The sequence below is a fragment of the Mus caroli genome, unplaced genomic scaffold (assembly GCF_978045245.1).
Source record: "Mus caroli unplaced genomic scaffold, Mus_caroli_1 scaffold_15, whole genome shotgun sequence".
NCBI lineage: Eukaryota > Metazoa > Chordata > Mammalia > Rodentia > Muridae > Mus > Mus caroli.
The window spans coordinates 27,816,637-27,943,131 of NW_028227270.1; the positions used below are offsets into that span (position 1 = coordinate 27,816,637).

The 126,495-nt window shown below is 42.2% G+C and overlaps 1 protein-coding gene across 2 annotated transcripts; it reads left to right on the top strand.

Annotated features, from left to right (window-relative positions):
* Window positions 1–59,521: 59,521 nt before the first annotated feature.
* On the top strand, window positions 59,522–121,339 carry Jmy (junction mediating and regulatory protein, p53 cofactor). Of its 2 annotated transcripts, XR_003834631.2 has the most exons (12): window positions 59,522–61,042; window positions 82,894–83,067; window positions 90,781–90,931; window positions 95,672–95,841; window positions 100,951–101,116; window positions 101,453–101,640; window positions 102,146–102,232; window positions 109,550–109,645; window positions 110,611–111,217; window positions 112,980–113,290; window positions 115,557–115,604; window positions 117,000–121,339. XR_003834631.2 is itself a non-coding variant. In XM_021180378.3 (11 exons), the coding sequence occupies exons 1-10, from the start codon at window positions 60,047–60,049 to the stop codon at window positions 113,285–113,287; spliced, it is 2,943 nt and encodes a 980-aa protein (XP_021036037.1). In that variant the 5' UTR covers window positions 59,522–60,046; the 3' UTR covers window positions 113,288–113,290; window positions 117,000–121,339. The 2 variants fall into 2 exon arrangements, 1 of the variants encoding a protein (XP_021036037.1); XM_021180378.3 differs by lacking the exon at window positions 115,557–115,604.
* Window positions 121,340–126,495: the final 5,156 nt, after the last annotated feature.

A 126,495-nucleotide genomic window follows, 5' to 3' on the forward strand; every position in this document is an offset into this window, starting at 1 on the left:
TTCAGAAAAGTGCAGTACAGACCATCTAGTTTAACCACCCACCTGATACTGGTACAGGGTTGTTGATTTGGTTTGGTTTTGTTTTTGTTTTTTTGAGACAAAGTTCACTTTGTAGTCCAGGCTGGGCTGGAAATCTAGATTAGGCTGGTCGCAAATTTATAGAGCTCTACCTGCCTCTGCCACCCTACTGCTGGGATTAAATGTGTATCACCACAGCTGGTCCTCTTTATAAAAGAAATTATTTTTATTTATGTCTCTCTGTCTCTGTTTGTCTCTGTCTCTCTGCTGTCTTCTGTGTGTGTGTGTGTGTGTCTGTGTGTGTATGTGTGTCTGTGTGTGTGTGTCTGTGTGGTATGTCTGTGTGTATCTCTGTGTGTCTGTGTATGTCTGTGTGTCTGTGTGTATCTCTGTGTGTGTGTCTGTGTGTCTGTGTGTGCTGTGTCTGTGTGTGTGTGGTGTGTGTCTGTGTATATCTGTGTGTGTCTGTGTATGTGTGTCTGTGTGTGTGTCTGTGTGTCTGTGTATGTCTGTGTGTCTGTGTGTATCTCTCTGTGTGTGTCTGTGTGTGCTGTGTATGAAAGCCAGGGATCAATGACAAATGTCTTCTTCAATTGCTGTCCATCTTACTTTTTTGTTTTGTTGGAAGACAGGGTTTCTCTGTCTTTCCCTGGCTGTCCTAGAACTCATTCTGTAGACCAGGTCGGTCTCAAACTCAGAGATTTACTGGCCTTTGCCTCCTTAGTACTGAGATTAAGCCTCCATTTTATCTTAGGATACAAGCCTCATATTGGGTACTGAGGCTCACAATTTAGCATAGGCTGTCTGACTGGTGAGCCCCAGGAATCCTGATCTCTTGGCCTTTGTGGTGCTGGAATTACAGGTAAAGGCCACAGAGTCCAGTTTTTAACATGGGTGCTCATCATCAAACTTAGATCTCATGCTTGCAAGGCAAGTGTTTCCACTCCTGGGCTGTGTCCCCAGACTCTTGGCCATCATTTCTACTATGCTCCAGTTTGACAGATGAGGACACTTCAGTAAAGACATTAGGTGACATAGGTCTGGCAGTTTCCATTATTACGGTCAAATCCCTTCAGGAATTAACCTCTTTACCCCGAGTCGTCACTATTTCTTACATATTTGCTGTTTGGTTAGTTTTGCATGCTAGCTTTGCACATTGGTCTATTTTTAAACAGATTCCATTCCAAGATTCTCTTCAGTGTCTGCTTTATTCTAAGAGTTTGGAACCAAAAGTATGGCTTCCTCCAAAGAAATACCCCTATTATTACAGTTTATCATTAAATAAAATCTGTAGGACAAACAATGTAAGCTCACCCCCCACTAGCTCACAGATAAATGAGTCTCAGACTGTGATTATTATACTTGGCCTTGAGAATTACTGGGGAGGGGGTAACCCCTAGTCTACTTTTCTAACTGCTGGCCTGGCTACCTCCCCAGCAGCGTACCTCAAATCCTTGATCTTTCTCCTAGCCATGTGCTCATGGCCCATCTCACCTCATGGCGGCTTCCTTCTCTCTTCTTGTTCTTCTTCCGTCTCCCCCTGGTCTCTCCTCTCTTCCCCATCCCCAAGCAGATAACTCAAAACCCACCTACACTCTAATCCTTCCAGCAAATGGCTGTAGTCACTTTTATTTCACCAATAGTTTTAAATCAAGGAGCAAGGTTTGCACAACAAAAGCTTATAAATGTGAGAATTCACTTATAGGCCTAGACCTTCTGGTACAGAATTTAGCATTACAGTACAACAGATCAAATCTCAACAGAAGTCACCTATTAACCTAAAAAGTGTATTTGGAAAACAGAATATTATAAAATGTATGAAAACTCATACAACTGGGCTAGGTCCAGTGACATGAACTTGTAATCCAGAGGTAGGAATATCACCTGTCTGAGCCAGCACAAGCTACATAGTGAATTCCAGGCCAGCCTGGGCTACTCCGAGAGGCTTTGTTTCCAAAAGTAAAATAAAATTAGCCTCTAACATTGATATGTTGGTTTAGCAATAAAAATATAAATTTTTTAAAATGTATCTTTGCCATGGGGGTCTAAAATACTTGACTTACAAATTAGAGAGCCCCAGGGCTCTCCGAGATGAGATATCCATGGGCTCTCTGCTATCAACAGCACAAAGAACTTGGTGTGTGCATTATGCAAGAGAGGAAACCAAGCCCACAGGGAGCAGGGAAACAGTACTAGTTAGATCGTCACACCTGCAGCAACACAACTGAAAATGACACCCCCGCAGTATTGTTTTCCTCCGTAGCGTGTAGAGTGAGTTTCACAAGCCCTCGGTGTACAGGGCCGTGTCTGTGCTTGCGGATTCCTCCTCTGCTGGGCCTCTTTCTGACTGTAACAAAGGAAAGGGGAGAGAGAAAAACCCATCTGCCAGTGGGTGGTGGGCAGGCTTGTCGGATTTCCATGGTGCCTGGCCAGCGGATACAGTGGCAGGATCGCTCTGTGAGCCAGAAAGGACTAGAATCAGCTGTCTTCAGAGGCACGCTGCTCTGAAGATGGGCTCAAAGTCATGAGCAGATGCCAAGGAGGCTACAGTGGCCTGTGCCTGGCACAGGTTAGAAGAGAAAGGAACCCAGTCGCCTTGAGCCGCCACTAGACCCAGTGCCTAGCTGTTTGCCCTCAGTGACTTTTCTCTTGAAGGGAATGTGCTGCAAACTTCTGTCTTTGTGTTTATTCTTTTCCAAGTTTTCTTTCAAAACCAGAATAGGGGAAGTACTTAGGCAGAGATAAAGAACTATGAGGGATTTCTGGCTTTTGAGACCAAGTTGTTCTTTGTAGCTTCGATTATCCCGAAATTTACTATGTAGCCCAGCCTGGCCTCCAACTTACAGTGACCGTCTAGCCTCAGCATCCCAATTGTGGATTATAGGCATGAGCTGCCACACTTGGCTAACCAAAACTTTTTCTAGAGATGCAGAGGGCAGGGTCTTACTATGTTGTCCCTGACTAGCCTTGAATTTAATGTAGACCAAGTTGACCTTGAACTTGCTTCAGTCCCCCTGCCTCTCTAACTCTGTTTCCAGAGAGCAAAGATTACTGGCACATGCCACCACACCCAGCAAGAAGTGATTTTTTTTTAATATCAGAAAATAATAAAATAAAATATATTGTGATTATATATATATATGTATATATATATACACACACATATATATATACATATACACACACACATATATATATAGTCAACTTGTCTTTCTATTGCTATGATGCAGCACCATGGCAACTTGGGGAGAAAGGGCTTTTTTTGGCTTACACTTCCTTATTGCTGTTCATAATTAAAAAGGAAGTCAGGACAGGAACTCAAGCAGGGCAGGATTCTGGAGGCAGGAGCTGACACAGAGGCCATGGAGGGGTATTGCTTACTGGCTTGCTCCCCATGGCTTGCATAGCTTGCTTTCTTAGAGACCCCAGGACCAGCAGCCTAGGCATGGCACCACACACCAATGGGCTAGGCTCTCCTGAATTGATCACTAATTGAGAAAATGCCTTCCAGCTGGATTTCATAGAGCATTTCCTCAACTGAGGCTCCTTCTCCTCCCAGGACTCTAGCTTGTGCCAAAGTGTCACAAAACCAGCCAACACAAACTTAAAATTGGAGCTCTCATAGAACATACTTCCTTTGCACAGGAGAACTAGTCTTTCCCTGTTCTACTGGAGACTGAAGTTTCTCAGAACCTTAAGTTCAGACCAGACATTCCATTCTTTGGGTTCTCTCAGTCTATCGTCCCAGCATGCCAGGCAGTACCATATTTTCATGAAAGGCTTGAGATATTCACCAAGTCACAAGGGTTAGCCACAGAATGACCACGGAAGGAGAAGAAACATACAGACTGGAAACAGCATTGCTGACATTCACATCTATGAAAGATACCAGGCCCAGCTTGGAGGCAGATGTCTTTAATCTCAGCTGGCTGAGGGGCAGAGGCAGGGGGCTCTCTGTGGTTAGAGACTAGCTTATCTAAAGTGAATTCCAGGACAGCCAGGACTAAAGAAAGAGAGGCTCTGTCTTTTTTTTTTTTTTTTTTTTGGTTTTTTGAGACAGGGTTTCTCTGTATAGCCCTGGCTGTCCTGGAACTCACTTTGTAGACTAGACTGGCCTCGAACTCAGAAATCCTCCTGCCTCTGCCTCCCAAGAACTGGGATTAAAGGAGTGTGCCACCACCTCCAGGTGAGGCTCTGTCTTAAAAAGAACAAAAACAAAGAACTAAAACACATAGACCTTTGACTTTTTGATGCTGAGGATAAAACCCTTCCTTGGTTTTGCTTTTGCTGGAGAAGGGCTGTGCTGCTAAGTCACACCTCCCAGGCCTCAAGATTGTTTAGAGCAGAAAGCCCAGTAAAGTATGCTGCCTACAGAGGAGACTAAAGAGTGCCTTGTTGATAAACAGTGGCTTCCTTTTGTCAGAAATCTTTTTTCTGTGGGGGGGGTCTGTTCAGCAGCTGGTTCCTTTGGTCCCTTTGTCAAAGGCTTGGAGAAAAGGCCCCTGCGTTCTCTCTAGACTAGAGGAACCGTGATGGATTCTGAGAGACATCACAGACGGGCGTGTGTGTAAACACATGTGGGCAGAGGCGGGAAGACTAGGAAACGCCACCACTGCTATTATGCCTGTCATCCAGAGCTAATCATCCCAGCGTCAGAAAAACAAAAGATAAGAATAAAGCCCCCTCCTAAAAATCATTTTGATAATATTAATTAAATTAGCAGATACACTAAAAGCAACAGACAAAGGTAAGTCAAAGCTACTTCAGGGCTGGGCAGACAGAAAAGACTTCAGTCAAAACAGAGAGCAATGATGCTCAGCCTTGCAAAGGAGCTCGTCATGGTGACTAGAGACAAACTTCTGCTCCAGGAAGCAATGTGAAGAAAGTGATCTAGGAGCCTAATAAGCACAGTGGTCATTTTGAAAGCGGGGGAAAAAAAATAGATGATTTTCTGAAATGGTGTGGGGAAAAGTCTAGCAAGAGAGAATCTCAAACATACTTAGTCACTGGGGCAATGGTTGAGCAAGGGCTGCCAAGCTTTCTGCAGCCTGTCGTCTCCGGAGGCCAAGACCTGTCCGACCAGTCTGCAGATAGGAAGGAAAATAAATGAGAAAGAACAGATCAGAGGGCTGGCCCCGTGCAGAGGAGGAAGAGCCTGTCGACAAAGTACATGGATAGTTCTCAGCTCAGGTGAAGGGAAAAATGCATCGCCCTCCTGAAAAGAAGCTGACTGAGAGCTCACTCATCAAGTGAGATCTTCCATCATCAGCCAAGGATCTACACAGACCTTGGGCAAGTTACTCTAGATGAGAAACAAGAGCTCTTGCATGGGAATTTCATATTAAGATGCAAAATGGCTCAGAGACATTATCTCATTCATCTAAAACCACTGTGAAGCACTTGGGGAAGGATTGGTGAGAGAAATGGGGGGTGGGGTGGTGAAAGCTAAAGGACATCAGATGACTGTGACTCTGGAGTTGCTGAGCTATGTGCTTCATCAGATTGTGGCTGAAACAATATTTGAGAAGATTTAAGTTGGTGAAAAGAAGGAGGCAAACACATGCAGTCCAGAACATTGTCTTCTACACTCTGGGTCAGTCTGAGATCAAATTTGTCTTCATTTGAGGAACTGAACACATCCATTGTGCTGTTTTGCTTTGCTTTGTTTTGTTTTGTTTTGTTTTGTTTTGTTTTGTTTTGTTTTGTGACAGGGCTGTCTTGTCACCCATGATGGAGATCAGGCTGGCTTGTACCTGACAGAGAATCACCTGCCTCTGGATCAAAGGTGTGAACCATCACACCTAGCCACTGAATATGTCTCCTACATAACCATTACAGTGTAGACTTTTTTTCTATGTAGCCCAGCCAGCCTTAAGCCTCCCCAAAGCTGTAATTACAGTGATAAACCACCACACTGGAATGGAAGTCCCCTTTTGAGATTCTTTTCCCCACAGTATCATGGTATCAGTTGGGGTTTTCATCCTAGTGATGGTATCGGTAAGTGCAGATTTCTGTTTGTGTTATCTTTTGTTTGGATTTTGTTTTGAGACAGTCCCTTTTCCCTGACCCTTTCTGATATCTTGATTCAATAATAACTTCAAGGGGTGGCTATGGGATGGGGTGGGGGCTGAGGGTGGGAAGTAACCAGACCCTTTCATCACTATCATCTCCAATAGAAAAATGCAGTTTCAATTCAAAGCCAGCCGGATGATAACCTCTGACCCACTTCCATACCAAAACTCTACAGATAGATATAGCATTGTTTGCCTTTTACAGATATTGGGGATATTTTTAAGGATGAACCCTGCCCATAGCTCCCTCCTCTGAGTGAGAGTTAGGTGTGGACCCCTGGCCTGAGGGGCAGAGGGTTGGGTCAGAAATAGAATTCTGCTTTCTCACGGTTTTAAGGCTGGAAGGACCTTTAGAAGAAAACAAGATATGGACATCCCCAGTACTGCAAATCTTGCAAAACTGGGAACTAAAACCAGATTAGAAGCTGGGCGTGGTGACGCATGCCTTTAATCCCAGCACTCTGGAAGCAGAGGCAAGCGGATTTCTGAGTTCGAGGCCAGCCTGGTCTACAAAGTGAGTTCCAGGACAGCCAGGGTTATACAGAGAAACCCTGTCTTGAAGCCATTAGATTCCCCCAGTGTGCCTTTCAGAAGCAATAGTTAACAACTATTAAGCATCAAAACCCATAAATGCTTCCTGCTACTTATCTAACGCCAGTTTCCCTGTGTCAGAGCAGGACGCTGTCGGCACATTCATATTGTAACCAGGTTAATCATGGCTTCCTGGGTGAAACAACTTCCCTTGGTGGGTGGAGAAGACAGGATCTGACCTTGTAGGTCTAGACCCAGGCTCTGTCCCTAACTCTGTCCCTCTGCTGTAGGTCTGTATAACTTCACATTCTAGACCCTACATAACACAATGCCAGTGACTGCCGCGGAAGGGAGCCTCTCTGTGACACACATATGTATGTGTCTGCATATATATATATATCACAATAGGGTAGATTTCTGTTGTTCTGGTCTCAGCTCTGCTAACTAGCCCTGAAAACAGGGACATAGATCTTGACATGACCACCTCATAGTGCCTTCATCTAAAAAATGCTGGCATGAAACTGAAGGGTCACAAAGTCACCCCAGGTTTAGTGGCACTCACTTGTCATCCCAGGTCTTGATAAGTTAAGGCAGGATTTGGGGTTAAAAGGCAACTTTGACTATATAACAAGATCGAGGACAGCTTGAACTATACACCAAAACCCTGTTTTCTTAAAAAATAAAATAAAATAAAAACTAAGCCACATGTGGTAGTACGTACCTTTCATCTCAACACTCAGGAGACATAGGCAGGTGGATCTCTATAGCGGGAAGAGCTAATACCAAAATCTGGTTCCCTAATTGTTTTTTTTGTTGTTGTTGTTGTTTGGTTGGTTTTGGTATTTGGTTTTTCAACACAGGGTTTCTCTGTGTAGCCTTTGCTGTCCTGGAACTCACTTTGTAGACCAGGCTGGCCTCGAACTCAGAAATCCACCTGCCCCTGCCTCCCAAGTGCTGGGATTAAAGGTGTGAGCCACCTCGCCCGGCCCTAATTGGTTCTTGATTTGGTCAATAAAGAATGCAGAAGTCAATTGCTGGGCAAAGAGAAAGGTGGGACTTCCGGGTCCCAGGAGGAAGAGGCAGGATGCAGGGAAGGAGGAGGTCTCTCTGCTAGGCTCTGGAGGCATATAACAATCATGTAAGATCGCAGGTGGCTAGAAATGGCGGCCGCTGCAACAGGCAGATGGCTGGAACAGGCTAGTTGATAAGGTTAAGACAGGAGATTCTTCACCCAGCCATTGTGTTATCTGGCAAGTTCTAAATTAATAAGACTGTCTAGTGTTTCTCATTCATGGAGCTAAGGTGGGCGCTGGGGCGATAGCTGGCGGCTTGGCAAAGCTAGTCGGAGCTAGCCGGGAGGAAAGGGCAAATCAGGAGTGAGGCCAGCAGCAGCGGATCTCAGAGCTAAACTGGGAACACGAGCTGGCTGGAGAATGATCTCCAAGCTACGCTGGAGCCAGGGCTAAGGTCCTAGGCAAAAGAGCCAGTGTGTTTTTACAACTACATGCAACAGATCACTCCAAGTTCAAAGGCAACCTGGCCTTCAAACTGAATTCCAGACCAGCTGGGGCTACACAGTGAGACCCTGTCTCAAAGTAATAGCAGTAATAATTAATAACAACAACAATAGTCTTAAGTATATGATGTTCTAAGTTAAGAGTCTGTTATAATTTAGTTTTAAATTTTTATGTGTATGGGTGTTTTGCTACATGAATGTCTCTGCACGACTTGCATACCTGCCCAACAGAGTCCAGAAGAAGGTGTTGGATCTGGAGTTACAGACAGTTGTGAGCCACCATGTGGGTGCTGGGAAATCACACCTGGGTTCTTTGATAGAGCAAGCAGTCAGTGCTCCTAACCATCTCTCCCACCTCTTAGATTATAATTTTTTAGCCTATAATGACATATTTGTATAGCTTATAGGAAAGGTCCAGAATTTCTTTTCTTTGAGTCCCATGCAGCCATTGCAGAAAGCTGTGACAGTGCCTTGTGACTGTGAAGCACTGGAGGAGGCAAGGCAGAGACTGGCACTTTTTGCCATGGTCTCCGGATACTGCCCTTGGCATAATGAGCTATAGATGCTGGGCAGTGTTGCTGAGAATGGAGAGTGGTGGAAAGAAAGATGTCCAGAGGGTGAGTGGTGGTAGCTGAGGGAAGTGTGGGGCACACAAATCTAACCTTTTAGTCTCTCTTAGATTCTGCCGCAATCCGCATCTCATTTCCTATGTGAGTTTCTGTAAAGGAATGGCTGCAAGCCTGAAGATGCGTTAACATCCCACGCAGTGACCAGCGGCCAAGGAGTCGGGGGGATGAGAGGAAAGATCTGTCTGAAGGTATATCAATAGCAGCATATTTGAGTGTTCTTAATTTTTTCCTGTATGTTTTATCTTAATCATACAAGACATTTACATGCCACTGTTTTTTTGTGTATTGGTTCATATGTTAATGTAATCATAAAATATGCCAAATAAAATAAAAGCCTGTTGACTCAGAAGTGATTAAATCCCTCAATGAACTCACGTCTATTTGTTTTAACTGCCTCACTCTCCTAATTAAACAGCAGAAATAATTTGATAAACTATCTAAACAAATCACCACTTGAAGTGAATAGTATAGGTCTTCTAAAAATGAAGATGTTTATTTATGATCGGAGAACAATAAGAAGGCAAAATTAAATAAGAGATAGGAAGCCACAGTCAAGCTTATTACATTCGCTTCCCCTCCCCCCTTCCTGAGTGGTAATCTAAATTTAAATAAATTTCATTTAAATCACTTCCATCTAAATTGCCTGCACCAGTGCAATCATCTTGAATAGTGTATGAGGCAGAATTTTTTTTAAAAAACACACTCAGAGATTCATAGGATGAATAATAAAAACAAACTGTCCTCTTATTCTAGTTAGAAGTAACATCAAGGGTAAAGTAATCACTTAGGGGGTATATGATATAAAAGGAACTCTATGACCTCATAAGAGGGACACAGTAAGAAGAAGCCCCCAAACCAATGTGTGTCAAAACTGCCCAGTCAGAGTCAGGGGGTTTATGCATCAGCTACTGACATTATCAACTAAGATCCTTAAAAGGATCATTCATATGAAACGAGAAGTTAAGAGGACTGTCAATCAGCATGCTAAAGTTTCATCTTGTCCCTACCTCATCAGCCTACAGTGTTTAAGATTCATCCTTACCTTGCTGTGTGTGGCAATCCTTTATTCTAAAAGTTGTATCTTCCAAATCACTAGTTAATCCGTGTGAAATAGTCCCATGAAGTTCTAACTCACAGAACACATTTATAGAGTAGCTGATGTAGTCTCTCACATTCAAAATCAGTCTTGGCTACAATCTGGAGTCCAAAGCCAGCCTGAGGTACACAAGTTCCTGTCTACAGAGAGGAGAGGGACAGGGGGGAGAGAGGAGAGGAGATGGGGAAAGAGGGAGTGGGAGAGAGAGAAACATACACAGAGAGAGACACACAGAGTGAGACAGAGGCATGGAGAGATTCATGGTGAAATGGTTTTGGGCATAAAGAAGCCCCCATTCTCTTTGGAGTTAAGAGAAGTTCAGATTCCCACTGCTGTAAGTGCAGATAGCATGGGCATGTATAAATCTAAATTAGTACAATGCCTTTTTTTTTTTTTTTTTAATCATCAGCACCAGAACTTCATTTCATTGAATTTATTTCCATTCTCCTACTGGCCTGTGACCCCATCACTCTCTGACGGTAGACTCTTTTGTTTGTGCTGGGTGTGGTCTCACACTGGATGGAACACCCAAGCAAAGCAGGATGCAGGTGTATAACTACACAGAGGAATGCTAGCTTTATGGGTGTCCTACCCGGTGCTGCTTCAGTGATTTCCTGTGATTTGGGGCCTTAAATCTGACCTGCTCCATTGCATTAGCCAGCAGCTGAGGATAATACCACATCCTCGGAGTCACCAGACCAGTCAGTCCACCCTCCCGAGGCCACTGTGCACATTTGTTAACAACAGATGTTGTTAAGTAGAGCCGGCCTCTGTGGACTTACTATTTGGTAAAGAGAGGTGCTCTCCTCAGTGAGTTTATTAGAAGCCCATGTTTTTGGGGATTATGGGAGCAGAGTGCACAGGTTCTCAGTAGGTATCCCAGGCTCAAATAAAACTTTGGATCTTCCTGCTTCAGCAGCCTTCCAAGTGCTAACGATACAGGTGTTACCTCCACACTGGGGTAGAAAGACAGTCTTGAGCCTCGAACCACAGGTCACCAACTCAGAAATTCCAAGAGGCCCAAGAGGCTTGGGTGTGAGCAAGCCATCCAGGTGACCCTGACATGCACGAAGGTTTAGAGTGGTGTGTGTGTGTGTGTATGTGTATGTATGTGTGTGTGTGTCTTATTCTGTCATAAAAAATCACTTCTTAGCCAGGCGTGGTGGCGCACACCTTTAATCCCAGCACTCGGGAGGCAGAGACAGGCGGATTTCTGAGTTGGAGGCCAGCCTGGCCTACAAAGTTCCAGGACAGCCAGGGCTACACAGAGAAACCCTGTCTCGAAAAACCAAAAAAAAAAAAAAAGACTTCTTACTGGGTGTGGTGGCATGTGCCTGTAATCCTAGCACTCTGGAAGTAGAGTAAGAGAGGCAGGGGGATTGAAGTATTCAAGGTCAACCTTTCTAGGTCTGCAGGACACCCAGCCCTTGCAGTGCTAGTACCCAGGTCTCTCCTTTTTACCTTGGCCAGGTCCTATAGCCAGAACCTTCTGCCATGGGAGCCCCACACACCCTCCCCTCCCTTTCCATCCTCTCAAATGCTTCCCTCTCCTACCTCTGCCATACCTACAAGCTCTTATCTTCTGGGTTTTGGAGCCTGAGCAGGATGTATGAGCACAGCAGTCTCCAGGCTTTCTCTAGGAAGATCACCTACTCCCTCTCCTTCTGTCCTGTGTCTGCTGCCTCTCCTAAGACCAGGAACTGAGCAGTGTGGCCCTGGCTGCAGGCCTGCAGCTCTTTAGTTCTTGCAGCCTGCAGCCTCCAACTCAGTTCTCCAGAGCCTTCTTGGCTATTCTGCTCATTTTCCATTCCTCTCATAATCTCCCTCTTTCCATCCATTAGTGGCTTCTAGAAGCTGGGGCTGCTCTGTGATACATGTTAGATTGAAGGTGGCCACTACAGGGCCGCAGAGGCACCGGATATAGGAAGCAACGCATTGAATGTCTTGCCTTTGTAGATGTATTCTGGGCAGGAGTTACATGTTGGAGGGGTCCCATCAACATCGGGTGTCAGGACTGCCCCTCTGTGAGGGATTTGCATTTAGGGGTCTTGGTTTTGGTGGGGTCAAAGTCCCATGGGTTATGTTTGTCTCAAATTTTCTGGCATTCCCCTTCTACCTCCTAGTCTCTCACAAGCGGAAGGTTGCTTTGATCTTCCCCATTACCAAAAGAGAGCTTTACAGAATGAGGCCCAACCAGGACTTCCTGTTGAGCAATTTACACATTTGGGGCTTTGATTATACCTGCCAAGTCCCTTCCGGCAGTATCTAAAGTCACATTTGATTGCTTCCAAGGAAAAGGATGTGTCCAGTTCCCACTAGGGCAGGAATCCCAAAGGATTCTAAGTCCCACAGTCCAACCTGCCAAACAAGTTTGTGGAATCTACAGAGAGCATTCATAACTTCTGAATTTCTTTTCTGTGTCATGCAGACCCATTATTAGAGGGAGTGCTGGCTGGGCATGATGGGATGTATAATCCCAGCACACAAAATGTCAGAACTCTAAATGAAGGTAGATGACCTGAAGTGAGTGAACCCAGGCTACCACGCAAGTCAGCCTGCTGCACAGTGATGATGCCCTTCCTGGAAAACAAAAACAAAACAATAACAGCGGCAGCAGCAACAATAGCAACAAAAAATGGATGTCTGACTTGGCAGATGTTTTCTTCCGCCTGGAGTCAGAAGAGTCCAGGCATCAGGCAACAGTTAAACTGTTTTCAGTTAAATTAAGTAAGACTAGGAATGTAGCTCAGGGATGAGCACTCAAAGTGTGTTTTATGTGGGTGCTGAAGGTCTCATCTCAGGTCTCCATGTTCATAGTAAGCACTTTACCCACAGAGCCATTCCCCAGCACCTTGGCTAATCTGGAACCTCACCATATAGACCAGGCTGACCTTGAACTCACAGAGACTCTCCTGCCTTGGCTTCCTGAGTGCTTCAGTTAAAGACATGTACCAAGTGACCCTAAAAAAAAAAAAAAAAAAAATTCTGGTTTTTATTTTTGTTTTGCTTTGTTTTTGTTTTTCTTTGAAACAGGGTCTCTCCATGTAGCCCTGACTGTCCTGGAACTCACTCTGAAATCACACTGATACACCTGCCTCTGTCTCTCAAGTTCTGGGACTAAACACATGTGTCATCATATGTAACCTCTAAAAAGATAACTGATTAGAAAGAATTTCAAAGGACGTTACTACATTCTGAGGATATGGATGTATCCCAGAGAATTGTGTGATTTTTATGTTTTATAGGATTTTATGGTTGCCTCTTTCAAAGGGCATATATATATATATATATATATATATATATATATATATATATATTCACAACTATAATTCCAGCTAATCTGTAGACCAAGGAAGGAAGAGCATAGGTTCTAAGACTCCCTGGGCTATAGAACAAGTTCAAGGCCAGCCTAGGTAATCCAGAAAGACTCTACCCCCTCAAATGAGAAGGTAGAAAGGGTGGGGGGGGCCTGCCTAGTGGGCATGTGGTCTTAGATTTGATTCCCAGCACTGGAACCAAAAGTATATATATATATTCATCTTTACAAACATCAGGCTAGGTGCTGAGGAAGGAGACTGATGGAGCTAGAGTGGGAGGGGAAAAAAAAAAAAACACCAACAAAAACAGTCTACTTGTGTCCAGATCTGGGTGGGAAGAAGGCTCCAGAGTGGAAGGCTGTAGGGCCTATGTACTGTGCAGGGATTCTATCGAGCTTGAGCACGACAGACATGACTCTGATAGGTCTTGCTCCCCTCCCTCACTCCCTCTGCCTTGCTAAAAACCATTAGATTACATTCCTAAAGCTAGCAATTTAGGTCTGTTCCCTTATATGGCTACTTCTTCCTCCTGAGGCTAACTGCCAAGGTCCAGCTATCAAAGTGTTGAAGTCCAACAATCAAATCCCCTTTGATTCACCTAATTAACATGCCAATCAAAATTAAACACCTCATCTTAAGATGGGTTTCCCCCCTTTACCTTTATAAACCACCATTTTCTTGTGGGCCACATCCTGTCTCCTCTAAGGGCTCCTGAGTCAGTCCTTTGTCCTGTGAGACAAATACCCCTCCTCTCTCCCTTGTGCCATTCCCCTTCTCCCTCTTCATCTATCTCCTGTCTTTGTCCCTCACTCTTGCCCGTTTGTCCCCTCTGGGGCAAATAAATCTCCTTTATGTTAAGTACTTGGTCTTGGGGTATCTTGAGCTGACTTTCAAGGTCCCTACATATGGAATCTGAAAGGGGCCATTGGAAAGACTGCTTGTGTAGGGTATCAAGACCAGCAAGTATATTTAAATTTTGCTTTGTTTTTATTTTGAGATGGGGTCTTGTGGTGTTACCCAGGCTGTTCTTGTTAGCATTCCTTCTAGGTCCCGCCCAACAGTTACCCCGTAACAGCCATGTAGGCCTGCTTGCTATAAAGGGGGCTGTTTGACCCTGTTCATAGCTCTCTCTGCCCCTTCTCTCTCTGGTTCTCTTCTCTCCCTGACCCCTTTCTCCCTCTCTCCCCTTTCCCCTCCCTCCTCTCTCTCCAGTGTTCCAGGCCGACCTCTCATCTCCCCCACCACCCCCCACGCCTCCATCAGTTACTAGTTTCTGTGTGACAACCTGGTAAATCTAGCCTGGGTGCTCATTTCTTTCTGGTAATTAATTTACCCTCGGACACCATAGTAAGACTAATAACCCTTTGGTTCTAGTAATTTATCCTCAGGATGCTGCAAATGATAAAATTAATAACTCCTATCCTTACCCAAAAAGAAAAGATCTTTGCTGCTACTCATTGACAGCTAAGCTAACTGCAGCTTGACAGCTAGAAAACAGACCTCTACCTTCTTACCCCCAAGGTAACTCACCACATTAGTTCATTAGTCAATTTGTTAACTAGCTAAGTATGACAGATCAAAAAGAAAGACATATTTGCTCACAAGTCTCACAATAAAGGATATACACGTTCAAATGTTCACAAAAGTAACCTTCTACTACTTCCTTATCCGTGGAGAGTTTTGGGGGTCAATCTAGAAACTTGGCAGGAATTTGACTTTGGGCTAGGACAGGCAAGTAGGCTTAGATAAGAATATTTACATTTGGGCTAATACAAAGCTCAGGGTAAACTCAGCATAGGAAGGTGGCTTTTCTTTTATCTTGGTCATCCTGATAAGCCCCTAGAAACATTGATCACAGGACTTTATTTACTCATTTGTTCCTTGACTATTTGTGTTTGTTGCCTTGCTTGTTCCTTAACCTAGAACTGACCTTATTTCTTGCGTGTAATTAAAATGTTATAAAAGCAGACTGGGAAAAAAAAAAATCAACCTGCTCTAGCCTCAGAACTGGCTGGGGTCACACTATAGTGTCATCTAGTTGTCTTTTTCTTTTTAATCCTCCCTCCCTCCCTCCCTGGAGAACCTGTTGACTGACTGAGCTGGCTTGGTCACTTATCTAAATTCAGCTTCCTTTGACTAAATGTTTCATATTTCCTCACCTTGTTATACCACTAGCCTAACATTTACCAATGGAGTTCTTATAAATAAACCTTACTTTAATAAAACATTTCGCTGTATGATCGATCTTCTTTTATAATCACAAGCTCAAATTTTAAGTTTCTTTTGATTGTCTTCTAACTTATTTAGTGTTTCTCGTGCTAAATCTATACTTATAGCTGATAAGCTATCCTAGTTCAAATGCTAAGTTTCCTTTGGTTGCCTTTTAACAATAGACTTAAGGTGTTTCTCGTGATAAATCTATATGATCAACTATCATTTTCACAAGGTCAAGGTTTTCCTTTGTCTTTTAGAGGTAAGCTTAAAAATGACTCTCATTGTTATATATATATAACAGTCTCCTAGAGAGAAGAAGAAAGCCCTTCTTGTTCCTTCTGCTCCATGGAAGGTTTTTGTCTTCCCTAAGATCACCTTAAAGACTGTTCAGGTTGTTAACAAATTTATTTCTTTTATAAACTTATAAGCTCCAGGAAAGCCATCTCATGGACCAAATGGACTCCATCTAGATAAGCAGACCTGCCAATCAATAGCCTAAGTTCCCACTTGCTATCTATCCCAGAGGGTGGGATCCCTCTCCTGGTCCCTGGTATTGGAACTTCCCTCAGCCCAACCACACAACAACCCCCAGATGCTCCAATCTACTCTCATAGACACAGATGTGTCTACTGGACCTGCCCCTTCTACCCGCAGATGGTTCCACAGACTCTGGGCAGCAAGGAAACAGCCAACTCTCCTAAGACTGGACCAACATCTTCATCCACATTTTAAGTCCCCAGAAACATATTGTCCCAAAGTCAGCAGGAAAAGCTAAAGATCACTATGACCCTATTTCTACTTCATCATCTCCTCTTTCTAGTTTCTCCTTTTTTTAAATTAAACCACAACAGAGGAATGTTAGCATTCCTTCTAGGCCCTTCCAACAGTTACCTGGCAACAGGCAGGTAGGCCTGGCTTGCAATAAAAGGGGCTGTTTGACTCTTTCTTGTTCTCTCTGCCCCTCTTTTTCTCTCTGACCCCTTTCTTCCTCTCTCCTTCTTCCCTTCCTCCCTCTCTCTTCACTGTTCCTGGCCGACTTCTCTCTCTCTCTCTCCTTCCTTTTCAACTTCCCTTCTTGGGCCCTAAATAAACTATATTCTACACTATACCTGACCTGTCTTATGACTGGTACCTCAGGGGGGAGGAATGTCTCAGCATAGGCCCACCGAGGTACCTTTCCCACCTCAGCATACTGCACTCTACAAAACATATCCTTGGCTCTTTTTTTTATAAAACACAACAGTTCTATACATCAAGACCCTCCTGCCCAAGCCCCTGAAGTAGCTAGGATTAAAGTGCATCACCACACCTAGCCAGAATAGGTCTTTTACTAACCAGAATTCACCATTACTCTTGGAGCCACGCAAACCTTTTCCTCTGTCTCAGAATTAGAGAAAATGAAGCAAATAAAGAAGTGGTTTGTTGGAAGTGATAGGGTCTGGTATTACTCGGGGGGAGGGGAAAAGCTGATGTGTAAATATAGCTATAAGCAAATAACACCGTGGAGTTGTGCAGAAGGGAGTTTGGTAAGGCACCTGGCCCTTGGTCAAATGGCCTAACTCCCAGAGACAGGGCCAGCTCAGGCCCTCCAATCTGCCTTTACACATGCTGACTTCTCTAAACATAAAAGTAGGGCAGTGGGCTTTGCCAGTTTTGCGTAACCAAGATCCATGGTGAAGATTGATTGGCTCTTGAAAGTACCACCCTTTGAGTTTGGTTTCCGTGTTTTCTCAGGATGAAAGCCAGGTCAGACATGATGGAGTGCTAGGAGCTAAGGGTTGTTGGATGTCACTTGAGATGTATTGAGTGGAGGCATCAGTGAGATGGAACATGAAACTGAGGTTGTTAGCAGCATCAAGAAAGCCACACTCCAAATAAGCATTGGAGCCTCACCAAGTGGAGGAGGGGGCCCCGAAACCTCAGAAAATCTAACCCTCCAAAAGCTATGTATGTTTTGACTCTCTGAGGAAAGGCACAGAGTGACCCACAAGCTAGGAAAACTGGACAAGCTGAGAAAGGCAAATGCTGTCAATGCCACACACCATCTGCCAGCACCTATAAAATAAGCTCCTAGGGATAAAAAGGAAGGATTTGGCTGAGAAGCAGGGTCCACAGGCTTGAAGGCTGATGGCAGAGAAGCATGGTGACACACAGACACACACAAACACACAGATATATACTCATAGACTTGTATACACAGAGACAAACACAAACACACAGACATATACGCATAGACACACACACACAAACCCACAGACACACAGACACACACAATGTGCCATAGCTTTACATCAATATTTAAAACAAGAGAAATACATACAGTTGAAAGCTCAGCTTCTCCAACTTTCCCTAGTGCTGGCAGCTACAATAAAACTTGCTGTCTGTGACAGATGGGCATATTTTCAAGAGATTTCTGTTACTGTCCCCAAGTTATAGGTGATGAAACAGGAGAATGGAAGAGCTTATCTCAGACTCTCGGGAAATTAGCAAAGCTGGTCTTCAAGCTCTTTTTTTTTTTTTTTTTTTTTTTTTTTGGTTTTTCAAGACAGGGTTTCTCTGTGTAGCCCTGGCTGTCCTGGCACTCACTTTGTAGACCAGGCTGGCCTCGAACTCAGAAATCCGCCTGCCTCTGCCTCCTGAGTGCTGGGATTAAAGGCGTGCGCCACCACGCCCGGCTGGTCTTCAAACTCTTAAGTCTTGCCCTGAGCCCTCTTCATACCACAGTCCCCAACATTCCCAGTACCAGGGTCGACAACAGGACCTCTAGAGCTAGATCTATAAACAGAAGGTTTCCCATCCAAAATCAGATTACATGTTTAGGCAGCAAAGCTGGTGCCACTATGAGACCCATTTCTAGCCTTATTTAAATATAGCACACTCCACCAACATGCAGATTTTTTGTTTTGTTTTGTTTTGTTTTGTTTTGTTTTGTTTTGTTTTGTTTTGTTTGAGACAGGGTTTCTCTGTATAACCCTGGCTGTCCTGGAACTCACTTTGTAGACCAGGCTGGCCTCAAACTCAGAAATCCTCCTGCCTCTGCCTCCTGAGTGCTGGGATTAAAGGAGTGCGCCACCATGCCCGGCTCAACATGCAGTTATCGGTATGACTGTCACTGAAGTCTGGGTTCCCTTTTCCCAGAAGGACAATCAAGAAAGCTCTAGAAATCTGTGGAACAAAGCATAGACATACAAGAACTAGTCCAGGGAGCCCTGAATTCCAGTTCTGATAATCACAGCTGTGGGCCCAATGCCTCATTTTCTTCCATTGGTTTAGGAAATGGAAGGAGTGGCTGAATATCCTATGCTGTTATGTCTGTCAACAGATTCTATTTAGGCTGATCACAGACAGGGGTCTTCCCAAGTATGCCCAGAAAGAATGAGAGTGGATGAAAGCCACCTGTGACATAATTATTTCTCTTGCTACACTTTTTTGATCAAATGGGTTAATGACCAACTTGAATCATTCATTTTCTAGTAATTTTATTCCCATATGGACAGATCTCTAGCAAGGGCCCCCAAAGAGCCACGCAGATGAAGTCTGCTCACTGTTGAATTTACAGCTCCCAATGTGGAGGCAGGCTACACCAGGATATAGCAAAAGCTTGATGTCATACATACTCCTGAGAAACTCAAGGAGTGAAGTTTTGAAACATAAAGGATAGCTTCCTGCACAAAGAGGTCAATGGAGCCCTAAAGGGGGGCTGAGGAAGAAGGGAAGGTGGGGGTGCATAAGAGGTCATTTTAGTGGGGTTACCAAAGTTGTGGGAGATGGGCTGGGATCTGGACTGGACTGTGAGCAGCTGGGAATCCCTGACAGCCTATCTGTAGAGAGGGCTGTGGTGACCTCTTCTAGCCTAGTTTCTAGCAAAATGAAGAGCCTGCTGATCTCTAATCCTGCAAGAGCGCTCATATACACATACATATGGCCATTAGTTTGCACGGGATAAGTCACCTTGGATATATGACACAATATGAAGCATTCGATCTGCATGGTGCTCTGAGGTAGCACCAGGGCAGCTCAGGCAGTTCTGTAGTCTCCAGCAGATTTGGCGATGGTATTTGTTACCTTTCTTGTTCCTGAGTCAAAATCCCTAACGACACAATAGTTTTCCTTTGGCTCACAGGTTTAGATGTTATGTTCCAGGAAAACATGGAGGAGCCCAAGGATGCAGGAGAGTGTGGTGGTGGTGATGGTGCTCCAAGGGCTTCTGAGAAGTCAGATTAGAACCAGGATGTTGGGCCAGAGCAAGCAGGGTGGGAGAGAGCAGGGCCAGAGAGAGCAACCATCCGTAATGAGATCTGACTCCCTCTTCTGGGGTGTCTGAAGACAGCTACAGTGTACTTACATATAATAAATCTTAAAAAAAAAAAAAGAAAGAAAGAAAGAAAAAGAACCAGAATGGGGTTTTGCCTTCAAAGATCAGTGACCCACCTCCTCTACCCAGGGCCCACTTCTTAGAGGCACCACAGCCTCCCCAAAGAGCACCATCAACTTGGGACATGCCCTTCTCAGACCATGACAGCAGCTATACCACAGAAAATGTGTGAGAGAGGAGTAGAACAGTTGGTTCGGAAACCGGCCTGAGTAGGGCCACAGGCCTCATCCGGCCGGATCAGCGCCGGGGTAGCGGGAGCGCAGGGTTGCCTGACACCCGCCAGCAACCCACGACCCCCCGCCGCAGGATTTTGGGACTGCTGGTGAGTGGAACACAGCTTCTGTTCCAGTCCAATCACGCGGGACCTGAGACTGCTCTGGTTGGGGAGAGAGAAATCCGGCCTACATAGGGCCACAACCCTCTTCCGGTCAGAAAAGCACCCGGGCAGCTGGGGCACAGGGTCGGCTGACACTCGCCAGCTACCCACAACACCCGCCACAGGATCTTAAGACTTCTGGTGAGTGGAGCACAGCTTCTGCTCCAATCCAATTGCGCGCGGGACCAGAGACTGCATTAGTTAGGGAAGCAGAAACCGGCCTGAGTAGGACCACAGGCCTCTTCCAGCTGGACCAGCACCGGGGTACCGTCAGCTACCCACGACCCCCGCCGCAGGATTTAGAGACTGCTGGTGAGTGGAACACAGCTTCTGCTCCAATCTTTAAACAGTGACAACGATAACAACTAACCCCAGAGATTACCAGATGGCGAAAGGTAAACGTAATAATCTTACTAACAGAAACCAAGACCACTCACCATCATCAGAACCCAGCACCCCCACTTCGCCCAGTCCAGGGCACCCCAACACACCGGAAAAGCTAGAAACGGATTTAAAAGCATATCTCCTGATGATGATAGAGAACTTCAAGAAGGACTTTAATAACACACTTAAAGAAATGCAGGAGAACACTGCTAAACAAGCAGAAGACAATAAAGAGAAAGCACAAAAATCCCTTAAAGAATTGCAGGAGAACACTGCTAAAGAGTTACAAATCCTTAAAGAAAAACACGATAACATAATCAAACAGGTAGAAGTCCTTACAGAAAAACAGGAAAACACATCCAAACAGATGATGGAAATGAACAAAACCATACTAGACCTAAAAAGGGAAGTAGACACAATAAAGAAAACCCAAAATGAGGCAACACTGGAGATAGAAACCCTGGGAAAGAAATCTGGAACCATAGATACCAGCATCAGCAACAGAATACAAGAGATGGAAGAGAGAATCTCAGGTGCAGAAGATTCCATAGAGAACATCGGCACAACAATCAAGGAAAATGTAAAATGCAAAAAGATCCTAACTCAAAATATCCAAGAAATACAGGACGCAATGAGAAGACCAAACCTACGGATAATAGGAGTGGATGAGAATGAAGATTTTCAACTCAAAGGACCAGCAAACATCTTCAACAAAATTATAGAAGAAAACTTCCCAAATCTAAAGAAAGAGATGCCCATGAACATACAAGAAGCCTACAGAACTCCAAATAGACTGGACCAGAAAAGAAATACCTCCCGACACATAATAATCAGAGCAACAAATGCTCTAAATAAAGATAGAATACTAAAAGCAGTAAGAGAAAAAGGCCAAGTAACATATAAAGGCAAGCCTATCAGAATTACACCAGATTTTTCACCAGAGACTATGAAAGCCAGAAGATCCTGGACGGATGTTATACAGACACTAAAAGAACACACATTCCAGCCCAGGCTACTATACCCAGCCAAACTCTCAATTAACATAGATGGAGAAACCAAAGTATTCCACGACAAAACCAAATTCACACATTATCTCTCCACGAATCCAGCCCTTCAAAGGATAATAACAGAAAAAAAAACAATACAAGGACAGGAACCACGCCCTAGAAACAACAAGAAGGTAATCCCTCAACAAACCTAAAAGAAGACAGCCACAAGAACAGAATGCCAACTTTAACAACAAAAATAACAGGAAAAAACAATTACTTTTACTTAATATCTCTTAATATCAATGAACTCAACTCCCCGATAAAAAGACATAGACTAACAAACTGGCTACACAAACAAGACCCAACATTTTGCTGCTTACAGGAAACTCATCTCAGAGAAAAAGATAGACACTACCTCAGAATGAAAGGCTGGAAAACAATTTTCCAAGCAAATGGTCTGAAGAAACAAGCTGGAGTAGCCATTCTAATATCTGATAAGATTGACTTCCAACCCAAAGTCATTAAAAAAGACAGGGAGGGACACTTCATACTCATCAAAGGTAAAATCCTCCAAGAGGAACTATCAATCCTGAATATCTATGCTCCAAATACAAAGGCAGCCACATTCATTAAAGAAACTTTAGTAAAGCTCAAAGCACACATTGCACCTCATACAATAATAGTGGGAGACTTCAACACACCACTTTCACCAATGGACAGATCATGGAAACAGAAACTAAACAGGGACACAGTGAAACTAAGAGAAATTATGAATCAAATGGATCTGGCAGATATCTACAGAACATTCTATCCTAAAACAAAAGGATATACCTTCTTCTCAGCACCTCATGGTACCTTCTCCAAAATTGACCACATAATTGGTCACAAAGCAGGCCTCAACAGATATAAAAATATTGAAATTGTCCCATGCATCCTATCAGATCACCATGGCCTAAGGCTGATGTTCAATAACAAAATAAATAATAGAAAGCCAACCTTCACGTGGAAACTGAACAACACTCTTCTCAATGATACCTTGGTCAAGGAAGGAATAAAGAAAGAAATTAAGGACTTTTTAGAGTTCAATGAAAATGAAGCCACAACATACCCAAACTTATGGGACGCAATGAAAGCATTTCTAAGAGGAAAACTCATAGCTCTGAGTGCCTCCAAAAGGAAACTAGAGAGAGCACACATTAGCAGCTTGACAACACACCTAAAAGCACTAGAACAAAAGGAAGCAAATTCACCCAAGAGGAGTAGATGGCAGGAAATAATCAAACTCAGGGGTGAAATCAACCAAGTGGAAACAAGAAAAACTATTCAAAGAATCAACCAATCAAGGAGCTGGTTCTTTGAGAAAATCAACAAGATAGATAAACCCTTAGCCAGACTCACTAGAGGGCACAGGGAAAGCATCCTAATTAACAAAATCAGAAATGAAAAAGGAGACATAACAACAGATCCTGAAGACATCCAAAACACCATCAGATCCTTCTACCAAAGGCTATACTCAACAAAACTGGAGAACCTGGATGAAATGGAGAAGTTCCTAGACAGATACCAGGTACCAAAGTTGAATCAAGATCAGGTTAATGATCTAAACAGCCCTATATCCCCCAAAGAAATAGAAGCAGTCATTAATAGTCTCCCAACTAAAAAAAGTCCAGGACCAGATGGGTTTAGTGCAGAGTTCTATCAGACCTTCAAAGAAGATCTAATCCCAGTTCTTCACAAACTATTCCACAAAATAGAAACAGAAGGTACTCTACCCAACTCATTCTATGAAGCCACAATTACTCTGATACCTAAACCACAAAAAGACCCAACAAAGATAGAAAACTTCAGACCAATATCCCTTATGAATATTGATGCAAAAATCCTCAATAAAGTTCTTGCTAACCGAATCCAAGAACACATCAAAACAATCATCCATCCTGACCAAGTAGGTTTCATCCCAGGGATGCAGGGATGGTTCAATATACGGAAATCCATCAATGTAATCCAGTATATAAACAAACTCAAAGACAAAAACCACATGGTCATCTCCTTAGATGCGGAAAAAGCATTTGACAAGATCCAACACCCATTCATGATAAAAGTCTTGGAAAGATCAGGAATTCAAGGCCCATGCCTAAACATGATAAAAGCAATCTACAGCAAACCAGTAGCCAACATCAAAGTAAATGGTGAGAAGCTTGAAGCAATCCCTCTAAAATCAGGGACTAGACAAGGCTGTCCACTTTCTCCATACCTATTCAACATTGTACTTGAAGTCCTAGCCAGAGCAATTCGACAACAAAAGGAGATCAAAGGGATACAAATTGGAAAAGATGAAGTCAAAATATCACTTTTTGCAGATGATATGATAGTATATATAAGTGACCCTAAAAATTCCACCAGAGAACTCCTAAGCCTGATAAACAGCTTCGGTGAAGTAGCTGTATATAAAATTAACTCAAACAAATCAATGGCCTTTCTCTACACAAAGAATAAACAGGCTGAGAAAGAAATTAGGGAAACAACACCCTTCTCAATAGTCACAAATAATATAAAATATCTTGGCGTGACTCTAACTAAGGAAGTGAAAGATCTGTATAATAAAAACTTCAAGTCTCTGAAGAAAGAAATTATAGAAGATCTCAGAAGATGGAAAGATCTCCCATGCTCATGGATTGGCAGGATCAACATTGTAAAAATGGCTATCTTGCCAAAAGCAATCTACAGATTCAATGCAATTCCCATCAAAATTCCAAATCAATTCTTCAACGAATTAGAAAGTGCAATCTGCAAATTCATCTGGAATAACAAAAAACCTAGGATAGCAAAAACTCTTCTCAAGGATAAAAGAACCTCTGGTGGAATCACCATGCCGGACCTAAAGCTCTACTACAGAGCAATTGTGATAAAAACTGCATGGTACTGGTATAGTGACAGACAAATAGACCAATGGAATAGAATTGAAGACCCAGAAATGAACCCACACACCTATGGTCACTTGATCTTCGACAAGGGAGCTAAAAACATCCAGTGGAAGAAAGACAGCATTTTCAACAAATGGTGCTGGCACAACTGGTTGTTAACATGTAGAAGAATGCGAATCGATCCATTCCTATCTCCTTGTACTAAGGTCAAGTCTAAGTGAATCAAGGAACTTCACATAAAACCAGAGACACTGAAACTTATAGAGGAGAAAGTGGGGAAAAGCCTTGAAGATATGGGCACAGGGGAAAAATTCCTGAATAGAACAGTAATGGCTTGTGCTGTAAGATGGAGAATTGACAAGTGGGACCTCATGAAACTACAAAGCTTCTGCAAGGCTAAAGACACCATCAATAAGACAAAAAAACCACCAACAGATTGGGAAAGGATCTTCACCTATCCTAAATCAGATAAGGGACTAATATCCAATATATATAAAGAACTCAAGAAGGTGGACTCCAGAAAGTCAAATAACCCCATTAAAAAATGGGGCTCAGAACTGAACAAAGAATTCTCACCTGAGGAATACCGAATGGCAGAGAAGCACCTGAAAAAATGTTCAACATCCTTAATCATCAGGGAAATGCAAATCAAAACAACCCTGAGATTCCACCTCACACCAGTCAGAATGGCTAAGATCAAAAATTCAGGTGACAGCAGATGCTGGCGAGGATGTGGAGAAAGAGGAACACTCCTCCATTGTTGGTGGGATTGCAAGCTTGTACAACCACTCTGGAAATCAGTCTGGCGGTTCCTCAGAAAATTGGACATAGTACTACCGGAGGATCCAGCAATACCTCTCCTGGGCATATATCCAGAAGATGTCCCAACCGGTAAAAAGGACACATGCTCCACTATGTTCATAGCAGCCCTATTTATAATAGCCAGAAGCTGGAAAGAACCCAGATGTCCCTCAACAGAGGAATGGATACAGAAATTATGGTACATTTACACAATGGAGTACTACTCAGCTATTAAAAAGAATGAATTTATGAAATTCCTAGCCAAATGGATGGACCTGGAGGGCATCATCTTGAGTGAAGTAACACAATCACAAAAGAACTCACACAATATGTATTCATTGATAAGTGGATATTAGCCCAAAACTTAGGATACCCAAGATATAAGATACAATTTGATAAACGCATGAAACTCAAGAAGAATGAAGACCAAAGTGTGGACACTGTGCACCTTCTTAGAATTGGGAACAAAACACCCAGGGAAGGAGTTACAGAGACAAAGTTCGTAGCTGGGATGAAAGGATGGACCATTTAGAGACTGCTGTATCCAGGGATCCGTCCCATAATCAGCTTCTAAACGCTGACACCATTGCATACACTAGCAAGATTTTGCTGAAAGGACCCAAAGATAGCTGTCTCTTGTGAGACGATGCCGGGGCCTAGCAAACACAGGAGTGGATGTTCACAGTCAGCTATTGGATGTATCACAGGGCTCCCAATGGAGAAGCTAGAGAAAGTACCCAAGGAGCTAAAGGGATCTGCAACCCTATTGTTGGAACAACATGATGTACTAACCAGAACCCTGGAGCTCTTGTCTCTAGCTGCATATGTATCGAAAGATGGCCTAGTCGGCCATCAATGGAAAGAGAGGCCCATTGGACTTGCAAACTTTATATGCCCCAATATAGGGGAATGCCAGGGCCAAAAGAATGGGAATGGGTGGGTAGGGAAGTGGGGGGCGCTATGGGGGACTGTTGGGATAGTATTGGAAATGTAATTGAGGAAAATATGTAATAAAAATAAAAAAAAAAAAGAGAAAAAAAAAAAAAAAGAATGGTTGCTCTTAATAATTGGTAAGGAAAGAGATGTGTCTTCAGTCCCAGCACGTAACTCATGATTAGGTTGTAGAAAATGTCTATAAACTCACTCAGCTCTTAAAAAAAAAAAAAAAAAAAAAAAAAAGAACAGTTGGTTCTTTCACCCTGTAATCATGAGCTGGAAGGAATAACGTCTCATTATCACCCTAAAAAAGAAGAGGTTCTCTGTAAGAAGTCATCACAAGACTATAGTCAGTCTAAAGCCTAGCCTGGGCCTTTAAGTAATGTGGCTCATGCTAACTTCTGTTAACACTGGTCACCTACAGTCAGATGGCCTCTGCCAGGAGAATCAGAGGGTCAAGTACTCGCACAGGTGTGTAGGGGTGTGTGTGTGTGTGTGTGTGTGAGTGAGCATGCTGTGGTAGATGCTATGAGAGTGTGATCACAGAGTTTCACACCTGGCTTCCAAGGTGAACTGTTTTGCCTGGCAGAGAGAGTCGTGATTCTGAACAGCGCCAAAATCAACCTGGCAAATGGTTCTCCCTGGAGTCTGACCTGTATGGGCTGGGTGCTAGGACAAGAGTATGGCACTGGACCAGCCTTGGATCTATGCAAGGCTGAATTCAGAATTCTCGGACTAGGGTTGCTCTAGATCTTACAAGTCTCCCATAACTCAGCCTGAACGGTGCCTTCTCATTCCCTGGGCCTCTCACTGGCTACTCTACTGCCCACCCATCCTGCCGAGGAAAGACAGCATGTCTGGCTCAGCCAACTGAAAAGATCAGGGAATAAATAATTACCAAGATTTTTCACTGATGATGAGGAGGGGAAATTGAAAGTACTAACTGAACAAGGGACTAGATACTTCAAGGTGACTTCAGAGCGTAGCTCCCAAACAGGAGTAACAATAACAGGGCAAAGAACACAGGAAAATGCGGGGCATGGTGGCACACGCCTTTAATCCCAGCACTTGGGAGACAGAGGCAGGTGGATTTCTGAGTTCGAGGCCAGCCTGGTCTACAGAGTGAGTTCCAGGACAGCCAGGGCTATACAGAGAAACCCTGTCTTGAGAAGAAAAAAAAAAAAAAAACAACACAAACACGCACAGGAAAACTGTTACAGCCCACTCACCTGATGCTGACCTGGGCTGGGGCTGGGAAACTAACGCAGAGAAAGATTTGTGGCATGGAGAGAACCAAAGAAACAGAGAAAGAGCCTTTCCCAGGGAAATGTTTAGAAAGAGAGCTAGCAGGACCCAGCAGGAAGCCAGGCCAAGCTCAGCTGGTAGCAGGTCCTTGCTAATCATCATTTGCCTGGAAGAATGGAGGGAGTGAATACAGACAGACAGACAGACAGGCGTTCAGTGCAGGGGATGAGAGGGTGGGCGTGGGCAAGTGACCAGACAGTAACAGCAGTCTACTCATGGCAATTACATGACGTGGAAGAGGTGGCTTAAGTATGAAGCTAGTTTTATTTAGGGACCAGATGTAAGATGTGCGAAGGCTTTAGAGAGGAGCAGCAGGCCGGGTGTGGTGATGCGCACCTTTAATTACAGTACTTGGAAGGCAGGCAGGTCTCTGTGACTGAGAGAGACTATGGTAGTGTACATAGTGCATTCTGAGGCAGCCAGGGCTGCCTTTGCATAATGAGACCTGAGGTAGGGTGAAGGACAGGGAAAGGGAGGGGAGGGAAAAGAGAAGGGAGAGGGAGAGATTAGGGGGCAGGGAGGGGGACAGGAAGAGAACACCCTATGATCTGGCGGTACTTTAGGATCAGGAAAGGCTGTAAGATGATTAAACTCTTTAGCAATGTTCTGACTATTTTACTCTCTAAACATATTTCAACCTCTCTACTCTAGCCAGGCAATGGTGGCGCACACCTTTAATCCCAGCACTTGGGAGGCAGAGGCAAGTGGATTTCTGAGTTCGAGGCCAGCCTGGTCTACAAAGTGAGTTCCAGGACAGCCAGAGCTATACAGAGAAACCCTGTCTCAAAAAACCAAAAATAAATAAATAAAATAAGAGCTCTTTTTCTTTTCTTCTCTCTCTCTTTTTCTATATTTTTCCTTCCTTCCTTTTTTTTATATTTCTTTTCCTTCCTCCCTTCTTTCTTTCTATATTTCTTTTTTCCTTTCCTTCCTTCCTTTCTTCCTTCCTTCCTTCCTTTCTTCCTTCTTTTCTTTTTTTTTTTCTTTCTTTTGACTCTGCAGCCCTGGTTAGCCTGGAACTTAATTTGTAGACCAGGCTGACTCCAAAATGACAGAGATCTGCCTGCCTCTGCCTCTCAGATGCTTGATTAAAGGTGTGTAGTACCACACTCAGCATATTAAGAGGACTTGCTTACACTGACAATCCATGAATTTTAACAAATGCGATGGCATATGTTTACCACTTAGTGTAAAGGAAATACTTTTGTATTTAAATTTTCAATTAGAATATTTCCATTTCATCTGTTCATTCACCAGAGACAAGGTTTGAATTTTTTCTAGGCTGATCTGGAACCCCTAAGATCAAGTGATTCTCTTGACGTCACATGCTGAGTCTGGAGCTCCTGACAGGTTCAGGTGGACCAAGGAACCTGCCTCCAGATACTAAGTTTGACAAAACAGATTAAGGGACTAAGATGTGGCTTTGTTTTTGAGTGTTTGTCTAGTATGCTCAGAGCACAGGGTTCAATCTCTAGCATGTGCCCACATAAAAATTCAATTGTGGAATTGGAAAAATATCATCATCAACTCTTCCTTCCTTCCTCTTACTACATCTTGAAAATGCTTTTATTTGAGATTTGTGAAATTTAAGATTTTTGTTTTCCAGGCTAAAGTCAAGTCAAGACCATCAGCGTTGCCTTTGTTCAAAATGAATGATATCAGTGTCCGGTGCGACGCAGGGCCATGCATCTAAGTGCAGGGACATACAGTGTAAAGTGAGGTGACTTCCCGATAGCCCCAGCTGACAGTGCTTCTTACAAAACCAATGGAACCGTCTTCTAAGGGAAGATATGGTGGAAAGGTCAATTATTTTAGGGTTAGGCAGTTAAATAGGAACATTAAATTGTTAAAAGCTAGAGAACAGTGCATTGGTAGAGAATTTACCCAGTAAAGGCTCTTGGTTCAGTCCCTAGTACCAGAGGTGTGTGTGTTGGCGGTGATGTTTATAGAGCATCTATCTAGTCATCTTCAAGAAAATGATGCTGTCCCACAGACCCATGGAACGGACCATTCTTCAACTCTGAGACACAGCTTCTGGGAACAGGCACCAAAAAATGAGAGAGAGATTGGCGGGGGGCAAGGGAAGGAGGGGAAGAAGAGAGAGAGAGAGAACAAAGTTGTAAAAGTTGTAATAGCATCTAAGGGGTCAGTGGGTGAAAAGCCTTGGATGATGCAATCAATGCCTTTGGTTGAGTTCCTGGAAGCAAAGTTGTAGGAAGCCTCAACAATTACATCTGCAGTTGTGGAGGTACCGTCTCAGGTAAGAGAGGCATGGCCAGCGCGTTTTTGTCGGATCTTCTCTGTAGCCCCCACAGTGGCCTGTCCACAGAGAAACCAGGCCCACAAGAGCACAGCAGTGGGTGACAGCTTTTTTGAAGCACTTACAGAGCTGCTGGGCTTTAACTCTTAATGCCTTTTTTTTTTTATTTCTGGGGAAAGGCCAACCTCAAGGAAAGCTGGATTTCAAGGGTCATCTGAGGACGGAATGCTCAGTCACGTCACGTCAGGAAGGAGGAGGGGGACCGGAAACATTATTTTGGAGAGCAGTGGCTAGGAGATAGCAAAGAAATTTGGAAATTAATTGAAAACTTGCTAAAAGTTGGCAGTGAATAAATGATAAGAGGATTCAGTCCAATTTATGAATAAGCTTCGTGTCTGGAGATGTTTTTCTCATTCATTATTGATTTGCAGCTAATGAACAGGTGCAATATAGATCAAATACTACAATTAGGGCCAGATCCAGATAACCTGCGATTGCGCCAAATAGCTCTCTAAAGAATACAAAAGATTTATTTCTTAGCAGCTGTTCATTTTTTTTTCCCTTTAAGGTCCAAACGTTTGTTTCCTATATCCTCGTTATAAACTTCAGAACAGACTTTCAGGATTAAGCAGCAGGACGGTAGCGCTTACTTACAGCCTCAAAACTCAGGAGGCATAGACAGGCAAGCACATCACGAATTCACCCGCAACCGGGGTACATGATTAAAAAATAAAAGGAGGCCGGGCGTGGTGGCGCACGCCTTTAATCCCAGCACTCGGGAGGCAGAGGCAGACGGATTTCTGAGTTCGAGGCCAGCCTGGTCTACAAAGTGAGTGCCAGGACAGCCAGGGCTACACAGAGAAACCCTGTCTCGAAAAACCAAAAAAAAAAAATAAATAAAAATAAATAAATAAATAAAATAAATAAAAAGAAAGAGAAAAAAAATGGGAGAGATGTGTATCAAGTATAAAGTATCAGGGTTTTATTAGTCTAGGTTTCTTAAACTAAAAAACATCGTTTTGATTTGATTAGTTTAGAAATAGGATTTCAAAAAGATCTTTGTGTGTGAACCATGTACCCATACCCTAGTTTGCATGTGGATGTCAGAGGACAATGTCCCATGCTGGTCCTCACCTCCCACCTGTTTTGAGACATGGTCTCTTGTTTGCCGCTGTGTTATACCAGGGTAGCTGGCACACATGTTCCCAGAGTCCTGCCTCGACCTCTTGTCTAGCTGAGGAGTGTAGGGACTACAGGCATAGACAGCCATGGCTGGCTGTGTTCAAGTTAGCTCCTCACACACTCTAAGTACAGTTCCCACTGAGCCAGCAGCTCTCAACCTTCCTAATGCTGAGACCCTGCAGCACAGCTCCTCCTGTTGTGGTGACGCCCCAACCATAAAATTATTTTCATTGCTACTTTACAACTGTTATTTCAAAACTTTTATGAATCCTAATGTAAGTATTTTTTTGGAGCTAGAGGTTTGCCTAAGGGGTTGTGACCCGCAAATTGAGAACCACAGTGACCAAGCTATCCCCCTCACCCAGAAAAGAGAGAGCTCCTGGTTACGTGGGAGAGTTTTAAGCAGCGTTCTGTGAGTCCTTTCATTTAAGAGACTGGGTCATGTTTGTTCATTTTTCTGTAAATCTGCATTCACCAAATCACATTTGTTTTGTTTTGTTTGTTTTTTTCCGAGACAGGGTTTCTCTGTATAGCCCTGGCTGTCCTGGAACTCACTTTGTAGACCAGGCTGGCCTCAAACTCAGAAATCCACCTGCCTCTGCCTCCCGAGTGCTGGGATTAAAGGCGTGCGCCACCACACCCGACTGGGTTTTTTTGTTGTTTGTTTGTTTGTTTGTTTGTTTGTTTGTTTGTTTTTGAGGCAGGATCTCCCTACATACTCCTGGTTGTCCTAGAGTTTACTCTGTTGACCACACTGTCCTTGAACTCACAGAGATCCACCTGCCTCTGCTTCCCAAGTGCTGGGATTAAAGGCATGTGCCACCAAGCCTGTCTCTGAATAAAATTTTTACTGTCCTCAAACTCACAGCAATCCTTCTGCTTCAGCCTCCAGAGTATGAGTGCCAGGGTTCCAGGTCTGCTCGCTCTCTCTCTCTCTCCTCAGCTGCTTCCTGGTCTGGCTGAGGTAACCACATATTGGCAGCAGACACTTCAAGGCTGGAAGGAGAAATCAACCTGTTGGCTCTAAGATGAAGCACTTTCTGCCAGGAGGAGACTCCTCCATTTAACCAGGGCCCCTCTCACTGAGTTGGTCCTGATCATCACCACCACAGACATTTACCATGGTTGGCTTTTTTTTTCCCCAGCCTGTTTACAGGAAGTTTCCATAAGGAACCTGAAAGTCGGTTTCCTCAGCTGCCTACCTCACAGCTTGGAGCTTGTTCCTCTGATAAGATAGGGTTTTATTGTTATTGTTTTTTAAATTGCGGGGGGGTTTGGTTAACATAGAAAGAAGCAGGTTTCGTTGTTTTCATACATATATCATTATATTAATACAGTGTCTTATTTTTCCACCCACCACACCTCATACCTCATACCTCAAAGTAGGCTTTTAAAAGCCACCAAAAGCTTGGTGGCTGGACCAAGAACTAGTGATTAGACTTCATCTATAGTACTTTTAGATTTGGATGAAGTTCTTTTCTTCTTTTTGGAGGGTGGTGGTGGGGGTGTTGTTTTATCTTTTGTCTTAAGACAGGGTCTCTCTATGTAATCCTGGCTGTCCTGGAGCCTGTTATAGAGATCAAGGCTGACCTCAAATTCTGAGATCCTCCTGCCTCTGCTTCCTGAGTGCTAGGACTAAAGGCCTGTATCATCATGACTGCCCTAGTTATCTCTTCTTAAGGTCCCCAAAATATCCTAAAAAGTCCTCAAGCTGCCAGAATGTGACCTTCCCTTCTCACCTCAGAGGTGGGGAACTCTAAAACCCTGTATCTCATGCCTTTTCTTTAAGAGGTGTAAAAGAAGTGTCTGTTTATCCAAGATGGAGAAGGAACCAGCAGACAAAGAAGGGATTCTAATTAAATCTAGTTTGGTGAGCCAAAGAGTTTATTGGGGTTACTCACAGGAGCACGGGTGACTCAGAACAGCTGTGTGACCGGAGCTGCACCCCCCCCCCACAGTCCATTGTTTACCTCTTCTGTAAAACTGATGACAGCTGTGGTGTTGTGAATGAAGGTGTCCCCAAAGCCTCCGGTTTTTAGATCCCTGGTTCCCAGTTAGTGATTCTGTTTTGGGAGGTAGTGCTGCCTTCCTGGAGGAGCTGAGTCACTGGGGGCAGGCTTTGAGAATTACTAACCTCACCCCTCCTTCTGTTTGAGCTCTCTGCTTCATGGTTGAGGTTGAGATATGATCGCTCATCTTCTTGAGCTGGCTGCCGACTGCCTTGTCTTCCTCGCCATCATCGATTCTATCACTCTTGAACCATAAGCTAAAACTGACTCTTCCTCTCTTAAACTGCCTTGGTCTTGGTATTTCATCGAAGCAAGAAAAAGTAACTACACAGGGATGTCCACGTACAAGCCTGGTGAGCCAGCCTCCTCTCTCCACAAAGGGAATGTTAATAGGCTCAGTCTCAGAGATGAGGATCATCTGCTGGTGATCACAGTCGCTCTGATTCAAGATGGCCACAGTCTGGAAACTGATACACAACAGCCAAGAGCTAGAAGATAACCAAAGGAGCTTTGTGAGTGTTGGCTTCATAAGATGTACTGCAGCTTCTAAAGGTGGCAGGTTGCCTTTGTGTCTTTGAAGCTATAACTTCAATTACAATAATTTTGTTTATTTTTGCTTTTTGCTTTTAAGACAAGATCTTATTATATAGCCCCGGATGCCCTGGCACCCACTGTGTTGCCCAGGCTATCCTCAAACTTGTGGTAATCTTCCTACCTGGACCTCTGGGATTATAAGCATGTGCTATCACGCCCAACATCAAACTTTTGATTTTTAAAAAAAAAAAAAATGTCTTGAAACATTCTGTTAACTTTTGAAGACTCAAACATGAAGCAAAGAGTTAAGAAAAATATAGCATTTTATCAAAGGCCCAGTGTCTTCAGGAAGGTGAGAGTTGTAGTCGTTATCACTGGTCACCTTGGCTCAGTGCTGGTAATTAAAAACAAAAATAAACACAAGTAAGCTAACAAATGGAGACTTCCATAAATCACAAAGAAAGGCTTGTATGAAAGCTAAACAAACTGAACTCCAACCAGTAAGAAGCAAAATGATAAAATCATGAAACCGTGCAACTTTCCCAGAATCCAAAGAGAAGAATTCCTTAGCTTTCTGCTAGAAAATTCTGATTCAAAATGCTTTTATCTTTCCTCTCTTAATTCTGTGGTCGCTGGTTTTCAGGCAGGCTTTTGCTTTGTAGCTCTGACTGGTCTGTTACATTTAACCTGGGCTTTCTCAAGTTCACGGCAATCCTCCTGCCTCAGCCTCCCAAATCAAATACTCTGAGTTACTTTTGAAGTGCCTTTGGGGCATGGGGGTGGTACTGGAGATCAAGCCTGGGGCTTTGGGTGTGCTAGGCAGGTGTTCTGCTACTGAGCTACATATCTAGTCCATACCTTTTCTCTCTTCTTTCTCCCTACATAGGCTGTGGCTGTCCTGGATGTCACCACATAGCCAGGCTGCCCTCAGACTCACAGAGATCCACCTGCCTCTGCTTCCCAAGTGCTGGAATTAAAGGCACTCCCTGTTGTGCCTAGGCAATATATCTTTTTAAATTAATACTTTCCTGAAGCAGTACTATGTTAATCCACTCTAAACTCCCAGAGGATGCGTGCATGCTTCTTGCTACCACTCCAATGCTCTGAATCTGCAAATGATAAACACACACACACACACACACACACACACACACACGCCACCTTATTTTGAATACAAATTGGGCATTTCCAAATCTCCCTGCAGCTAGCACACCCTCCCCTAAAGTGAATTTTTCTTAAAGGATTTTGCATTTGTTCAAGTTATTTTCCTAAAAACTTGGTGCTCAAAAAAGTATTGGGGCCTAAGATTAAACAGTTGTTTCTTAACAAAAGATAAGAGATGCCTAACACTGAGAAGAAAAATAAAGTTTTAAAAGTTATCTCAAGGAACATAGCAACCATACTGAATGGTAGAGTGATTGCCTAGAATGTATAAAGAAATCATCCTTAGAGTTAAGAAAAAAAAAGTCTCCTTTTGGAAAGATTGCTTGAGCTAGGCAGTTTGTTCAAGGCCGATCTAGGCAATGTGACAAGAACATGCTAGGTGTGGTATGTGTAAAGTCAGGAGGAGCTAAAGTTCAAGGCCAGCCAGGGCTATGCAGCAGACCCTGTAACAACGCTGGACATTTGTAGCAGTGCTAGGTTATGGATGTGTCTAATCACATCCAGCCTTGTTACGTGGGTTCTAGGGATAGAACCAGATCAGACTCACTGATGCAGTGCATGATCAGGATGCTGTTACCGCCTGGGACATGAAAGAACTGGGATGGTCCAGAATGAAAGTTTGTACTCAAACCCATTGCTTCCTCAATCCCTGCTCATCCAGGTGCTGAGGCAGGAGGGTTGTTTCAAGTTTGAAAACAGCCTGGGCTATATAGTGAGTACGAGGACAGCTATAGCTATATAGTAAGACCCTGTCTCAAAAACAAACATGTTTAAAAGTTAAATACTAGAGCTTGGGAATGTGGCTCGGTTGATAGAAGGCATGCCTCGGATGCATGAGGCCCTGGGCTCAGGCATGGGGGTGCATTCCTGTAATCATAGCACTTGGGAGATGGAAGCATAAGGATTGGAAGTTCAAAGTCATACTGGACTACATCTCAAATTCAAGGCCAGCCTGAGCCAGGCGTGGTGGCGCACACCTTTAATCCCAGCACTCTGGAGGCAGAGGCAGGCAGATTTCTGAGTTTGAGGCCAGCCTGGTCTACAAAGTGAGTTCCAGGACAGCCAGGGCTATACAGAGAAACCCTGTCTCGAAAAACCAAAAAGAAAAAAAAAAAAAAAGCCAGCCTGAGCTACAAAAGACCTTACTTCCACCCATATACATACAATATATATAATTTATATATAAGTATATTTTATATAAATTTATGTCTGTTATATATAGATACATAGTTATATAAATTTTTAAATCTATATAAAAGAGTAAATTTATTATGTATATTTAAAAATGAATCTGAGCTCAGCCACTTGGAAGTCTTGTGGCCTTCTCACCTACACAGCAAGAGTGGAAATATGGCTATCCTAGTGACTTGGCAAAAGTTAATATTAGCATTCATGGACCATCTAGACAGTGTCTAATTCTGAGCCAAAGATGTGCTATGTGCAGTTCCTTGTTACTGTCGTTAATTACTTCAAAAAAAAGTGGGGAGGGGAGCTGGAAGAAAGAGGCAGGGTAGTGTTTGGAAAGCTTTTCTGAGGAAGAAATAGACAGCTATAAATGTATTGAAAAGCTGAAAGAAAACTAGTGGCGTTGAGGACACGCTAACCCCCAAACGTGGCACCATGGCACCAGAACAGCAAAAGCCGAAAGCTCTCACCGCCCTTTTCCTCCGAAGCAGGTCGTAAAACCTTCATTCCAACGCTGCCCTCCTCATCCTGGCAGGAAAGGAACGTGTTTATCCTCAAAGACACAGAGCCGCCCAGAAGAATCTGAGCAGACTGGCTTGCCGAGTTCACACTCATTTGCTAGCATGAGCTCACTCACAATCTCTTTGTTCAAGCACACCCCTGCACTCCTGTCCACTCTCCATCAAACCTAAGTTTTGCTCTTCCTTTGGTTCTTCATGTCCGAAGGCTTCCATGTCACATAAAATCGGTAGTAATAAATTTGTGTGTTTTTCTTCTATTAATCTGTCTTTTATTACATAGTCCTTAATCACATGCCTTGCTGCGCATAAAAGAAAACATTGGCTTTTCTCCTCTGCAGAACCAATGGGAGGATACTGTAAAAATGTACCCCTGGCCATAGTTAGGTAAGAGGGCGTTAGAATGATGAAGTTGGAAAGATAAGAGGGAAAGATGCAAAGAGAGCTCCTTTGTTGTGGGCCTCGTTTTAGTTAGAGTTGTTGGCTACGAAGGTTGAAAATTGGACTCTCATGATGGTGGAAGAGCCTTTTCAAATCTGAGATTTATTATTCTAGTCTCACAGAGGTACCTCCTCTCCGGATATAGCACACTTAAGGAGCTTAGTGTTGATGTTAGTGAACACAAAGAAGACTTGGTAAGTCAACTCAAACATTCATTTCTGTCAGAAACATCCCATTTGTTTCTTCTACCTACCTTAGGCATATAGTCTTTTTTTTTTTTTTTTTTTTTTTTTAGTTTTTTTGAGACAGGGTTTCTCTGTGTAGCCCTGGCTGTCCTGGCACTCACTTTGTAGACCAGGCTGGCCTGGAACTCAGAAATCCGCCTGCCTCTGCCTCCCAAGTGCTGGGATTAAAGGCGTGCGCCACCACGCCCGGCTTAGGCGTATAGTCTTGAGGGACACTCATTAAGATGTCTCACTTCTACTTCCCAATCTTCCCCATCATTGTCCCAAGTGCCTTGGACACCGTCTCCTAACTTTGCTATTCATGAATACACTAGGGATTTCTCCTTTATTTTAATTTTTGTTGCTGTTGTTGTTTTTAAATTTATTTATCTATTCACTTTACAACCCAATATCAGCTCTTCCTCTTTCCCAGTATCCCCTCATGCAAGTTTTCCCCCCATTCCACTTTCCCCTTTCTCTTTTGAAAAGGTGAAGCCCTCCTCTAGGTGTCCAGTTGATCCAGGACTAGGTGTATCCTCTCCCACTGAGGCCATTTAGGGGTGTGGAATCCACAGGCAGGCAGGCAACAGGCTCGAGTATAGACCCTGCTCCAGTTATTGGGGAATCCACACGAAGACCAAGCTGCTCATCTGCTATATATGTGTGGGGAGGCCTACGTCCAGCCCATGCTTGCTCTTTGGTTGGTGATCCAGTCTCTAGGAGCCCCCAAGGGTCCAGTTTAGTTGACTCTGTTGGTCTTCCTGTGGAGTCCCTATCCTCTTCAGGACTCTCTGAGCTCCATCCAGTGTTTGGGTACCAGTCCCTGCATCTCTTCCCATTGGCTGCTGGGTGGAGCCTCTCAGAGGACAGTTACACAAGGTTCCTCTCTGCAAACATAACTGAGCATCATTAATAGTGTCAGGGATTGGTTCTTGCCCGTCAGATGGATCTCAATTTGGGGCAGTCATTGGTTGTCCATACCCTCTATCTCTGCTCTATCTTTGTCCCTGCACTTCTTGTAGGCAGAACACATTTTGGGTCAAATGTTTTATGTGTGGGTTGCTGTCCTTATCCCTCCACTGGGAGTCCTGCCTGGCTACAAGAAGTGGACATTTCAGGATTCCCCACTGTTAGGAGTATCAGCTAGAGTTGTCCCCATAGACCTTCTGGGACACCCCCACACCCCCACACACACTGCCACCAATCCCTCTTCTTTCTCCCCTGCTCTCCCTACCCATGACCTGCCCCCTCCCCTCCCCATCTCCTCTTCCACTCAGTTCCTTCCTTTCTTCCATCGACTCTGATATCTATTTTGTCTCCCCTTCAATCATCCTCCCTTGGGCCCTCCTTGCTATTTGACTTCTTTGGGTCCTGTTGATTATATGTGGTTGCCCTGTCCTTTATGGCTAATATCCACTTATCAGTGAGTGTACACCATGTACTTCTGGGTCTCGGTCCCCTCAGGAAGGACTGAGCTGGCTTCAAGGGTGTGAGTGTGGGAAAACTGGCCCTGCAACTTGTCTGCCCTTCAGTGACAAAAGCAAGGGAAAATGATCACCCCCACCCCCACCCCTCACCGGGGCTACTTGGCACCTACAGCAGACAGAAGAGCTGGCCCTGAGGTCATCAGAGTAGAAGAACAGGCCCTGTCTCTCACCTGCTGAAGCACTCAGGAGAGCAGGCCTTACACCTTGCCTGGTCAGCAAGGTGGAGCTGGCCAGGGATGTGGGGATTGTGGGTGAGTTGGCCTGAGGGCAAGAGTGTAGAAGAGCTGGCCCTGCCTCTTCCCCTCCCTTACCCTTTGCTCTCACCACAGGTGGTGGGCAGGAGAGCTGTCCCTCCCCCTCCCCCTCTCCCCTCACCTTCTCCAGCAGCATAATGGAGCTGACCCTGATGGTGGGGCCACAGCCAACCCTGAGGGTGTGAGGATGGGAAAGCTGGCCCCAAGCTTGTCTGTCATATAGTGACATGGGTGAGGAATACTCAGGCGAGCAGGCCCTGCCCCTCACCTGGGCAGCAGGGTAGAACTGGACCTGGAAGTGGGGATTGCTGAGAACAGAAGAGCCAATGGCCTGAACAGTTCAGATACCTCTTAGACCCTGACCCAGGGCTTTGAATTGGCCCACCCAAACATCTACCTCATTGATGATCTGCCTCAGTGCATGAAGGGGCTGGTCCTACAGATTCAAAACTACAGGGTCTCCACGATCCAGGACAACAGGATATCTGAGAGGAGTCCCAGTGCAGTCCCAGTACTGATCCACAGGCTTCATACCAGACCAAGAAGTCATTGTAATGAACATTTGCAATCAAAAAAGTGTGGGCAAAAGTGTGACATACTGGGGGACACACTACAGCTTCCATGATGAAATTCCTCTGTTTTGGAGGGAAGTTCAAGGCTGGTATGAGGGGAGGGAGGATGAGTGGGGTTGGAGTGCATGCTGTGAAATTCACAAAGAACCAGTAAAAACTTTAAAAAAAAAGATAGATAGATAGATAGATAGATAGATAGATAGATAGATAGATAGATAGATAGCGTGTAAAACCTTTGCCTCACAAGCCTGGTGATCTGAGTTCAATCCCCAGAACCCACATAAAGAAGAAAGGAAAAAACTGACTCCACAGAGCTGACCTCTGACTGTCACACCTATGCTGTGGCACTTATACCCACCCTGCTCCATCCCCCAAGGTCCCACAGTCAAAGTAAATGTGTGTGTGTGGAGAGAGAGAGAGAGAGAGAGAGAGAGAGAGAGAGAGAGAGAGAGAGAGAGAGAGAGAGAGGATTGATTTTTGGCTTTTGCTCCAAAAATGGATGTCTTTCATTTAACTGTGACCTGGGAAGCACACACCCGGCAAGCCCTCCAGAGACATCTGACATGCGCCATCATCTGTATTAAGTTTCTATGGCTGCATGACAAATTACTGGAGTACAGCCACTTAAAAGAACACACACTTATTAGCTTTCAAAGTTCCTGGGGCTCAAGAATTTTGAATCAGCACTCTTTGATTGGATGGTTCTGCCTGGGGGTTTCTCATATGGTTCTGGTTAAACTGTCTTAGGGGATCTGTCTTCCATGTTCACAAGGATGTCTGATGCTCAGAGGCTGCAGTCTGCACCATGTGGGCCTCCACACAGGGTCACTCACAATGTGACTTCATATTTCCAGGTTAGCGAACTGGATGGGGAGGAGACATCGAGCAGAGGCATGGATGGATGATAGGAGTAGATGAGAAAGAGAGCACTCACTAATCAAAGCCTCAGTCTTGAACAGCCTTTGAGCAGTGGAAGCAGCATACTGTTACCTCAGAGCACTCGTAGTCTGTTTGTCACAGAGACCAACAACACTTCCTGTGGAAGGACAGGACAGGACAGGACAGCATTGTGAATAAAGGAGGTTACAGGGGCCACCTTGGAGACCTACCACAACGTCCTATTTTGTGAAACACCCTACCCCCAAAAAAGGTTACCACCAACTCACACTAAGAGCTACTTACTCCTGCAAGAGATGGTAGATCGAACAGATGATCCAGTAAGGATCCTGGGAGCCCGGGGTTGGGGGCGGGAGGGACAGCTCAGAAAGAATCTGCTAGATCAGTGAGGAGGCTCAGTGTGGAAAACTGCTGTCCCCCTGATGAATTGCTTCAGTTCAGTCCCCTGATATACACTAGGAGAAAAGAGCTATGACTCCTTTGAAGTGTCCTCTGACCTCTATGCATGTGCCACAATATGCTGGGGAATGCTGAGCTGTGTACACACATGCTTACACATGCTTGCACATGTGTGCACATGCATACACACACACACTACATTAGAATTTAATTTACATGGCTGGAGGGATGGCTCATCAGTTAGTAGCACTCACTGCTTGCTGTTCTTGCAGAAGATCCAGGTTCAGTTCCCAGCATCCATAGCAGGCAGCTCACAACCGCCTGTAATTCCAGTTCCAGGGTATATGAAGACTTCTTCTGGCCTCCCTGGTTACATTCATACATACACATGTATACTGCACATACATATACTCAGGTACCTACATAATGTGGTGCACATACATAAACTCAGGCATACACATATACACATAGATTAAAAAAGGATATGCTAAGAGCAAACTTTCTATCACTTTATACTTTTTCCTAGACACAGGTCTGAACTCAACTGGTATTCTTAGCATGTAATAAAACATAAAAATGTATTACATAATAGGTTGGGTAGTTTTCAGTATAAACAATGGGGTTTGAGTTATGAATGGTTATTCATCAGGCAATTAGGAAAACTCAGTCTATATGGCATATTTTTGCCATTGTAGACCAGAGAGTGCATATCAGTACACAATGGCCGTAGGAGGCAGCAGGATGGCACACAGAAGTGGATGCCAACATCAGGGCATCCTTTTTGGCATTTTTGATCAGAAGGAGGATAATGGTTTTTTCTGGAGCCAAGCCATCAGAAGCTGTTGGCTTCTGGCCACCTTGTCCCTGTGCCCTTAGAGAGATGTCTCATTCTCTTGCTCATTTTACATCCAGGTTTCTAGACAAAAGTCACTATGTGATCAGGTTGGCCTCAAACTCCAGGCAATCTGCCCACAACAGCTTCCTGAATACTGGAATGCCAGGCAAGTACTACCATATATGGTACATACCTCACACACTCTCTCTGGTGCTCTCCCCATCCCCACTCCTTTCCTTTCTCTCCCTTCATTTCTGGGATAGGGCTTGACTATGTAGCTTAGACTGAACTTAAATTCATGGCTTTCTTCCTGCTTAAACTACTAAGTGCTGAGATTACAGACACCTCATCAAGTTATCCTGGTCCTTTGGCTCTTAATTTTCTTTTTTTTTTTTTTTGGTTTTTCGAGACAGGGTTTCTCTGTGTAGCCCTGGCTGTCCTGGAACTCACTTTGTAGACCAGGCTGGCCTCGAACTCAGAAATCCGCCTGCCTCTGCCTCCCGAGTGCTGGGATTAAAGGCGTGCGCCACCACGCCCGGCTGGCTCTTAATTTTCTGTCTTCAGTTTCTGGTGCCAGGCTCTGGCCTTAGTGATTAAAACGTATCCTTCTGAGCTACAGAGCCCCTGCTGCTCATGGTGCTTGCCCTTGCTCTGTTATCCCAGGACATGTTCCTCTCTACCTGCCCTCTGTCCTACCTGATTTAGACCTGGTGCCTGTAATTCCTCCTGGTCTAGTTTAAAGTTCCAAGTTTCACACAGTCTATTTTTAAAAATAATTTCTGTGAGACAGTCTTACTATGTATCTCAGGCTGCCCTCGAACTTAATTCTTCTGCCTTGCCTTCTTAAATACTGAAATTACAGGTATATACAGTCATGACTGGTGACAATCTGTCTTTTGTAGGGATTTTTGTATTAGTGTCTGATACTGAGGATCGAACCTAGGGTCTCACACTCATTAGGCAAGTGTTCTTCCACTGAGCCACACCCCAAAATCAATGATTTACATTTTTTTGACCTGTCCATTCAACCACCCATCTACCCATGCATCCATCCATCCATTTATCCATCCATTTATGCATTTACACATCCATCTATCCACCTTCATTCAATAATTTCAACTGACATATATTCTTTTCCACTCGTTGCATACTTGTGTGCCCCTATTCACACATGCTGGTCCTCTTCATGCAGGGTAGTTTCTGTTTTCGTTCTCCTTAAATCTGGACTCGCTTGTGGCTTCATCTGACTAATAGCATATGGCAAACGTGTCCCATGCTAGTTCTAGATCAGGGCCATAAAAACCAGACAGCTTCTACTCATGTTCTCAAAGACTCGGAGCCATTGTATAAAATAGTCCAGCTACTTTGTTAAGAAAGAGGCAGTGGGGGTTGGAAACAAGACATATTTTTAAGTCCCAGTCAATCTTTCCCTTCCAACACTACTTGGAACAGAGAGCTACAATCCCTATTCCCCCACCCAGCCCACTGGATCAAAGACATGGTCATTGTTGTAAGATATGGGGTTTTGCAGTGGGGCCATCAGTACCATACGTTAAAATGGGAAGCACTGAAACATCAAGCTCAAAGCTTCTAGAAAGTTTCCAGAGTATATCTGTACATCTACTACTAGGTGGGATTGAACTGGGTCAGAGAGAAGTTACTGGTTTTGGAAAAGCTGTGGCTGATTCAGGAGCAGTGGCATAATTTATATTTCAGCATTCAGGAGGCTGAGGCAGGCAGATTTTGAGTTGAAGGCAATATAGTGATAGGTAGAAAGAAAGAAAGAAAGAAAGAAAGAAAGAAAGAAAGAAAGAAAGAAAGAAAGAAAGAAAGAAAGGAAGGAAGGAAGGAAGATGGGTGGATGGATGATAGATTGATAGATAGATGATAAATAGAGACAGACAGACAGACAGACAGACAGTAGAGACTGGGAGTGTACACCTAGTGGTAGAGCTTTACTTAACCTACTCTAAGCCCCAAGCTCGATCCTTAGCACCCAGTGTTGGGGAAACCAGAAGACTTCGTGTCCAGTTCATGGGGAGTTGAGGGAAACTGATTCATGAGAAGGAAGGATGTAGGTGTAGAACAATGATCCCAGAACTTAGACTAAGTCACTTTCAACCCTGTTGATACATTAGGATCATTAGAGGCCTTGTGACAAATCTCTCAACCCCACCCTTTATCATCCTGCTTTAAATTACGTGGAGTGAGGAGACGTGTCCTGACATGAGACTGAGTTTGAGAATGAACTGTGAGGACTAAATGAGGGGTTGAGGACTTGGTTTAGTTAGGAAAGTGTTTGCTGTGCAAGCCCAAGGCACCGGATTAGACTTCCAGATGCTGCCGTGTGTGCTAGAATCCCAGCACTAGGGAATCTAGAGACAGGAAGACCTCTGGGTCTGTCTGGCCAGCCAGCCTGGCTGAATCAATGATGCCCAGCTTCAGTGAGAGATCCTATGTTCTGTATGTTGCAGAGAATAATCTGGTTTTCATTTGGGTGAGTGGATACATAGCAAAACATCATCCAATCTCGAGCTCAAAACTCCAGCAGAAACTGAGTGGGGAAATTCCATTGAGACACTCAGCTCGAACTCCCCAGCTAGTCCTAGACAGAGTGCAGTGTCCCTTGGGTGAGGCTCCCAAGTAAAAGAGCAGATAGAACAGGCAGAGATTATATCATCAAAGTGGACTCTCCTGGTTCTCCTGATGGACTTTCTCTCCATGGATGAACCTTCCTGCTTCTCTTCCCCCTAAAGACACTTTTATACCATGGAATAAATAATAGTAACCTCTGCTGGAAACGTTCACTCTCTAGCCGTTCTCAAGGATACAATGTTGTTACTCTTGGGCTGTTTTACTCTTCTCTTCCCTCAGGGGAGCAGGCCATTTCCATATAAGCCCATCTCCATAAACATGCTCGGCTTTGATGACTTAGGCTGACTCTGTTCCCATAGTCACCTTCTCAATGAATTCAAACATCAGGTGACAATTTGCCAAAGTAACAATCATTACACTTTGCCTCAAAAGCAAGGCAGATAGCTGGGTGTGGTGACACACCCCTTTAATTCCAGCACTTTGGAGACAGAGGCAGGTAGGACTGTTAGTTCTACCATTGTGGGCCATTGTGGTCTGCATAGCGAGTACTAAGTCAGTTAAGGTTATCCCGATGAGACCCTGTGCATGCAAACATCTACATAAGAACACATCAAATCAGGTGTTAGCAAGTACAAGGCCAGGAAGTTTGTATTATTTTAGAAAAGTCAGAGAAAAGAGCTGGTAGAGGGTAGTGCAATGGCTTTGTAGAGAAAAGAAAATGAAAAGGGAGCTAAAACAAGAGAGAAATGTAATGGGTAGACTGCAGAATTGGCTGACTTCTAAAGACAAGCTGATCGCACCCTGCGCTATCCAGAACGAGGCTCCTGCATGCAAGTGAAGCCCCAAGGAAGGGTTAAACTGAGTGCAGCAGAGTATCTTTTGGGGAAATTAGAAGGCACTTTCTCTTGACTTTTTTCTCACAGTGAGAATTCATCTTAACTAGATAAAAAGGGTTTTTAAGAAGGCAAAACCAAGGCCAAGTGTAGGGGTACAGGCCTTTCATCCCAGCACTTGGGAGGCAGAGGTAGGTAGATCTCTGTGAGTTTTAGGCCGACTTGGTCTGCATAGTGAGTTCCAGGATAGCTCCAGGGGTACATATTAAAGAGACCCTGTCTTTAAAAATTAAAAAGTAAAACCAAATAACATCTGGGAGAATTTTGAATTATGGAACATAAAAAAATAAAGACAGTTTAACTATGGCAGTGCAGGTGGACTTAGAACTCTCCATTGTTGCTGCTTGAGCCTCACAAGTGACAATAAGATAAATATGTGCCACTATTCTTGGCTTAAGTAGCAAATCTGAGGCCAGCCTAGGCTCCTTGAAATTCTATTTTAAAAAATAAAATAAACAGGGTGTGGTGGTGCACACCTTTAATCCCAGCACTTGGGAGGCAGAGGCAGGCTGATTTCTGAATTCGAGGCCAGCCTGGTCTACAGAGTGAGTTCCAGGACAGCCAGGGCTACACAGAGAAACCCTGTCTTGAAATAAATAAATAAATAAATAAATAAATAAATAAATAAATAAATAAATAAATAAAATAAACTGAAGTGAATAAACAAGAGTAAAAATGTTAAAATTTGAAATAATTTGTTACAGTAGCCATAGAAACTAATACATAACCATCCATATTGCCCGCGCCCACCTTTAGTCCCAGCACTTGGGAGCAAACGTAGGTAGATCTCTGCATTTAAGGCCAACCTGGTTTACAGAATGAGTATAGCCAGGGTTACATAGAGAAACCCTGTCTTGAAAACAAACAAAAAGACAAACAGAAAGAACAAAGAAAGAAGAAAGAAAGAAAGAAAGAAAGAAAGAAAGAAAGAAAGAAAGAAAGAAAGGAAGGAAGGAAGGAAGAAAGGAAGGAAGGAAGGAACTATAGAAAACAACATTGTGATAGCTTGTATATGCTTGCCCCAGGGAGTGGCACTATTAGAAGATGTGGCCTTGTTGGAGTAGGTGTGTCACTGTGGGTATGGGCTTTAAGACCCTCATCCTAGCTTCCTGGAAGTCAGTAATCTGCTAGCAGCCTTCAGATGAAGATATAGAACTCTGAGCTCCTCCTGCACCATACTTGCATGGATGCTACCGTGCTCCCACCTTGATGATAATGGACTGAACCTCTGACCTGCAAGCTAGTCCCAATTAAATGTTGTCCTTGTAAGAGTTGCCTTGGAGCCTGCTGACAGGAGCCTCCTGTGAGGCTCGACCAGTGCCTGGCAAATACAGAAGTGGATGCTCACAATCATCCATTGGACAGAGCACAAGGTCCCCAATGAAGGAGCCAGAGAAAGTACCCAGGGAGCTGAAGAGGTCTGAAGCTCCATAGGAGGAACATCAGTATGAACTAACCAGTACCCCGAGAGCTCCTTGGAACTATATGACCAATCAAAGAAAACACATGGTGGAACTTGTGGCTCTAGCTATATATGTAGCAGAGGATGGCCTAGTTGGTCATCAATGGGAGGAAAGGCCTAGGTCCTGTGAAGGCTTTATGCCCCAGTATAGGGGAATGCCAGAACCAGGAATGGGAGTGGGTGGGTTGGGGAGCAGGGGAGAGGGGGAAGGGATAGGGGATTTTCGGAGAGGAAATTCGGAAAGGGGATAACATTTGAAATGTAAATAAAGAAAATATTAAAAAAAAAAAGAACTATCAGGAAAAAAATGTTGCCTTGGTTATGGTGTCTGTTCACAGCATTAAAACCCTAAGACAAACATATAAAATATACATATACATATGAAATAAGAAGATTGGGCTGGAAAGATGCTCGATGCTTAAGAGCATTTATTGCTTTTGAGGAGGACCCAGGTTCAGTTCTCAGCACCCACACAGTGGCTTACCACCATCCATAACGCTAGTTCCAGGAGACCCAACCTCCTCTTCTGACTTCCACAGGCACAAATGTGGTGCACATATGTACATGTAGGCAACACACTAATACACACAAAATGAAATGAACACTTGTAAAAGTATGTTTTTGAGACTGAGGCACCGGGGAAAAGTTAAAGTCAGCCCGGGCTGCATAAGGAGATCTTTTTGAAGATAATTAATTAAGCATCATATTGTCTTTTGATACAGTATCTCACAATAACCTAGAAATTTGTTACCTAGTGTTTGGTTTTGGACTCTGAGACCTGCCTATTTTATGTATCAAAGCAGCAGACCTGGCCTCAGGGTTCTCCCAGCATCCCTCAGTCTCTACCTGCTATACCTTGTCCCCAACCCTGAACTTTCCAGCCCAGGAGCTGGGCTGCCCCTTCCCCCAGGGGCTCCTTCCTATATCATCTAGACATTTTGATCTTTATGCTCTTCTCCTTCTCTTCTCTCTCTGTGCATGCATCCTTCTTTCCCCTTCCTGCACGCCTCCCCTTGCCGACTTCCTGGCCTCCTTCCTTGAGGCAAGTGAACTCAATAAACCTGGTTTTAATATACTCCAATCTAACTTGAATTGGCTCATTTCATCTTAAATTCCTCATCGTTTTGTCTCTACCTCTCAAGTTCCCAGATTACAAGCATGTACCATCATGCTGGGCTCAAAACATACTTTTAAAATAAGGCTTACTATGGCAAGAAAACAAGAGAAAAATTTGTACTTGAAGATGTGTATATTTCCTCTCTCAAAAATATTTTGTAAAAATGTAGCTATTGTGTCATATCTACACTTTATTAATATTTGGATTTACTACACCACGAAAAATTAGTACAGTAGATTCTACACAACGAGAAAAAAGCCCAAATCCATTTTGTAGTTTCCTTAGAACCACGAAAGAAAAAAAATCATTGCAAATGTAACAATGAACCTATACGCTGCCAATTGCCCTTGGGATATTCTGAAAATATGTCCATTTCTAACTTCCGGGAATATGTCCTGGTAATCCGTCAAACTGGAGCTAAGGACTAGGCTGTGAGCACCTCGGTTCTGCTCACAGTGTGTCCTCGATGTGCCACGAATCAATGATCAAGTAGTAGGACGCCTTTCCAAGCACAGATGGCATTCATGGCAGCTTTGAGAATGGGCCTCAGAGTGCCGAGCTTAAGCAACAGACTCCCAGGCAGCTGCTTTTGGATCTGCCACCCTTCCCTCCCCGAGGCTCCCAGCCAGGGGTGGAGTAAGCAAGGGGACTAGGCAGGCCTGCTCCTGTGAGACACGGAGTGGCCTTGCCAACACATCCTTAGCTACCTTCTACTCTGAGCTTTCCTTTCTTCCCTCTCCTTCCGAGCAGCCGGGCGGGCTCTCAGCCTTCCTGTTCTCCTTCTTTGTCTGCGTGTCTGCATCTTTCTTTTCCCTGTCAATGCTTTCCTTGCAAATCTCTTGCACCTCCGATTCCACCCGATGGTTGTTGCTTAGATGGGTTTTAAATAACTGTTTCAATGTCTGAGTCTCAGAGCAGCCCCTAGAAGAAAAACAGACACAATGAAGGATGTGCTCAGGGATATAAATGTAGTAGCGATTTAAATGTCCTACCTATTCTAGGTGTGGTCTGCAGCAATACGTGTGTGCATGTGCACACACATACATTCATTAAATGTTCTAAATGGCTATTATTATGTAAATTTACACATTAGAATTCTTTTTGGAGTTTTGTTTCTTTTCCTTTTGGACTGGTATTACTTTATAGCCCAGGCTAGCCTCTAGCTTGCAATCTTTCTGCTTCTGCGTCCCCAGTCCTAAGATTACAGGCATATAACTACCACGTATAACTTGGAGTTCTTTTAAAAAATATAACGGTAAAGTCCTTTAAAGACTTTAAAGGTGTGTTAGGTAAGAAGGGTAGCTTACAGTGAGATCTGATTTTTGTGTGAGAAAGAGACATAATAAGATATACACCAAGAGCTTTTTTGCTTGTTTTTTTTTTGTTTGTTTGTTTGTTTTTTTTTATGGTGTTGAGGTTTTGTGTACCCTGGGCTAGCATTCTCACAACAAAGCTGTTCTGTCACAGTTTAAAGCAGTTGTCTCTAGGTAGCATTTAAAGTTTTTAGTCCCGGTGTGGTGCCTTTAATTCCAGCATTCAGGAGGTAAAGACAGGTAGAGATAGACCTCTGTGTTCAAGGCCATCCTGGTCTACAGAGTGAGTTTCAGGACAGTTAGGGCTACTCAGAGAAACCCTGTCTTGAAAAAAAAAAAATTCCCCCTTGTTTTGATGAGGCTAGAGAGATGCCTCAGTAGTTAAGATGATATGCTATTCTTATAGAGAACCCAATTTGAGTTCCCAGTAACCCAAATGGTAGGCACACAAATGGCACATATATGTACAAACATACATGCAGACGAAACACAATAAAATAAATAAATTAAATAAATAGAACAAAATGTACTGTTTGGGAGTGGGAAAGATGGATCCTTGCTAAAAATGATAAAGAGTGCTCTCTTTTCTTCTTTTTTCTTTCCTTCTTTCCTTTCCCCCTTCTATCCACTTCCCCTGCCCCTCCTTAAGACAGGGTCTCACTGTGTAGTCCTGGCTGTCCTGGAACTTACCTTGTAGTCAAGGCTGGCCTTGAATTTACAGAGATAACCTGCCTCTGCCTCCCAAGTACTGGGATTAAATGTGTGCACCACCATACTTGGTGTATACTGTCTTTTCAAGGGGAACCTGTGTTCAGTTTTTATAATCTAATTCAGGTAGTTTCCAACTTCCTATAACTCCAACTCCAGGGGCTCCAGTGAGCTTTCTTGGACCCAGCAAGCACTGGCACTCACATGTGTAAATACCCACACACAGCATACACGCACACACAACTTAAAATGGTACAAATCTGTTGCAGGAAATATTAGAAAAAGAATAGAGCCGGCACATTCTACAAATCTTGGGCCAGGTGTGGGTGTGAGTGCCTTTAAGCCCAGGACTTGAGAGGCAGAGGGAGGCAGATCTCTGTGAGGTTGAAGCTGGCCTGATCTACATAAGGAATTCCAGAACAGCCAGGGCTATGTAGAGAGATTTCTCAGGAAACAAACAAAAAAACAAAAAAACTATATATATTGATATCCTTAAAGATAAACAAAACTTTGTTTTGATTTGCCTGTAGTTTTAACTATATATGCATGAAACACACGGTGTTTTTTGCAGTGATCGATTTTCTTAAGCTTTAAAGTCTGTGATCTCGCATGGCACTCATGGGTTCCGGGTGTCACTCCCCTGATGTCTAACTCTCCACACGCCAGTGTCATCCCAGACTGCCCCGCTGTTCCTGTCTCTCTCTCTACAGAGCTGCAGGCTTGGTGCAGGGAACGTCTCTGACATGAGTCTCCCTCATTTCCAGGCGAGGTTGAGATCCTGACCTTCTGACAGGCATCAGCTCTGTCTTCCTGAAGGGCTGAATGTGGTAGCCTGGAGATGGGAGCTTTTCACGGGGTGAAACTTGACTTAGGAGAAATGAGATGTGGGGAAGAAGCTGGCAGACATAGTCTCCATTCCTGCTTAAGTCCAGTCACTTCTCTGAGGGTGATTTTTCACCCTCAGTGTCTCCTATGTGGGGCATGGAGGAAGTCCTGAGTGTGTATGTGTTGTTGACATGTGAGCTGGCCAAGTCAAAGACCAAAGTCTCAGCACTATGGGAGTGTCAAAACTCATAGGGATGGCAAAGCCTTCCTTAGATCTAAGTGTTTATGCTGACAGTGTGTGCAAAAAAATACTCACCATAGCTTTCTCCCACGATGCACAGCTTTTCCCTGGCAAGCATGGCTACTCCCTGGGAGATTCACTTCTTGAAGACTTCTTTCTTACAGAGACAGCTCCTCCTGAGATAAGGAAACCTGTCGCCTTGCTCAGATGTATATAATACACACTCTAAGCTTCCAAGGCTGCCATGGCTTCCCATCAGAGCCCAGACCCCGAATCCACCTTTTCCATCTGACCCTACCTTTTCTGTGTTGGTGTACCCATGTGTCTGACATTCTCTTGTCGCCTCAGTCAGGTCAATTCCAGGAGCCATATAGCATGTGACATCCCTATATGCTACCTATGCCAGGGCCTTTGGGCATCTTGGGAGTTGTAAAATCAGAATATGATATAAAGTACTATGAAGGGCAATGAAGGCATATGCAGACAAGCACAGTCACTTAAGTAGACTTTCTTTAAAAAAGCAGAAACTGGTCTGGAGAGATTGTGATGGCTCAGCGGTTAAGAGCACTTACTACTTGTGGTGGTTTGAGTATGCTTGGCCCAGGGAGTGGCACTATCAGGGGTTGTGGCCTTATTGGAGAAAGTGTGTCACTGTGGGTGTGGGCTTTAAGACCCTCATTCTAGTTCCCTGGAAACCAGTCTTCTCCTGTTTGCCTTCGGAACAAGATGTAGAACACTCAGCTTTTCCTACATCATGCTTGCTTGGACGCTGCCATGTTCCTGCCTTAACCTCTGAACCTTTAAGCCAACCTCAATTAAATGTTGTCCTTATAAGAGTTGCCTTGAATATATATATATATGTGTGTGTGTGTATCTGTGTGTGTGTGTGCATAATAACTAAATAAATCTTTTGTTGTTGTTGTTAAATAAATCTTTAAAAAAGAAAGAAAATCTTGCTGCTCAGTTGCATGAAATCAGCAGGCACTGCAGAATTCCAGATCCATGTTTGTTTGTTTGTTTGTTTCCTTTCTTCCTTCCTTTGATATAGAATGTTACTATTTTGCCCAGATAACCTCAAACTTGAGGTTCTTTTGCCTCAGGCTCCTGTGTCATGGATGGCCACTACCACAAACCACCTTGTCTCAGCTTTTTGTTTGTTTTGTTTTTGTTTATTTATGTATTATATGTAAGTACACTGTAGCTGTCTTCAGACACTACAGAAGAGGGAGTCAGATCTCATTATGGATGGTTGTGAGCCACCATGTGGTTGCTGGGATTTGAACTCCAGACCTTCGGAAGAGCAGTCTTACCCACTGAGCCATCTCTCCAGCCCTTGTCTCAGCTTTAAGCTGAGCTCATATACTTCTTAAGTGGCCTTGGTCCATGATAAATTGTGACAAAGGTTGCCAAGGTCACATTCTTCTTGAGGTGGTTCCGTGAAATGACTGAGGACGGCTTTTCTACCAGCAGTCTGCCATTTTCTGTCCAGCTGGCCTGTCCTTTAACAATCATCGCTGCAGGAGGGCCCCTGATTTGACTTCTTACTTTGAGGTCTGAAGATAGGTTGTTGACTTCTCTGCTCAACTCAGTCTCCTTTATTCTTTCACAGATGTTCATCTATAAATGCCTACATTCCTCACTCTTTTGTGACTTGCTTCCCAGAGATCCTTTAGGTACAGGAGATATTAGAAGTGGTCTCAGAGAACAGGGAGGAAGCTGGATTTGGAGACTGGTCACTCACCTTCTGGCTGACTGCCACAAATATCCCCATTCTTTTTGTTTTATTTTATTATTTGAGACAGGGTCACACTATATAGACTTTGATGACATGGGACTCATTATGTAGACCAGGCTAGCCTCGAACTCCCAGAGATCTGCCCTCCTTTGCCTCCTAGGGCTGGGATTAAAGGCATGTACTATCATACTGGGCCAAGCAACAAATTCTTGTTTTTTTGTTTTGTTTTTTGTTTTTCGAGACAGGGTTTCTCTGTATAGCCCTGGCTGTCCTGGAACTCACTTTTTAGACCAGCCTGGCCTTGAACTCAGAAATCCGCCTGCCTCTGCCTCCCGAGTGCTGGGATTAAAGGCGTGTACTATCACACTGGGCCAAGCAACAAATTCTTAATGATAAGTGGAACAGCAGTATTCTTGATAAAAGATGATAGTCCCTAGGTGGCCAAAAGAGGTGGCTCAGCCGTTGTGTACTTGCTTTTCTTCAAGAGGACTAAGGTTTGGCTCCTAGCATTCACATGGCAACTTATAATCATTTTAAACTTCAGTTCCAGGGAAACTTTACTCCTTTCTGGTCTTCTTGTGTACCAGGCACAAATGGTGCACACACACAGAGAAGCAGACAACACTCATTAGGTGGTAGACCCATTTCTAGAGTGTTTGCTAGTGGTGAGTTTGAGACAATGTACCATGGAGAAGAATGCTCTGCTATTCTGTTTAAGGTTTTTAAAATGTAAATGGATGCCAAGCATGGTGCACAGGCCAAGGCAGAAGCATGGTAGGCACAAGGTCATCTCGGACACTATAGCTCTTGTTTCAAAACAAAACAAACAAAAATCCAATGGAGGGAGGTAAGAGAAATGATTGAGAAGCTGGAATCCTGCAGCTGCTGCTATTGCCCGTGACCACATGTTCCTCAGTGTACAATTGGTGGAATATATGGTCATGGGACTACCATGTGGTCCATATGTGAGTGAATTAGATCCTGTTTACATCAAACTCTTGTCCACGGATGAACATGAATAAGGAGATGGATAACTAACTGGGTGAAAGACATCTTTGCAGCAGGCAGAGCTTCATAGAAGTACATCCAACTATCCACAGTGTGAAATAAGGGGCCCAGAGTCAAACTATGTAGAGATCAGCAGACACTGATAAATGTTCACAAGCCTAGTAAGACAAAAATTAGAATATTGGAGACAAGAAGTTAGGTACAATGACATGAGAATGGACGAGCAACATGAAGGCCTTTTTTTTTTTTTTTTTTTTTAATGAAGGCTTTTAAGAATCATGTTAATGCCCCTCTAGAAGGCACCTGCATGGTATGGACATCATATAGCCAAAACAACCTGAGCTGTTGATGTTCCTTGTCACAGCAAGCAGGTGAACGGCCACAGTGGCAGAGATGGGGTTTGTGAATGGTTTGGAAAGTGTGGATTCTGCCAAGCATGGTGGTGTATGCATTTAATATCAGCATTTGGGAGGAAGAGGTAGGCAGAGCTACATAAGCAAGTTTCAGAGCAGCTAGGCCTACAGAGTAACATCATCAGGCCCTGATCCCCTCCCTAGCAAAGGGGGGAAAAGAAAACAAGAAAGAAAAGAAAAACATGGATCCATGGATCCTTACTTACTGATGTTGACCTAATGACCTTCTAATAAGACAATGGTGAGTCCCTGTGTGTCACGGTTGTTTGAGAAGTTTGCGCTTGGTAGCTAAATGACTGATACATGAGATCCTTTTCTCTCATTCTGTAAAGGCTACCCGGGGCCACCCAGAGGAAAAGATATTCCATTTCTATGGGGTTGCCTTTCCTGTTCCCAGGGTCTCAGCCAGCACCAATAGTCAAGCCATTTATACAGTAAGTGGTCCACAGATTCAAAATATCAGAAAGTCCAACTGGAGGACCCATTTACAAATGCATTATAAACTGTCTTCTGTAGAAACAGGTGGCTAAGTGCAGATTTATCTTGGTATGCTGAAGGCACAAGAGAAATACCAGCTCACAGGCAATATCCTGAAAGGATGAGTGTACAACCCTCCAGGGGATGGGATAGAACAGCAGTTCTCAGTCTGTGGGCTGTGACCCCTTTGGGGGCTGAACTACTCTTTCACAAGGGTTGCCTAAGACAATGGGAAAACCACAGATATTTACATTATGATCCATGGTTGTAAAATTACAGTTATGAAGTAGCAATGAAAATATGATTGGGGGTCAACGCAACATGAGGAGCTGTATTAAAGGGTCACAGCTTTAAGGAGGTTGAAAAATACTAGTATAAACAATGAATTATAGATAATTTATAAGGCATTATGTTCCCAGTAGGAAGAATACATGAGTCTGAGAACCAAGAGATGAAGAATGGCCTCATTCCATACACTCTTGGAGACTCGCAGGATGTCACCGCAGTTCTGGATTCTTCAGGGTTAGGGGTCTTGGGATTTATTTTTGCCTGGGACATAGCAAAGGACTTTGGACTTTAAGGCAACATCTTCCACTGGACATTTTGGGTTCTGTCAGCTAGGACAAGATAAAGGATCAGTGTGTCATAAGAAGAGCTCCTTAGCCCTGAACATGGGTTTGCAGGGAGGAAAAGCACACGTGGACTGGAGTGATGCGCTGTGGTGTTTGCCCTGGTAGGCTTTCTTCTTTTGTTTTGTTTTGTTTTGTTTTGTTTTGTGAGACCGTAGCTTAGACTAGCCTCAAATTCACTATGTGGTATAGAGGTATTTTAAAGCCAAAAATGGCTTTTTGGCTGAAATATAGACGTGCCCTTAGTACACACCTTTAATCCCTCTGGCTGGAATACAGACACATCCTAGTACACACCTTTAATCCCAAACAATGAAAGTTAATTTAGTTTGTAGAAGTAAGCACCATTGTTTGAAAGTGATGTCTAATTGAGAGGCAGACAAAGGGGTGAATCAAAGGAAGATTTGACAGAGTAGGCTATGCCCAACTCTCACAAAAACAGAGAGAAAAGAGAGGCTACTTAAGATAGAGCAGTGCAGAGAAAAAAGGAGAGAGGGCAGAGTTACTGGGACAGTTGTACAGAGACAGGGTGCAGGGAGAGAACAAGCTAGACACAGGTGAAGATAGAAGATTAGAACAGATTGTCAAAGTTAGCATGAGACGAAACAGAGCAATTCAGTCAGAAGTCGGAAGAAGCCAGTTTGAATCTGTCAGTGTGAAGAGGAGTTTTGAATTAGAACAGCTGAGTTGACCAGCCAGCCAAAGTTCAGAAATACCTAGAAAGGGTGTATTATTCAGCAGTAAGTCTCAGAGGCTGAACACACTCTAGGCCTAGATAAGATTGTATGGAGGCTAGAAGCTTCCAGGACAAGGCCTCGGTTAGCAGACAGAGGCAGTAAGCCTCCGAGATGACAAAACCGTCAGGTGAATAAAAGTTACATTTACAATGTAGTTGAAGCCAACCCAAAACTCCTGATCATCCTGCCGAGTGCTAAGATTACAGGTTTATGCCACCATGCCTGCTTAATTATAACGTGTATGGTGATGTAATGATAGTAATGATATATGAGCAAAATTATCAGGATTCAGACCTCTCAAGAATGAGGATTTTGGACCTTGTAACCAGGTGAGCAACTGATACTAGCAGAGGACTTTAGAATGCAGAACGGAGAAGATAATAAGTTAGGTATGTCCATGAAAGCAATTGGAGTCATAGAGGTTGTAGCTTGCCCTAACCTCCTTTATAAAAATTTCTGTTCAAAACATGAGCAGCTCCCCAGATGTGTTGATGAAGCAGCCATGTGACTCACAGGGCTGTGCTGTGGTAGATATGAAGATGTTCAAATCAAGTCCTCCTTCAAGATAGGCACAAGCTTCTTAGCCCAGCACTTGGGAGGCAGAGGCAGAGGCAGAGGCAGAGGCAGAGGCAGAGGCAGAGGCAGAGGCAGAGGCAGAGGCAGAGGCAGAGGCAGAGGCAGAGGCAGAGGCAGAGGCAGAGTTCCGTGAGTGAGAGGACAACCTAGTCTACATGGCCAGGCCAGGCTGGCCAGGGTGACATAGGGAGATCTTGCCTCAAAATAAATAAGCACATACACAAATAGATAAATGAAAGACTCACTTCCTCACAGCTACCAGAGGAAGATATGGTGGTTCACTTCCATAATCTCAGGAAGGTTGAGATAGGAGGTGGGCAAGTTTGAGACCAGTCTCAGCTAAGAAGTAAGACTCTTTGAATAAGACTCAAAATGAACGAAGCAATAAAAACAAGGGTTGACTCCAGCTGTAAGACTTGATCAACTGACAGTACTCAGTAGTTATGGTCTTCTTGAGCCAATTTCAAGTTTCATGCCATGCTTTCCTCAGAGTGGGCCTCCAATGACCAAGCGAGGCTTCACTGTGTCCATCAGAGATGGACCCCTGAGAGTCATACTTTGTCTTGTAGTTTAACATGCTTCGCTATGCAAGGCATCAAGTCCTACTGAGGTCTCTTTTCTTTTACATATCTCACTTTCCCCTAGCTCTGCCAGGCCTTGAAGTCCCAGTTTCTTTCCAGGGTCTGTTTCTGGGAAAATCTAGTGTGGCTGTCAGTGAATTTAGCACCTGCTCCCTGCACTTGTCATTCACGTTCCTCCCCTTGGGACTGATTGTAAGTGTCCAGAGTTCCTGTTCCCTCACATACAACGCTAAAGTTACTCACTCCCTTCATACCTACCTTGCATGGCATTGTGGGGATAAATCTTATAGGGAATGGTAGGCTTCTTGAACATCACAGACGACGAGAGTTTCTGTTGAAAGGCCCAAAGTGTTAAAGTGGTTCCCAGATTACCAAACAATCCTCGATAGTTTCTAAGCCTTTTCAAAGTTGCCATGGTGTGTGTGTGCTTTTCTTGTCGCTTTACCTCTTCCCAGGGAGTAACTTACACACCCAACAATCAGATATAGACCTAAATAGAGAATGGTAGAGCACGACAGTAACCTGTCATGGGAATTTGGCTCGTTTCTTTTCATTTGTAGGATAACAATGACTAAGATAGGGGAAACTTGAAACAGCGAGACTTCCCATTTGAAAAAGCACAGTGGCAAGTATGTTAGGAGAAAATACTTAACACCTGTGTAAACATGAACCCATGTCCCCTCCGCGGTTTGTGATAAGACACAATTTTATAGCTGTAGATAAATATGACAGTTAATCCATGTACATCAAATGTTGCTCTGTTTTGTGTGAGGTAGACTAACCTTGTGGCTCAGGCTGACTACAGGAGGCAATCCTGCCCCAGACTTCCAGATGGTAGAATTGAGGTATAACTACCAAGCCTGGCATAGATTTCTTTTAGGCATATTTAGCATGCATTTTGCAGATTTATAAATGTATATATACAATATATTGAATAAAGAGAGCTGGTGATTTCAAACTCTATCACAAAAAAAAAAAAAACCTAAGCAGTTATCTTTTTATCAAAAGGACAATTTTTCTATAACGTTACTGGTTGTATTGCTGAAGACTCCAATTTGCAGTGGGTTTCTTTCCTTCAGCGCTTTATTTATTTTTGTGTTGCTGGAGATTGAACTCAGGATTTCAAGAGTGCTTTGTAAGCACCCCAAGCACTGAGTAATACCCCCAGACCCCTCTCCTCTCCCTCCCCTCCCCTCCTCTCCCTCCCCTCCCCTCCTCTCCCTCCCCTCCCTCCCCTCCTCTCCTCTCCCTTCCCTCCCATTGCCTCTCCCTCTCCCTGTAGACCAGCTGGCTATGAATTCCCAGAGATCTGACTGTCTCTCCCTACTGAGTTGTGGAATAAAGGGGTGGGTGGGCCACCACACTTGGGTCTCTTCCAGTATTTTCAAAGGTGTTTTTGATTTGCATGGAAGAGCTGACACATATGTACAAGCTTTGAAAATATGCAGCTCATTATAAGAATTCCAAAAGGTTGAAATCATTTTTACTTTTTTCTGAATCTTGCTCTGTGTGTGTGTGTGTGTGTTTGGTCCAAGAGTAGGCATGGGTTTCAAAGCAGATGTTTAAAGTTTAAAATGTTCAGCAAGGTGGTGGTGGCGCACGCCTTTAATCCCAGCATTTGGGAGGCAGAGACAGGCAGATTTCTTAGTTCGAGGCCAGCCTGGTCTACAAAGTGAGTTCCAGGACAGCCAGGGCTGCACAGAGAAACCCTGTCTCCAAAAAAACAAAACAAAACAAAACAAAACAAAAAAAACAAAGAAAAAAAAAGTTCAGCCAGGAGATGGGTCTAAAACTTTTGACTATCAATTTAGATGTTAGGCCAATACAAAACTCTGTGTAGCTGACAACGTGAGGATGGCTCAGATGATTTTCACATGTTTTAGAAATGTGGCTTAAAGTAAAAGAACTAACTCCCATTATACATTAACGCCTGCTCGATGCCTTGGACACTGACAGGAAAGATGACACCAATAATATAAAGTGGATTATAAACCTACTAGACAATATTAGGAATGTTTCAATATAGTTTAGTATGAATAATTGGATTTTTCTGGCTTGTTTTTGAAACAAGGTCTTTTGTAGCCCCTGCTGGCCTTGAATTCCCATATCTCGTTGCCTCTACTCACCAAGTGTTGGAATTAGAGTCATGCACTGCCTTGCCAGGCTGATAAAAACTTTTTGTTTGTGCTTTTTGGGAACTCTGATAACTGAATACATCCTCAAAACTTTAGTGCACTGACTGCCCAAAGAGATTCTCAGAACAGTACACAATGAGGAAAGCCGAAGCAATAAAAGAAGGATAAATTGAGACAAGTGTTCACGCTTTTTAGGACGTGACTGAATTTTCCTACTGTTTTCGTATTCTCCTGAGTTGTTTTTGCATACATGTCTATCTTAAATCGTGTCTGAAGGATGTCAGGGGAGAATGGAACCCTTTGGCTTAGCCTTGTAAAGCAAGGCAGAGTTCCGGGACTGTTTAGGGCGCGTCTGATCACAGTTGGCGATCCAGATTCACTCAGGGTGAAGGAGAGCTACATCAAGGTCCTTGAACAAAGTCTCAGTGTCCCTTTGCCTTTGTTCCTCTTGCCGGGGGTTCAAAGCAACCTGTGCGGCCGGGCACACCAGTCTCTCGTCCTGCAGAAAAGCGTCATCCTGCAGCCACAGACTCCGGGCTGGGAAAAGGGGGGCGGGGCTGGGGCCAGGAACGCGGCGGCGCGCAGGCGCGCCTGGAGGGACGCGGACGGGGGCGGGGCGCCGCCGGGCGGGCGGGACGCGCGCCGCCGCTCCCGTTGCTGCCGCCGCCGCCGCCGCGTCAGCAGCGTGCCGCACGTGCCCGTGTTTACGTCCCTCGTGGAGCCGCAGACGTCACAGCCGAATGGCAACATTGTGGCGACGCTGAGACTGGAGCTTTAGGAGTCTGCATTCTGGGTCTGGCTGGGTCGGCGCTGTTGGCCGGGGGCAGAGAGGCGGCGGGGAGGTAGGCCCCGGGCGAGCGGCGGACGCGCGCCTCAGCTCGCAGCTCCGCGGCTCCGCGCAGGCCGGTCCGGCGGCCCAGGGCCCTGCGCTGCGGCAGTGAGCGGCTTGTAAACAGATCCGGCCGCACGTGACCATGTGAACTACCTGCTCCGGGCCGCGTATTGTCTCTTCTGAGAGTCGCACCACAAAGGAGCCGGTGGGTGAGCGGCCGGCGCGCTAAGATGGCTGCAGGCGCCCGGCAAGGGTGAGCTGGGGGCGCGGCCACCGCGGAGACTCGGCCGGGCGGGCGGCCCCCCTCGCCGGGCACCGGAGCTACCATGTCGTTCGCGCTGGAGGAGACACTCGAGTCCGACTGGGTGGCGGTGCGGCCCCACGTATTCGACGAGCGCGAGAAGCACAAGTTTGTGTTCATTGTGGCCTGGAACGAGATCGAAGGCAAGTTTGCTATAACCTGTCACAACCGGACGGCCCAGAGACAGAGGAGCGGTTCCCGGGAACAGGCGGGGACGCCCGCGTCTGATGGGAGTCGCGGGCCCGGCAGCCCCGCAGCCAGGGGTCGGTCAGAGGCCGCTGCCTCTGCTACAGCAGCGCTCCGGAGTCCCGGGCCACGGAAGAGCCAGGCCTGGGCCGAGGGCGGCTCTCCGCGCAGCGCGCGCAGCCTGAAGGGGGATCCTCCTCGGGGTCCCGCGGGCAGAGGACCGGAGAGTCCTCTCCGTAGCCCCGCGCGGGCCAAGGCCAGCCCGCTCCGCAGAAGCGCCGAATCCCGAGATGCGACCGCCAGTGCCACGCCAGTCCCGCCGGCGCCCCCGGTGTCGTCGGTGCGGGTGGTGAGTGCCTCCGGGGCGGTCTCCGAGGAGATCGAGGTCCTGGAAATGGTGAGGGAGGACGAGGCGCCACAGCCGCTCCCGGACTCGGAGCAGCCGCCGTCTGCCGCGGAGCTGGAGTCTCCGGCCGAAGAATGCAGCTGGGCCGGGCTTTTCTCCTTCCAGGATCTGCGGGCCGTGCATCAGCAGCTGTGCTCGGTAAACTCCCAGCTGGAGCCCTGTCTGCCTGTGTTCCCCGAAGAGCCGTCCGGCATGTGGACGGTGCTGTTTGGGGGCGCCCCCGAGATGACCGAGCAGGAGATCGACGCTCTATGTTACCAACTCCAGGTCTACCTGGGCCACGGCCTGGACACGTGTGGCTGGAAGATCCTTTCTCAGGTTCTTTTCACCGAGACGGATGATCCGGAGGAGTATTACGAAAGCCTCAGCGAGCTGCGGCAGAAGGGCTATGAAGAGGTGCTTCAGCGGGCCAGGAGGCGCATCCAGGAGGTGAGTGCGGAGTCCGAGCAGCGGTCCTAGATTTCATGTCTCACTGCCAAGTGCTGGAGCCTGGGTTTGGGGTCTGCGAAGTGTCTTCTTTTCTATCCGCGGGAAAAGGAAGAACAGGAGGGTTCCTGATCGGCTTCCTTTACTTATCTCAGCGATGGATCTTTGGGAAGTTTTGGGTTTTTTTTTACTCCTCCAAAAAGTACCCAGTTTACTAAAAAATACAGGTAGAGATAAAAGCATTTAGAAAAACAGGTATTCTGTAATCTTAAAGTAAATGAATGTTACTCTTCTCCCTAAAGTAGCTTGCCCAGGCATTAGCTCTTCTTTCAGGGTGTCATGTTTATGTACTGAAAATTGTTGTCTTATCGATCAAAGTTGATCTGCTTTTGTTTGCCTTGTGTGCTCTGGCAACATAGGTAAGTATGAAATTTTACTTTTCAGCGTTTTGCGGTGCTCAAAGTGTACCACTGAACTACACCCAGCCCTAAATTTATTTTTTAAAAAGTGTGTTGACTTGACCAAATGAGAATTGACATAAGTAAGATTTTAGACTATGAAGTCTTTACAGATGGCTCAAGTTTCACTCCTGTTTTCAGGAGGTCAAGGGCAGGAATGCTTTGAGCTTTTATATGTAGTGTGAACACTTTAACATACTTCTTGATTCTTTAAATAACAGGAAATAGGGAGCTCTGCAGTGTGTGTTTATAGTCATGCCTTTTCTGTAGAAATGTACTAAAAAGTGTAATTTAATAAGGTGACTTCTAATGGACAATATATAGTTTTTCAAAGCAATCTGTTTTAATGTCACAGTATTTTGTGTTTGAACTTGGGATGGAGAGAAGCTCTGTTTCATGGAGTGTTTATTCCCGACTTGCTGTCATTTGTATGTATATTTAACTGATATTAGGCCAGGAACCTGGAATGTTCTTAGTGTCTTACTAGAATATTTGGTGTTTGACTTTGCTAGACTATTATTTCTCACTTACACCATACACTGTTCATACATTTACAACTTCCTCTATTAAGACTCTTCACTCTAGCTCACATCTTAAATCCCAGCACTTGGGGCATGTGGATCTTTGTGAGTTCAAGGCCAGCCTGGTGTGAATAGGGGTTCCAAGACAGCCAGATCCACCTAGGCCCAAACTGTCTTGAAGGACTACACTTCTCTTTGGGTTACTGGATGGTAGACATCATGTGAAGCTTCCTAGAGTTCAGGAACCTGTTTTCATTTCTCCCTTTACTAGCTCACTTCCTGGAGACTTTGATCATCTTTTTGGAAAGAGGTGACAAATAAGACATTCTTTCTAGTGTCCATATTACCCTGCATTTCTCTTAGGCTTTTTGAAGTAGTGTTTTATTAACCAATGGTGTGTGTGCTCCTTTCTCAGACTGGAAATGATAGCTAGTGTTTTCCAAACTAGAAACTCTTTATCTCTAATTTTAAAATGTCTGCTTTAACCTTATTTGATACATAATAAAAGGTGGTTATCTTTTATTAAAAATGAGCTTCCAAAAAGTTAATTTTCTAGGACTCAGTTTTGAGGGTTAGTTTTCTTCTAAAACACATCTTCTTAGTTAAAAATGTATTAACTAGATGTTTTATTTTCTTTGAGGTGTTTTTTAAAATGAAATTAAAAATTAAATTAAGGTCTCATTCTGTAGCCAGAGTGGCTTGGAAACTAATAGGTAGCGTAAGTTGGCCCCTAATTCCTGATTCTACTGCTCAGCCTCTTTAGTGCTAGTATTAGAGGTGGGAGCCACCACACACCTATTTTATTCTCTTTAGCAGAGGAAAAAAAAAAAAACCCGAAACAATTTTTAAAGAGTCGTTTGTCTTGGGAAACAAATGTTTATTATAAATTTAACAATGAATACATAATCTTTCAGTTCTTTATGAAGTTGACTTGAATGGTATTTTGAGAATAGCTCTCAATGACAACACAAGTTTGTCTATAAACCTACCCTGAATTATCTGGAAGATTAAGCTCAGTGTGGAGATTAGTGTCTTCCATGAACATGAGGATGGAAGTGTATCAAGAACCTTTCTTTCTAAGGAACTTCATGTAGGCTGTGAATGTGTTCTACTGCCTACGTTCTTCTCTGTATTAGTGGTTTGCTTTTTGGTGTCGGGCAGGGTATGTGGAGTGGTTTGCACTATGCTAAGTGAGTGATCTGCCAGTGAACTACAACACCCCATCCCTTGGCAGTAACATGGGTTGGTGAAACAGGACTCTGTAAGCCTTGAACAGCCCAGGGTTCCCTTGAGTACAACATCTTACTAGCACTGAAATGATAGACACACACTGTAGCTACTTTTTTTTTTAAGAATAAAATCTATTTTATAGCAATTATGTCACTTGTATTAGTTCTGTTGAGTTTATTTTTCCTACTTGGTTTTGTGTTATCTTTCAGTCAACATAGCTTGTGGAATTGGACAAAGTTATATCTGGTAAATCAGATTCAAGAATGATACTTTTAAAATGTATTTCTTGTTTATATTTTTCTTCAATTTCCTTGAATCTTACTTGCCCTCATAGTATGACTTTTTCCTAGCTATAAATTCCATATTTGTTTCTGTTCTAGATCAGTGACTTAAGAGAGGTTTTATCTACCGTTAGGGTATTCAAACAAAAGGTCTTTTACATAGGCAAATCCTCTACACTGAGCTACAGTTCTAGCCCTCCCATTAAAAAAAAAAAGTGTAGATTAACATTGTAACATATCAAGGCCTTAACAGGGTTGAATTCCCCTGCCACTAGTTCAGAGCAGTCAACATAACTAAGGCATGTCCTTTTAATGTAAAGTTATAGGTAAATACAGTTTTTATAAATTAATAGATGTCTATTCTTCAAGGAAGATAGATGCTTTTAGAAACTAGATGTAGCCCAGACTGTCCTCGGATTTATGATCCTCTTCCCTTAGCCTTCTGACTGGGGTAATGTGGGTATCGTGGGTATCCCAACTCTAGACTTGTTACACTTTTACACAGCAGAAAGGCTTAGGGGCTGGAAGAGTGGTTTCTGACGCCCTGGTTTCAATCTCCAGCACAGTAGCCTTCCCTAGTATCCCACACTGTAGATGCAGCACTTGAGAGTGGGCGTCAGGGTGGAGGATCACAAGTTCAAGGTCATCCAAGTTAAAACCATTGAGAGCAGAAAGTGCTGTCAAAGAGGCACAGTATATGTAAGACTTAGCAGGGTTTGGAGTCAGAACATTTGGATTTTGATTAGGACTCATTACAGTCTCGGATGAGAGCGGAGAAGTAACCAAAGGATGTTTTACAAATTAGGACTGTATGAAATCAGTGATTAGCTAGCATTTTACAAAGGTAGCTTCCAATAAGTATGGTTTTTTTTCTTTCATATAATCAAGATGTTGTAGTTTGTCATTCCGTCTTTTGAGGATTGTAACGTGTGCTTATTAGCACCAGTTAGGTAATTGAGCTCTAAATATTCCTGGTGGAACCCAGCTTGATGCTAGACAGTACTCTACCATTGAGTTAAATCTCCATTCTAAGTGACTGTCTGCCTATATATATATTTGTTTGTTTGTTTGTTTGTTTGTTTTGGTTTTTTTGGAGACAGGATTTCTCTGTATAGCCCTGGCTGTCCTGGAACTCACTCAGTAGACCAGGCTGGCCTCGAACTCTGCCTCCCAAGTGCTGGGATTAAAGGCGTGGGCCACCATGCCCGGCTCGGCTCACTTTTAATACAGTCCAGGATGTCAGCCCATGGAATGGTATCATCCATATGTAGGGTAGGGCTTCCTACCACAGTTACCTCACCTAGAAGCTCCCTTACAAGGGCCAGGGGTTTGTTTATGTGATTATTCTAAATTCTGTCAAATCTACAGTCAGGACTAATCGTCATATTACTTAAAGTTTTTGGAAAACCTTGATTTGCACATGTCATCTAGTTCTGGTTGTCTTGGAGTTCTATGTGTAGACGCTGAGGCGGGCCTCAGAGTCACAGGTTCTGCTTGCCTCTGCCTCCCAAGTGCTAATAAAGATGTTTATCACCAAACCTGGCTTTTTTATATATAAGATTTACTTATAGAATTACTTTTTTTTTTTTTTTTTTTGGTTTTTCGAGACAGGGTTTCTCTGTCTGGAACTCACTTTGTAGACCAGGTTGGCCTCGAAGTCAGAAATCTGCCTGCCTCTGCCTCCCGAGTGCTGGGATTAAAGGCGTGCACCACCACGCTCGGCTATAGAATTACTTTTATAGTGAGTCATGGTGGCTTATACCTGTAATTCCAGATTTTGGGACGATAAGGCAAGAGGGACTTTCTGTTGACTTTATGCCAGGTCCTGCCTCAGACACACTCACTCTCATTCATATTCTCTCTCTCTCTCTCTCTCTCTCTCTCTCTCTCTCTGTGTGTGTGTGTGTGTGTGTGTGTAAGATTCTGTTACTAATCTAAAGCTACAGGAGGAACACACAGTGTGTAATTTTTCTTTCTGTTCTATCTTTTTGAGTCAGGTATCACCATATATATAGCTCTGACTGGCTTGGAACTGTGTAGACCAGCCTGGCCTCATCCTCTTGCCTATATCTCTCCTGGGTCGGGGGGGGGGGGGTGGGTGTCGGGGGGGGGCAGGACTAAAGGATTCCTTCACCACACCTGGCTAGATATTCCTCAAGTTCTGTTTTATATTGTTCTGGTCAGGAGTAAGTTGGTTTAGATGTGAGCATATTTCACTTTAAAAAATATTCACAGGTATATACTATTTGAAAGGAAGAAAAAAGCAAGCCTTCTCATAAAGTATCTCTTCATACTGGTTCTTAGCCGGGACCCAAAGTGGACGGAGAGAATATGGCATAGTGTGCTGCTGCCTAAAAGCTACTTGTCATTTCAAACAACGGAGTCATAGCTTTTAAGTTAATCTTTGCTTTCTTCTTCATAATTGCGCCTAAAATATTTTATTTTCTATACTAGTGTTTCTTGGTGGATCTGAAAGTGGGGAGAAAGATGTTAGCTTTTCATTTTGTTTTTAGTTTAGAAATCCTCATTGTTTATTAAGTGCATTTTTGGTACTAGGGAACTAAATTAAAAAGTTAACAGTAAGAAGAGGTTAATAAAGGCTTAGAAGAGAAAATGTATAGATTAACTTCCCAAGCAGTTTCAAGGGAACCATAGGTCATTGTATTAAAAGGGAATTGTGTTAATATTGAAGCTGCTTTGTAAACAGTTTGTTATACTTGGGCTCCCTGGAATTCCTTAGATTTGACTTTTTCTTGAGCTGTTTTTCTTCTGTATTAAGCTTTGTGGAGCCTGAAGCTGCTTTTCTTAAGGATATTTTATTTGTCTTGGTGAAAATTGCCTGACATAGAATAGATAAAGGAACAGCTCTTAACTGTATTGAGTGTCAGTGTGCTTAGAATTTATAGATTAGAGTTGGGAGGAATCTAAAAGTATGCTTTTGTTTTTAAATTTTGTTTGACTGCACCATTTTCCAGTTGCCCCACTCAGCTTACTATTTTTTTCATTGAATATCATGTTTTTACTCTCTATAAACTCAAAAGAGAACTACTTGGCTGAGTACATGCCACATGGTAGTTAAGAACATGAGTTAGTCTGGGAGCTGTTGGTAAGTTTTTCTTGGACTAAACTTTTGAGACGTTACTGAGTTCCTGTACTTGTGGTTCTTCATTTCTGAAGAGATGTAAAGCTGATCCTATTTCAGGTCATTAGTGAGATATACCTGCCCTATGCCTAGTGAGTAGAGACTCAGAGTAAATAAAAGCTTCCATCATTCCGATCTTGCTTTGTCTTCTTTCTCCTGTGGTACTGGATAGTCGCTAGCTGCTGGATTCCTTTGGAATCCAAACCTATTTCTACTAAAAACCAGATTGGCAATTACAGCCATGTTTGTGATGACAGAAGCTGGTCCCACAAAGGTAAAATATTCCCAAATGGATACAGTGTCAAAATAAAAATAGCAGGTTGATCTTAGCTTTGTGCATCATCAGAAACTCCTCCAGGACTCCCAAAACACGTCACCACTACAAATGAATCTAATTGTTTTGGTTGACTTTATAGGATATTGTGGTCCTTTTGGTACAGCTGGTTTTAATTTTGATTCTCCCCACCCATACCCCAGAGTTCTGCACCCTGCTTCTAACTGGTGTCTCTTTTTTGGTTAAGTTTTTGAGACAGTCTCACTGTATTGTCCAGGCCGGCTGTCTTAGTTAACATTCTATTGCTCTGAAGAGACACCATGACCAGGGCAACTTTTATGAAGGAAAGAATTTAGTTGGGGTGGCTGGTTACAATTTCAGAGCATGGTGCTGGAGAGGTAGCTGATCAGCAGGTCTACAGAGTGAGTTCCAGGACAGCCAGAGCTACACAGAGAAACCCTGTCTTGGGGTGTGGTGGGGAGAAAAAAGAAAGAAAAATAACAGAAACCCAGTGTAGCCCCTTAAGCTTCACTACATATTATACTCTGTGTTAGGGTTTCACTGCTATGAACTGGCACCATGACCAAGACAACTCATGTAAGAACATTTAATTGGGGCTGGCTTACAGATTCAGGTTCAGTCCATATCAAGGTGGGAGCATGGCAACGCCCAGGCAGGCATGGTGCAGGAGGAGCTGAGAGGTCTACATCTTCACCTGGAGGCTGCTAGAAAAATACCAACTTCCAGGTACCTAGGAGAAGGGTATTAAATAAGCCCTAGCCCCAGTGACACACCTCCTCCACAAGGCCACACTTCCTAATAGTGCCACTCCCTGGGCCAAGCATATGCAAACTACCACGTTCTGGGTTGCATGTAGAATACATCACAATCCATAACAGCATCAAATTTACAGTTATGAAGTAGCAACAAAAAAATTTATGGTTGGAGTCACCACTACATGAGGAACTGTATTAAAGGATGGCTGTGTTAGGAAGGGTGACAACCAATGTATTATACTCATCTGTTCATTATTTGTAGTTTTTCCTCCTTTCTACTTTTTAAGTGCTGGCTGTTTTGATCAGTATTTTAATACTTGCTCTTTCAAAATGTTGTGATTTTCTTTTTTAAATTGTACTTCCATATCTTTACCTTAGTCGTGGGTAGTCATGGGATTGTTGAGTCAAGAGTTCAACTGCCCCTGAAAATATTATCTTTGTGGGAGTCCATTTCATACAGTGTCTTTATAAATGTAGGTACTGTGGCACTGTATACCTAAGCTGCATGCTGTGGTCTGTTGATTCTTCTGTGCCTCTTCTGAGGCTCTTCCCTGACTTAAAATAACCTATTTATTTTAATTCACATTCTGCTATGTGCATGATTACCAGTGCTCAGGTACCATGCCTCTATTCTCATAAGATCCTCCTGGGTGAATCCTGCCTGGAAGTCTCCCAGAATCCTTTCTGCCTCTTGGATGTCCCACCTCCTATTTCCTACCTTTAGGCCATCAGATTTATCATCGACAGGTGCCACATCCATACAGACACAAGACATTCTCTCTGTAGCCCGAAACTGAGTTCCTCCTACCTTTACTTTATTAATATGTTTTTCAAAAGTTTTACTTAATTTAGATGCAGGGTTTCATGTAGCCAGGAGGTAGCTTGACTTTGTAGCCAGTGGTGACCTTGAACTTACGCTCGTCCCCTTGTGTCTAGTGCTGATAGTGTAGACCTGCCACTCCACACACAGCCCGGCTATATGATTTAGTTTTCACTTTGTATGTGTGTGTGTGTGCGCGCGCGCGCGCGCGCGCGCGCTCATGCATGCATGTGGAGGTCAGACTTGGGTGTCTTCCTCAGTTGCTCTCCACCTTTTGACTTAGGATCTCTGACTGTTCAGCTGTGGTTAATGTTTGAGTTTCAGGAATTTGTCTTTGCCCCCCCAGCTTGGGGATCCCAGGTGCATACCACTGTGCACAAGCTTTTCATCTGGCTTTTTATATGGTGTTAGGTATCTAAACTCACAAAGCATTTTACTGACTGAGCCATTTTCCCAGCATGCCAGGGTTTTATTCTTATGAAGAGATAGTTTATAAATCAATTTTTTGAAAGGTTTTATTCCAATCAGGGTTTTATTTTTAAGAAGAACTATTTTACATGTCAATTTCTTAGAAAGGATTTATTCCTATTTGGGAAGGAGTGGAAGATTTATGTGGTATAAGTCAGTTTCATACAGTGTCCTTCTATAAATGTAGGTACTGTGGCACTGTATACCTAAGCTACATGCTGTGGTCTACTGATGATAAGTTACATGCCTGCATAACATATTACTGTGTGGAATGCAGTAAGCAGTTGTAAGACAATGAACATTTGTGTATCCAAACAGAAGAGGCACTGTGAAAGCCTGTGTCCCTGTGAGGCTGTATTGATGAATGGGCCTTGCAGGATTAGAAGTTGTGTGTGAGTCAGTGATGAGTAGGAAGACTTAGGGCATGTTGGCCCTGGGACTGTGGCAGACTCCACATGGGACACACTGTGGGGCCGTGGGCTGTTACTGTCTGTGCTAGCTTGCTATCCTAGTGATAGTGTATCTCATGCATGTATAGTTAGATGATCCTAACACCCATTTCTGAAGAAAAGTAAGTGGCATTTTTTTTTTTTTTTTTGGCTATAGTTTTTAAGGAACCCTTGAAAACTTTTTTTTCACAATAATTATGTTTGTAGAGCACTAAATAATAGTTTAGTACATTTATATGTTATATTGATTTAATCAGGTTATCATCTCACACATTTAGTTCTTTTAAATCTTTGTTATTTTGGACTATATGAACAGTAGTAACTAATGACCTATATAATAGAACTCCTAATTATTCTTCTATGACTTTGTACCCATTTAACAGTTTCTCTCTGTCTCACACTTCCCTCTACTCCTCCTTTTAGTAACCCATTCACTGTCTGTTCACTAGGTCTGTGAGTTCAGCTGAGCAGTAATCTGTTACTTGTGAAGAAACTAAAGAAAACTGTGTCCTTGTGTTTTTTCATTAAGCAGATTTTTGTTTTAGATTTAAGATAGTTAAGAACCCATTCTTACTAGTATTACACTGAGGTGGAAGCAAATGAAAAGGATATATAGTGGGGTTTGGTCCAGCCTGTAATCCCACCTGCTTGGGGCTGAAATAGTGGCCAAATTCAATCCCTGCTTGAGCTACAGGAGTTCAAGTAACTTTATGGCAGAACAAAAAGTGTGCATGTATGTGTGGGGGTGGGGAGACAGACACGATGGCTCTCTGTTAATCCCACTCTTGAGGGAGTGGCAGGATCTGTCTACATAGTATCAGGTTAGTCAGAGATACAGTGAGACCTTTTCTAAAATAGTGGGAAAAGGAGCTATGTGTCTCATTTGGCAGAATATTTGTCTCCCATCCAGAAAGTCCTCAGTTCAGAAGCCTAGCATTTGGGAAGTAGAGACAGGATTGGAAGAAGTTCAAGGTCATGTTTGGATACTTAGTTCAAGGTGAGCCTGAGCTGTATAGTACAAGGAAAAGAAGGGTTGGAAATACAGGTAATGGAGTGTTTGCCTAGGTTGTATAAACAGGGCCGTACATTCTATCCTCAGTAACACACACACACACACACACACACACACACACACACACACGTTACACATGTTTTACTTATTAGGCTTAGGTGTTTTTCTTTTTGTTTTTTGTTTTTTTGTTTTTTGTTTGTTTTTTTGTTTTTTGTTTTTCGAGACAGGGTTTTATTTTTGTTTTTGATTTTGGTTTTTTTTGTTTGTTTTTTTTGAGACAGGGTTTCTCTGTATAGTCTTGGCTGTCCTGGAACTCACTCTGTAGACCAGGCTGGCCTTAAACTCAGAAATCCGCCTGCCTCTGCCTCCTGAGTGCTGGGATTAAAGGCGTGCGCCACCACGCCCGGCAGGTTTAGGTATTTATATGTAATGCTTAGTAAATCTTTACTTCATGTTTTTATGTTTGCAAAATAATTCCCTAAAAGAGCAGAAGAACTTTGTCAAGAGTTTAAAACAAAAAAGAAACAAAAAAACCCTTGGTATATATTATGTGTATGTGTTTAGCCTGCATGTATGTCTGTACTCCATGTCTGTGCAATGCCTGTGGAGGCCAGAAGAGAATATTAAATCCCGTAGGACTGGAGTTATAGACATAGATAGTTTTGAACTGTGGCTGGTGCTGGGGGTCCTTGGGATAATTGACAGTACTCTCCAGCAATCTCTGTCAGATCTTGAAGTAGAAATAATACAGAACTTTACCTTCCATGTCCTTCTTCTTCATATAGCCTTCTGTCACTGCTTGTGCTGTGCTGATTGGTCTTGGGCCCTTGGCAGATACTTTACATCCAGGTACATCTGCATTCTTAGTGTCTCAGACTGCTCTCAGATGGTCACGCATGCATCATCCTCGTGTAGACTTCTCACATTTCATTACATGTGCTGTTCTTCTCTAACAGCCTCAGTCCTAACCACCTGTCATCATTTCTTTCTACTTCTGTGTTACTTATGGTATCCTGTACACTTCACAGTTCATAACCAGGGTATGTCCAAAGTACAGTTTGTTCATTCTCTGAAATTTTTCAGGATAGTGATTCCCTTTTCTTTTGACAACCCTTCCCCATACGGTGACACACCCCTGTGCCAGTCCATATTAAATTTCCTGGATTACGGAGACAATTTAAAGTCGGTTGAGTAAATTGTAATCGTAAGTACATTTCATTTATTTTAATATTATTTTCACATTACTTAGATTAAAATAGAATAACTGAAATTAAAAGTTATCGTTGCTCTTAAAGTAATCTGGTGTTGGAAAACATGCAACTTTATAGCAAAGTCAGATTAATAAATTAGTATTGTTAGGTGAGATACCCTGCAAGACACGCTGCTAGAGTATTAAGTTCAGTTGCTGCATAGTTGAGTACTGCTCTGTGGGAGAGTAAGAGGCATGTTGGAAATACTGGATAAGTATTTTAATATTTGAAAACATTTCTACCCCAGTTCTTACACACATCTGTGAAACTTATAAACTAATGAGCATATAGCCATTTGATGTTTTTATTTTGGCAGAATATAGTATCTACAGCTGTTTGTACTGCACTGCCTTTTATGTTCTTGAAAGCCTAGCTCGAGCCACTTTAGTATCTGAGGTTTTGTAGCCTTGACTTGTCACCACTTCCCTGGGAATGACCAGGAAGAGCGCTATTTAGAGATGTCGCTTCCATTCTTTTTGTTTTTTTAATTATTTTGCTGTTTGTGAAACATGTTTAATCATTGTAAATAAGTGTTTCATTTTCAAGTAGAATTAAAGTTCATTTATGTACTTTTTCTTGCAAGGATTTATTGCCTTTTAAAGGTAAAAAAAAAAAAATGAAAAGCTTATGATTAAAAATTTAGATCCCCCCCAGTCTGATCCTTCCTGTTTTCATTGTTTTTGATCTGTAGCCTACAACATGCTTTGCGAGTGGTGAGCCACATTGAAGGGGTGCACTCTTGCCTAAAGTTAGAACACTGCAGGGATCTGAGGAGAGCTCAGGGATAAACTAGTCAGTCATTTCCACTGTAGGAGATACTGCTTGCATCACCTCAGTGTTACATAGGTTGTTAAATAGAGACACTTTGGAAAAGTCGGGACACAGGAAGAAGAGAGAAGAGACATGTACCATTTTTAGACTATTATGCCTCATCCCTTGGGAAAGGTGTACATAGTTTTGGATATTGTGGTGAAGAGGTGATTTAGTTACCCCTCCCCCCTTCCCTGCTTTTTTTAAGTTAGAATTCCTTTGGTAAGTGAAGAAGGAATGTCTACAAAACCTTATTTACAATCTATACAGTGGATGTGGTAGTGCATACCTGTAATTCTGAACCCGAAAAATTGAAACAGGAGGAGTTGAGTTCAAGGTCAGTCTCGGTTACATAGTAGAACCCTGGCTTAGCAAGAAGCCATCCCCTGCCCCCTACCCTCCCAAATACATATTTGTTTTATGGCTGATTTTTAAAAAATATGACTATAAAACCCATCTTCATTCCCCATTCTTCAGTCTGTTCAGTTCCTTCTCTTGGAGGCAACCTCAGAGGAGTCTCCTTTCAGATAGTTACCCAGATCTTAGAACCTCATCTATCCTACTTCATATATTCTTTCTCCCACAAGAAGCTATAGTTTCTTAGTAGCTATACAAACCTCTATTGAGTAGATTTGTTTTGATTTATAGATTAAAACAGTTTTAAGAAAAGGTCTCATAGCTTAAGTTGACCTTAAACTCCATAAGTAAGATGACCTCGAACTGCTCTCCTGACTCTACCTCCTGGGTGTTAAAGGTTCCTGGCATGTGCAGCCACACCTACTTTATGTGGTGCTGGGGACTCTTGCATGCTAAGCATGTGCTCCTCTTTCCTGTGTCTATATGTTGAAATATTTACAAAGTAAAGTTTATCTGTAAGGTACAACTGTTTTCTGTAGGGATGTGCCTGTTTAGACTCCCCCAGGCCCTTTGTGTCTGTGTTGCCGGAAGGAGCACAGAGCAAAGACAGCACAATCAAAGGAACACACGCAGTGACTTATTTTTATTAAAAATGATGTGTATGTGTCAACCCAAACTGGAATAGTGAGCATTGGGCTAACTGGCTTGGTTATGGTGGCTTCCCATCTTTTACACTGATCTAGGTATGATGACTGTCTCGTCCCACTGGTGAGAGTTGGACTTCACAGAATTGGCTAACTGCAAAGGGGAAGAGAGGAAGGAGGCTCAGGAATTACGGGCCTTTGTCATGCTAACTATCTGCATTTTCTTTTCTTCTTTTTCTTTCTTTTCTTTTTTTGTTTTTTTTTGAGACAGGGTTTCTCTGTGTAGCCATGGCTGTCCTGGAAATAACTCTGTAGACCAGACTGGCCTTGAACTCAGAAATCCGCCCGCCTCTGCCTCCCAAATGCTGGGATTAAAGGTTGCGTCACCACTGCCCAGCTAACATTTTAAAAGTGGTTATAACTCTTACAAATATTATGTTCTGAGATTCCATTCTCTCTCTTTTTTAAACACCCAGGGTTTCTAGCAGCCCTGACTGTCCTGGACCTCACTAGGTAGACCAGGCTGGCCTTGAGCTCACAGATCAGCCTGCTGCCTCCCAAGTGCTGGGATTAAGGGAGTGTACTACCACACTCAGCCCTGTTCCATTGTTCTTTAGTTATTTTTGTGGTGCTGGTAGTCAAACTTTGTGCTTTTGTGCAGGTGTTTAGACAGCATGTATATGTCTGTACACAACTTATTTGCCTGGTACTTGTAGAGGCCAGAAGAAGGTGTCCCTAGTGTCCTGGAACTGGAGTTAGAGATGATTGTGACTGACTCTGTGCTGCTGGGAACTGAAGCTCTGCAAAATTCTGGATTTTTGAGCCACGGTTAAATTTCTTTCCATGATAATCATTTAAAGCAAATGCAGACCAAAACCAGAAAACCCTATCCTATTTTTTCTCCCTTTGATTTTATTAATACCTACTGACCCGGCTGAACTCTGTTTTTCTTTTCTCACTACCATTGAATGCTACCTAGAATTTTGGGGGGCCAGGGTGGTACAATGTTTTTTTCTTTCTAATGAAATGACAGTTCCATGTTTATGGCAAGTTTTCAACCTACCTAATTCACCCACAGGGGTCCCTGGCTTCTGTCCATTGGTTGGGTGTAAGTATCTGCATGTGGGCCTCTTGGAGGGCAACCATGCTAGGCTCCTGTCTGCAAGCACACCATCCATAGCATCAGTAACAGTGTCAGGCCTTGGAGCCTCCCCTGGGGATGGATCCCAATTTGGGCCTGTCATTGGACCTCCTTTCCCTCAATCTCTTCTCCGTTTACGTCCCTGAAGTTCTTTTAGACAGGAACAATTTTGGGTCAGTTTTTAACTGTGGGATGGCAACCCCATCCGTCTACCCTGCCCTGTCTTCCTGCTGGAGATGGACTCTGCAAGTTCCCTCTCCCCACTGTTGGGTGTTTCATCTAAGGTCCCTCCCTTTGAGTCCCGAGTGTCTCTTACTTCGAAGGTCTCTGGTACATTCTAGAGGCCCCGCCCCCCCCCCCCCCCCCACACACACACACCAGGTTGCCTGTTTCCATTCTTTCTGCTAGCCCTCAGGGCTTCACTCCTGATCCCCCCCCCCCAATACCTGATCGTGTTCCTCCTTTCCCCTCCCGGTCCCCTCTCCCACTCAGGTCCTTCCCTCCCTCTGTGGCTCCCTAACCCCCATTGCTTTCTTCTCTCTCCCAAGTGGGATCGAGGCATCCTCACTTTGGCCCTTCAGCTTATTGACCTTCTTGATTGTATCCTGATTATTCTGTACTTTTTGACTAATTTAGAGTACACACCATGTATGCCCTTTTGGGTTTGAGTTACCTCACTCAAGATGATATTTTCTACTTCCATCCATTTGCCTGCAAAATTCATGATGTCCTAGTTCTTAATAGCTGAATAGTATTCCATTGTGTAACTGAACCACGTTTTCTGTATCCATTCTTCCACTGTGGGTCATCTGGGTGGTTTCTAGCTTCTGGCTATCCACTATGAGTATAGTCAAACACGTGACCCTGTAGCATGCCTGTCTCAGTGCTCTCACAACAATAAATTTTTTTAAAAAAGATGTATTTATTTATTTGACTTATGTGAGTACACTTGCTGTCTTCAGACACACCAGAAGAGGGCATCGGATCCCCATTCCAGATGGTTGTGAGCCACCATGTGGTTTCTGGGAATTGAACTCAGGACCTCTGGGAGAGCAGTCAGTGCTCTTAAATGCAGAGCCATCTCTCCAGCCCCACAATGTTTCCATTCTTCATGGTCAGAGTTACTACAAAAGGAGGAACTAACTGTATTAAAGGAGTTGCAGTATTAGGGTTGAGAACTTAAAACATTTACTATCCTTTACTGTCAGCATTTTTCATAAGCCTGTTAGATTGTTTCAACTAGTCTTTCTGATGGTGTGAGGACTACCTAGAACATTTGTAACCCCTACAAGACTTTTAAACTTGGGCTGGTGAGATGGCTCAGTGGGTAAGAGCACCCGACTGCTCTTCCGAAGGTCCGAGGTTCAAATCCCAGCAACCACATGGTGGCTCACAACCATCCGTAACGAGATCTGGCGCCCACTTCTGGAGTGTCTGAAGACAGCTGCAGTGTACTTACATAAAGACTTTTAAACTTATCCCCCACTAGTTTATAAATAAATGAGACTCAGGCAATGGTTATTTCACTTGGCTTTGACAATTACTGGGGGTAACTGCTAGTCTATATTTCTAACTGCTGACTTGGCTACCTCCTCAGTGGTATACCCCAAATACTTGCTGTTTATCCTGGCCACATGCTCATGGCCCATCTCCCCTCATAGCAGCTTCTTCCTCTCTTCTCATTCTTCCTCCTTCTCCACCTGGTGTCTCGTCTCTCCACTCACTCAGGCAACATAAAACCTACCTATCTCTAATCCCTCTAGTAATTGGCTGTAGTCAATTTTATTTAACCAGAGTTTTAAATCAAGAATCAAGGTTTCACAACAAAAGCTTATACATGTGAGAACCTTCTCCTAGAGTACAGAATTTAGAGTACATTCCAGTACATAGCTACAGATCAGATCTCAGCACTTACTCCACCGTTTTGAAGCGTTGTCTTCCATCTGTACTCTCTCTGCTCCTACGAAAGCATTGCTGTTTGTTCCAGGCTCAGCAAACCTGAGAAACCCAGTAGTCGTCCTTAATTCTCCTCTTCCCTCCTCCTTATCTATCGCTTGATACAGGGTTCTCTATGTAGTCAGGCTGGCTCCAAACAGACATCTGCAGCCTTTTGCCTGGTGAGTGCTGGGATTAAAAGGTATGTACCATACCACCTGGCTAAAAACACTGTTATTTGTTCCTGTCCTTAGTCTTAGTACACATCAGAAACTGAGTTGTCAGAGATCTAGTAGTCCATCCTTAATGCTAATACATTAAAGTCCAGTCTATCACCAAATTCTGTTGTTTTTTTAAGATGTGTATGTGAGCCCGGCATGGTGGCGCACACCTTTAATGCCAGCACTTGGGAGGCAGAGGCAGGCGGATTTCTGAGTTGGAGGCCAGCCTGGTCTACAGAGTGAGTTCCAGGACGGCCAGGACTATACAGAGGAACCCTGTCTCGACCCCCGCCCCCCCCAAAAAAAAAAGTGTGTGTGTTTTCTGCATGTTTGTGCACCTCTTTTGTGCCTGATGCCCTTGGAGACCAGAAGAGGGCACCAGATCCTTTGGAACTGGTTACAGATGGTTCTGAGCTGCCATGGGGTGATGAGAATAGAGGCAGCTAGCTATCTCTCCAGTTCCAAATTTATATCTAAAATTTGTATCTAAATAAATTTCTAACAGTCACCAACAACTTCATTGACAGTACAAGGAGCCTGTGAACTAACCTGTCTCTTCCTGCTCTTGTAACTCTGGACCATCATGGCCGGCTAGGACTTCTCTTAGTGTGCTCTCTCCAGTTTGCTAATTTTATGTAAACCTTCCAATCTTTTAACTCAGCTTGCCAACTGTGTACTTTTGATGTAATCCCACTCCTCTTTTTTGTGTATGTTCACACAAAGGTTAAGATTGTTGTTAGAGGTATTTGTTTGTTTGTTTTTTATTCTTGTTGTTTGTATGATTGGGTAGCCCAAGCTAGCCTTGAACTCACTCTGTAGCCATGATGCCCTTGAATTACATCTTAGTACATAATGCTTTCCAAGTGCTAGGATTGTGGGTGTGATATTACACCAAGGCTAAGATCTGTGTGTGTGGAAATAATTCCTTGCTGATTCTTTAAAACCTGGGATATTTGAAAGGAACAGCTTGCTTCCTTTTGTGCAGAGAATCCCTTATGGCCTTCCTGGTACATGAATCTGCAAGTTTATTTGCAAGTGGTGAACCAAATTTTCTGAGTTTGATTAATGTATTTCTCCAGTGGACTTCAAACAAGTTCATTGAGAGAAGAAATGGCATCCATATGTCATATAAGGGGCATTTTTGTCCCATACAATCTGAGAAGTCTGTTGTAATGTAGTGTGGTTGAAATGTTTGTTGGACAAAGCAAGCAGGTATTCTGAGTAAGCTATGAATAGTCAACACTAGTCTTTTTTTCTTTTTCTTTTTCCTTTTTTGTTGGAGACTTGAGTCTATTTTTCATTCTATTGTATTCACACCTTTCAATTGTATATAGCAATTCTGAGTCCTCCTGCAGCAAGAATACCAGAACTCTTCTTCAGCTGTTTGTGTAGCTGGAGCATCTTAGAATAATTTCATACTGCCTGTATAGATCTTGACCCCTAACCTTCTTTTTTAATTTGTTTTTGCTGTCCAGAACCTGATGTAGATCAGGACCAGTAAAGGATAAATTCTCTTTAACTAATGATGTTAGTATTTATTTATGTCTTCTCTTTGTTAACCTTTCATTAACTCTTGTTAACACTTTTCTTTTCTTTTCTTTTCTTTTCTTTTCTTTTCTTTTCTTTTCTTTTTCTGTTTTTTGTTTTTTGTTTTGGTTTTTCGAGACAGGGTTTCTCTGTGTAGCCCTAGCTGTCCTGGAACTCACTTTGTAGACCAGGTTGGCCTCGAACTCAGAAATCCGCCTGCCTCTGCCTCCTGAGGGCTGGGATTAAAGGCGTGCGACACCACTCCTAGCAATTTATTTATTTTAAGTACACTGTTGCTGACACACCAGAAGAGGGCATCAGATCCTATTACAGATGGTTGTGAGCCAATGAGTGGTTCCTGGGAATTAAACTCCTAACCTCTGGTTAAGAGCCATTGGTGCTCTTAACTGCTGAGCCATCTCCAGACCTTCTTTTTTTATTTTTATATAATTTAAAATATTTGTTTCCAGTGTTATATATTTCCCCCCTTCAGTATTGCTTTTCTGTATGTCTAAAAGTCTAATGTTGTATTTTCACTTACTGGTTTTTTTTAAGGTTTTAATTTCAACTATGAGAATTCATTTATGCCAGTGTGTAAGCATGTACATGTGAGTGCACTTGCCCTAAGGAGCTCAGAAGTTGGTTACCCCTCAAGGTGGAGTTCTGGGCAATTGTGCCACCCAACATGGGTACTGGGAAATGAATTTGGGTTCTCTGCAAGAGTAATATGCTGAACCACTTCTCTAAACTTCCCCAGCATGATTTTTTTTAAAAGACTTTCTCTTTGACTCATGCCTTATTTAGAATTAACTTGGTTAATATCTAAGTATTTACGAGATCTGGTAGTCCTTCTGCTAATGATTTCTAATTTAATTTTATTAGAGTTTGAGAGTATATCTGATAAGCTTTCTAATCTTAAATTTGTCATGTTTGTATGACACAGATGTCTGCCTTGTTGGATATGTTCTGCTGCAGTTACCAGAGTGGTTGGTAGATAGATAGATAGTGGTTATATCCAGAGTGGTTGGTAGATAGATAGATGGTGGTTATATCCAGAGTGATTGGTAGAGAGATAGATGGTGGTGATATCCAGAGTGGTTGGTAGAGAGATAGATGGTGGTGATATCCAGTCGGTGGATGTAGTGTTGGTTCATGTTTTCTTATCGAGGGGTCCTGGGGTCTCCTCTTTAACAGTGGATTCCATGTTTTTCTCCTGCAGCCTTCATTTGTCTTGAATTTTGGTGCTCCATTTGCACATGCACACATATAAAGGATTTTTTTTCATTGTTTAATATTCTTTTGTATTTGATAACTTCCTTTGCACTGAAGTCTACTCTGTCAGGCAATTAATTTAGCTAATCCTATTTTCTTTTCTCCGATTAAGTATATAGTATTAATTATAGTCATGTAGAATTTGTTTTGTTAATTTTACTATCTATCTTGTCTTTTACTGAATCTGGTTAGGATCATTTCTTCTTACATTTTGTCTTTTAGTGTGTCTTGTGACTTCGTATTAATAGCCTGGGCATAATCTGAGTGGAAAAGATGATGTTAATAGGTGTTTAGTTTGCAGTTTTATGTTTAGCTGACTAGAACAGTTCTCAACCTGTGGGTTGCGACCCCTTTGTGGTTGAATGACCTTTTTACAGGGGTCACATATCAGATATCCTGCTTATCAGATATTTATAATTTATAACAATAGCAAAATTACAGTTATGAAATAGCAACTAAAATAGTTTTATGGTTGGGGGGGTCACCTCAAAAGGAGGAACTGTATTAAAAGATCCCAGCATTAGGAAGGTTGAGAGCCACTGCACCGGGCTTAGGAATTAAGACTGTTATTCTAGGTATCAGGTTAAAACTTTGTCTGATAGTCTTTGAGTGTCCCTAGAGACCTTGTTAAGATGTAGTATCCCTTTGTCATTTGGTTCTTCCTTGTTATTATAGGAGCCTCTATTAGTATGGTGGCAAGGTACTAGACGAAGTGTGGGGAAGTATTGTATGGGACACTGAGGTGTCAGTCTGACAGGCTGTGACTTTGGGCTTTCATCTTGACCAGTGCTTCTCAGTGTTTAACCTTATCCCCCCCCCCATCCTGTGAGAGACGGCAAGGGAGGTTATGAGTTGGATCTGTTTCTGTTCTTCTAGATAAGTACGGTTCTGGTAAACCCAGCCAGTAGTTTAGGTTCTGGTAAAATAGTTACTATTGTTAACAACAGAATGTCACAGAAAGTGACATGAAATTCTGGGCCCTTAATGCATCAGATAGATCCAGAATGGCTACTTTGAATATGCTGGGCTTAGGGAGTGGCACTATTAGGAGGTGTGACCTTGTTGGAGAATGTGTGTCACTGTGGGGGTGGGCAATGTGACCCTCCTAACCACGAGTCTCGTAGGGGCCTTCAGATAAAGATATAAAACTCTTAGTTTCTCCTGTACAATGTCTGCCTGGACATCTTGATGATAATGGACTGACCTATGAACCTGTAAGCCAGCCCAAATTAAATGCTGTCCTTGTAAGAGTTGCGTTGGTCATGGTGTCTATTCACAGTAAAACCTTAACTAAGACAAGAATCATTCTCATCCAGAAAGTAAAATGCAAAACAGTTAGGATAGGGCCTTGTTCTTCCTCTGTGGTACTAGGTCATTGAACCCGGCTGAGACTTGGGCTATGTCAAGACAAGTGTCGCACCACTGAACTACATTCCTGGTCCAGAGTGTCTAGCACCAGGACTCTCAAATTTGTCTACAGTGAGATGGCAACAGTTCACCAATTCAGTTTAGGTTTTCCCATCCTGTTCTTGGTTCCCAGAAAATGAACTTGCTTGTCCTTCAGCCCTCCTTGCCCCCTCTCTCTTTCCTCTTTTCCTCCTTTCTTTTTCCATATTTATTTATATTTTTGTTGTTTCTGAGAGAAGAGGTGCCCAGGCTGGTCTTGAAATTCTAGGCCTAAGCAGTGAGTGACCCTACTTGTCTTTGGAGCAGGTGGGGATGTGTGTGCTTGAGCACAGCAATCCAGTTCTCCTCACAGCGACTTTTTCTGTTCTTGGTTTCTTCTTTAGAAAGTTATAGCTCTCTGTACTTGCCCAATCAGACAAAATGTCAAGGGTAGCAGCCTGTCTCATGACTATTAATTTTCCCCTTGTTTAATAGTGAAAATTATGTAGTATAATTTTCATATATAATGAGAATACAACCAATTAAAATGTTTCAATTTAGCATGTAGAGTTTGAACCATTGTCATGTATACAATAAATTATCAGTTTAAAATATTGTCTACATTTCTTATGATTCTTTTGGTATATCTCTAAGCATGTTCTTTATTTTTCAGATTTAAAAAAGTTACTTTTTAAAATCTTATGTGTGGGCGTTTTCCTGAATGTATGTGGCGGTGCACTGTGTGTGTGTGTGCCTGGGGGCCCTGGAAGCCAAAAGAAGTGTAGACTCCCCTGTCAACTGGAGTTAGTTGTTCAGCCACCATGTGGGTGCTGTGAATCAAACCTGGGCCCTTTAGAAGCTACAAACGTGCTGAGCCATATCTGTAGTCTCTTACAGATTTTGAGAATTTTCAAGTTCTTATAATTTCATTGTGGTAAAACAAACAAAAAACAAAAAGCAATACTCTGTGAGGTGCTCAGATGAATGGGTGCTTTTACTGGGTGTTCCAATTTCTTTCTTTTTTTTTTTTTTTTTTTTTTTTTTAAGATTTACTTATTTATTATATGTAAGTACACTGTAGCTGTCTTCAGACACCCCGGAAGAGGGCATCAGATCTCATTACGGATGGTTGTGAGCCATCATGTGGTTGCTGGGATTTGAACTCACGACCTTCAGAAGAACAGTCGGCGCTCTTAACCACTGAGCCATCTCTCCAGCCCCCAAGCAATACTCAATATACTAGTTCTGTTCAGTTTTTAAGAGTTTTTTGATAGCTCTGTCTTCATGCTTGGGAGGTATTAGTGGTGTGTGTCTGTGTATGTCTGTGTGTGTGTCTGTCGCATACTGGTACTGGTATGTAGTTTTGAGATAGGATCTTATATAGCTGAGGTTGCTTTCCCACTCAATATATGGATGAGGATGCTTCTCTACAGCTTCTACTCAGCTACCTGAGGATGGCACTACCCCCAGCTGACTGGGCCCTCATGCATCAAATAGTAATCAAGAAAATGCCCCATAGAAATGCCCATAGGCTAGCCTGACAGAGGAGGCAGTCTGCCGTTGAGATTCTTCCTTCTTCCCAGATGTGCATAGGTTTGTGTCAACAACCAACCAGCACAATGATAGAGTATTCTTTGGTTTTGTTTCATTATATGATTGAAGAACATTTACTAGATGTCAAGTTAAAGGCAGGCAGGTAGTAGTTCTTTCTCTCTAGTGAATCAGGTTGTGATCTTGTACAGTGAGACACTTGAAGTATAGAAAGGAGTGATGACATACAAATTGTGTGTTTACTTCTTGATTCTGGCTCAAGCAAGTACAGTATTTATTATGAGTTACAGTATTTAGTTTTCTTAGTATTGAAACTTTCTTGTTCACAGCTCTTGGACAAGCACAAGACTATAGAAAGCATGGTAGAGCTTTTGGACTTATATCAGATGGAGGACGAAGCCTACAGCAGCCTTGCAGAGGCTACAACTGAGCTCTACCAGTATTTACTTCAGCCATTCCGAGACATGCGAGAACTTGCCATGCTACGAAGACAGCAGATCAAGGTATTTTGCTTTTCTTTTTTTTAAAGCCTAAACTGTAGCCACTCTGCTTAGTCGTTCTGAGGCTTGCTAGACACACATTTTCATTACAAAAGAAGTTGTTTTTTTTTTTTTTAATAATGCAAACAAATTCTTGGCCTTTCCTTTTCAAAGTCCTTGTTGGGATACTCAGTTGCCATAGTCTTAAACTTTTGAAAAATACTGAATTCTCAGTTTTTTATAAATACTTTCATTAAAAAGATGTCAGAAACCTAAGACTGGATATTAGAATTTACTTAAGTTGTAGAAATGAACTGTAGACATTTTGAGACTCTAATCTGAAAGGCAGAAAAGAACTAGATGTCATGGTTGTCCCACCAGTTTGGACTGTTGCAGTGTTGCACCTTTGCAATTCAGGATTGATGAGTTAAGATTCTATTAATTAACACGGTGAGTATTGAGTATCCACTTGAGAAAATCTGTAGACTGTCACTAGTCACTCCATTTTTCTTAGGAAGCAGTGAGAGGAGGACATTTATTTACATTAGTAACTTCCTTTAAATGATATTTCACTATACTTGCTGTTCTAAGCTGTTACCTCTCACACCATTCAACCTCTACTGTTTTATTCTTTGTGATTTTAAGAATGCTTATTGTATACAGGCGTATATCCTAGTAATTCACTGCATCCAGTTCTTGAGTTCATAGTGTGTCAGATGACTGTGATAAGTGGAACTGTTACACAAATTACTCAATGGGGTCATTTATGTCTTTGTCTGTAGCTTGAAATAGTCATCACTGTAGGCTGCTGTCATTCCAAAGACAAAGTTTTAAAATTAATTTATTTATATATTAAGTTAGAAAATACACACATTTTTAAAAAAGTAATTATAATTGTTTGGCAAAGTATTTGTTATAAGCACAACTAAAATCAGATGCTTATTAGGATTACATAGTATCTTGTAGATATGATATATTTTAGTTTCACTGAAGATCATTGTCTTAGGGTTTCTTTTGCTGTGATAAAGTACTATGACCAAAAGCAACCTGGGCAGGAGAAGGCTTTTTCAGCTTATAATTCCTCATCATAGTCTATCACTGAAGTCAAGATAGAACTCAAACTGGGCAGGAATCTGGAGGAAGGACCTGATGCAGAGGCCATAGAGAGGTTCTGTTTACTGACTTGTTCCCCATGGCTTGCTCAGTCTGCTTTCTTATAGAACCCAGGACCACTAGCCTAAGGGGCAGCACTGTTTACAGTGAGCTGTGTGCCCCCAACCCCCCCAACTCCTAGTCCTATCATCAATCAAGAGGCCTACCCACAGGGCAATCTAGTAGGGGACATTTCTCAATTGAGCTTCCTTCTAAAATGACTCTGACTTTGTATGAAGTTGACATCAAACTAACCAGCATAATAATTGAGAATTGGGACTTAAATAGAAGATTATAGTCAAGCTAGCTATAGGAGTAAAATTTCAAAATTTTTTTTTTTACAATGGCTAAATTAAACCTAGGATTTATATTTTAGACAGCCCCTTTAATACTATAATTCCTGGAACTTATTTTATCTTAATTTATAAAGATAAATTAGTGCCTAAAATAGAGGTAGAAACACGTTTCACTCTGACCCATTGGTACGATGTGTATTGTGTGTAGGGATAATTACCAGTTTACAAGTCTTGCAGTAGGAAAAGTAGCAATATGTATATTTAACTACACTGTTCTTACAGATGCTGAAATTTATTCTACTTTTATGTTTTTGTATGTATAGGTAACAGATTTATATTTAGTTGATAGCATTATAAAAGCATTTCTAACCGGTAGTCTACAGTGGTTTTGGTTAGTCCATAGTACTGCTGTTAGCATGTCTCCAAAAGACATGTGGAGGCACTTGTGTGGCACTGCTAAACTTTGGGCAGGCTTATGGATGTCTCTTGGAGGACTGACTCTGCTCTGCATCCCTTACAAGACAGCAGGGGTGAAACTGAAGCTTGGCTTGTGGAATATTTTATGACATTAAGCATTTCTTAGAGTAGCGTCTAAAATAACTCTTGAAGCTTCTCACCAAAGTTGTTAGAAAAAAACAGTGGTAGAGTATATGCTCAGCATTACAGAACAAAGAAGTTTCAAAAAGATGGATTAAATTAAAAAGGAAAAAGATTAAGAATAAGTAAGGAAACAGGCAAAACTTAGACAAAAACCTGTGAAACCAAACTTTGGTTACATGAAAAACATATTTCAGTATAGGTTAGAAACTTAGTCTAAATTTATTTTTAAGTCAGCAAACATAGATTGTGTGTGTGTCAGTGTGTGTCCTTTTTCTTTTTTGAGACAGGGTGTCTGTTTATGTAGTCCTGTTTGCCCTGAAGCTCGCTATGTAGACCTGACCCTGAGCCTCTCCCAGTTTGCATTTCCATCTTATCACTCCTTTTCCTCAGGGTTAGTCTGGAAGGCTCACCAGAAGTAAACCAATAGAGCAGTCAAATAATACATACACTGGAAAAAGTTAAGTAAAACGTAGTATTCTTAGAAAGGTCATGTTAAAAATTCAAAGGAATCTTAAAGGTGTTATTAGGAAGAATATGTAAGTTTAATGGAATTTTGGTGTATAATCAGTATGAAAGCTTTGAGTTGTAGCTTTGGGTGGAAGCTTCCTAACTGGAAGGTAGAGCATATTAATAGATTGGAAGATGTAATAATGTATATAGTGTGTCAGTATATTGGTCTGTTTTCTGATGGGTCTTTTCAGTCCCAGGGAAAGGTAAGTTAGTAGTCTTAGCGCGTTGCCAGCTCTGGGGAGAGCATCAGTATGGCAGCGTTAGGTGGAGGCAGCATTAGAGGTGCAAGTGTGAAGAGATGATGGTGCAGTCAGTCAGGCCCTGAGCTGAAGGAACAGTCTTTTACCAGGCACACCCTCTTCAAGAGCTTTACCGAACTTCCATTACCCACCACCCTGGGAACAAGTTTGTAACAGATGAACCTTTGGGGCTGGGAGACATGGTTAAACTATGGTAGTGAGGTCTCAATTGGTATATTGAATAAAATCACTTTTAACAGTGTCTTTACAATTTATTTTTATTAAGTTAATACTTAATAAAACTATTTGTCATGTGTTTTATATTCTATAAACTGTAGAAGGGCAAAATTGAACTAGTTAACTTAAATAATTTGTCAAATTTTGGTGAGAACACTTAGGATCTGCTGTTATGTTTTTTTAAGGGTATTATATATTGTTAAGTATATTTTCCTGTGTTGTATCGATCTCTTGAACTTAGTCTTAAACTAAAAGAAATTTTGTGTCCTTTAACCAAAATCTTCCCTATGCCCCAAGTCCCTCCCTTCTACATGAGTTAGTACATTCTACTCCTTAGTACAGGCTGAGTGGCATTTTTATATGTGTCTTTGTGTGTGTCTGATTAGTACCATTCTACTCCTTAGTACAGGCTGAGTGGCATTTTTATATGTGTCTTTGTGCGTGTCTGTGCTGGCTCTGTCCATTCGTCATGTGGATGGGCACGCACATTCATCCCATCTTTTCACTATTGTGAATAATGCTGAGTTAATATTGGACACACATATCTCAGCATACTGATGGCAAGTCCTTTGTGCATGCACCTAGATGTAGCTTGGAAGACTGTGTGGTCTGTTTCTACTTGTCTGAGGAGCTACCATAATAGTTAACACCAATGTGTTCCCCAGCAGTGTACAAAACGTCTTTCTTTACTTCCTTTCCAGTATTTGTAACCTTTTGTCTTTGCAAAGATCCAGTTAAATAGATGATACCTCATTGTGGGTCTGACTTACTTTCCTCGATGATTAGGGATATAGATCAATTTTCATATGCCAATTAGCCAAATGTCCTGTTTCCTTAGGTTCTTTGCCAGGTGGTTGTTGTTGTTGTTGTTTTTTAAATTGGCATCTCCTATTTGGATACTAATCTTTTATGAGATATATGGCAGGGAATCAAATCCAGGGTCTTTTGATGTTACTCATACTTTGTTTCTGGCCTGCATCCTCAGCTTTCTCACTGAGCAATCTGGCCTTGAGCTTTGGATCTGCCTTGTTGGCATCCTGAGTAGCAAGGATGACAGGTGCCTGCTGGTATACAGTTATATATTCCAGTCTTGGTTGTGTATTACAAAGCTCTGATTGGGCTGGAGAGATGGGTTGATGATTAAGAATACTTACTGCTTTTCCAGAGGATCTTAATTTTGGTTCCCAGCACCCATAGTGGGTGGCTTATAACCAACCATCTTTAACTCCAACTCCAAAGGATCTAATGCCCTCTTCTGGCCTCCACTGTCACTTTAGCACACACACATAACACACACACACACACACACACACACACACACACAGAAAAACACATACATATAAATAAACACATAAGGCTTTTTAAAAAAGTTCTTGATAATTGCTTATCATTGAACAAACATTCCCATTGCCTAAAAAGTTACATTGTACTTACAGTATCAATAAGTATATTCACAAATCTGTGTGGGCATTTGCTTCACTGAGGAATCCGAAGTTAGGTTCTCCCAATATCTTAGTGCACAGAGATATCATAATAGTTTCTTACAAAATGCAGTATCCTAGCAATGAAGTACTTAAGGGGTTTCATGCCAGAGAATTTGTATTTATAAATTTGTTTTACCCTGCTGACTACCAAAACTGACACACACCTTTTTCCATGTTAAACAGGCTCTGTTTTCTCTCTAGCCTTGAAATTCCAAACAGAGCTGTCATTGTTTTTAGCACATAACCCAGCTGAACAGGGCTGCTGTAGCATCTTCAAGTTTCCCAAGTTAGGAAAAGATGTTACCAGAGGATTGTTGCTTAGTGCCTTGAGTACAATAAAACATAATAAAATGATTAGCCAAGCTTTCTAACAATTGGCTGCTAAGTTCACATGTCTACAGAGCAGCCAAGGAAACGTGGTGCATAGAGCATGTTTATATTGCTTGTGAAGGCGCAGACGGACACATAACTAATCCAGCAGCACTTAGATGATGGAGGTGTTGTTCTGCTTTTAACCTCCTTCCACAGAAGCCATAGCACAGAATTCCAGTTTTCTAGATGTTCATCCCCTCCTTTTGTCTGTTGCTCAGAGGTCCAACGTGTATTCGTGTAGATGGAAATAATTTGTCTTAATGTTCTGAGCCAGGAGCTTTGAGTTTGTATATTCTAGGTTGTGTTTATTAAATTCTATTCCATAGTAAAATCTGTTGTGGTTTGACCAGAAAATTAAGCTAGAAAATCAACAGTGAGCATTCCAATAGAAAGATTTATTAACTAGGTACTAGTTAACTAGTAGGGCAGGTACTTAAGGCAAGAGAGTAAGCTACCTCAAAGGAAGCAGCTATAAAAAGAGCCCCCACAAAGGGAAGGGACTGGATTTACTGAGTTAAACACAGAGAAGGCTCCATGGAGCTTCATACATAGAAAAAGGATGCTGCTTCTTGTATTGGCCTTGATGGCCCACTTAGATTCAGCCCTCTAAGGATAGGGCACTTAGTATTCTGGTATTGGCATGTTTTGGTGGAGAAGATAGAGTTGCATCATGAGGCTGAGATTGAAAAAGCTGGAGACTTGATTTTGTCATTGAGGAAGCAACTGTTAGTTCTGGTGTATAGGAGCAAGCCTGGGAGGATGCCTCACTGCAGCAAGGCAGAGTCAAAGGTACACAGATAGAACAAAGAAGGACACCTCCAACCTTCCCATTGACAGGATCTGAAAAGCATTTGCAGACTCCAAAACTAGCACTAGAAGGTAGGAGGAGGAGATGAGGGAGGCTGAGGCAGGAAGGCCTCTCTCTGTACCTGGGATTTCAGGCATGCCACACCATGATCATTTAAATGTATTGTTGATTCAATAAGGTATTTGCAAAAGATTTTGTTGTTAGTAAATAATGGAACCATGTCTCTTAACTTTGTGAAAAAAATCTGTTTGAACCACCATGCCCAGTAGAAACTACAGTTTGTTTGTTTGTTTGTTTGTTTGTTTGTTTAAGGTGCTAGGGATTGAACGCAGTTATATTATAGGCAGTGCTACCACTGACTTATATCACTGGCCCTTGGAAAATGCAGTTATTGAACAGGGAGAAAAAGGTCTGGTAGAAAACTTGTCACCCAAAGATGACATCAGTAGTATATTTTATATACTTTTATTTCTTTGGTAATCTATTGTGTAATTGAAATTTATTTTATCTATGGTTTTGATCTGTATCCACCTACTGTTATTGCATATTTCTATATTAAGAGAAACTCCATAAACATTCATATTGAAAAGACTTGAATTTTATGACTGGTTATACTCAGCTTTCTCATTACATGTCTGGTATTCATTTCCCCCTTTAGTTCAAAAAACCTGACCTTTACAAAATTAATTCCAACGTATATAAAACTAAATCCTAGGTCTTTAATTTTTAAAGTTCCATTCTCCCTCAAAGTAAGTGTGTTAAATTTCAGTTGGTTAAGGTGTTAATTCTGTTTCTTGCATTGCTTAGAGAATATGGCTTGTTTTATTTTTACTTTTGGAATTCATTATTAGTTTTCAGTGATTTGATACCTGATGTTTTTTTATTATGTTAAAATGTGCCATGGATGAGTTACATTTATCTGCTTTCCATTGTTTTCTAGTTTTTCTTAGTTGCTTATTTATTTAAATGTGCAAGGGAGTTTTGCCTGCATGTTTATCTGTATTCCATGTGTGTGCTTGGCACCCACAGAAGCCAGAAGAGGGTGTCAGATCCCCTGGGACTGGAATTACATGGTATTGGGAATTGAATCTGGGTCTCCTAGAAGAGCAGCCAGTCCTCTTAACCGTTGAGCCATCTCTCTAGCCCCTTCCCCCCCCTTTTGAGACAGGGTTTCTCTATGAAGCTGTAGCTATCCTGAAACTTACCCTGTAGACCAGACTGGTCTCTGCTTCCTGACTGCTGGGATTAAAGGCATACACCAACACTCCAACTCCTGGTTTTTAATCCTTAACAGTGTTGTTAACATTCCTTCCCCTTGTGCCTCATCCTTCCAAGGACTGGGGTACCAGACATGAGCCACTATACTCTGCTTAAATCAATCTTTTGTGTATGATAAAGCAGGATTATGTATATAGATATATGGTTCATTTGTTTTCAGCGTTGTTGTTTGTGACTTTTGTAATACATAGGTAGTTTATTTTTATCTAAAAAGAATAAGTGCTTATTTGGAATATGTCAGACCTTAGTTTCCTTTAAAAAAACAAAAAACATAAAACAAAGGGAACAGTAAATTAAAAGAGAATAACTATTGTAAGTGAGGAAATAAATTACTCACTGTCTTTTTTTTTTGGTTTTACAAGACAGGGTTTCTCTGCGTAGCCCTGGCTGTCCTGCAACTCTCTGTAGACCAGGCTGCCTCTGCCTCCTGAGTGCTGGGATTAAAGGTGCGCGCCACCACGCCTGGCAATTACTCATTGTCTTAACACTCAGAAATGACCAAATGCTGTGTATTTATTTAGCGGGGCAGGGATGGGGCTGGGTGGGAATGGGAAGATTGATAAAGGTAGAAAGGGAAGAATGGAGGGCAGATTCCCATGTCAGAAGTCTTTAGTACTGTTGTTCAGTTTAAAATCACTAACTTCTCTTCTAGAGCAGGATGCAAGTAGTGTTCTTTATTTTAGCACTAAGCCTGACTATGGCACATTACACCCACAAAACGTTTGAGGAATGAGTAAAAGATTCCCCTCTTTTTTCTGAAGATTTCCATGGAGAATGATTATTTGGGCCCTCGAAGAATTGAGAGTCTACAGAAAGAAGATGCTGACTGGCAGCGGAAAGCTCACATGGCTGTTTTGTCTATTCAGGATCTCACCGTCAAATATTTTGAAATAACAGCAAAAGCTCAGAAAGGTAAGCTTTAAGACTCAGGCGTTTTCAAAGATGAGTAGTTAAGTTTTTATGATTAGAACAAGGCGTCTGTGTATGCCATACCCATTCTTTAAGTCGATAGCAAAAGCTAAAGAGAGCTGTTGTGGGGTAGCCACCAAGAAGACTGCTTGGACATAGATTGAAGTGTTTGTTACCCCGCTGGTGATTGCGCTGGCTGTTTGAAATCTGAGCCTTTCTTAGGATGAACTTTTAAGCAGAAAACTATGTTCTGGGTTCACATACTTCAGTTAACAATTTTAGTTAGCCAGAAGCAGAACTACAGAAGCAAAAAGCAAGGTCAGTACATTTAGAGACTTTCCCAGAACTATGGTTTTTGATGGATTAGGTCTTTGTTTTTCATTTGTCAGGTGGTACTGTCTATGTGCTGAGTTTTATGGCCTGGATGGTAGTCAGTTTTGGTAAGGTCTGGGGCCTACTAAGGTCTGAAGCCCCATTAAAAATACAGAAACAGGCACAGTAAGGTCATTTAATCTTGGATAAAGCCAATGGATGGAGAAACACGATTGAAACAATTTCCCATGTGTATGCAAACAAGTGAATTTTTTACAGAACTAAACCTCACAGACTTGACTTTAAAATGTATCTTAGTTAAAATAGACTGTTCCCCCTGTAGTACACTCTTCTTTATTGATCTTACAGTTGCTTTACTATTTGAATACAATTTTAAAAGATGGCTAGGAAATTTAAAATGGCAGAAATATTTTTGATATAAAACAGACAGTGGGGTTATTTTGTTTGAGACCTTAAATTAAGGACCAGGGAGATGCTAGGTGGAAAACTTCAGCTCCTCTTGTTGTTGTCACAGTACATGTTTACAAAGATTCTTCCTCTGGGGGCAGTTTAGACTAACAGTGAATCCAAACTTGAAACGTGTCTTCCTGTGTCTCTCTTCATTTGCAGCCTGTTGTCTTTCCCTAACAGGATTTTGCTTTGTATTTATTGAAGAGCAAAGAAACATGATATGAGAAAGAAATAAAGGATTCTATTCTACAAAAATTTACAAGAGGTGTTTTACTGACCCAAGATTGTACTCAGAACTGCAAACATGTTATTAACCTCTATCCACATGTTGGTTCCAACATTTATGGTGGATCTTTGGTTTCTTTAGTATTTCTTTCAACCTGTTGTTGCCTACTTTCAGTAAATGATTACCACAACACATACATACATACATTATTCTGGATGAGGGGTATGGCAGTGTATATAGTTTTAAGATAAAAGCTATGCATTTAGCTTATTATACAATATGACTACATCAAAAATTCAAGGTATAGTAATGGTGATTTCATTGTTTTCTTAAGGGCAAGTAGGGAAACTGATTGAACACAGTCTAAAATGAGCTTAAGGCATGTTATTTAATGTGATTTCAGGTATTTGAAAGCAAGCGTTATTTTCAGAAAAAAGCTGTTCCCTCAGAGCCACTAAGAGCAGCAGTGACCATAGCAGCAAAGCTTCCAGACCAAGGAAAGGGAGCAGAGCTACTGGTTTTTGGGTTTGGGTTTGTTGTTGTTGTTGTTGTTGTTGTTGTTGTTGTTGTTTTGGTTTTTCCGAGACAGGGTTTCTCTGTGTAGCCCTGGCTGTCCTGGAACTCACTCTGTAGACCAGGCTGGCCTCAAACTCAGAAATCGCCTGCCTCTGCTTAGAATTTCCCGGCTTAGAATTTCTTTTTTTAATTTTTTAATTTATTTTTTTGAACTTTTAACTCATTTACTTGACTAGATAGCTACAGTTCAGTTACTATTCTAAAAGATATACCTGATTAGCTTCCAAAATTGCTTTTAAATAAAGTACTTGAATTGTGGCAATAAACAAAACACAAGATGCACTTAAACAATACTGCAGTTTATAAAATAACACATAAGAAATTTCAACTCTTATTCTTTGAGTTATAAAATTCTAGGTTTGGCTAAGTTATAAACATGTTTCCCATGTAATTATTTGCATAACTCTAGTAATGCTCAGTGGCATAAGATCAGAACTGGTTCTTTTAAAAAAAAAATCACTAAAAACATAAAAAGCCCCTGTATTTACCCGTAGAATATATTCATTTACGTTTACATTCCAGGATTTACTATTATCAGTTATAATTTTAAAGGTCACATCCAAAGGAGAAAGCAACCCATCTATAAATTGGCATTATTTATTTATTTTTTTGGCTTGTGAAATGTCCTAAATTTGTTGATGTAGCAAACAAATTTCAACTCTGCTATACAAATGACAGAAGGAATCTGCTCAGCAATTAGCTTTAGAGTTTAAATTCATATAGGCAACATGCTATATGTGAAAAAATTACTAACTAAACTACAGGTATTAAATACTGAAAAAATTAACTTTATTTTTTACAATTAATTTTATTAATATTAATTTTAATAATTAATAAAATTAATTTATTTTATTTAACAATCTAGGAAGTTTGTGAGGGGATCTCTGTAAAATTGACCTCGTTGGTTTCATTCTTGTTAAACTGACCGGGACCACTCAACATGGCCTTTACTGTTCCTGATATTAATGCATGTTCTCTTTTTACAATAAATTCATGGCCATCAGAAGGTATTAATTTTACATACATAGCATTAGAGCCTTCATAGCTACCATAGGTTTTCTCCTCTCCATCCATTATGTTCTTGTAAAATTCTATTTGAGCCCAGAGGAACTTTAGTATTTCTTAGCCAGTCCCACAGCTACCGCAGCTGTAACCCCACATACCGCCACAGCCCCTATTCCAGGAGCAGAACTTCTAAGGAAGCAAATTCCTTATTTGTCAGAACAGGAACATGTGCTTTTTGAAGACTGTAAGTCAAGAAATAGCAATATTTGTAAAGTAAGCACCAGAAGTGGTTTAATGGATGGCTGTATTTGAGCATCAGTGTAGGAATGGAGAAGGTAAGCATAAGGAATTGACTTACAGTTACTTTAAGATGCATGTGAATTATTAATGAACTTATTTATTTTTTAAAGAAAGAAGTTCTGGGATTGGAGAGATGGCACAGCAGTTATGATTACTGACTGCTCTTCCAAAGAACACAGATCAATTCCCAGCACCCACCTAGGGGCTCACAGCTGTCTGTTAACTCCAGTTAAAGGGAACCTGATGCTCTTTTCTGGTCTCCATGGGCACCAAGCACACATGGTGTGCACAGACACAAATTTAGGCAAAATACCTGCACATATAAATAGAACTAAAATAAACGATTTCTGAAAAAATTAAAGCAAAGCGTATACTAAATTCTATATTGTAAAAGACAAATACTACAAAATTAATCACTTTTGAAAATACATGAGATTATCCCATGTTGTGAGTATTATGTCCCATATTGCTAGTCTAATCTCCAGCTTCTGTCATTTCTTAAAGTGTGATTGGCATAAGTATCTGGATTTCAAGAGCCACCACTGTCAGTGTTCCTATCTGTGATATGCTTTTTTACTTTAGTTATTTATATGCATATGTTTGTGTGGTTGTAGGGATGTGACTGCAGATGCTCATGGAGGCCCAAGGTATTGCTTCTCCTGGAGCTGGCATTTTTCTCTCTGAGCTGTCCAACATGTATGCTGCTAATTGACCTTGGGTCCCCTGGAAGAGTTTGGGAGTTCATACTTGCTGAGCCATCTCTCCATTTCTGCTTTTTAAAATTGGAACATATTAGCTGTCTATCAACATGAGCATTTGATTCATCCAGTCATTCCTATTATCACAAGCTAAGAAGCTCTTTCTTTTGGGAAAGAAGAGGGCTGTGCTGCCTCTGAGGGCTGCTGGTTCCATCTGCACTGGCATATGGCCTTAGCTCCTCCGGCATCTGGTCATCACAAAGTTTCCTAAATGTTGTTTCTGAAACTACTCTACTTCCTGAGTGCGGGGATTAAAGGCATATACCACTATTCAAGATAACAGAATGTATATTGGACTGTGCATTAAAGACATTAAGTTTAATTTATCGTTTGGGGGAGTCAGTGAATATTTTGAATATATAGGGATTAGATAGACTTCAGCTAACATATACATATATCTTCTTTTGCCCACGTGTATTCAATATGTTCACGCCCCCTCCCATTCATTCCTAAATGTTATTTTTGTTGATTATTTCTTTTTTGTTGTTTTTTAAGACAGGGTCTCTCTATGTAACCTTGGCTGTCCTGTAACTAACTCAATATGTAGCTCACCATATCCAGTCTCAATTTTCTTTTATTTTACAATTTATACATATTTTTAATTTATGTGTGTGTGTATGTATGTATGTGAGTCTGTGAGTTTATGTGCACCACATTTTTACAGAATCCTGCGGAACCCAGAAGAGGTGCATCTAATTCTCTGGAAGTGGTTTTAACAGGTGCTTGTGTGGATGCTGGAAAGCAAGCCCAGGTTCTTTGCAGGAGCAGCAGACATGTGCTGCTCAGCCATCTCCCCAGGGCATGGTGAAGCTTGTTTGTTTTGTTTGAGACAGTGTCTTACTATGTAGCTCTGGCTGTTCAGGAATTCACAATGTAGACCAAGATGGCCTCAAACTTGAAGATTTACTTGCCTCTCAGTACTAGGATTAAAGGCATGCACCACTACATGACAACAGAGAAAGCATGACATTTGCACTATGAGATAGAGACATTGAGTGTAATTTATTGTGAAAGCCAGTGAAATCGAAGACTTTATAGTTCTTCAGTGTCTAGTAGTTTTGTGCCTTAATATTTCTACTAAATTACTGTTAACAGCTGTGTATGATCGGATGCGAGCAGATCAGAAGAAATTTGGCAAAGCATCGTGGGCAGCAGCTGCCGAACGAATGGAAAAACTCCAGTATGCAGTTTCTAAAGAGACTTTGCAGATGATGCGAGCTAAAGAAATTTGTCTGGAACAGAAGAAACATGCACTAAAAGAAGAGGTAACAAAAGCTATCATTAAAAATTTTGAAAACGAGTATACACGTGTGTTCAGATGTAGATGCATGTGTTTGTGTATGCATGAAGCCTTGTGTGTCATTCCTCAGTTGATGACCACTTTGAGGAAAGATCTTTCATTGCCCTAGGATTTGTCAATTAAGCTGGGTTGGCCAACCTAGGCATCCAGTTTCTGTGTCTATCGCCTATGACACCAAAGTTAGCATGTTTTAGTTTCTTTCTGATGCTGTGATAAAATATAGACCAATTGCTAAGGGGAGGAAAGGGTTTATTTGGTTTACTTCCAGGTCACAGTTCATCACTGAGGAACATCCAGGCAGGAGTTTGAAGCAGAAACTTGTTTGCTGGCTTATTCTCTCAACTGGCTTCAGCTCATGTTCAGGTGGTTTGTTTAAACTACCCAGGACCACCTGCTCAGGGAATAGTTCTGCCCACGGTGTGCTAAGGTCTCCAGCATCTGTTCCCAGTCATTACAGCCCTTGGTGGATATTCACAGACCAACATGATAAAATGACAGTTACTCAACTGAGATTCTTTACCAGTTGTTCTAGGCTGGGTCAGGTTGACAGTTGATAGTTAGGACACATGGCTATCTTCCTGTCTTACTTTTTATAGCTGTGCTACGACACCATGACCAAGGCATGGTTCTCAAGGCGTAGGGTCTGTGACCATTATAACAGGGAGCATAGTTGTAGCCAAGCATGGCACTGGAGCAGTAGCTGATGGCTTGCATTTCAATTTGAAAAGGAGCACAAGGCAAAGAGCCAACTGGCAATAGTGATTGTCTTGAAACTCCACAACCCATTCCCAGTGATATAAGTCCTCCAACAGCCTCACATCCCCACCAACTGGGACCAAACATTCAAACTTGAGCTTGTGGTGGCCACTCATTATCAGGAGCCTATTCTCCTTTAAACTACCAGACTTTGTACCCCATTTTAAGACCATTTCTATGAGATAATGTTTGTGATTGCACCCACTTAAAGATTGCCACCTGTGAAGATCTGGACACATGATGTTTCATAGTAGCTTTTTATTTAACAGTGAGTAGCATACACCAAGGTACGAAAAAGGCCAATGAAGTTTCATTGCTTATTGAATTAAAAGTTTTTCTCTGTTTTTTTGTTTTTGTTTTCTTTTTGTTTTTTGAGATATGATTTCTCTGTGCAACTCTATCTTGGGGCTTGCTCTGTTAAACTACTGGCCTTGAACTCATCATCTTCCTGCCTCTACCTCCTGAGTGCTGGGCTTAAAGGGGTGCGCAGCCATGCTTAACCATAGAAGAAAGACATGTTTCTCCTGGTTTCCTTGTACCTTCTCTCCATCTCCATGCTGTGCCCAAGCCTGAGACTAGTGTCCATAGATATGTGATCTCATCAAGCGCACAGATCATTTTCACATTATTTGTCAAATTTCACTATGATCTTTGACCATATCTTGTTTTTCAAAATACAGCCTTTTTTAAAACACTGCGTCTGGGATTGAGATGGTTCAGTGGGCTAAAGACACCTGCCTTTTTATTAGGGAGTGTAATTCCATTGTGGAACTTTTGCATAGAATGCACATGATATCCAGCACTAAAATAATAATGAAAAGTTATATAGAATAAAGCCACTTAGTCACATAATATAATAATCTAGCTATCGCCAGCCAGTGTGTGCAGAGAACTGCATAATAAAGCAATAAAACCCTGAGTTTTAGGCATTCAGTTCCACTGACAATGTATGAATTTCGAAAACAATGCTGTATATTTACTTTTAAGAAGTGTCTCTCTAAATATCTAGCTGGTTTCTTTTTTCTAATAATTTTTTTTTCTTTTAAAGAATTTTGTTCTGGATTCAGGTCCATTACCCAGTATAGACCTGCTTTTCTCCCCTTCTCTTGGTTGGTCATTTTGACTTTAACATACTGAACATGGAGCTATGTGTAGTGACGCATGCTTCTCATACCTTCAATGTGGAGACTGGAAAGTTAGGGCTCGAGTTCATCCTCAGCTACACAAGTCCAGACTCCCATGAGTGAGTGTGTGAGAGAGTCCAGCTCCCGCCAAGTTGAAGTAGATTTGTCAAGCTCTAATGTCTGCATTTAATAGTACAGGTTAAATTTTTTTTAGACATAGTTTTAGATATATATATTTTTAGATAGTCCAGCAGTCTTGTGTCTTTCTTCAGCACTACCTGCTTATGGCACTTAGACATAGATGCAAGTGGACAACTTTTACACATAACGATTATATTATTAATGCATGGGTATACTTGGCTTGGGTATACTGAGATGTTCTACAATGGCAGTTACTAATTAAAAAAATGTAATATAGTGTCTCACTGTATAGCCCAGGATGTCCTTGTACTTCCTTAGGCTTCTCGGCTTGTTTGAAAATAAGGGCTCATAGATTACTCTAGAAAGCAGTCTTTTTACCCTTATGTTTTCTTATTCCAGTAGGTAAAATTGGACCTTGTCTGGGCCAATTTACACTTTGTATTCAATCTCTGAAGGATTTCAGCCCCATCCTATATTTCCCCGAGGCATCTCTACTGCACTCTCCCTTTATCGAGCTGGTTCCTTTTTTTTTTAAAATCTGGATTTTCCTTTAAGTCAGCTCAGCCAGTTGTTTGTGAAGTAGACTTTACCTTCATTTCATTTCTTAGTGTTGACATGATCTGTCTGATCCTGAGCTGTTCTGGCAATACAGGGTGCCAAAGGCAAAGACACCTGACCCCTAACATTAGAAAGTACAGCTTTTTATAAATAGACCTCCAGCGTAGAGAAGGAAGAGGCTGAGGTCTAGTGTTTGTGAGTCTGTGTCGTCAACATCCACAATTGTAACAGTGTGCTTTTATGTGTCTGCATTATGTGTCTGAATTCTTCAGAGCATTTAAAAAAATTGTCAGTCATTCTTGCCAAGTTTATACTTGTAGTATGTATAACATAGGTATTGTGCTGTATATGTATTTAACTGTGAGGTACTGTCAGCTTTCGTAGCTGTAATTTAAGGCGTCTTGCATTACTCATGAGAAAAAGAACACATGTAAAATATTAAACCCATTCCAAGCACATGCTTTGCCCTTGAAATCTTTGTTTGTAACATAGTCCTACCCCATGATTTTAGATTAAGAGAGGCTTGTTTTTGTTTGTTTGTTTTGAAACAAGGTCTTGATAGTCCTGGCAGGCCTGAAATTTACCAGCAGAGGCTGGCTTCCTGCATGCTGGAGATTTGTTCTTTAAAACAATGTCAGTATTGCATTTTCAGGTGGGAAGAGACAGGACCAGGTAACCCAGCCCTAACCTTTATGTCGTCTGGGAAGACACTTAGGTAGTGTGGGAAGGGAAAGTCATTGGAGCTCAAACAGACCACTGTTTTTATTTATTATAAAAAGAAAATTCTTGATAATAAAATTAAAAGGTTAAAATTGTGAATTAATATAATTGGTAATGCTTTTCATGAAGACAATAATGAACTTGAAATACATACATTTTCTAAATTAATGCTTAGATACTGATAATCCCATGAGCATTTGAATTTTGTTCAAATTTAAGCTGTGGTGGCTTGAATGAGACTGGTCCCCGTTTGGACCCCATTTGGATGCTAATCATCAAGAAGCAACAGTGCTTGAGAAGGATTAGGTCTGAGCTGTAAGCTGTCCTGAAGGAAACACTTTCTTTTATAAGAGTGGCCTTGGTCACAGTGGCTCTTCACAGCAATAGAACGTTGACTAAGACAAAGATTAAGCACTGTTTCTTTTGATTTGATTTTGATTTAAACTTAGGGTATTTTCTTTATAGTTATTAATTGAAGTAGAAGACACTTCAGCTAAGATGCTATTAAGGAACTAGTTATAGAAAGCACAGCAGCAGTTCAGTTATCAGAGTGCTTGCCTTCTGGTTAGCAGAGAATGCACAAGAACACTTAAGAAAGGAGCCATCTTCATGTAAAAGCTTGACAGCATTTTCTCTTTCACAACAGAAAATTTAAGCTAATGGTCTTTTTTGATTTCTGAGTATATATATTCTCAGGGTGTGTGTGTGTATGTGTGTATTGAAGCCAACTCATTTATTTCTTTCGGCCTTTGCCTAAAAGCATGTAAGCAAGTTCAAATTAAGTTTATATTTCCCTATTTGAGTTTTACTTTAGTACATGGAATATTGAACACTATCGTATGAGTATTTAAGATCTTGGTACTGTCCCTCAGAACATCTCTCAATGAAGGTAGTAAGCACATTTTTATGTGAACAGAACAACTCGATGGGTCTCAGATCTGCTTACTCTTTACGTCTAGAGAAAATGGTGATGTCTAGTTTCTAGGTGTCATGATCCCATGACTTGGTATATGTGAAACATCTAACATAATGCCTGCTTTTGAATTGAGAAGAGGAACCATTGACATTTGTGTTAGGGTGATAATACATTGTTCCCCTAAATCTGAACAAGCTATGATGTAGACATTGAAAGTTTGTTTTGTGGTAGGTTATATTAAAGCTCTTTTTTTTTCTTTTTCTTTTACTGTTTTATGACTGTGTTTTTATTTTTCCCTTATGTATAAGAGGTGCCCTTCTCTTCTTTGGTTCTATGCATATTTTCTAAATGTATAGATGTCTCTCCCTGCCACTTACATAGTGGAAGCTAAACCTAGACAGGACTGTTGTACAAGCAGGCTAGCACTTTAATAGCTGAGCTGTTCCCAGTTCCTTTACAGTTTAGTCTAAGATAAATGTCAGAGTGACCTTGGACAAATTCTTTAACAGGCTGGCCTTGAATTGATCTAACAGATTCACCTCCTGAGTCGATAGAGTTTCAAGCCTGTGCCTAGTTCTCCAGGCACACAGCCTTAAATGGTCTTCTCTCCATTATCAGTTCCACACCCAGCTCAGGAATCTGATTTTCATTTTTACTTATTTCATTCACTCATTTGTTCACTTGTTTTATTTTGTTCTTGATTTTGTTCTTGATTCTGTGGCCTGCTAGTCCTAGAAATCACTCTGTAGACCAGGCTAACCTCTGATTCCCCTCCCTCTGCCTCCTGGGCGCTGTGTGCTACCAGTGCCCGGCACTCATTTCTTTCCTAAAGCAGTTAATAATGTTATTTCCACTGCAGATGCAAAGCTTACAGGGTGGCACAGAAGCTATAGCTCAATTGGATCAGCTAGAATCTGACTACTACGATCTGCAACTTCAGTTGTATGAAGTACAGTTTGAAATCTTGAAGTGTGAGGAGTTGTTACTAACCGCACAGCTGGAGAGCATCAAAAGGCTTATATCAGGTATGGCATGCTTAACCACAGAAGTCCACACAAGATAGAGGGGGAGGAGCTGTGCTGCTCCTAGAGGAGCCCTTGAACTCAACCGTTTGGGCGACACATTGCGTTTGTAACGCAGTTTGTAGCGTGCCTGCTTTGTTAAAGGATTTTCATTTAGAATCAGAACTTTTGCAGTTGTGCCTGTGTGGTATGTGGGAGAGTGAGGACTGTATTTATTGAACACTTACTTTGCACCAGACACTGCTAAACATTTGCTTAATTTAGTCTGAGGTCTATTTCCTTACCCTTTAATCATGACTTAGTGAAGAATCTCATTCTTAACCACCACTTGTATAACAGAAAAGAGAGATGAAGTGGTATACTATGACACTTACGAAAGCATGGAGGCCATGCTGGAGAAGGAAGAGATGGCAGCGTCTGTGCACGCCCAGAGAGAAGAGCTACAGAAACTGCAGCAGAAGGCACGCCAGCTGGAAGCAAGAAGGGGCCGTGTCTCAGCCAAGAAAGCCTACCTCAGAAATAAAAAAGTATTGAAATCTTGTTTTTGTTCATTACTTTATCCTTGATCCATGTCTAATAATTCAAATTATGATTAGTAATATGATTTGGCCACTTTTACTTCCATTCTTAAAACGAAATATCCATTACCTATTCTCAGCCCCTTACATTAAATATATTTCTCTTAGAGGTGCCGTCTTACATACATCTGAATGGTTGCACTCTAGCTGTTCAGAGGGTTACTTGGCCAACGGACATGGTTTCTGCATCCCTGCAGGAGAGGTTTCCCTGATGGAGAGATGTCAGTACCATAGCCTTACATAATGAGGTTGGGGTGTTAACAGAGTGAACTGACACACAGCTGTCAGGGTTAGACAGATCTCACGTGGTCAGTCCTGACCCTCCAGAGGTATAGAAAGAGTAGGCTCTAGTCTGGTAAAGGAGAGAGGGGCGAGTCCTCATTAGCTCCTGTGCTTCTAAGTAAAACAGGTCTCATGAACTTTGCTAAGTTTTATACATTTTATATTTTTCTAGGAAATTTGCATTGCAAAACACCACGAGAAGTTCCAGCAGCGTTTTCAGAGTGAAGATGAATATAGAGCCCATCATACAATACAGATAGTAAGTAGGGGCTTCTGGGGCCTTGGAACAGAATCTTACTTGTGTGTACTCAGACACCATGTGTAACCTTCGGGCTTTCCACCTGTTTACTTTGTTCCTAGAAATAACAATTCTGAGATTTCCAAGTGAATGCCTAGGCCAGTTGCCGGGCTCTGTTCTCTGACGAGCCCATAACACACGGATAACCGTGTGTGCCACGTGACGGGTCACTTTATCCGTTTTAGGCGGCCATCTCCTCAGAGTTCCCCTTTTGCTCCTGACTCTGTTCTCAGAAATCCTCTCTCTCTACGAGAACTTCCACTTTTCCTATTTCCTGCCTAAGCTAATAGATCAAAGACATTTTATTGACAGGGGTGCTTCTATAGAGATTCTCTCTACACCTGTATCTGAAAAGGTCTAACTATTGCATGAGAATTATGTCAACTGTGAATGATTATGTTTGAATGAATGAATGAGTGATCAGTTTTAGGCAAAATACATATGAGAGTTCCATGTGTCCTTCCCAGCTGCACCTCCAGCTTTCTATTACTATTACAGTTGTACATGTCTTACAGTTAATAGTGGTTAGTGTTGGCACATTGTTCCTCTTGATTACATTGAAGTTCTTGCCTGGTATTGTGAGATCAGATGCAAAATGACATGAATCTGTGACTGTAGGATCAGATTAATTTTACTGCCCTATGTATGTTTGGAATATACACATGTCGCATATTCAGGTTGACTTACTTTACTTAATAGTGCAGATTGAACGTTTGGATTGTTGGATACTAAGGTAAGATTATATTGTTTTAAGAAACTATCAGGCTGTTCTACAAAGTAAATGTGCTAGCGTGCACTTACCCAACATTAACTGAGAGCTCTATATTGTTAAACCCTATTCGGCTTTTTGTTGTTTTCAGAGTGATAGCTGTTGTAATAGGTAGAGTAGTATCTCAGGAGTTTAGTTCTCATTCTCAAGTGACTGCTGCTGAGCACGGTTTTCTGTGATCATCAGATTCCTTGCTCAGGGTTTTTACTTTTTGACAGGACACCATACAGAGCATGACCTTAAAGTCACTATATAGAGAACCTCCTCTCCTCCCCCCAGGTGTGCACCCACTCTGGCTTTTGTTGAGTTTTAAAAGAGTTCTTTATCAGATGTCTTTTACTGTATTTTCCCTAGTATACAGTTATCCCTAAGTGTCCTCTGCAGAGGTTTTACTTTGAGCAAACCTGAGTTCCTAGTTGCTGTGTTTCACGCTATGATGTGTCTCATGCTATGTTATATCTCTCATTTAAACAATGTAAGGCTTTTGTGCTTTACATTTTACACTTAGGCCTACAACCTGTTTTGAGTTAAGTTGTCTGGAAAGTCTGAGGTGTTTACATCCCCTTTTGGCATGCTCATGTCTGTTTGCCTCAGCACCACTTGTTGGACAAATTGCTGATGTTCCCTGGCCTTGCCTTTGTCCTTTAGTCAAAGGTCAGGTAACCTTGTCTCTAAGGGTCTGTTTGGAGGTTGTTTTATTAACCCTAGGCTTTTCCTTGCAGTCTGCCTAAAGTTTAGAATACCACAAGATAATTTCAAGGTTTGGATTGAGACTCTTGATAAACTTGAGAAGAAGCAATTTTATTGAATTTTACTGTTTACAAACGTGGACTAATTTTCCTATTTATCAGACTTTTATATTTCCTTCTTCTTTTTAAAAGATTTTACTTCTTTATTTTTATATATATGATGAGTACACAGTAGCTGTTTTCAGACACACCAGAAGAGGGCATCAGATCTCATTATAGGTGGTGGTGAGCGACCAAGTGGTTACTGGGAACTCAGGACCTCTTGAAGAGCAGTCAGTGCTCTTAATTGCTGAGCCATCTCTCCAGCCCAGAATTTTATATTTTCTAGTGGTATATTTCATTTTCTTTATTTCATTTTCTTGTCTTACTGCATTAGCTAGGACCTCTAATATGATATAAGAAAGGATGGATGGAGGGACACCTTGGCCTTTTCCAGTTAGCAGAAAGCTTTGTCTTCTTACTATTGGGTGTGATGTCATGTTTGTCACGTTGAGGAATTCCTGCTGTCCTACATTCCCAAGTGTCTGTGTGTAACTAACTAGCTACATTAGGCATTTCCTTCTTTCCCATTATGGTACTATATCATATTTACATACAGTGAGTTCTGATAGCAGTGGGTTTTGATATGGAGCTTATAAATAATTGAGTATCAAAAATGCTCGGATGGCTATATTTTTCTGTACTTGCTTATTTTATAGCTTCTTTTCTTCCTTTGGCCATCACCCAAAGATCAGTAAACTTTAGTTCATCTTTAGTTCCTTAAGCTAATTTGGCACAATTTAGCTAAAGCTGTCCCTTATTATCATAATTAAACAGGAAATTAGTCACTTATCCTTAAATTATATGACTGTCTTTCTCTTAGCTAGAAATAGCAAATTAATTATTGCCCTTTCATTTCTAAGTCTGTGGGTCAGAAAGTGCTATGTAGAGTTAGACAAGGAATCAGACTGGTAATGATGGTGCCCCATTCTCATTTGTACCTGGGTTCTTAGTTTAGTTACTGACATTCTATTCTTAAATTTGTCCACAAAGAATTTTCTAAGGACAAGGAGAAAGAAATAAAAACACTCAGGAATCTCAGAGATAAACGTTATCTTAAAATTTGACCAAACATCAGAATTAGATAGAACATGTGATGTGATGGAGAATAGAAACAAAGTAAGTCATTGTAAAGCATACATATTCAGGGAAAGGAGAATCGGCTTCAGGCGTGGCCATTTGAGTTACCTCAAATTCACACGAAAACTACGCAATCCTCCCCGATGACATAATGCTGTAAGTTTGCATTGTTTGTGTTGGAGGACATCGTTCAGCGCTGTCCTTGCCTGCATTCAGCTGCAGCTCATGTGCATGGCTCATAAATCACAGGTTGTGCATGCTCAGAATCTTCGATTGATTACAATTGATAAATGCCTCTCAAAGCCTCTTTTGAAACTTACGTTTTCTTTGTTGGAATTTCTTGGGTGATATAGCATTTAAAATATAACTCCTAATACATTAACCGTATTGTTGAAAGTTTTCCATAGAAACCACATAAGTTAAAAGTGCAGCTCCGAGGGGAGTTTAACATCTAATACTCACTCTTAAAAACCTGAAGAGAGAATGTGGTTTGCTTGCTGACTAGCACTACCCTTAACAAGTCCCCAAATAGGAAAAGTATGGTCAGAAAACAAATCGTGTTTTCCCATTAGAAACATCCTTCACAGATAAGGCGGTACACAACTCTAATCCTAGCATTTAGCAAATAAAGGCAGGAAGATCACCGAAAAATTGAGACCAGCATGGGTTACATAGAAACATTCTGTCTTAAAAGCAAAACAACAAAAACATACTTACAATGAGCATGTGGTATATGTCTGTAATCTGGAAGCTGAGACAGAGGATTCTAAGTTTGAGGACAGATTTGGCTTTGGACATGGCAATCTAGTAAAACTGTCTCAAAAATATCAAAAGATCACACCAGGCTGGGATATAGGTCAGTGCCTTGGTTAACTCTTACCAGTGAAGCTTGTTCCTGTGGTAAGTGGATATTAACAGAGACACAGTTGGACAGTGTTTAGAGATTGCAGACTACTCTGTCCTAAGCAGGTTGTCTTCATCACACCCCTGCCCTCAAGGCTCAGGGATCTATCTGTATGGCAGAGAAGATGAAAAGATCCTAAGAACCAGAGGTGGTATATGATTCCAAGGAGACTGTCTTCCAGATACAACAAGACTGATACACTTAATAACACAGCACTGACTAAGAAGCTGCCTGCAGTTAATTCCCACGGTCAAAGAAAAATTCAGTTTTCTCTAGTGGAGTCCTACTGGGTATATAACATACTCCCTGTGTTCTGACTGTGCCATATCCAATCCCTGTCCTTAGATTTTCTCACAACACTACAATACATTATTGGGCTGGCAAGGGCTCAGTGGGTGGGTAAAAGTGCTTGCCATATATGTCTGTGACCCGAGTTGGTGCCTAAGATAGAAGTGGAAGGAAAGAATTGATTCTAAAAGTTGCCCTCTGGCGGCTAAAGAGAGGTCTCAGTGGTTAAAGAACACTGTCTTCTCTTCCAGAGGACCTGAATTTAATTCCCAGCACCAATGGCAGCTCACAGGTGTCAGTAACTCCTGTTCCAGGGGATCCAACACCCTTATATAGTTATATATATAGTCAGAACACCAGTGTACATAAAATAAAAATAGATGAATTTTAAAAAGTTGTTCACCTCCTACCTCCATCATTGGTGAAATTAGAAAACTGATACTCTTCCCCCGCGCCCCCCCCCAGCATATTGATTGATGCTCTACCTCCACCTAGAAATCCCCACTCTATTAGCCAATCAGTGCATGCTGAGTTCAAGGCCAACCTGAATTTCATTGTGAGAACTTTTATCAAAAAAACCAAAACCAAACAAACAAACAAACAAAAAACCTCAAGGTTTCTTTTAGCACAAGCTAAAAGAAAAAGGATGCCAGCCCCACCCTTCTCCTGATGTGTGATGCAGTATGTAGTTGGCTCATAAATCAGTGACCAAGAACTTGGACTTGTTCCTAAACAGCCTTTCTTACCGGTTTGTTAGATGGAAACTATTTTAACAAATTACATCACTTTTTCTAGTGTGTGACCTTGAATGGTTTTCTTATGTAAACATGTTTTACCCCCTTTGTATTTTGTGCCTATGTTTGATCACACATCAGATATTAAAATATGCCCTAAGCATTTTTTTCACTACTACTCCTAAGATTAGTTATGCCTGGTGGTATTGACACATGCCTTTAACCCTAGCACTCAGGAGTCAGAGGCAGGTGTTTAAGTTTAATATGAGCAGTTTTAATTTAGCGACTTGACAAGCAGTGTTTGTCTCAACCAGTTGAAAACCTTCATTGTGTATATTGTGATGTGTGATCATTATAGAAGAATAAAACAACCCAAAGTAAAGCTACAAGTTAAAAAATGAATTCCAAAATTGTTACTACTTCAGACGTACTTGCAGCTTTCAAGGCGCAGTCATCCATCACTAGCCCTGTGTGGTTTCCTTTCTTACTGTCTTGGAATGGGACAAGGATAACCTGTCTTGTACTCACTGGGTTATCTCCACCCTAACATGCCCATTCTTGAGGTCCAAATGATTTCCTGTGTTGTAAATCGGAATCTTTTATATCATTGGCTATTCTGTCTGTTGAGACAAGGTTTCACTGTCTTGCCCAGACGGACTCAGAATGAATGCCCGTCTTCCTACTATCATGACCTCCAAGTGCTGTTTTTTACTCTGGATACAGGTTCTTTCTGAGGTGTTTTTTTTTTTTCTTTGTAAATATTATTACTAAATTATATTATCCAGATATCTTCACACCTATTCTCACACCTTATTTTACTTTTTTAAATGTAGAATAGAGTTCACAACAATCCCTCTGTATTTGTTTCTCAAGTATTATAATTATAAATGTGCATCACTGGGCCTTGGCTATGTGTGTGTGTGCGCATGCTTGCATACATACATGTGGTAACATGCTTGAATGCTAGAGCTCCATTTCTGTTGTCTGTCTTAGTCTCTTTCCTTTTTAGTTGTCTGTGTAGGGTCTCATTGCCCCAGTGGCTACACTGGCTGGCAGTCGCTTCAGGAATCTGCTTGTTGGTACCTCCTTCTACACATGGCTTCTCACTCTTTGCAGTAAGCACTTTGCTGATTAATCCATCTTTGTTCCTTTCCTTTCCTTTTCTTTTTCTTTTTCTTTGTTTGTTTTGAGACACCACAGGGTCTTTTTTAGTGACAGCTGTCCTGGAACTTACTATGTAGACCAGGCTGGCCTTGAATCCAGAGACCTCTCCTGACTTTGCCTCTTGAGCACTGAGATCAAAGGTTTGTGCCACCACTCCCAATCCACCTCTTACATTTTTAAGGAAACAAAGATCTTTTGATTGTAGGCTTTGATATCATCATCCAAGCACATAGAGCAAGAACTGCTATTGTCAGGGCTGAAGTTGAGCCATGAGATGAAAGGGTGAGAGAAAAGAGCTTAATTCCTAGGTGAAATTAGTCTGAGAGGCAGCTCGAGTTTGGCTTTGTCTCTGGTTTTAAATATGACTGCTTCCTGAGTTTGTGTGTCAGCCTTGAGCAGGTCATGGTAATCTCTCATTCCGTGCTGAAGTGGGGAGGATAACTTAACATTAGAAAAGTGATAAAACTTGGTCATACTCAGGATTTTCTTTCTGCACAAAACATCATGACTAAGAAGCAAGTTGGGAAGGAAAGGGTTTATTTGGCTTACACTTCCATGCTGCTGTTCATCACCAAAGGCAGTCAGGACTGCAACTCAAGCAGGTCAGGAAGCAGGAGCTGATGCAGAGGTCATGGAGGGATGTTCTTTACTGGTTTGCCTCCCCTGGCTTGCTCAGCCTACTCTCTTATAGAACCCAAGACTACCAGCCCAGAGATGGTCCCACCCACAAGGGGCCTTTCCCCCTTGATCACTAATTGAGAAAATGCCCCACAGCTGGATCTCATGGAGGCATTTCCTCACCTGAAGCTCCTTTCTCTGTGATAACTCCAGCTGTGTCAAGTTGATACACAAAACCAGCCAGTACACACTTTGCCTACCTAGAAAGTCTTCATTTGTTTAACTAAAATATAATCTGACAAATGAGATTTTGTTATTGTAACTCTTAGGTAATTCAGCAGGAAGGAGAAAGTTACAAACATCAATGTTAATAGCACGCCTACTACAGGGTGTAGTATTACCCACATGATTCATGAACAATATTGGAAGCATATTTTTCTAACTGCTGGTTGATACACTGTATAACATTAAATTAACATGGTTCCCCTCCTTTCAAAGAAAAGGGGTTTAAGCTGAAGGCGGCAGAGGCAGGCAGATCTCTGAGTTTGAAGCCAGCCATGTCTTATCGAGTTCTGGGACAGCCAGAGCTACACAGAGAAACCCTATCTTGAAAACAAAAACAGACAAATGAAAAATTACTGATGTGGCAGTTGCTGATTTTATTTGAAGAGTCACTTATATTTGAGTAGGCTGAATGTGAAGCCAGAAGTAATTCTGACAAAATTTGTTCTAGCCTAAACCCCTGAGACAAAGCAGTGTACAGTTTACTTTATCTGACCACTGTGCACTTATTGGAAGTATAGAGTTTTGCATTGTTCAGTGAATCATCTTAACTAATTTGTTTGACATGTTAGGGAGAAATCTTCTCCTTTCCCTTTCTCTTGTTAAAATAAATTGGGCACCGTATAATGCGATCACTTTCTTCTTTACCAGAAGAGAGACAAATTGCATGATGAAGAGGAAAGAAAAAGTGCCTGGGTTAGCCAAGAGAGACAGAGGACACTGGATAGACTTCGAACATTTAAGCAGGTAATAGAAATGTGCTAATGTTTGATTTACATTGCTCTTCAGAGAGAGTCATAGGACACTCTGATTGTAGGAGTTCTGTTTAGAGTGTATTCCCAGCTGGAGCAGTTAAATTGGCTAAGTCAGCAGTAATATTCTTTTGGCCCCTGGAGCACCACCTCCTGAGTATATAAAGAGAGATAGTGTCAAGAAAGCCTGGAATCTTTTGAATTAAAAAAAAATTGTTAATGTCAACAGTACAAAAACACTTTATTTCACTCCTATCAGAAAATTATCAGGTATTTTTTTAAAAGGTGCCCTATAAACCCCTCCCCCCTTATTTAAGCATTTGAAAATAGTTTCTTAGTATGTACATTGGGTTTTATGTACTGCTTCTTCCATTGAAGATTAAAGTCACTTGGCTAGTTTTCTTGTTTGTGAGATAAGGTCTTTCTATGTAGCACTGGCTAGACTGGAATGTATATCAGGCTGCCCTCAGACTCTTGTGTGCTGGGACTAAACACAAGGCCCTGCCCATGTTGTTTTTAAGCAGTTGGCTTAATTAGGTAAAAGAATAAGAGGGAACAAGTCTTAGCATATTTGATAGTAGATAATAAAGGAGCTGGGGATAATTGTTTCAAAGGAATTGACAGGCACAGGTATTCTAGTTTGTTTGCTTGTTTGTTTTTTCCCTGTTTCGAATAAAATCAGTAAAGAGCTAAATGAATAACATTCTGTTAAAGAAATAACTAAGCGACTGGGCGTGGTGGTGCACGCCTCTAATCCCAGCACTCGGGAGGCAGAGGCAGGTGGATTTCTGAGTTTGATGCCAGCCTGGTCTACAGAGTGAGTTCCAGGACAGCCAGGACTATACAGAGAAACCCTGTCTCGAAAAACCAAAAAAAAAAAAAAAAAAAAGAAAGAAATTAAGCATTTGTTATCAAGTTAGTTTCATACAGTATACTCATTCAGTAACTGTGTTATTTTAGAGGTACCCCGGGCAAGTCATCCTTAAATCGACCAGATTACGAGTGGCGCATTCACGAAGAAAAAGCACAGCAAGCCCTGTGCCCTGTGAGGAGCAGTGTCACTCTCTGCCAGCAGTGCTGCAGGGGCAGGAGAAGACAGAGGTGGGGGAAGGAGGAAGCCAGCTTGGGCCTTCACAGACAGCAGAACCCCGAAGCCTTGTCCAACTTGAAGACACTTCATCAGAACAACTTGAATCCACCTCATTACCTCCTCGTGCTGTTGTCAGCCCTGAACTGCCTCCTCCACAGTCAGCTCCACTGCTGACTAGTATTGACCCCAAACCGTGTTCTGTTACTATAGATCCTCTCCCACCCCCTCTTCCTCCAACACCTCCCCCTCCCCCTCCACCCCCTCCACCCCCTCCCCCACCCCTGCCTGTTGCAAAGGACAATGGGGCCTCCACCACTGCAGAGACACTGGAGAAAGATGCACTTAGGACGCAGGGCAATGAGAGGAGCATCCCAAAGTCAGCCAGTGCACCTGCGGCACACCTCTTCGATAGCAGCCAGCTGGTCAGCGCCCGGAAAAAGCTCAGAAAGACTGCGGAAGGGCTGCAGAGGAGGAGAGGTGAGTGCACAGGGCCTGTATGGTGCTGGTGTGAAGGGAAGCACAGGGAAGGAGCTTTGCCTTGAATTATGTGTTGCAAAGCTTAAAATACAATTTTTGAACATTATTTGATAGTCATGTTTCTAAGCTAGCCTCTGAAGTGACATTTGATTAAGTAGTACTTTTTGTGCTCCGTAAGAAAAGGCCATCTGACCATCTAGAGACTGCCATATCCAGAGATCCATCCCATGATCAGCATCCAAACGCTGACACCATTGCATTCACTAGCAAGATTTTGCTGAAAGGACCCAGATATAGCTGTCTCTTGTGAGACTACGCCGGGGCCTAGCAAACACAGAAGTGGATGCTCACAGTCAGCTATTGGATGGATCACAGGGCCCCCAATGGAGGAGCTGGAGAAAGTACTGAAGGAGCTGAAGGGATCCGAAACCCTATAGGTAGAACAACAGTATGAGCTAACCAGTACCCCGGAGCTCTTGACTCTAGCTGCATATGTATCAAAAGATGGCCTAGTCGGCCATCATTGGAAAGAGAGGCCCATTGGACATGCAAACTTTATATGCCCCAGTACAGGGGAACGCCAGGGCCAAAAAAATGGGGAGGGTGTGGGGGACTTTTGGGATAGCATTGGAAATGTTATTGAGGAAAAGATGTAATTAAAAAAAAAAAAAAAAAAAAAAAAGAAAATGGGATGGATCTCTGGATATGGCAGTCTCTAGATGGTCAGATGGCCTTTTCTTACGGAGCACAAAAAGTACTCCTTAATCAAATGTCACTTCAGAGGCTAGCCATCTATTTGGTCACAGTTTAGTGTTGAAGACGTAAGAGTGATCTTCATATGAAAGACAAAGAACAGGTAGTTATATGTGCAACTCATCAGATACACAATGTGCATTAGTAAAGCTATTTCTAAACACAGTTATTTCCCTTGCCTTTGTGGGACTTTGTGTTTGCATAGGGGCAAATATACAGAGCAACTTGCATATTACATATTGATCGAGAATATTCTGTAAAATCTTTCATAATACAATCTGAATAGAATCTCACACGTGAAATAACTGTAAAAATGCACTGACAGTGAACCAACATTAAATTGTGTGTGAGGGGTCGGATGAGGGGGTAGTTGTGTGTGGGAGTGTTTGTGTGTGGGGAGTGTGTATGTGTTCACGTGAGTGTATGAGAGTGTATGTGTATGTGTGAGGTGTATGGGAGTATGTGGGGTGATGTGTGGGAGTGGTGGGGGGCAGATGAGGGTGTATGTGTGTAGGGGGAGATGTGTGGGAGTAGGGGACTGATGGCAGTATGTTGAGGGTGAGTCGACTTTTAAGATTGTTTCAGTTCTTGTCTGCCTTACTTATTGAGAGTTTGCCTGTGAACCTGGAGCTTAACGTTTCAGGTTGACTGCCTAGCCAATAACTCTGCCCAGCCTATCAGCCTCTGCCGTGTCCTTGCATCTCCCACGAGCTGGGGTTATAGCACTGTGAGCCCAACTCTGTCCAGCTTTTATATGGATGCTGGGTTTCTGAACTTGGGGACAGCAGCAAGGACCTTACCACACTGAGGCATCTTCCAATATTAAATTTAAAAAACAATAAGAGAAAGCAATATGTAATCAATCACTGTCGTACTTTAGATTGGTTTGTGGGTACAAAAAGGTCTCACATGTCATCAAGACGTGTCCTATTCAGCGGGCGTGGGAGGTCACACAGATTGGCTTTTAAGAGCAATGATCCTTATTGATTGTTTTATTTGTTTTCCAAAGTGAGTTCACCCATGGATGAAGTGTTAGCATCCTTGAAGCGTGGTAGCTTTCATCTGAAAAAGGTTGAACAGCGAACTCTGCCTCCTTTTCCTGATGAAGATGATAGTAATAATATTTTGGCGCAGATAAGGAAAGGGGTAAAGTTGAAGAAGGTTCAGAAGGAAGTTTTGAGAGAATCCTTCACACTTCTGCCTGATAGCGACCCTTTGACACGGAGTATCCACGAAGCTCTAAGAAGAATCAAAGAAGCGTCCCCAGAGTCAGAGGATGAGGATGAGGCTTTGCCTGGCACAGACTGGGAGAACTAGCAGGTACCTGAGCCTTGGTCCTTAGCAGCCAGCTTTCCGGCTCTGGCTTCGCTGATGAGCTCCAGCATTGGCTGTGGAGTCTGTGGTGTGCGTCGTGTATGGCTTCATTATAGAGCATGGGTAATAGATATGTGAATTCCAATTTTTAACTCAAAAATATTCAGTTCAGTGTCTGTTTTTTAAATCTTGTCCCTTTATACAACAGTCCCCCTTGTGACTAATCATGTGTATTTCTAGTGCATTACTGCTGCAGTTGTTTTCTTTCCTCTATGTGCCTTTTAAGTTCCAGGCTAGTCTGGAACTCGTAGTGATTTTCTTGCCAGCATGGTATGCACTAAATAGTATGGCTGGCAAAGTATTTTATTTCTGTTTTTCAGTGTGTGTGTGTGTGTGTTGGTGGGTAGTATATATTCAGTACCCTCAGAGACCAGAAAAGCCCATTGGGTCCTTAGAGATAAAGTTATAGGCAGTTGTGAGCCCTCTGACATATAGTCTAGGTCTTCTTCAGGTCTTCTTGCAGGGTTTCAAGAGCGCTGAATCATTAAGCCATTTCTCCAGCTCTGGAAAGCACCTTTAAAAGACTTCTAGCTGTGTGGTTTTTCTATTTTGCTCATTAAAAATATCTACAGTGTAGTTATATTTCAAGTAAAGAGATATAGTCTTATTTTTAACTTGACCAGAAAAGCCTTTTTAACTGAACTCCTTAAGTTAGGCTTACTGAATTTTGATCCTTTCTTAGCTACCCATAAGGGAGTTTTCTCAGTCTAGAAAATTATTAAGTTGTCTGGTTATATAGCTTTCTAAATATCAAACTATTCAGCCATACTGTTGTTCTTCATTGTCTATAATAAACATTATAGCTACATTGATAAATAAGTTATAAACAACTTGAATCCTGTGTACCGTATAATTGTTTACACACATGCATTGTAATTATTGCAATCTGCTGCTTGCTTGCTGACTCCTGCAGGGTACCCCTTCCCCCCCCCCCCAAAATGGGATCTCATCTTGTAGCTTTAGCTGGTCTGGCCATTAGATATATAGATCAGGCTAGTCTTTGCCTCCCTTCTCATCTGCCTCGGTCTTTGTGAGTTGTGACATTAAACGTGTGTGCCACCAAGCTCTGCTGCTGTTTATTAAAAGCTAATTATGAAATTATTAGCACAAATTATACTACATTAAAAGAATAGTGATTATGGTATATGTCATAAGTTAGTTACATAGTTAAAGGATTGAGGACTTAGAGGCCAGCCTTTATTATGTATCCAAACTCCATCTCGAAACAAAAACAGACAAGCAAACCCCAGAGCGAGAGGGAGCACTCTTTCCAGAGGGGATATAGACAAGACAGTTGGGTGTGGTGGCACACACCTTTAATCTCAGGCATTCAGAGACAGAGGAAGCATCTCTGAGTTCAGTCCAGCATGGTCTACATAGTCATCTCCAGGACAGCAAAGACTACAGACAGATCTTGTGTCATGGGGCTTGTGGGGGGAGCTTATTTTTAAAATAAATTTTAACAGGGATGTATACAGGGTCATCTTAGGACAAGGGGGTGTGTACCGTGGTCCTGGACTACGTATGAATCTATGAACTAGCCTTCGGCACTTGTTAAGTGTGGATTCCTGTCTTTGACTCCAAATCTAAGTGGATTTTTAATGTATATGGAAGTGCACATGGATTTTTAAAACTTGGTGCAATAAAGTATGAAGTATTCAAACAAAGCATTACTCCTAAAAGGATTGTTACCTGTAACTTTAGGACCTAGAGGTGCATTTGGAAAACACCTTTCCCTGCACTGTGTCCCCCAGGCTCACACACAGGCTAAAATCACACTCTCTCCAGCATGTGGTTGAGCACTGCCTTCCCTCTGTGTTTCCTTTTATTGCTGTTCTGTGCAGAGGCCCTGATTTCAACCATTTTGCTCATATATGTGTATATTATACTGTACTTTATAAAAAAAGGCTGACATTTATTTTCTTAAGAAACGTAGAGGATAGAGGAAACACCTCAGTGTTTCTAATTAGTGTGTTGATATTCAGAGGCTCGGGTTGTCTTCCTAGAGTCTTTTCCATAGTAGATATTCATGTATCACCTCCCTCTTTATTGTTCTTGCTCCTGCTATGTCTCCTGTGGCTTCTCCTGCTGCTTACATGTGTATCTCAGCCAGTCACCACTGGTCGCTTGCTCGCTCGCTCGCTGTCCTTAGTTCTGTTGCTACAGTAGCTTCTGCCAGCATTTCCATGCTTATCTTCTCCCATCTCACCAGGTCTTGGCTGACACGTAAGACAGGGCCTCAGCATCATGTATATTTCAGGTGAGGTGATTTACATGTCTGGGCATGAGTGTCAGGACACTTTATGAGGGACTGCAAGGGGCTGGTAGTTCTTAAAGTATTGAAACAGCAGATGTGTGATCTATACACCTTTTGAAAGTTTTAGAGTTCCTTTTGAAAGATGAATGTTGCTCTGCCTCATCCTACTGTAAGGCTTCCCAGAGATAGCCTTGCTAACAGTGTCCTGAAGTAGCTTCATGAGACAGAATTATACTTTATGACAAGGTTCTGATTTGTCTCATGAAGGGTCTTTCTCAAACTTCATCTTTTTTTTTTAAAGATTTATTTATTATTATATGTAAGTACATTGTAGTACATTCAGACACACCAGAAGATGGCATCAGATCTCATTACCGATGGTGTGAGCCACCATGTGGTTGCTGGGATTTGAACTTAGGACCTTTGGAAGAGCAGTCAGTGCTCTTACCCGCTAAGCCATCTCTCCAGCCCTTTCTCAAACTTCTAAGTATAACTGTGAAAGAAAATGGGGCACACATATCATTCTAAGAAAGCTGCAGAAAAGGCAACACAAGAAATTTATCCTAATGATGTTTATGTGACAGGGCTACAGCAATACCTTTCAGTATGCAGGTGACATAACATTTTGAATAGTTACCCCTCTGCACTTAGCCTTTTAGATATTAAGGCCCCAAAACCCAGGTTTTGATTCAGATGCTATTTTTATGTTGTAATTCCTGCTAGCACATCTCAGTGAAGTATCAGAAGCTTCTGAGTCCCACAAGCTGTGTTTCAGATACTCAGTGTCCGTGTATAACTTCAGAAACACGTTGCTTGTTGATGTATATTTAAAGAATGGTGTTTATCCTTCTTCTAATACGCCAGCTGATAAAACCTGTCTGCCTGTAGTGAAGTTTAAAGACACCCATTTAATAGGTGCTACTCTCCTAAGAGGAGCAGAAACAAAAGGGAATCCAACACTCTCAATAGTGACCAAAATCTGTGTGAAATGACTTTTATTCTTACTACTTAAGAATACAACCATCATGGGGCTGGAGAGGTGGCTCAACTGTTAAGATCATCGCCTGCTTTCCCATAGGCCCTGTATATAATTCCCAGTACCGACATGGCAGCTCAGTAGGTAACTTCAGCCACAGGGGATCTGATGCCCTCTTCTGGCCTCCACAGGCACTGAATGCACATGGTACACAGACATACTCAGGCATACACTCTTACACATAAAATAACATCTAACTTAAAAAATTATAAATATTTTATTTAAAGGAAATTCTATACCATTACCATATAGGTGACTATTAAAAACAGTGTGCATTGAAGATATTTCCAAGAATGTGAGGGAACAGACTTATGCCCTACAGGCATTTTGTTCTAATATTGTATCATTTTGTTTGCAAACAGGTGACTTAAGAGAGAAGAAAAATACCCATGGATGAAGACTGGCTCTGGTTCCTTTGGGGAAAAATCTAAGCTCTTGGTCCCACAGTTGGATTCCATTATGTCCTGAGTATATTGACAAAGTGGTATGAAAAAGGAAGCACAGACGGGAGGTTACTACTGTCCAGTCCCTCTCATTGATAGTGCAATGTTCCCGACTGCAGAGAACAAGCCTCCTGGAGACGGCTGTTCCTTCCCTACCACCCCCCCCCATCTGCCCAATCATAATCTCATAGTGGCCAGTCCCATCGCTAATGAATTCGAAGAACACTGGGTTGGCAGAGGTCTGCTGTACGAGCTACTTTGGGGTTCATCTTTCCGTGGACTGAGAAGACTCGTGCCGAAGCACAGCAACTTCCACGTCAGCTTGTAGAGACAGAGACAGGCTACAGAAGATATTGATCGAGGTGGTTATGGTCAGGAATTAAAAAAAAAAAAAAACATCATGAAATGCACTTAAAATTCCCACATTATTCATCTCCAGAGATGTTCAGTATCTGAGAAGCCAATGGAGATATACCTATCAATGTGTGCACCAGAACATGACACATTTAACAAGGCATATTTTTAAGAGTCCACAGTCTTACATTTTGTAAGAGTTTGAAGTTAAAATTTCCATGCTTTTAAAATAGCGTTTCATAATTCTGAATTTAGAATAGTTTGAATTTTATGTGCATCCTGTTTCTGAGAAGCAATGCTTTGTAATTGGATCTTTTTAGTCTTTTTGTTTGAACTACTGCCTGATTACTATAACTCAAGACTTTCCTATTGAGAATCACAAAGCAGATTCAACAGTAGGGATGCAGATCACAGGCCTGCACCCGGCTACGTCTTTATTGTTATGCTCCATGGTGAGGAGCATGTATTCAGTAAAGGTCCAGAAGGCAGCCAGGCCCGAAGCCTCCAGCTGGCATTTTAGTGGTTTTGTTTTTTGTTCTTTTATTCTGTGTATAGAACTTGAGGAGAGCATTTGTTGCTGTCACTAAATCTTTAAACTCACATGTGTAGATCCAATGCTGACCTGGCTGTATCTTAAAGGGTCCATTTATGAATGGGGCCGGCAGGGATGGTCACTGGCCTGATTATGTGGACATGCATGAGGGCAGATATGCTGGGCCCAGTTTACAGTACATTGTAGTGTGTGCTTTATATGGAGGAATTGAAATACCAAAAAGAACTTCATTTGTAGAAAGTTCTTCCCCAGCGTTGCCCAGAAACTTCCCTGAAGCGAAAGCCTCTCAATGCCCGCCATAGTTTTCCTCCAGGAACATGGCTTCCTTGTCACTTTTAAGAGATGTGTTTCTTTAATTATGAAAAATTCTTGTAACGGGTTATAGAAAACCAAATTTTTGCACTTAAAACATTCATGTTTATTGATGAGACTGGGAGCTCATGTAGCATTTACTTTATATATTGGTTTTAGTCCAAGCATAATTCACACATCTTGTCCGCAACAATTAAAACAGCTCTGATATATAAGCCTCATTCTAAGATGATCTGTGTGTCCTTTACACCCCCAGTAAAGCACCAAAATGTGTTTAACCCAGGGAGTCATTGGCTAGATAAAGAAATATTTTAAAAGCTTCAAAACTTACAAATATTCTAAAAATCAGCCATTGTTTATAAACTTGTAATATTTACAGATCTATCCATCGATGCATTATATATTCAGGTTCTTTATTTACTTACTTTTGAGACCAGGCCCTGCTTTGTAGCCCTGGCTGGCCTAGAATTTGCTGTGCAGACCAGGCACACTCTGCAGCAGTCTGCTTCTCTCTGCCTCTCTTATAGGTATGCACCAAGATGCCTGCATCCCTGGTTTTTGTTTTTGTTTTTTTTTTTTAAAAGATTCATTTTTAAAATTATTTTAAATTATGTAAACTCTGTACAGAGGCTCTGGCTTGGTTACTAGGAACCAAACGTGGGTCTCCTGAAGGAGCAGTGTGTGCTCTCAATCTCTGAGCAATCTCTCCAGTCCCTTTTTTTTTTAAACTATAGGAAAATATGAAATATAATTTATCAAAAGCCATTGTGTTGTACTCCGTTTTAGCACCAAATGCCTGGGCTTTGCAAGTGGGGATGAACTGGGACAATGAGCAGCTCTCAGCACATCCTGACAATCCAAGATTACAGCATGGAGCGAGCCTTCAGCCTGTTTTCAAGTAAATGATTTTCTCCCAACATGCCAGCTTCTCTGCCTCGGGAGTCTTGTTTTTGTACTGGAGCGAGGCTCAGTAGTGAAGTGCAAGACCTTATATTCCATCTCTAGCATTGCTTCTTAATCCTCAAGAAAAGATTTTTACTTCATAAAATCACACACATTGGAGTTACTCATAATAATATAATTTAAAATAACTAGTATACATGTGTTCATCAAATCACCAGGTGAGCCCTCATTAATTTAAAGTGGTTTTAGGGCCCCAGGAAAATGACAATAAGCATGATGTGTTTTTTCTCCCTTACTTTCCTAACACAGAAGTTTGGCTTAATTTTAGATGCAATCATCAGACCATAAGTGATAAGCTCTGGCCTTCACAGTTCGTTCATGTGTCTAGTTGTCATGGCAGTCAATCACTGTTTCCAGTTCCCAGTGTAGTTAGCCTTCCACGGTGCCCAGTATCCACAGACACTGCTTGTCTGTGCTGTTCCCAAGGGTTTTATACTGAAGATGGGAAAGCAGGAGACGACTAGATGCTTCATCTAGTGTTACTCTTCATACTTGAATGTCAAATTTCAAATATGTCCCCGATACAACCAAAATTATGTATGGTAGCCGATGTACTATGTATAGAAAAGATATCTCTACATTAAAGGTCCTAATTGTATTTTAGCAGTAAGAAATTGCTGGAGAATGAGGATTTTGGGGTCTAAGCAATGGCCCTATTTAAAGAGTGCTTTATATAGGGATGTGAAGTTCATGAGACAGCATAAAAACAATCATTCCTTAGTTGTTCATCATGCACTTAAAACTTTCTTCCCCCTCCCCCTTCCTGAGATGGGGTTTCTCCATGTGGCCCTAGCTGCTCTGGAACTCCCTCTATAGATCAGGCTGGCCTCAAACTCAGGGATTTGCCTGCCTCTGCCTCCTGAGTGCTGGGACTAAAGGCATGTGCGACTACACCTGTTGCAAACTCCATTTTTAAAAAGATACTGGTATGGTATAATGAACACTTTGTGGACTTTACAGTGTGTGTGTTCAGAGGGTTCTCATTTCTATAAATATGAATGTCGAACAATCCTTGGTACCACAGTAAGTCCTAGAATGTGGTAAGTTGCACGGTGTACTGCAGACACCACACATTAAGAATTAGAATTCAGTAGGATATAGAATGACAGCATCCATATGGCATGGGGGCACGCACATTGATACAGTTGCATTCTCTAGACTCCCTGAGACTTTATGGGATTCACCTACAGAATATGTTTGTATTTATTTAAGCCAATACTTTGAGTCCAGCCTTGTAATACACTCATCAACAGACATCAATCTGCACAGTGACTTTGGGTCTTTAGTGGGCCTGTCAGGGAGTTTTGAGCTTTCTTCATTTTACCAGTAAAATAAGTATAGATCATGAACAACTGCAGGACATTTCAGACTGTTGCTCAAGATGTAAGCACTTGACAGGGGAAGCAGAGACCTTTAATTTTTCCACATCTTTGCACTGAATATAAATGATTATATAAAGCTAAATGTGCATATTGAACATTTTATTTGTGCTTGGTGTTGCCAGTGACCATCAAGACTTTAGATGGAAGAGGGGTGAGAAAGCAGAAGCACCTTACTGCTGAGCACACTGTGTTCAGGCCTCACTACTGCAATAGTCAGGCCTGAACTTTATGTTAGAGCACATTAAAATCCTGCCTAATTGCTTGGAAATAGGATGGTATTTTTAGCCTATTTATGTAATGTAACTTAAAAGGTTTTCCCAGAAAGTGAGTTTATATTGTTATCTAAACTATCCCGTGTGTAAACAGAAGCTTTTAAAGGTAGGAGGCAGTCCTGATGCAGAGAGAGACAGTGAGAGAGACAGTCCACTAAATGTTCCCTGAGTTATGCTAAAGATGTTCTTATTTTAAATTTTTTGTTTTATCCACAGTAAATATACAATGTGGTATTTATATGACTTAATTGATTGAGCTCCAAGTTTATAAATGTACCCTCACTTCAAAGCACATTTTTTGGGCCACTGTAAGGTGCATATAGAGAAAATTCCTCTGAGGTTGACATGCTAAAGTGTTCATGAGAGCTGCTTCACTTCCACCCTCAGAGAACCAAAGGGGAAGTTTCATTTCTTTTTTTTTTTTTGGTAGATTCAGTTACAGTTAACAGTGGCCCAATTTGGGGTATTGGAAATGAATAGGGAAGTCAATGAAATGTTTAAAAACTAAAGGTATGGGCGTTAGAGTTGAGTTTTAACCGGAGAAAACATTTGTTCTTGCATGTTGTATAGTTAACTGTCAAGGGGTGCAATGCGGCATTTTAGGTTTCTCCATGCAAATTCCTTTGTCTTTCCTCTGAAGTCTCTGCAGTCACGGGTGGCATTTCCCTTTCCTGTGGTTTCCCCTTACTTGTGTGATGGAACAAGGGTTGCCTCCCATAGCAGGTTCTTACAATGTTTTTGACACAGTCCCCACTGCCTTGTTGAATCTCTCTCTGTATTGTATGCACTGCCAAGTGTGAAACCGTAATACGTAGTTTAATGAGAAACGGAAGGCTGCAGGTCACTTTGCATGAGTAAAGCCCACTGGGGCTACATAAACTGACACTTTTGTCATTTTACCCAGTTGTGGGTAAATGAAGATTACAACGGCAGACTGACTCACCATTACTTGCTTTGTGCAATGTTATAAAGGCAAAACACTATGCACTGTGCTTGGCTTTACAGATGGCATTCCCACCATGACATTAAGTGGATTGTCCACAGCATACTATAAATGCCATCTCTTGCAAATTTATATACGTAAATATGCTCAATTAACACTCTCAAGTATTACAAGTATAAGGAAACTACTAAGCAGGCATTTATAGCAATACTATAAAATCTCCAATCACTGTTTTGACTGTCGCCTTCTCCTTAGTGCAGCCTTTCTGCATCGTAGTTGCTGCTTTTTTACATTTCACACTCCTGACTTCAGAGTTAAGTACTTGCTCACCCAGTGTTGCACTCACCTTTCTTATTGTACATGCAATGTAACAACACACAGTTTTGGTGCTTAACAATATTCCTTTTTTTCTTTAATAAAGGATATTTATTTGAATTAACTTGATTTTGTTTGTTTACATATTATCACCAGTAACTTTTTATTTCAAAATGGAGCATAGCAATATTGTACAGGTTTAGTAAGTTACTTCCTTGACAAGAGGCAACTTAGGGAGAGAGCTTATTTGGCTTAGAGTTTAGGGGAACAAGTCCATGATGGCATGGTCAGGAAACAGACTCCTTGTGTTCAGCTTGCTTTCTCCTTTCCATTTAGTCCAGGTAACCACGGGATGATGTCCACATATTCACTGAAAGTCTTTCTTCCTCAGTTACACCTTTGCAAAAACATTCATAGGTATTTTCAATGCTGCATTCCCATAATGATTCACAATTAACCAGATTCATGGACTGTCCACCCCTGAACTGTTTCTTCCTTGAATGCTATTGTGAAACAGTCATGGCAGCTTTACTTGTACAACATACTTCCCCAAACTCGGAGATCTTTTCAATGTCTTCATTTGAGGAGTTCATGAAATTGAAAGAGATTCTCTCATACTTGGAAATAGTTAAGTAGAGGCCAGCAGACACTGGCCACTTTCTGTCCTAATAGTGTAGTAGCAGAACAGGTAGAATCTACTTATCTCCAAGGCATGGGACGTGGATTAACAATATGTTTTATGGAACTGAATGCCAGATCATGTCAGATTTTAGGTTAGGAGCCTAGCTGCCTGGAGTACAGCCCTGCACCCTATGATTCTGAAGTCAGGTTTGTCCAGTTGGCAGCTACTCCCCATAAATGTATCATTTTCATGCTGCAACAAAGACCCAGATGTCTGATAAACTAGGTTTTCCAGTCATTCACATTATTCTCTTCAGTATTTGGTCTCAGAGTCCAGCTATGATCCTCTTTTCAGACAAGGCTGTTATGTCTGTGCAATGCAGGGCTCAGCTCTATTATCTTTGAGCCAGGACATAACTACAACTTCCCTAAACTGTCAGAAAAGGTGGCCATAGTGTTGTATGTCCCGATAACTGAAGGTTTTTTACCTGCTCTGACTTGCTTTCTTGTTACCTGAGTTTTAAGGGCTACTCCCCAGCTCATACTAGCTATATATGAGCATTAAACTTAGGCTTTCATAATGGCTGAGCTAAAAACCTAACTTATTCAGTGATTCTTCTGGATAGGTGGTTTTCTTCTGGCCTGTGACTCTTTTCAGCTCATTAGCACTCCATGTCCAGCTGTTTAATGAGCTCTTCATTTGGATCTCTGATCCAGAAATGGTGTCCTTGACTATCCCTGTTAAGGTAAACCCATACCTGTCCACTTTTCCCCACTTTGTACAGCTCATGAATCTCTGCCCACATCTGACTCTCAGTCTTACCAGAGTTGACTCTGACTTCCCCTTTGGCATGAAGCCATCTTCTGGTTTCGATCTTCATCTTTCAGCCATTCTGTGGCACTGGCTTCCACATAGTCTTTCCACTGTCTTGCCTCTGCATAGCTCTATAGAGTGGTTGAGTCATGCACGCACCCATTCTGTGGTGCATTCTGTGGACTCCAGGAGATTAACTTAACCTCTGCCAACTGTTCCTCTGCCTCCTGAGCTCTCTGTAGACTTACTGCTGGAGCTCTAAGCAAAGCTTCTCTTTTCCCCCTCCTCTGTCCCTCCCACCCTCAACTTCCCTTGATTATATTGTTCCCTCTAAGTAGGACTGAAGCATCCACTTTTTGGTCTTCCTTCCTCTTGAGCTTCACGTGCGAGTTGTATTATGGTTATCCCACGGTCTTTGCCTAATATCCACTTACCAGTGCGTACCGTGTGTGTTCTTTTGTGACTGAGTTACCTCACTCACCGTAGAGCAAGAATGAGCTACTCAGAGGCACTGTCAAAACGGTTCCACTGCATGGATGCAACCAAAACAGCAAAAAGGAATTAAAAAAGAAAAAAACATAACAATTTGGAAATCTGGAAGGGGGATTAAAATTACTTGCATGCAAAAAGTAAGATAAAATACATCCATGAATATATTTTAATAACAATGATTATAATAACAATGATGAGCACCTGGAAACCAACTCCATGACTGTTGAGATTACAAATTCAGGCAGGTGGATCTCTGAGTTTGAGCCTAGCCTGGTCTATATAGCAAGTTCAGTCTAGCCAGGACTACATAGTGAGACCCCAGCTCAAAAAATTAAAATTGAGGCCTGACACTGAAGAAAAGAAAGCTGCCCAGAAGTGAAGAGTCAACAGTTGGGAGGGTTAGCCCACCAGGACAAGGCTAATTCTAGCCTGGGAGGAGGGATTTTCCTGTTGGTAGGAATTCAGGCTGGACTCGCCTCCCCATGGAACCGCAGTTACATGAGGGACAGTTCAGCAATACAAGGACTTCAGGAGCTTCCAGGGGGAGCTATAAAGGACAGTCCTGATTACCTTAGAGGGATCCAGTGAGGTCTACAGAGTGAAATGGAAGATATTCCATGAGTATAGTTCCTAATACATTGTAGAGAACTGGGCAGGGTGTGTTTAAGGTAAAAGGCTTGTGTGATGTGCTAAAAGAGAGGAAAAGGCAGAGTATTAGGAGTCGCTGCGCTCCCACTAATTAGTTTATAATTAAGCAGAGAGCCAAGCATCGTGGCACCCAGTTGTAATTCCAATATTCAAGGGACAGGAGAATCTCAGGCTCAAGACCAGCCTAGGCTACATAGCAAGACTTCCAAGAAAAAGAAAACTGGGTACCCCAGCACCTTTGCAGTATTATTTCACGAGCTAGATGAGGTGGGAAGAACATGCTCCCTTCTTCCCAATACCTACCCAAGTTCTCCATGGTAGTCATAGATCTGCTGTATTCATGAGAGGATTTCCCTTTGACAGTTTCTGTTGCCCCTCTGTATTTAAATTAAAAAACAAAAACAAAACATCACCAGTAATGGGATCCTACTGGATCACACAAGAGGAGAAGTTTTAATGCATACTCAGTAATTTGGCAATTCCACAGAATGTACTATACATTCTGTATAGTACATGTACATGTATACATGTACTATGCAGGCCTGCCCCTTTCCTTTTCTGTTTCTGTTTCAGTTTATGTGCATCCACAGAAGTCCAAGACACTCCCCTCACAGATCCATCATAGTAGAAAACTGGAGACCCATACTAGCTCCATCTGTGTTACCCATAGCACCTCCAGGCCTTAGACGGCAGCTCTTTCAGACATCAAGAAATCTTGATTCCTTCTGCCTGGCTGATTTTCATTCCTCGTCTTCCTCTCAAAGTTCCCATCCTGACTACTAAGCCAAACTAGATTTTCTGGAAAATCAGTGAACACTCATGTTATAGGTACTTTAGATACTCCAAGGGCCAGAGCATAGCTTCCAGCCTGTGTCCTATGCCCATGTCCCCTGCACTGTCACCTGAGAACACAGTGTAACCTGCAAAGGTAGTGGACTACCCAAGCCTGACAGCCCATGCAGTGGTGAGGAGGAGGGCAGAGCTATGGCTGACTATGGCTTGCCAAGCTGTCACTAGGCAGTTACCAAGACCTAATTTATTCCCTAGCTATGACTGATTCACTGCAAGAATGCAATACTCCTTCAAGAATATGTTGGCATTAAAATATTTCAATAGCCACTAAGAAAAAAAAAGTACGAAGAAAAAGCATTACTGATAAAGCGACATTTCCCAGTTAGAGGAGGTTCCCACTGAATAAGCAATTTTGTACTGTTTTTGCACATGTAAATATGAATGGAAATTTTAACATCCCATTTCCACCATGCAATGAACTTTTATAATCGCTGCCAAATTCTACAATAGTCTAAATGCCTCCCATTCATTCATAGGCTGAGGTTTGCCCATTGCTACCCCACAGCAGGCAGAGCTGAGAGGGCAATGCTTGGCTAGAACCCAATCATTTTATAGCTTGTGTAGGGAGTGCACTGAACACAGCTGTGGCACTCCCAGGGGGCAGTGACTTTAGACCTTTTCTGGCTGTGCATGCAGGCCTGCCCCTTTCCTTTTCTGTTTGTGCCCCCACTTTCCTCCTCTGAGACATCAGGCTTGACAGAATCTCTAGTTTTCAAATCTTCCATCTTGTAGTTTTTGAGTCATGCTAACTCACAACAGGTCACTGCATATGTCAATGAAATGGGAGTGCTTTATAGCCTCGGGCTCCTGTCAACCAGCACCAGGAGAATGGAGCCTTACACAGAAGAGAACAGGTGCCAACTGGAGGCAGAATGAAAGAAGACAGGGAAAGAC

Coding starts and splice junctions, on each gene's coding strand:
- Jmy (XM_021180378.3), top strand. CDS start 60,047: ATGTCGTTCGCGCTGGAGGAGACACTCGAGTCCGACTGGGTGGCGGTG. Junction 90,932..95,671: donor AACAGCAAAAGCTCAGAAAG/GTAAGCTTTAAG, acceptor TACTGTTAACAG/CTGTGTATGATCGGATGCGA. Junction 111,218..112,979: donor AGGGCTGCAGAGGAGGAGAG/GTGAGTGCACAG, acceptor TGTTTTCCAAAG/TGAGTTCACCCATGGATGAA.